General features: G+C 32.9%; 7 protein-coding genes and 1 long non-coding RNA gene across 10 annotated transcripts; 5 read left to right on the forward strand and 3 right to left on the reverse strand.

Moving 5' to 3' along the window:
• The first annotated feature begins 6,514 nt into the window (after window positions 1-6,514).
• LOC127715237 (transcription intermediary factor 1-alpha-like) lies at window positions 6,515-11,083 on the forward strand. The gene has a single exon (XM_052221256.1). The coding sequence runs from the start codon at window positions 6,525-6,527 to the stop codon at window positions 8,529-8,531; it is 2,007 nt and encodes a 668-aa protein (XP_052077216.1). The 5' UTR covers window positions 6,515-6,524; the 3' UTR covers window positions 8,532-11,083.
• Window positions 11,084-17,803: 6,720 nt separating this feature from the next.
• Window positions 17,804-29,963, reverse strand: LOC127716648 (ras-related protein Rab-30-like). 2 transcript variants are annotated; one of them, XM_052222889.1, is made up of 5 exons: window positions 29,781-29,963; window positions 28,162-28,249; window positions 27,444-27,527; window positions 26,874-27,057; window positions 17,804-25,129 (listed from the first exon to the last, which is right to left on the reverse strand). In XM_052222889.1, the coding sequence occupies exons 2-5, from the start codon at window positions 28,246-28,248 to the stop codon at window positions 24,876-24,878; spliced, it is 609 nt and encodes a 202-aa protein (XP_052078849.1). In that variant the 5' UTR covers window position 28,249; window positions 29,781-29,963; the 3' UTR covers window positions 17,804-24,875. The 2 variants fall into 2 exon arrangements, with proteins under 2 accessions (XP_052078849.1, XP_052078848.1); XM_052222888.1 differs by having other exon boundaries at window positions 29,772-29,963.
• A 3,794-nt stretch (window positions 29,964-33,757) lies between these two features.
• LOC127716068 (pre-mRNA cleavage complex 2 protein Pcf11-like) lies at window positions 33,758-76,371 on the forward strand. Of its 2 annotated transcripts, none has more exons than XM_052222156.1 (15): window positions 33,758-34,030; window positions 45,109-45,237; window positions 53,933-54,115; window positions 56,287-56,457; window positions 56,809-58,220; window positions 59,297-62,523; window positions 63,614-63,673; window positions 64,180-64,379; window positions 67,491-67,558; window positions 68,567-68,750; window positions 69,477-69,519; window positions 70,164-70,288; window positions 70,839-70,931; window positions 72,355-72,390; window positions 73,027-76,371. In XM_052222156.1, exons 1-15 carry the CDS (start codon window positions 33,881-33,883, stop codon window positions 73,240-73,242), a joined length of 6,297 nt encoding a protein of 2,098 aa, XP_052078116.1. In that variant the 5' UTR covers window positions 33,758-33,880; the 3' UTR covers window positions 73,243-76,371. The 2 variants fall into 2 exon arrangements, with proteins under 2 accessions (XP_052078116.1, XP_052078117.1); XM_052222157.1 differs by having other exon boundaries at window positions 56,287-56,448.
• Window positions 76,372-78,571: 2,200 nt separating this feature from the next.
• LOC127715310 (uncharacterized) lies at window positions 78,572-81,917 on the reverse strand. Its single transcript, XM_052221347.1, has 6 exons — window positions 81,859-81,917; window positions 81,403-81,502; window positions 80,748-80,819; window positions 80,005-80,253; window positions 79,317-79,412; window positions 78,572-78,676 (listed from the first exon to the last, which is right to left on the reverse strand). Exons 2-6 carry the CDS (start codon window positions 81,455-81,457, stop codon window positions 78,669-78,671), a joined length of 480 nt encoding a protein of 159 aa, XP_052077307.1. The 5' UTR covers window positions 81,458-81,502; window positions 81,859-81,917; the 3' UTR covers window positions 78,572-78,668.
• Window positions 81,918-87,171: 5,254 nt separating this feature from the next.
• LOC127714246 (tripartite motif-containing protein 45-like) lies at window positions 87,172-89,271 on the forward strand. The gene has a single exon (XM_052220299.1). The coding sequence runs from the start codon at window positions 87,192-87,194 to the stop codon at window positions 89,181-89,183; it is 1,992 nt and encodes a 663-aa protein (XP_052076259.1). The 5' UTR covers window positions 87,172-87,191; the 3' UTR covers window positions 89,184-89,271.
• A 1,898-nt stretch (window positions 89,272-91,169) lies between these two features.
• Window positions 91,170-96,351, reverse strand: LOC127714455 (uncharacterized). Its single transcript, XR_007987739.1, has 2 exons — window positions 96,258-96,351; window positions 91,170-91,398 (listed from the first exon to the last, which is right to left on the reverse strand). It is a non-coding gene; the product is annotated as an uncharacterized LOC127714455 (long non-coding RNA).
• A 16,322-nt stretch (window positions 96,352-112,673) lies between these two features.
• LOC127713980 (serine/threonine-protein phosphatase 6 regulatory ankyrin repeat subunit C-like) lies at window positions 112,674-113,528 on the forward strand. Its single transcript, XM_052219930.1, has one exon. The coding sequence runs from the start codon at window positions 112,734-112,736 to the stop codon at window positions 113,526-113,528; it is 795 nt and encodes a 264-aa protein (XP_052075890.1). The 5' UTR covers window positions 112,674-112,733.
• A 22,110-nt stretch (window positions 113,529-135,638) lies between these two features.
• On the forward strand, window positions 135,639-138,703 carry LOC127714580 (ankyrin-1-like). Its single transcript, XM_052220647.1, has one exon. The coding sequence runs from the start codon at window positions 135,690-135,692 to the stop codon at window positions 138,627-138,629; it is 2,940 nt and encodes a 979-aa protein (XP_052076607.1). The 5' UTR covers window positions 135,639-135,689; the 3' UTR covers window positions 138,630-138,703.
• Window positions 138,704-144,179: the final 5,476 nt, after the last annotated feature.

Consider the following 144,179-nt stretch of genomic DNA (forward strand, 5'->3'; position numbering starts at 1 on the left):
CAACGACCGACATTGAAAAATGGGCTTCGCTTCTGCAAGACAACAACGCTGTGGGAACTGCTGAAAGTCAGGAGTGTCATACTTGTAAACATCACAACGAAACATCCGTTGCCTACGTCTGGTGCAAAGATTGTAATAAAGCTTTTTGTAAAGAATGCAATACTATGCACGGTTGGGTGAAACTGACTTCTTCGCACATTGTCATCCCGATTGAAGATGCAAAATTATTCGATTCTGGTATCGATCTGGATGTCATACCAGAGAAATGTTCTCTTCATCCTTTACATATTCTCGAGGCTCTCTGTTCTGATCACGAAGAACTGTGCTGTGTACTATGTGTAACCTCAAATCATCGAAAATGCGAAAATGTCAAAGCGCTTTCTGAATTTACTCTAACGAAACGAGGTAATGAAACTTTGGAAGAAGTCTTACAGAAAATGAAGCAGGAGACGGAAATACTTCTTGGTGATAAAGAAATGGAAGTAAAAATATTACAAAATGCGACTGAAATAATAGAAGAGGATGCTGTTAAGTTTGTGCAGACAATTAAGTGTAGGCTTGATGATCTGTTGGGAAACTTTATCAAACAGTTGCGTATTATACAAGACGAAAAGGATTCAAATCTTCGAGCGGATGTACAATTTCTCAACGATTTCACGAAAACATTAGGTCACTGGAATAGTGTAACCGAAGTCGTTAGAAAATATGGTACCGAAACTCAGTTTTTAATTCCTTCGAAAACTATGATTGGCCAGATCCAAGAAAATATTACACAATTTGGGAAGAGATTTAATCCTGATATTAACACACATATTTCTTTCAATAAGCACGATGTTCTAACGCAGGTAGCTACTGATATAAAAGACATTGGAACAGCGATTGTTCAAATGACACCTTCAGAAGATCGAACTAATGACCTATGTAACCTGTCTCGCGAGATTGGCATAAAAGCTGTTGACTCTGATGGCATATCGGTCAAATAATTTCGAAATATATTCATTCAAAATGCTGATATTAAATGTGGGGTTTTCATTAGTAACAATTACGCCACTGTATGAGCTGTATGCAAGAATGATCAAATACTGTACACTTTAAACACAAAAACCGGTCATGTCGTTAACACCACTGGCATCAGCGAAGACCTCCAGCTTCGCCACTTGAAATGTTTATATTTTGATAAAAAATCAAAACATCTATTTATAGTCCTTTATTCCGGTTTTCAATATAGGCTTTTGATGGCGGAAGTTAATGAATATGTAATAGAACAACCTTTAACAGTGTCATTTGACAACGCTGACATAAGTTCAGGGCAGGTGATTAAAGTGGGTATATGGGACGACGATTTATATGTTGTATCGAGTGAAAAAATACAAAAGTTCAAATCATCATTGCACTCAAAAGTAAAACAACATTTCACTTTGTGTCTTGAATCAAGTATACGTAAAACGCCTGGAAAAAACGGATTAGCACTACGTGATGGTACCTGGTTGTATGCCTCAAACGGCAAACAAGTCAAATGTTTAACAATTCAAGGCAATGAAGTGTTTAGTTTTCAATCGGTTTCACTGAAATTTCCCGGCTGCCTGACAGTTACATCATCTGGCGTTGTTGTGGTAGTAGACCGAGCTGGAAATGGTTCGTTAAATGCCATTCCACCCAATGGAAAAAAAGATAAAACATTGCTTCAAAAATTCGATAAAATGACTAGAATGCTGACGGATGTTTGGATAGACGATCGAGGAGAAATAATTTGCGTTTGTGGAGGACAGGACATTGAGATTTACAGAATTGAATCCGAAGGATAGTGTCAATTATTCTTTCGCCAGTTGAAATTCAGTGTGAGGCAAACACAATATTGTAACCTTAGCAAGCATATTTTCGGGTATTAGTGTCGTTTTATTTCAAATATATAATAAAAAGGAAGAAATTTAAATAGCAAAACTGATTATCAAAACTTGATCCTCAATAATGCTAAATGACCGAAATTATTGAATAAAACCTTATATGAATAATTGTCCTTTTATGACGATAAACGATTTTTTTTTATCTGTTACTATGCCCTACCTAGGGCCATTATGTTTTTTCGGTCTGTGCGTCCGTTTGTTCGTTCTTCCGTCCGTCTTTTCATCTTCAGGTTAAAGTTTTAGGTCAAGTCATGTTAAAGTTTTTGGTCAAGTTGGTTTTGCTGAAGTGGAAGTTCAATCAACTTGAAACTTAGTGCACATGTTCCCTATGATATGATCTTTATAATTTCAATGTCAAATTAGAGTTTTTATCTCAATTTCACGGTCCAATGAACATAGAAAATGATAATGCGAGTGAGGCATCCGTGTACTATCTACACATTCGTGTTTAATAATTACTATAGTATAGTAGATAGGCGAAAATAGAGGCGATAAATATCAAAAGAACTGTTAAACTAATAAATCGAAAATAAGCTGAAATTGCCATTGCACAAAATTACCGAAAGACAAACAACAGTATACAAAACACAACATAGAATACTAAAGACAGATCTCGACCAACACAAACCCCACAAAAACTGGAGTATATTCAGGGTAAGTTGATCCTGCTATACATGTGACACCCGTCGTGTTGCTAGTGTAAGTACAAATCCGGTCATAAGTCTAATTCTGTAGGTGAAATTCGAGGAGGATGGAATTATGGTAACTACTAGTACAATATTTTTTGGAACATATCCGTCATCTGTGAAACAGATATTCCATAACGGTCAACCAACGTATGATGGCGTCGTTATCATTTTTCGAAGGAATGGTTTCAACTTCACCACTTAGACGATTGGTTTAAGAACTTCCTTGTAAGTGAAAACTGTAAACAGTAAAAAGTCAACATGAATCATCAATTTACCCCTTTTATGAGTGGTTTTACTTCTATGCTGATTGTATCCACTTTTTGTGGTTTTGGAATAAATTATAAAAGACAGATAAAGAGTGTAAATAGCAAAAGTGATAAGAAAAATATGATATACAAATAAATAAAAATGGTTGAACTGGTCCTTCTTTTAGTAGTGATTGTCCTTAATGATAACCGGTCATGTGGTACACCACTGTGACAGTCATCAGCGAAGATCTCGAGCTGTTTATGTTTTGATAAAAAAAATCAAAACATCTGTTTATAGTCCTTTATTCCGGTTTTAAGTGTATGCTTTTTAAGTGTATGAAGTTAATGAATATGTAATAGAACAACCTCTAACAATGTCATTTGATAACGCTGACATAAATTTGGGGCAGGTGATTAAAGTGGGTATATGGGACGACGATTTATATATTGTATCGAGTGATAAAATACAAAAGTTCAAATCATCATTACACTCAAAAGTAAAAACATTTCACTTTGTGTTCTGGATCAAATATAAGTGATACGCCTATAATAAACAGATAAGCACTACGTGATGGTACCTGGTTGTATGCATCAAGCGAAAAACAAGTCAAATGTTTGACAATTTTAGGCAATGAACTGTTTAGTTTTGAATCGGTTTCACTGAAAAGTCTCGGTTGTCTGACTTTTATGCCATCTGGTGTTGGTGTGGTAGTAGACCGTGCTGGAAATGGCTCATTACATGCCATTTCATCTAATGGGAAAGATGATAAAATATTGCTACGAAAATTTGAAACAGTTACTAGAACATGTAGAATGCCGATGGATATTTGGTCAGACGAACGAGGAGAAATAATTTGCGTTTGTGGAGGACGGTACATAGCGGTTTATCGAACTGATTTCGAAATATGATCTGAATGATTCAATCATGTGTAAAAATTTAAGTGGTTAGTGAAGAACGGCCTTTACTGTAACAATTGTAAATTTTCTAAATATCTTGCAAAATGTTAGTATTTACCTAAACAATATATGTATAAAGGACATTATAACCAAAACCCAAATTTTGTTGGAGATAAAAATTGTCTGTGGGATTTCCAAAAGCATGTTAAATTTGTTATTGGTATTAAAAATTTAAAAAAAATACCCACTTCAGCAACATAAAGCGCTAAATAACATTAATTTTTTATTGAAATATGAAAAATTATTGAATTATGTTTTAGTATTTTATTTGTACTAATATTAAAATTCGGGTAAAATCTGACAACCTGTTTATGAAACAAATACAACGGGAATTAATCGTATCTCTTTATTCACAGCAGGGATTATCCAATAAAGGATAATCTTATTATGTCCCGATAACATATAAAGTGACAGTTTAAAATTAGAACAAGTTAAAGTGTTTGGTGAGGGTAGTTTTTGTCCAGCCTGCGACTCACAGAAAGCTCGACATAAGGATAGTGATCCGGCGGCGGCGGTGGCGTTAACAAACTTCTTAAAAGCTTAATATTTTGGAAGGTAGAAGACCTGGATCCTTCATACTTTGTATATAGATGCCTTATGTTACGAAGTTTGCGTCTGCCATATGTCCATTGTCCTTGATTTCTTTTTTATGGTTCAGTGAATACTTAAAAAAAAATCAGATTTTTAGTATTCTTAACTTCTTTCTTATTATGAGTAATAGGATAACTATATTTTGTATGTTCGTACATTGTAAGGTCTTTATGTCTGTCAGACAGTTTTCACTTGACCTTGACCTCATTATATGGATCAGTGAACAAGTTAAAATTTTCGTGGTCAAGTCCATATCTCAGATACTATAAGCAAAAGGTCGACTATATTTGGTGTATGGAATGATTGTTAGGTGTACATGTTCAACTGGCAGGTGTCATCTGACCTTGACCTCTTTTTTATGGTTCAGTGGTTACAGTTAAGTATTTGTGTTTTGGTTCGGTTTTTCTAACACTGTATGCAATAGGTCAACCATATTTGGTGTATGAAAATATTTTACGATGTACATGTCAGTCTGGCATGTTTTCTTTGACCTTGGCAACTTTTTTACTGTTCATTGCTCAATGTTACGTTTTTGTTTTTTGTCTGTATTTCTAATACTATAAGCAATAGGTCAACTAAATGTGGTGTATGGAATGATTGTAATGTGTATATGTCTGTCTGGAAATTATCATCTGACCATGACCTCATTTTCATGGTTCATTGGTCAATCTTACGTTTTCCTTGTTATGTTTGTTTCTTAGATAGTATATGCAATAGGTCAACTATATTTAAAGCATATAATAATTGTAAGGTGTACATGTCTGTCTGGCAGGGTTCCTCTGACCTTGACCTCATTTTCATGGTTTATTGATCAATGTTAAGATTTCATTGTAAATTTTGTTTCTTTGATGCTATGTGCAATAGGTCAACTATATTTAAAGCATATTTAGTGTATGGAATGATTGTAAGGTGTACATGTATTTCCAGTGTGGTTTATCTGACCTTGACCTCATTTTCTTGGAACATGTTGAGTTTATGTGATAGTTGTAGTTAAGCTTTATATTAAGGACTATCAACATAAAATCAATCGTTAGTAAAGAAGGCGAGACATTTCAGCGTGTACACTCTTGTTAATATAGTTGGGGATATCAACTTTAAAATAAGAACAAATATTCTTTTCGAGTCGAACTTTTCAAATTGTATACCAAGTTTCTACTTCGATCCCGATTTCACTGTTACCTTAATATGGACACATGATTGTGCGAGCGGGGTATGGTGTCCTTTGAACACATATTCTTGTATTTTATTAATGTTAGCATAGTCTTCTCGAACATTGCTTGTATATTGATCTGTTCGCATTTTTGCTTTAGACATTCTAAAATACTGCTGCGTATCATCCAGTTTTGTTTTCCTTTTGGAAGGAAGCTAGGATATCAGACTTCGTTTATATGAGGAACTTTTCGCCGAACAATTCATTGAGCTTGGTAAGAAATTAATTAATCTGATTGCATAGCTACCTTTAAAACCTTGTAAGATTTAGATGCTTATTCAATTTTTTCCAAAATCCAGTCCAAGAATTCACAATGATATACGCTAGTATTACATTTTAACAAAGAGACAGAGGATGCAGGACCAATTCATCTCTGTAGAAAATAAGATAAATCAATTCTGGTTCAACTGTATACCAGATATCATTAATGATCATTATAGGTTCCCCTTTGAATGAACTGATGACAAACGTTAATGAATTGTAGACGCCAACACCACCATTGTTGCAAGACATAAACGCGTTAGAAAGAAGATTTTTTTAACTTATCATTATCCATTCGGATTCTGGAATCGTAAAAAAAGAAGAAAAAAAACGAAGTTTGATACAATTCTTTGTCATTTTGCAATCTGTTTATGATATTTCATCATATATTCAAATTTTCATGGTTATGTGCACAGTTATCTTAATGGTAATATTCAATGAGAAATTATTATCAACACAACTATGAATTTAACTAAAAGTTTATATAGCATTCAGTGCATAGATAAATTTGCTAAAATACATCCAAATTGTGAAAATAGAGAAGTGGTAAAAGAATTCGGACAAAATAATAACAGTATATTAAATGCATTTAAATCAAATTAAATACTTTAAATAGACCTTTGTGTTCGCTTTGTACCAGGAAGTTTAGGAAAATCAATGCAAGATGGCTGAATCAAATTCACAACAGTTGACATGCCCTATTTGCTTAGAGGTATTGAAATCACCAAAAATTTTGCCTTGTCTTCATTCGTTTTGTCAACAATGCATACATGAAATCATCTTGTCCTTAATACAAAACAAAGAGCCGAAACCAAAACAATTTAGATGTCCTATTTGTCACACCGTAGTTAAACCAAAAGACCCAACGACCAACATTGAAAAATGGGCTTCGTTACTGCAAGACAACAATGCTGTGGGAACTGCTGAAAGGCAGGAGTGTCATACTTGTAAACACCATAACGAAACATCAGTTGCCAAGTTCTGGTGTAAGAACTGCATTGAAGCTTTTTGTGAAAAATGCAATGCTATGCACGGCTGGGTGAAGCTTACTTCATTCCACGATGTAATCCCGATTGAAGATGCAAATTACACCGATTCTTGTATCGATCTGAAAGTTATATCAGAAAAGTGTTGCCTTCACCCTTTTACTAATATCGAGGCTTTCTGTTTCGATCATGAAGAACTCTGCTGTTTACTATGCTTAACTTCAAGTCATCGAAAATGCGAAAATGTTCAAGCGTTTTCTGAAATGACAGAAACCAATCGAAGTAATGAAACATTGGAAGAAGTCTTGACGAAAATTAAACTTCAAACGGAAAAACTACTGGAAGATAAAGAAAAGAAGACGAAAAGATTAAACGAAAGTGCTAAAACAATAGAGGAAAATGCGGCAACATTCGTTCAGAAAATTAAGTGTAGGCTCGATGACTTGTTTGGAAACTTTATCAAACAGTTGCGTATCATAACGGAAGAGCAGGAATCAAACCCCCAAACAGATATAACATTTCTCAGAGATTTCATAAGAACACTCGGGCACTGGATTGAAGTAACCGAGGTCGTTAGAAAATTTGGTACAGAAACACAATTGTTTATTCATTCAAAAACTATGAATGGGCAGATCAAGGAAAATATTAGCCAACTTGCTATAAGATTAAGTCCTGATGTTGACATAAGTCTTTCATTCAATGAGAACAATATTCTTACACAGGTAGCTACCGAACTACTGGACATTGGAAAAACGACTGTTAAAGCGATACCTTCAGAAGCACGAACAAAGGAACTTTTTAACCTATGTCGGGAGACTGGCATAAAACCACCTGTTGACTTTAGTAGCATGTCAGTTAGAAAAGAAAGGAACATATTAATTAAAGATGCTGATATTACATGTGGAGTTTTCATTGATGACAACCATATCATTGTAGGAGCTGACTTTAAGAAGAAAAGAGATCGAAGACTGATATATGTGAATACCAAGACTGGTGATGTGATAAACACTACTGTCCTTGCTGGAGGTTCTCCTAGCTTCAAATGTTTATGTTTTGATAAAAAATCAAGTCATATCTTTATTGCTACCTCTTCTTCTTATGGTCCAATCATGATGGCGGGAGTAAATGAACATTTTATAGAAAAACCACGAACATTGTCATTTCGGAACATGGCCCCGTTGACTCGGGTTGGAGTAATGGCTGTTTGTGACGACCATTTGTGTGTAATAGCGAATGAAAGAATACAGAAGTTCAAATTACCAATACAACCAACAGCAAAGGAACATGTCACTGTGTGTCTTGAAAACAACACATTTAAGATTCCAATGTCATCTGGATTAGCAATACGTCATGGAAAATGGTTCTATACATCAAGCGGCAGAGAAGTAAAATGCTTGACATGTCAAGGCAATGAATTGTTTTCTTATCAATCATATGCACTGAAGTACCCTGGTTGTCTAACAATAACGTCATCTGGTGTAGTTTTGGTGGTAAATCAAGCAGAAAATGGATCATTACATGCTATTTCCCCAAATGGAAAAGAACAGAAATTATTGTTACGAAAGTTCGATACGATAATTGCTAAAATACCGATTATCATGAGTGTATGGACTGATGATCGTGAAGAAACCATGTGTGTTTGTGGAGGACAGTACATTGAAGTGTACAAAATGTATTCCGAATGATAGTGTCAATAATTCTTTCGCCAGTTGAAATTCAGTGATAAGCACAACATTTATTGTAACATTAGCAAAACTTATTTTGAAATTTATGAATCACGTATTTCAATTACATATATCAATCAGTTTTCACATAAAATCATCTTGAGATTATTGCAGCGGACTTTTTTTTGTTGCAAAACAACATGGTAGGTTCAAAACGAAAGCAGATCAATACTTTCAATAAAAATTAAGAATAAAAACGTTTAAAAATATTCTAGCTACTGGAACGACTGTTAAATGCAGTAATTGTCTGATATTTTGAAAACCGTTAGAGATAGAGAAAATTAGGCAATGGCAATAATGCGAAGAATATCAAAATCTACCTACTTTTTATTTCCCCAAAATTATCAGGTGACACCCTTATAGGAATTATTGCCATTACATTATGAAGTTATTTGTTTGTCGTATGTTTGACTGTTTGCATATTTTCTAGAAAACTATAATAAATAAGTAAAATTTGTAAAAAGCTAGCAAAACTTATTAGTCATAGAAAATGATACAAAATTCTATTTGACCAAAATCAATTAAACGACTCTTAACGTGAGTTATTGCCCTTTAATGCCAATTTATGATTAATTATCGCGTATTTGGCCGTTAATTTTATAACTTTAATAGATAGGTAAAAACTGTAAACGGAAAATTATAAGCAAGACCAGATGTACAACGAAGTAAAAATGGCCAAAATAATCAGTCGACTCATTATAGGAGTTTTTCCCCTTCAATAATGATGTTTATTAGTGTTTGCTCTTTAGGGGAAAACTATGTATAGGAGACAGAGAGAATGTATGTATAATAAGTAATCAGCAAAATAAGATCTACTAATAAATGAAATGACTGAACTCAGTGGTCAATTGATTTTTGCAATATATGCTGATTAAAGATGGCGATTTTTAAATACAGCTCGTGAAGATTTTGCCTATTAACCCGTCAACAGCCCACCCATGTTATGCTTTGTATTTTTCATAGTTCATAACAAATTACTAGTAAGCTAGCTACTATATGTTTATGGCGTAAATTTGATTAGAATACTTTTAGGAAACTGCTTCTTTTGGTAAAATCAGAAAAACCAAAATCCTAAAATTTTGGATCTCATAATTAGTGTTAAAATGTACGGAAATATTCACTCAAAGGGTTGGATGAAGTAAAGAAATATAGTTATTCCAGGACTCTCCCGTCCGGCAGTAATTTAAAACCCCTGCTAATATCTTTGCGCGTCCGATTGGCTTTGTTGGATGTATAAATTTATATGTAGCCACTTCCGGTCGGAATGAGGGCGTAAGAGAACCTTTGAAACAACTCTTTGACGGGTCCGTAGGTAGGTAGCCTGATGCAACTTGAAAAATATCATAGGAACTTGACTGTTAGCAAACAGCAATCAATAAATCAATTCAGTTGATTTTGAATATTCTTAATACATGCATTATTTGTTTCTTCCTGCGTTTATATTATTTAAAACGTCATGGCGTCAAATATAAAAGGAATGGAAGTATACAATCCTTAGACAAACAAATTCAGCTTTTTACAGTAGTGTTATTGAAGAATGATACGTATATATCTCCGAATAAGGATATTAATTATTTCCTTTCTATAATTAATTCTGGTTAAGAAAAAAGCGCTAGACAATATCAAAAATTTATTGTCCACATAACATGGACGTGCTGATAATCAAATTTCAGTGATTAGCAAGAAAACTAATGTTCTCGTATCGTGATTAATGAGCTGTGTTGGACACTTAGTCTCGCCGATCCATTAAACGCCTTCTGAAATATAATCCCTTTCATTTTTGATTTTTTTCTAAAAATGTGTCGTCACCAACATTGATCATCAGTTTAACCGCAAGCTTACAACCCGTTTAGATAGCGTTTTGCATGAGTAAATTTGTGTTTATGGTCCAGTGGTGGTTATGTCGGGTAAAACTCAGAACTTATATTGTAATGAGATGTAGCCAGTACCATTCCATATGTGAAATCAATTATAAAACGTCATTCAGCTGAAATTGGTATATGAATATGTCGAGCTTGCAAAAATATTTACCGAATTTCAATCATTATTGTACATGTATAGCATTGTATAATGATTTATTGTTATATATTTATGACAATTATCCATATTTCCAATCTGATCGAAGGTTGGACACAGGATCTGTTTTTTGGCCAAATTTCAAGACATATTGTCACTTTTTTTCAAATGAATAAAATCTGCGAATTTTTAAAGGCATAATCGTTTGCACGAACAATGTGAAAAAATGGTGTTTAATTATGTGGGTGGAGCTAATATTTTTTTAATCTTAGGCCTTCATACGGCATTGGTTGTTTTCATACGAAATGAAAGTATATGACAAAATCAAATTATTCGGCTTTCAGCCAATAATTAAAAGGTCAGTATTTATAATTGAGTACGTATATTCAAGTAATTTGAACTCATGTTGATAGTTGTCTCATTTGCAATGATCATAAAACATCTTTGTTTTTATTTTGAAAAACGATAGAGTAAAAAAATAATGGAATGATATATTATATTCTATAAAAACGAGTAATTTTTCACCCATTAATACCATTGTTCATATGTAAACAAGTGCGCAAAATGTGCACGTCTGTCGTGAGAAGTTACACATTTTGGAATGGACAAATCCCAATATCTAAATCGCTATGCAGAGAGGCATTAGTTGTGATAGTAATAAGATGAGCATTCCATAACATGAAAATCAATATCAATTTCAGAAGATTAAATTCTTGTAACTATAGCAAATAATTCAAGGTAAATACAATGAGAACCAATTAATCAAATCATATTATTGTCTATATACATATATTTAGTGTGTCCTTAATATGAATATTAGCGCTATGTACTGAGAAACAATATTTTGTTTGCTTGTACTTTTAATGTTGTTCCATAGTCATGACAGTCATCTGAATTTCTGAACATGTTCAAAATTTCACCAAAAGGTCCAGATTTCTTGTACCTTCATTAAACGTTTTTGATACTGACACGGAACATCCTCATAATCGACATCATCATCAACACTCACGTCATCATCACAGAATTATATGACTTTTCAATCTTTCCCTCTTTTTTTTTTTCTTTTCTATTCTATTTTACCTATAGCCCGTATTATATTCTATAAACTGTTTGCTTTACATGTATGCTCATTATCACTGAACTAGTATATATATTTGTTTAGGGGCCAGCTGAAGGACGCCTCCGGGTGCGGGAATTTCTCGCTGCATTGAAGACCTGTTGGTGACCTTCTGCTGTTGTCTGTTCTATGGTCGGGTTGTTGTCTCTTTGACACATTCCCCATTTCCATTCTCAATTTTATCATTATACTATTATTGTATATATTTATATTGTATTATGGAGAAGACTTCATAAGCATGATTTACTTGTGTCTAATCCATTTTGCTTTAATTTAGCAAATAAAATATGTTTAAACTAAATCTGAATTTTCTACCAATAAATGATTTTAAAAAATTTTAAAAAAAGTATAACTTACGTGATTCGTTTTTAATTTTTTTTTAATTATTAACGAAAAGTATGTTAAACCGCAACTTATATTGTAATTTTCTGCATTACAATACGTGATGTAACATTGCATTGCACTGCACAACTGGAATGTTCCGCGGAGAATATATAGATATTCTCAATAAACATACCCTTTTACGTCATTTGGTCTCGCGTGGAGAGTTGTTTTATTGGCAATTATATCACATCTATTTTTTTTATATACATAAATCATCTCCATATAAACAGAGACATATATACATATATGTCTCTGATATAAACACGTACCAATTTGAACTAATTCACTTAATCTATGACGAACACTTAGAAAATGATTTTAAAAATAGAACGTATGACGTTTCTTTTAATTTGTCGCGTCTTCAGAAGACATCGATCGGTATATGGTATACGTGTTTATTAACCTTCGTGCGTCAACTTTTACATATTATGTGATTTCAACAAAATATATATATATATATATATACTAGTGATTAAGGGGGACATGTGTTGTGTATTATCAGTCTGTAAGCAGTGTAACAAGTAGTTATGTATTATCAGTATGTGAGGACGGTAACTAGTGTTGTGTAGTATCAGGCTGTGATAAGGGTAACAAGTGTTGTGTAGTATCTTTCTGTTCAGTGATAAGGGTAACAAGTGTTGTGTAGTATAAGTCTGTGATAAGGTGAACAAGTGTTGTGTATTATCGGTCTGTAAGGAGTGTTAAAAGTGTTGTGTACTACAACTCTGTGATAAGGGTGACAAGTTTTGTGTATTATCAATCTGCAATGGGGGCAACAAGTGTTGTGTATTACCAGCTAGTCTGTGATAAGAGTGACAAGTATTGTGTTTTACCAATCTGCAAGGAGTGTAACAAGTGTTGTGTATTATCAGTCTGTAAGGAATGTTACAAGTGTTGTGTATATAGTCTGAGATATCACTTGAAAAATGTAAACAATAGGTTGGGATAATTAAGTCCCAAATGCTTTATTTCTTATTATGAGCTGTATATAGTTTAACTCTACATAAGGTCATAGCACCTGATCCTGATCCTAAGGTCAAAAATTTACACGACTTGTCTCTCTTGTACAGAATATTCCTCATACGGTGCACCATTTCTCCTGGTAATTTCTCATGTAGTACTTTAAAAAGTTGTTAGTTTAGGCGCAGGATCGGGTATCAGGACTTGCTAGTTCTTGAAAACGCCCTGATTTAGATATAATTTTGCACCCATTTTGCAAAAAAAAAATCAAATCTTAAATATTGCCTTACAGATTATTTTTTAAAGTTAAAAAAAAAAACGCTTGACTCCCTCTGTTATTCCGTCATCCTGTCAGTCCAAAAGACCTTGGGTAGAAAACTTAAGTCCAAGTTTTCTTGGCTTCTGTCAACGGAAATGATAATTTTATGTTTGGTCTGCAGCTTCACAATGTTGAGTGAGCGTGTAAGCAATTTTAACATCTGCCGTGCAGCCGCTTACTGTTTGCCGATAGTTTGAAATCTTAAAACACTCACTGAACAAGGAAGATATTAGTTAAGTTTTCTTGGATTCAATGAAAGGGAATGATATCTGCTTACTAGTATGTTTCATAATACATACCTCAATCAATTGCATGAGCGATGCAGGTACAGACCATGTATTGGTCTTTTTATAATTTTTCATTAGGCACGTCTTTCAACAGAGCTAGATATACTTAAAGATACACAAAACGGTCACATTTTATATCAACAGAAAAAGTCTCCTTTGAAAACGTCCCATACAATATGGACCAAAAAATTGACTTCTTATAATGAGCAATTAAAAAATTGTCACAGGCATCCATTTCTTACAAAATTCATAAGTCCTAGCATAGACTATTGTTATATTGTTCTAAAAATGTAGAAAATAAAAAAAAAATCGTAAGGGTTCCACAGAACCCAGTGTCTCGCCTACTTTTGCTGTTAATCGCAGGCTCACCAAAAATGGGGAAAAAATTATTAAATGGTTTCCTCTAGATACTATCTTTTGATTGTAAGAAGCTTCTATCCAAGTTTGGTAAAAATCCAGGATGGCTTATGAATCTAATAAATGTTTTAAAAACTTTAACTGCAGACTGTATGTAATGTTAACTGGAAGAAAAACTAAGTCCATTTATAAGTAATATACAGAAAAACAGGAAATAAATTTTTACAAAATTTCCTTCTAGATACTAGCTTTTGATCATAAACAAGCTTCTGTCCAAGTTTGGTAGAAATCCAGGATAGTTTAAGAAAGCTATTAAAATTTCAATAAATTGCTTCGCCGAGCACAGCTGGATACGACCGCAGAGGTCCAATCCTGAACAGTTGGGGCAAAAAAAGGACACAATATTCGCGCTTGATACAGGTCTGAATTTGGATTGTAATCAAAAATTTTACACATAATTTTTTTCTTACACAGAATAACTGTAGTCAAAGAACTTAGAATTGGTTATATGATTTGAATTTATATTCAATTTGTTGCTTTTGTGCAATACACTTTGCTGTTGCGAATTGACCCCCCCTTCCCCACAAAAAAAAAAAAAAATTACCCCCACTTTTTTTTTGCTTTTGTGCAATACACTATGCTGTTGTGTATTGACCCCCCCCCCCCCCCCCCCCTTTTTTTTGTGTTTGGATTACCACCCTTACACTGCTTTTAAATTGTCTTAAGTAATTGTCCATTAACCAGGAAATCCTTTTTTTCCCCCTTTTTGCCCCTAATTCCTAAACGGTTTGAGCAATAACCCCCCAAAGCAAATCCTAACCATCCCTTTGTGCTATGGAAACTTGTGGTATAATTTCAGAGAGATCCATACACCGTTCCACAAGTTATTGTCTGGAAACTAGAAAAATGCTTATTTGGGCCCCTTTTTGGCCCTTAATTCCTAAACTGTTAGGACCATAACCCCCAAAATCAATCCCAACCTTTCTTTTGTCATTATAAACCTTGTGTTTAAATTTCATAGATTTCTATTTAATTATACTAAAGTTATTGTGCGGAAACCAACTGTCTTCTGACGACAACGTGATACCAATATATGACCGCAAAATTTTTCTGCCGACGATGGAATGTAGGATCGCTGTGTCTCGCTTTTGCGACAAAAGTCACAGACTCGACAAAAATCAGTTATTGGATATTAAAGAATGAGAATTTAAGCATCAGTGCAATTTAAGCACTCCTCATTACAGAATCTTGGATTGTTTGGAGGTCTGTTCAAACTCATTTTTCAATTATTTAGTATGGATTCAAAATTAAATATATTGATGCAGGAAATAGGGATACATCTACAAAATGAATGCTGAAAGGAAACTTTTGTCTTGTTTCATAAATAAACAACAGTGAAAAAACTGTTATAATAGGTACAATTTGGGTACAGTTCATCACAGATTAGATATAGGAAGATGTGGTATGAGTGCCAATGAGACAACTCTCTATCCAAGTAACAATTTATAAAAGTAAACCATTATAGGTCAAGGTACTGCCTTCAACACGGAGCATTGGCTCACACCCAACAGCAAGCTATAAAGGGCCCCAAAAAATTACTAGTGTAAAACCATTCAAACGGAAAAACCAACGGTCTAATCTATATAAAAATTTGTAAGGGTTCCGCGGAACCCAGTGTCTCGCCTACTTTTTCTGTTCATCACAGGCTCAACAAAAATGAGGAAGTAAATCAATAAAAATATTCCTCTTGATACTATCTTTTGATTGTAAGAAGCTTCTGTCCAAGTTTGGTAAAAATCCAGGATAGTTTATGAATCTAATAAATGTTTAAAAACTTTAACTGCAGACTGAATGTAATGTTAACTGGAAGAAAACAAAAATTTCCTTCTAGATACTAGCATTTGATCATAAACAAGCTTCTGTCCAAGTTTGGTACAAATCAAAAATAGTATAAGAAAGTTATTAAAATTTTAAAAACTTTAACCACAGAGTGAATGTGTTGTTTCCTGGCAGAAAATTTAAGTCCATTTAAAAGTAAAATACGGAAAAAATGGATTTATTTTTTTACCAAATTTCCTTCTAGATACTAGCTTTTGATCATAAACAAGCTTCTGTCCAAGTTTGGTACAAATCAAAAATAGTATAAGAAGGTTATTAAAATTTTAAAAACTTTAACCACAGAGTGAATGTGTTGTTTCCTGGCAGAAAATCTAAGTCCATTTAAAAGTAAAATAAGGAAAAAATGGTTTTTTTTTTTTACAAAATTTACTTCTGGATACTATCTTATGATCATAAACAAGCTTCTGTCCAAGTTTGGTAGAAACCCAGGATAGTTTAAGAAAGTTATTAAAATTTTAAAAACTTTAACCACAGAGTGAATGTAATATTTCCCAGCAGAAAAACTAAGTCCATTTATAAGTAAAATACGGAAAAAATGGAATTTTATTTTTACAAAATTTACTTCTGGATACTATCTTATGATCATAAACAAGCTTCTGTCCAAGTTTGGTAGAAATCCAGGATAGTTTAAGAAAGTTATTAAAATTTCAAAAACTTTAACCACAGAGTGAATATTTGTGGACGCCGCCGAGGACGACGACGCCGACGGAATGTAGGATCGCTATGTCTCGCTTTTTCGACTAAAGTCGAAGGCTCGACAAAAACGAGAAACGAGAAACATGTATGAACTTCATAAACAGACGACAACTACTGTAATCAGATTCCTTTTTTAGGGCTTCTTGTAATAGTCAAGAAGAAGAACAGCAATAATAGCACTGTTCCATTTATGTTTTGTCTTGCCATAAGTATTTCATGACATTATCTCCATTACAACCATCTCATATCCTTTATCTTCAACCACATCTTCCTTATATATTCATGGTAAATCTATTTCCAGCTTTCAATTACTTTTTTAACTTTTTTTGTTACTTATATAGGTAATTTTTGTTTTTAATAATTATTGAATTACTCAATAGAATTATTTTAAATTTCAATAGAAGCATGGACTAAATGTAGTTTTTATGAAATTTTACATCATTTTATCACATAAAATTAAGAATTTATTAAATTTGCAAGGAGTATAAAGATACAAGGTTACGTTAAAAATAATGACAAAGATATTACTTGTTCAAGTTATTTTAAACATCTTTGAAAGAATTAGTAATTACAATTATTCAAGGAACATATGTAATTGTTTGGGGTAACAAATTATAAATAACTTCAATTCTTAATTAAATCACAAGTTTCTATCTATTTATATCTGTCTACCTCAAGATTTTCAGGAAAAATTATAAAATTATTTTAATAGCCCCAAGAGACCAATCTTTGACCCAGAAGCATTGATAGGAAAGATAAGTGCGTCAGAAAGGCAATTAGTGTTTCAGGAGGATTAGTTTTTAAATTTCTTGGGAAAAATAACCAGATGTCTATGAAAATTTGTTAAAGCTAGTAAAATCTGTATGAATGGACACCCATAAAATAAAAAGAATATTTTCCAAAGTTACTTATTTAAGTAATCTTTAAAATAGCCTCGTTTGCAACATAACTTGTATAGGTAATTTTAAAAGTTACTTGTTTACGTAATGCCCCTGACTGTTTTAAGAATTCATGTTATTTCATTTTTTATATTGTCGCTCTGAAAAATAAATATGCTTGAAAAATTAGCCATTGCATACCTAAACTTTCTATCTATCTATCACCGCCATGTAGCCTTTTTTGCACTGATGCGACTTTAAGCAATCATCAACCAAACTATATATCTTCCACAAGGGGAAATAATTAAAATGCTAAAAAATAATACTTGAAATTTTTTAATGTAAAAACTATCATTACATTGCAACAATATCAGATCAACAGATTTTTGTAAATGTTAATAATTAAAAAAAAAATGTCTCTTACATCAGTCACATGACCTCTTTGTACTGTGGTTTTATCTAATTTTTGTGGGTATATTCTTCCTGGTTTGGTGTATATTTCTTTCTATGATAACAAGGCTACAACGATTCTTTAAACATGCAGAGATTGTGACATTCTCTTAAGATGGGATATTGGATTATACCACCCCTTCCATCTATACAGATCACCATTATGTATTTTGGTACACAAAATCATGGCTGCCCTTGCAGGGCATTTGTACTCCTAATATGCTGACACTTAATTTTTATTGCCAAGGGGTCAGAAATAAGACCAGTCTTAACATGTGCCACTAGTAGAGCAGGAACTGCCTACCCTTCCGGAGCACCTGAGTTCACACTACATTTCTTGTAGGGTTGGTGTTGCTTAATCTTTAGTTTACTGTGTAATGTTTTGTGGACATGTTTGTCTTTTCGTTATGTTGGTGTTGATTGCCCCTTTAAAATCATTTCACTCTTTTTGCAGGGATTATTGTAAACATTTAGAATTGATTAACTGGATAAAACAATATATCATAAAACCAAAGCGGTCTTCCAAAAGCAATTACATTTTCAAATCATCATACAAATATGCTATATAAAAATTACAAAGAAAAGTCCCTGTTTGTTGAATTCATGATAAAACCCTTGTCAAAACCAAAAACAATCTCTTATACTGTGCTTAAAAATACCATTATAAGTTCTCTTTCTGACTGAAAAACAACAAAGAGCGGCTAAAATCGTCACAGTTAACACTATTTATTACGGCATCAAATTTGTTTGTCAAATGATGTTACCAATCAATTACTTATATGTTTGCATGTTAATGATATTAAGCTCTGCCTTTTGTTTTGTAAACAATTTTTCAAGAGTACAATTTTCTCTGCTTAAGGAGATGCTGAAGAAATAAAAACAAGTGAAAAATACATTCTTTTTCAGTATTACAAGTCAGAACATTTTATAAAAGTAGTATCTTTAGAAAAAACAGTTTTAAAACAAATCTTTTTGTTTCTTCTACTAAGGCATAAAAACAGTCAATAACCAAGACAAAAATAACTTCTGGATGGACTAACAAAATTAAAAAAAAACATTCTAGAGTAGAAATTCCAAAAGGGAACATAGTTTACAATATTGACGTAAATAAACCATTTATAAGATGTTTCGGCCACTGGCCTTCTTCAGTTTCTTTGGTATCTTTCTTCACTACATGATCATAAAAAAACTGTAAATCAACTCATTTTCGCAGATACTTTTATTCATGCAAATAGATATAAGAAGATGTGGTATGAGTGCCAATGAGACAACTCTCCATCGAAGTCACAATTTGTAGAATTTAGAAATGTAGACGAAATGCGCGTCTGGCGTATTAAATTATAATCCTGGTACCTTTGATAACTATTGTAAAAGTAAACCATTATAGGTCAAAGTACGGCCTTCGACACGGATACCTTTTTTGCCAGTTCTTTATTATTTGATTGTTGATTATTTGTGTTTGCTATTTCCTAACTTTGGTGATGATTTCTTATTAGAATTTAGAAATAGTCATGACGATTTATATTTGCATTATTTTCCTACTCACAAAAGTCACGAAAATAAGTTGGTTTACAGTATAAATATAATAGCTACATCTTATAAATTGTTTATTTACTATAAAAATAAAAATAAAAACATTCAATAAAACATGAAATTGTCATAAAATACTTAAATGATCTATCAGTGAAACTATCCATAATTACAAAATAAAATTGAAAATAAAATTCATCAGATAATTAGAAAATACATGTATGAAGATTTGATACACTGAGCTATAGATAAATGAATGATATAAAATTAAATAATGAAAAGAGAAGTGAGGGTCAATGGGCTATATTTAATTATGCTATTAAAGGGAGTTTTTTCAATATGGCCCCTTTTTCTAGCTAAAATTTCAATTCAGGATTCATTGACTCATAAATATCACAACGACTCATAGATAAATTAAAGACTAGATAGGAAATATGTATTTTTTTGAAAATTTACACATTAATGTTATTTTCATGAAGTCATAATAAGCACGAAAGTTCCATGAAAATATGTTAATTTACATGGAGTTTTGGGACTTGAAACATACAGTATATGCATAAACAAAAAAGATCTATTCACATGTTATAACATTTTACATATCTAACTTGAATATTTAGGTTGTCGAAGCCTGAGCTCTATGTTCCATGCCTAAAGTATTTTTGAAATCCAGACGAATTTTCAATACAGCTTATTATTCATACTATAAAAATAGAGAAAAAAAATCAAAAATCACAAAAGTTAAAAATAACTTGAAGAAAATTGATGATAATACATTTCCTAATGATATATTTAAATTTAAATTTGATTTAGCTAAATGAATTAATAAATTATGGTTTTAAATGTAACTTTATTCATTGTAAGAAAAAATATGGCACAATTAATACAACTTTTTTTACCTATAAGTGTATAAATTGAATGGTACAAAATCTATTAACAAAAATAACTTTCAAATTTACAAAATTTGAATAACCATATTTTAGCAACCATTATTCATGTGTGTTTTCTGTTGACGACAACTAACCTTTAAAATGATAAATCAGCAATATTTTAAATCTTTGATATTTTGTGGATTCATTTATTTTTTTGGGGTACCAATTTTTTGTGGATTGCGGAAAAATTGTATTCTTTGTGGATATTTGGTTTTACCAAATTCTGCACATAAGCCTTAAGGGGGCATTAGCTGTAAAATTCATGTTCACTGATTTGACTCAAATTCTCATATTTGATTTATAACATACTAAAACGTATATCCAAATTACAAAAAGTCTAAAATAAACAATTAACAATGCATGAAATCGATAATATGTATCAACATTTCATGTGTATTTTTGTCTAGACGCCACCTAATTAACCGTTGGATGACTTCCGAAGACTGCCGCCGGTCATATCACCCAATATAAACATAAATATAAGTATAAACAGATAGTGACCACATGCAATTGGATTTTTCTAGGTCTGTTTGATTTCATATTGTAGGTTTAAAAGTATGTTTATCATCATTTTTATCTGTATAAGTATGATATTATTGTGGATTGAATTAGTCAATTTAATGGTTCATCCTTGTTTCAATTTCAATGTTGACATTCTTTTCCTTTTAATAGCTGAATACACATGTAAACCATGTCCAGCTAAGTGGTTGAATTGAAAGTCACATGAATACGGATTCAGTGAGGTCAAATTATTCACTTGCAAGTGAATAATTCATCAGTGACGTTTCTTAGCTTATTTTGACAAAATTGAACCAAATAGGCTGCTAAAAGTGAATTATCATTTCATTATTTTACTTTCATTAATGATTGAACAAATAAAAATCATATTTTATTTTTTTTATATATCTCGTAGCTTATGCCCCTTTTAGAAAATTTGTACTACATAGATATTGAAATTCGTGGTTCACCTATATCTTCAAAATCCATGAAATTGCTATATATTTCTTATTTTCCCAGTTTGGAAGAGCCCTTAGAGAAAAATAATCAGTCCATCTGGGAGAGTATAAATCAGTTAAGAATTAGAGAATATGGTTTCTTCATTTCTCACAAATGTTTCAAAAGCACTAGGTAAAATTCAATTTGATCTTTCATGTTAGGAAATGAGTTAACAGTTGTAAGAGAGGGAGTGTCAACAATATACATGCATGTTCACCTATCACAAGTCAGTCAATAGGAAACACACACTTTTTTCATGTCCTTAGCATCCATATAAATGTACTAATTCTAAGCTAAGCAAGAAAATTTGTACAACAGATGAAATATGTTTAAGCTTGTTACAATGAAATGAAAAAAACTACTTGGCACAATAAATACCCAATTTATTAAGTTAACAATGGTGAATATTTTATGAACATATACAGAGATGTCAGTTTATATGAATTCAATAATTATTGCACATAGATCTATCTTTGTATTTAGAAGAAAGTATGCTTTGAGAGTGTGTGTGGCCTTGTAAGTTTGTCCAAAAATTAAAATAATCAGACCAAATATTTTAAAATTTCAAGGTCTAATGAATAGCAACAACTCGTCTGAACTAAACAAACTGTGCAAGTTTATAAGAATAATTATTAAATGCCTTGAATTTCCTGGGTAACCACTGTATGTCTCTACTTTACATTTAAGGAATAACTGTAATATTTTTTCTGTCTATGAAGAAATAACATCAAAAATGTGATGCACACTGAATAACCCGCGTAGCGGGTTATTTTAAAGTGTGCATCACATTTTTTATGTTATTTCGAATAGACAGATAAAATATTACAGTTATTTCTTATAATTTAATTCTAAATTCCATTTTAAACCGGAGTAAACAATGAAAAAACGTTGATGACGTCAAGGTCACATGACTAAATTATGTCTATGAGCTGATAAACAAAACAACGTCAGCCAATCAGCAGACGCGTTACATCCAAAATTAAATTATTTGTAGTTAACATTTGTACTATGTATGTTAATTTATTTGTATATGTCTCTATACCATTGTACTTTGGTTTACGAGAATAAAGATATATAATACATGTTTATATGAATTCAATGATTATTGCACACAGATCTTTGTATTTAGAAGAAAGCATGCTTTGAGAGTGTGTGTGGCCTTGTAAGTTTGTCAAAAAATTAAAATAATCACTGATGTTGTTTGAAAAATACCAGAGCTGAGATGCACCTAAAAAAATCATTTAAATCCCCATTAAAAAATACAAATTGTTCCAGCCTTTATACACTACATCCACCCTAGATGTAATTTCAATATAAACAATCATTTTTTTCAATTTATATTCATTGTAAAGTTCAATTTACAAATTTAAAAGGATAACGATACAATTTCATTTTAATAACATTAAACATACTGACTATGAACAAACTGGTTAAGTTTGAAAACCTGTTTCATCTTTAATTTGAGGACATTAACATTCATGAGCAAAAGTCTTAACAGTTTTTAGAAAACTGAACTCACTTTTTGTTTGTTTTTTGGTATTACATCCAATGAATAGAGAGATGAAATCATGTGACAACATATAGACCAATCAGATCATACAATGTAATGAAAGACATTCATGAAGTAATTATTTACAATGTAAATATATATTTTAACAGAATATTCAGTAATAAATTGCACATAGTAAAAATAAGCACTCCAACCCAGTTGTCAGGTAGGGCTGTTCAGAAGTTGATGGTGGGGGGGAGGTAATCAAATTATTTATTTGTGAGTTTTCCTTAGAATTTTGTAAGAATTGTATGTAAACATAAAAATTTATATTATGGGTGATTGGGGTTTAAAAAAAAAGTGGCTCCCATCCCCCCATGTGTTTTATTCTGGAACAGCCCTAATTATACACATTCACTGCAAATGGATTTATAAGTCTTTCTTCTTTTAAGTGATTGGTAATGTCACTTTAAATAGCTGAATATAAAAATCAAATACTCTTTTATACCTAGGCATTCCAAATGTTCATCACACAATGTTAAAAGTTCATTAAAATTTTGGATTCCTCTATAAAGTAACCCTTTACTTGACATAATTTTCAGTTACCAGTTAAAAAAAAAAGATCTTTAAAACTACATCTGAAAGTCTGTCAAACACAGTTTGGACCAGCAAAGAGTGAAAATTTACTGAGGAATCACTAAGAACTCCAGGCTAAAATGAAGTTTCACATATATCTTGAATGGTTATTAGCCAATTAAAAAAAAAAGTGATCTATCACATAAATTGACACAATGTTTTATTAAATTGAAACTTCCCCTAAAAAAGCAACAACAATTTACATGTACTTTTTTTTACTGTAAATTTATTTATTTTCGTGGGTACCAATTTTAGTGGATTGAGGATGAACTGTATTTTCATGGATATTTGATTTCCTGGTTTTGTCAAAGTCTGCATACAAGCTTATAGGACATTTCTACTTCAATGAACATTTAAATTTGTGGTTTACTTATATCCACAAAATCCACAAAAATTGGTATCCAAGATTAATAATGAATCCACAATACACATGTATGAGAGTCGTAATGGGGGTACCTTCATGACTAATAACGGTAAAAATTCCTGCCAAACGACGTTAACAGTCATTTTTGGTGCATGACAATAAAATGTACACTTTCTTTTAGATGATAAAAAATTCAACTGATTTTGACAAATCACGTTAAATTTTTTCCAAAAATAACGGTAATTATAATTATCTGAGACCTCTGACGAATCACAATAAGGATATTTTGACGAATCACGGTAACATTTTAACCAATTTGACGCTAACGGTAGCCGAAAATTACCGTTTGACGCCTGACAGTAAAGGGCATTACTACCCTCATGTATGACTTTCAAACAAAACTCTTGAAAAAACATCAATTAATATCTGGATTGAAGTACTACAATTAACAATAAAAATATTTCTTGAATAACATAATCATGCTCATAAGGCAGTTAAAATAATTGCTCTGTTTATCTGATTTCAGTTCCTTCTGTCAAATATAGTCAAATCATAATACATTTTTTGGCATTTCTATATGGAAAAAAGATTTTGTTTTACAAATAAGAGTACAAATTTAATATTCCTGCATTTAATAATTAAATATATATTTGTGAAAAACTTAAATTGAAAAACAAACTAAAATAGTAATTTGTGTAAAATTGGAAGCTTGCAGCTTCTTTGTGTACATACACGTGTAAAGTTATTTGTGTGTGTTGGTTTTTTTTCAAAACCAGCAAAAGAATCTATCTGTACATGTACTATTATGCAGTAAAAGAAAAACAGAAAAATTATTCCAATTACCCTAAAAAATTTAATCATTCAGAACAATCTCAACAAAATATTCATATTACACATATTCAATTACTATCTGGATCATTCCATTTCACAACTTCACTGGAACATACCATTTCACAACTTCACTGGAACATACCATTCCACAACTTCACTGGAATACTTTAAAATTTCAAACACCCGCTACAGTTTGAAATACTGGTTGTATTGTCTGTGTTGAACTTTGTTGTGTCATCAGAAGTTAACTCCCCTTGTTTGGCTTCTTTTGACAGTTTTTTGGCAATAGTATAGAAAAGTTTATCAACATTATCAGCTTCCTTTGCCGAAGTTTCAATGAAGTCCATTTCATATCTGTCAGCAAACTGTTGTCCGATGTGTGTTGGTATTTCTTTGTCATTGATTTTGTCCGTTTTGTTTCCTGTAAATACATGTATTGCAAGAAAAATTTTAAATTAAATTCTGCAGCTATACTAAGAAATGATGTTGACTGGTAAAAATGAGCGAAAATTACTGCACCAACAGCAAAATTTTCAATAAGAAAAAGTAATTATAACAGTAATCTCTACATAAATAAATGTGGATAGTGTCCACATGTGGACACAGATGATGCCCCCGCTTGCATATCATATAGTTATAAAGGGACATAACTGAAGAACGTTAAAAGTGACGCTACCCAAATTTGAACTTGATCTGAGTTTTGTGGTAATAAGCATTGTGTGTAAGTCTCATAACATTTGGTTGAGGCTAACTTAAGTAGAGAACAGAAACTAAAAATTCAGCAATTTTTCTATTTGTAAACACGCATAACTCTAGAACAGTTGTGTATAAGTTTTACAACATTTGGTTGAGACAAACTAAAAAATTCAGCAATTTTTATGTTTATAAAGGGACATAACTCTAGAATGGTAAAAGTGTTGCCACCTAATTTCGTACTTAATCTGTATTATGTAGTAATAAGCATTGTGTATAAGTTTCATAACATTTGGTTGAGGCAAACTCAAGTTAGAGAACTGAAACAAAAAAATTGTACTTGATCCTTACTGAGTTTTGTGGTAATGAATATTGTGTATAGGTTTCATAATGTTTGGCTGGGGAAAACTTCAGTTACAGAATGGAAACTAAAAAATTTTGCAATCTTTCTATTTATAAAGGGGCATAACTCAATAATGGTTAAAGTGACACTACCCAAATTCAACTTGATCTGTGTTTTATCAGTGGAAGTCAAAATTAAACATTGCATTGTATAAAGCATTGATTGTAGTTGATTCAACTATAATCATGGTCAAAGGAAGATAACTCCAATTTTAAAAATATATTATATAAACTTGATATTTAGAAGAAAAATAAAAATTTTGCAATTTTTCCTTTTATAAAGGGGCATAACTCTAGATCGGTTAAAGTGACACCACCAAAATTCAAACTTGATCTGTGTTTTGTGGTAATAAGCATTGTGTATACGTTTCATAACATTTGGTTGAGGCAAACTTAAGTTAGAGAACGGAAACTAAAAATTTTGCAATATTTCCTTTTATAAAGGGGCATAACTCTAGATCGGTTAAAGTGACGCCACCAAAATTCAAACTTGATCTGTGTTTTGTGGTAATAAGCATTGTGTATAAGTTTCATAACATTTGGTTGAGGCAAACTCAAGTTAGAGAACGGAAACCAATTTCGGGACGTACGGACGGATGTACGTACGTACAGACGGACAAGGGTAAAACTTAATGCCCCCTCCGCTACGGCGGGGGCATAAAAAAAGCTGGGTTTCATTATAAATAGGTAAAATCAAGTGTGTAGTTATATCATATTTGTTTTTCATTTATTGTTTTGTACATAAATCAGGCTGTTAGTTTTCTTGTTTGAATTTTTTTACAATTGTATGGAGTGAATCAAAAGTATGATAAACAGATTTTTTATTGAAGTGTGTACTACAATTTAAATAAGACAGACTATCTGTACTTGTAATGTATATAAAATAAGGAAATGTGGTATGATTGCAAATGAGACAATAATCCACCCTAGTCAAAATGACATAGATTTTTAAAAGCAACCATAGGTCAACATACTGCCTTCAACAGTAAGCAAAACCACGAAAAATGCATCTCTTGTTTGATAATGAATTAACAATGGTATTTTTAAACCATGTGTAATCTAAAACCTACCCACTAAGTAACCACAAAACTTTGTACTGGCGTATGTCTCTATTTCCTGAATCCATGTTGGTAATGAATCAAAGGATGCTTGACAGCAGACGTCATAAACCAGAATAAGAGAGTTTGCAGATCTGTAGTAACTTTGGGTAATTGAGCGGAACCTCTCTTGACCAGCTGTGTCCCAAATCTGTAGCTAAAAATAGAAAAAAGTATAAACAATAAAAACAGGGAGAGTTTGCTGCAAATGATTTACAATATTTCACAACTGTGCAGACATTAAGGCAAAACAAATTTATGTATGTTTCCTGCCTCTAGTAAAAAAAATAGGGTGTGTGTGTCAGGATTCTTAGATTTTTTTATGAGGGAGAGGGGGAGGGGTGTTTTGGTCCATCAAAATAACATGGAAAATTACATGCTTTCTCTTGGTCCAATTACTATTCACACAAAAATTCAATTATTCAAGCAAGCACATTGGTTCATTTTAACATCCAATGCTACAACTCTTTCCTATAAGCTACATGTATAAGTTAAAACAAAAAGCAGGGGGGATAATAGCTCTTAACAAACTACCGTACTTACTTTTACTTTCTCTCCATCTATTTCCACAGTTTTGATCATAAAATCTACACCAATTGTAGCACCCTGCCCTGGAGGGAATAGTCCCTGAAATTAACATGATAAATCAGTCATTTATAATTATGTATCTATTAAAGACCATTTCAATGAAATTTTCAAAGAGGCCAGCAGTTCACTAGACATATATGCCTACGACAATTAAGACATGATTCAGCTGTTTGTTTTTTGTTTATCAACATGGGGTTAGTGAAGTAACATCTTATTTACACAATCATATATCTGATGAGCCACAAAATTTCTAAACATTTCTACTTTTTGTCAGAAGGATTGTATATTGGTATTTTTTTTGTTTTTTGTTTGGCTTTTTTTAGGTGATTATAGTTTTTGGTAGCTGCAGTGAACAAAGTGAGAGAAAAAAACAGATAGTTTAAAATAACAGACTGTATTCATAGAAGTGTTGGGATTAATTGTCCACCACTCCAAAAATGAAACAAGTCTTTATCATGTTTATGGCTTATAAAAATACTAGCCATTATTAAACTTTAATATCATCTCAGTATTCCCCCTTTAATCTGGTTTTCAATGTATAAAAGAATCATAAAATACATGTAATAATGAAAGACTCAGAGTATAATCAACAGTACATAGAATGAGATTCAGTTGACAAAGTTATGAAACAACTAACTGAGAGTGTCACACAATATTTGAATGTATAATGTACCTGTGTAAACCGTCTAACGAGACATGTCTTCCCAACACCAGCTTCACCAATCAATACAACTTTAAACAAATACTTGTAATCTTCCATTCTAAAAATAGATATGATATATATATAAAAATTCAAATTGTATCATACAAATTCTTGCAATCAGTCTAATTGAGCATGTTGAGGTCTGGAGCTGGCATGTCATTAACTGCTAGTAGTCCTTTGTTAATTTATGTTAATTATTATCATGATTATCATTTTGCCTAGTTTCTTCTGTGACCTATTCTGACATCGGACTCAGACTTCTTTTAAACTGAATTTTACTGTGCGTATTGCTGTGTGTTTGTTTATTCCACATTGGCTAAAGGTATAGGGGAGGGTTGAGATCTCACAAAACATGTTTAACCCAGCCTCATTTTTGTGCCTATTCCAAGTCAGGAACCTCTGTCCTTTGTTAGTCTTGTACATTTTTTTAAATTTTGGTTCATTTATATGTTTCTGAGTTGTGCGACATCCATTTTCGCTGAACTAGTATACATTATTGTTTAGAGTCCAGCTGAAGCCCGCCTCCAAGTTCAGGATTTTCTCGCTGTGTTGAAGACACATTGGTGGCCTTGGGCTGTTTTCTGCTCTTTGGTTGGGTTGTTGTCTCTTTGACGCATTCCCCGTTTCCCTTTTCAATTTTATAAATTACATTTTGTCACAAAACAACGGGTGAACAGGAACAGCAGGAAAGGAAATGTGAGTGACCATCACAGATTTATTACAACGGTTGAACCAACTTCCAACTTACCAGTTTTATTATTCATTACTATTTTATTTTCATTATTCAACCTACATTTACGACAATTTTTTGGTCAATGGTAAATGTCTGTACAAAGTTGTATGCATAAAAATTTGCTAAATATATGTCCTAGGACTTATATATTAACGTTACATCGTATTTCTTTAATCTTTAATTTTTCAAACCATTTTTCTCTATTCCTTATATATTTTGCCTATTATATAATCTCTATTCTATATTCCTTATATTTGAACACCGCTTTTTTCTCTAAAAACCATATAGCTATTTGAGAATCTTGGACACTAGACCTGAGAATTTGCTGCACTTGTACAATTGACGTCTAACAATAATAATTTTTCCTGTATACTCCATCCAGACCCTCTGTTAGTCCCAGATATGTCTACTTTATGGACATGCATAAAACAAAATCTTTCCAGCATTTATATAAATCTGGAAATAGTATACTAACATATTGTGTTCAAGTACAATCAATCCCTTTTGGGGTTCTGTCTTCGGAGTAACTTTATGATTTGGCCATTCACTGAGTGAGTGCATGTGGGGCCAAATCAGAAAATCGCTCCAGACACAGAATCCCAAAAGGAATTAGTCACAGTAAAATTAAAAGTTACAAAAAAACAAATTAATGAACCTTCTTGTGTACCCTAGGCCTGTACATGTAGTCACATTTGAACAAACATGGTCAAGTGATCCATCAATTTTCCTTTAAGTAAAGTACAATTAGATTTTATAATCAATGCGTAATTAAAAGAAAAACAAAGGTTTTTACACATTTCCTTTCAGTTTCACTGTCACTGTCAGACGGGAAATAATTTATGCTCACCTTACTAACGTTTTTTTCAGATTATTGTGATCGAACCATGTATTATAAAACTAAACTGTTGGGTTTTAAATACTCTATTTATGGGCAGATCATCCTATATTAATTTAGAAATGACTCATTAAAAGACACATTTAAAGTTTTGATTATATATATTCCCCGTCATTATGTTGGTTTTTAATCATCAAGGGGACGTAATTCTTCACCAATAACAGTGATTTACCCAATAACCTAATAACATTTCAAGAAAAGAGAGAGGCGAAAGATATCCTAAATGGACAACCATGATTCAAATTGAGAGAAAAACTGACAAAACAATGGCAAAATAAACGATAAAAAGAAATAACAGTATACAAAACCCTACATAGGAAACTTAATACCGAACAACACAAACTCCATCAAAAACCGCGGAGGCTACTCTCATATATTTGCTCTCATATAACCTGAGATCCTGCTCCATACGCAACCGGACACATCGAATAGTGAATATCACACTCAAAATTTCAAGTTTCAAGTGTTAATATTTCAAGGAGCCAAACAATATGTTATGTGAATATAATAACAATTAAACAAGAGATTAATTTTTATCAATACGACAAATTAAGTCGTGCAGTGAACATTATAAACATATAGTAACATGTGTACAAAAAGTAGTATGTTTTAATGATGACAGCAAGATTGATATGGAAATGATTGTTTTGTATTGTTAAAAAAAGAACTGCTTGTTCAATTTTACAAAACTTAGCAATTTTATTAACATCATTAATGGATCGATCTTTATCAGAAAACCAATAATTATTCCGAAAACATAATCTTATACCTTTTTTAAACTGGAAATTATCTGTGAAATTTTTTTTTTTTTTCAAATACGCATTCAAAGGCACATTGTCTTGTTTTTATTAGAGATCGAGAGATCTAAATTTACTAAGTTAGAGTTATAAACTATGAAGTGGGTTCTCTCAATTAACCTTCTCCCTCCTCCTCATATTTTAAGGTCTTCCATTTAATATACACTCCACATTTTCAACATGTTATTTTTTATGTATCTCTATTGTATTTACTGTTTATTTCTTCAACATATATACCTTTGTATTATTGTATAATGCTTATTATACCATGGAAGTAATATATTGTCTCTGTTATTTCCTTGATGATACCCAGTGATATTTTTAAAATGTAAATATTTTATTGTGTCCCTTACTTGTGTTACTACGGAGCTTGATTCTATTTTCTGAATTCCACCTCCTTTCCGTAACTAAGTTTTACAGAATGCCGGTCTGTTTGTTTTCCCGGGACTGACTTTCAAATATATAAAAAGGGGGTCTTTGTGAAAATTAGAGGAAACAGTATTGACAAGTAGTTTACCGATGACAAAACATTTTATTCCACTGTATGTAAATATATTTATATATATATATATATATATATATATATATATATATATATATATACATATATGAGGGTCAAGATGGGGATTATAGAATAGAGCGTATTGGGACAATACTACGGAAAAATTACTGTGCAAAAAAGATAAAGAAGATAGAGAAAAATAGATGAAAAAAAAAAAGAATATAGAGAATCAAGAATGGTGTGCTAAAATATGAAGAATAAAGAATATAATGGTGTGCTAAAATATAAAGAATAGAGAATAATGGTGTGCTAAAATATAAAGAATATAAAATGATAGGCAAACAATTAAAGAATACAGAAACGAAGGACCCTGCTATCCAGACCCTCGTATATTTGTCACGGTATATTGTAGGATCTTACTATAAATTTAATTGATAACCATGGCAGTCCACATCTTTCTGACGGAAATTGAGAAAAAAAGTTTGTTGCAATTATTTTTAGTTTTCAAAATATGCCAACTTTATCAATTCCGACAATTTATATAATGAAATGAACGTTATGACATACGAATCAGCAATTTCACAAAAAACCTTACAACTAAAGTTAATTATAATTGATCGTAAGTCATGAAAATATCAGTATACTTAAGATCAACTTTAATCATAAGATTTTTTTGTGAAACTGACTAAAATCGATCGTAAGTTATGATGAAATGTTCATGACTTACGAGTATTATTTATCGTGATAATTTTTGTAAAATTAGTCGCAGTATCTTGAAACATAAAAAGCAGATGCGGATTTAATAAGAGAGAGATTGGGAGAGAGGGAGAGAAAAAGTTAACACTATGTAATTCCTGAACCTGCTTGGGACCTATTACAATTTGTTTTCAGCACCTATGTAATACCGTTGTCAGTCCGTCCGGCCGTCCGTCCGCCGTCAACACTTCGGACAATAACTCAAAAACGCTTTCACCAATTTTCATGAAACTTAGGTGAATTGTTTATATATATTGACAAGTTACCTTTCGATTTAAAAAAAACCTGATTTTACGTTTTGGAGTTTTGAGACTTTGTTCATAAAAAGGGGGGTTGTTTCTGTTTTCGGACAATAACTCGAAAACACTTCGAGCAGTTTTCGTGAAACTTTGGTGACTTGTTTATATCTTTCAAATAAACTCCTTTCTTTTTTATTTATTTCTGATATGACATTGCGGAGTTAAAGCACTTTATTATTTGAAAAATCGTGGATAACTGTCCATTTTTCACACTCTTGACGGTTATATAATCTTATTATCCATAACCTATAATGTGTATGCTTTGATAGATATTTGAGATACTTGAAACACGGTCATTGACGTTCATCAGAAGAAGGTGTACTGTGAACAAGAAAGAAATGTAAAGGTGAAAAATCAAGGCCACAAACTTAGTTAAACTTGAGGTATCCTTAAAGTGTCAAATTATTCATGTTTTGTGTCAATGAGTACCACTGCATGCGTATGCATCAGTTTTTTTTTTGGAGAGGGGGTCTATTTGAGCAGTGCTCACAGTATTTCTAGTTGATAGTAGGAATTTAATTTGATTGATTATTACAAACAAACCTTCATAATTAATTTATGCAGCAATTTGTGGTTATACACATACTTTTCATGAAAAAGTATTTTAAAAAAATCCAGAAATGCTAACAATTTCAAGGCAGAGGACATAATTATATTAAGAAATATAATTATATTAAGAAATATTTTCAGGGATTTTACAGGGAAATATTGTCATGGTCAGAATTTCACAGTGAAATATTGTCATGGACAGTAATTTATAGTGAACATGCATGACTATTGGCCAGAAGGTGTGACAAAATTTTATGAACAAGGACAATATTTCACAATGAAATATTGTCCTGGACAGTATTTCATTATGAATTAGTGTCCGTGGACAATACTTAATATGAAATTTTGGTTCATTTATATGTTTCTGAGTTGTGCGACATCCATTTTCGCTGAACTAGTATACATTATTGTTTAGAGTCCAGCTGAAGCCCGCCTCCAAGTTCAGGATTTTCTCGCTGTGTTGAAGACACATTGGTGGCCTTGGGCTGTTTTCTGCTCTTTGGTTGGGTTGTTGTCTCTTTGACGCATTCCCCGTTTCCCTTTTCAATTTTATAAATTACATTTTGTCACAAAACAACGGGTGAACAGGAACAGCAGGAAAGGAAATGTGAGTGACCATCACAGATTTATTACAACGGTTGAACCAACTTCCAACTTACCAGTTTTATTATTCATTACTATTTTATTTTCATTATTCAACCTACATTTACGACAATTTTTTGGTCAATGGTAAATGTCTGTGACTCTATTTTATGTTACACTATCTGATATTGAGCCGTTGTAGTTTTATACTTTGATAAATTATATTGTGGTATTTAGTCAATTAATATTATAAGGACATAAAAATACAGAAAACACTTTAAACATTAAACAAATTGTAATATAAATTTATCATGAAATTTCCTTAAGTTCCTATTTCCTAAAATAATAATGAAAAAAGTAAAACGTAAATAAATGTAACGGGTAAATTAATTGGTTTTTGCAAACTTCCTCCTTTTACCCAATGAAAATGTATTTAACAAATCGATTACGTTGTAGTCACCTGACCATCGCCATTTGTAAAACAGACACATACACGAACATGAAGAAGTTAAAATGAAGAATATTTTAGAACATTTATTGTGATAGACATTTATTTATACATATCCAGAGAATAAGATGGACGACGTTATTGAAGAATACAGAAATTCCCTTGCGGATCTCACGCAAAACAGTAAACCGTTGATAAATATGTTGACCATGTTGGCGGAAGACAACGAAACACACGCTGCAAAGATAGTTCAAGTTATAGAGACTCATTTACAAGAGGTTTAAGTCTTACATATCATTATTTTTTGTCTTTAATTCATTTCATCATAAAATATAACAAAATAATTGCATTGTTATATGTGAAATGAGATCATTGCCCATATGGCCTCTATGACCTTGACCTGCCCAGAGCAAGTTTCAGGACACGCTCTTAAACGGTTATGACGTTTCAAAGCTTCACATACCCGAACAGATATACCAATGTAACAAATATCCTTTTCATTATATAACTCGTCTGTTTAACACGCTGTCTACATGCAATTAATCTAAAGGACTACACTTACAGAACATTGAAAATCCATGACCATATGCATAACACTGACCGTTTTTCAAATACAACCATATTTCATCCCGACACATTAGTGATGATATGTATTTTAATTCAGAAGTACTCCAAAACATTTGTCAATTTGAGTGAGGTTGATTTGTCTGCAGTGCCATGCCTGAGCTACAGGGAATGTTTGTGTTCCTAAAAAAATACTACCAAAGTTTCACTTCAAAATTTTGTCAAGCTTTTAAGATCATTAAAGAAAATGTCAACGATAAAATCAATTTATAGTTAACTATGCTTAGATTAAAAGGAAGCTGTCAACACTTTTCCGATCAAATTGTTTTAAGAACTGTCCAAATTTAAGAAAAGGTAAAATAAAAATGTCAGATTACAGTTACAAAAATGTATTTGCAAATTCCACAAATAACATATTTCTCTGATTTATACCACACTTCCAGTGTTTCAAGTAAATTAATTGGAAATTCAGAAGTAGCAAAATATTGAATGATCATAGTAACTATTGCAGACATTTGGTCAATTTTATCTTCAATATGATCATAACAAGTAGCATAAAAGTTTTAAAAGAAAAAATTAAAAGTTATGAAACGTTTTGTTTTGTCAATTATGATGATTAAATGTGTTGGGCCTAGGCACTGAAAAATCCATTTAGGCAGAGAAAAAAAAAATCTGTGTTTCCGGAAACCCGACCGACCCTGTTTTTTTAGCCCCGACCCTAATTTTTTAATTGGATCTTCAAAAAAAAAATATGGTATCAACCGACCCTGTTTTTGACACAGGCTTCTGTTAATCGACATAATTATTTATCTAACTTGCTTCTAATGGCACAGAAAGCCAGTAAAACATTTTATTTATGTCAACAGGTATTCCAAATAGGTTAAAATCCAAGAAATTTGCACAGCAGGTGCTTCAAAAACATTGCAAATGGCCGCACTTCCGGTATTTGAAACTAATTACGGACCTGGACTTGGAAAAACCATGATAATTTCCGGATTTCGTTTACAATGTCAAAAAAAAATATTCGACCTTCCGACCCTATTTTTCAAAATGATGTTACCGGAAACACAGATTTTTTTTTTTAGGCCTTAGATGGATCTTGTAACTGTAAACATGCATATGTTATTTTTGGCTTTAAAGTAATATAAGTTAAATTTAAAAATTGATTCACTTCATCTTTATCCCATTTTAGTTATATTTTGAAAATTGAAATAAGGTTACTTCATAATGAGGCCTTTAATATGATTCAGTTCTTCGTAACCATTAAAATGTAACAACATTTGAAATGTATTTATATTGCAGGATTAGAAGATACTTTATAGCATACACTGTACATTAAATGTTTGTTGAATTTAATTTAGTTTTTTTTATTAGTGCCCTCATGGATTTTTCTAGCATTCCACAGGGTCCGGTATTCTGACCCATTCCCAATGGCAAATACCCTACATTTTTTCCCAATTTTCGGAGCAAAATTCCCAAACGATCTCAAAATTTATTTTCATCTTTAATATTCATGACAGCGATGTTCATTTTGTTCAACCGCTAGCTTTATGCCGAAAATCGCCAACAAGTAATGTGTAAATCTGAGTAAAATCGCATATGACTGACAAAAACAACATTGAAAAACAATGGATGCCTTAAACCGGAAATGAAGACAATTACAATACCGGGTCAGATTCCGGGGGCAGATAAGGGTAATTCATGGTTTGCCGATCAAATACAATAAAAAAAATAATAATTCCAGGCAGGTGACAAAATACATCTATGATGATGAAATATAAACACTCGAATTGAAAACCAAAAGATATATGGAAAAAAAAAGAAAAAGCAGGAAATATTTTATACAGAAACTCAAAATTACTTTTAGTTCACAAATTTTCATGTCAAAATCCAATAAAATGTGACAGTAATTTTCCTAATCATTAATAAATGTTGATATTACATGTAGATGTTTTTATAGTGTAAACATATAACTACAATTCCAAGAGGTAATTTCTTCTCAATTTTGAAGGGCCAGTAAATTTCTGGAAGTTTCTTACTTTATTTTCACAATAAAAGATAACTTTTAATGAACTAAACACACTAAAACTCAAATCTGGTGTATTTGCTGTTTTCCCAATTTCATTGAAAAGAGTGTGAAAAAATTCCCAAAACTGGCCAGGGTCCTTTTTCCCAAAATACCCAGAAAAACCCCTGGCCCTGACACAAATATCATTTGAACAAGTGCTTTAATTTTATATGCAGACAATTGAAATCAATAATGAATACTGTAAAAAAGTTGGCTATTGTTCAAAACTTTTAGCAACATAGAATCTGAGGAAAAAAGTCTCTGGCATACTTTTAAGCCATTTTGGCAAAGAAAAATACTTAAACAGTAATGAATGTCAATAGTACATGAACTGCCTTAGTGGTCTCGTGGTAGAATGTGATACTCTACTGCTTGATTTCGTTGGTTCAAACCCCTAGTTAGGTCAAATGAAACACTTAAAAATTGGTATTTGCTGCTTCTCTGCCAAGCATGCTGCTTTAAGGAGTAAAAGCAAATTCTGGTTGACTTGAAATCCGAATAAAGTGTCCAGGTAGGGTGAAATGTCTTCCTGCAGACTGTTACCATAGGAACAAGCACGTTAAAATCCGACTCCACACATTGGTCTTGTACATAACAGGCTACATGTACATGTACATGTATATTCATTTTACATTAACACTTGCTATGTAGTTAAATTGCAGCTACATGTAGATATTAAAATAATAAGAAAACAGACAACTGTGAACATACATGTACCGTTATGATTAGATGCATTTAAATCAAAACACTGTCAAAGGTTATTCATAAAAAAATATATATGCCTATTGTGAGGCAAAAAAAATATGTGTGTTTACAGTTGCCCAACCGACCCTAACTTTATTTTAAAAAAAAGGGAAATATTATGTGTGATTGTAATAAAGCTCTTCTTTTAGCAAATCTCTAAATCACTGTGATCTGAGAAAAGCATTTCCTTTATCATGTTTCAAAATCATCTGGGTCCGTGAATGATAATAAATAAATAGCAGTGTTCTTATAACAGTTCAGTCGATGAAATGCAACCATAAACCTAATTTACAAATGTTCATGACAGTTTCACATTGAAAACATTTGGACAACAGTTCAAAGAACTTCATGATGAGATCAATTGAAGAAGAAATAAATCCTGATCTACTGACCTTTTTTTTTAGGCATGCAACCAAAAACGCACCTTTGTTTTTTGGCCGTAGTCTACACATGGATTTCCTTTTTGAAGTTATGGATAATACACATCATTTACACAGTAATTTTGGTTATGTTTGTCTAAAATAAACCATTATATATCAACTGTAAACACTGACAGTGACAACACCTAACCCATACTTAAATGGATAGACAAAATATTTATTAGGGCCCCGCCGAATGGTGGACGCCCTATAGTGATCAGTCTGTCCGTCCGTCCGTAACAATTTGTGTCCGCTCTATATCTAGAGAACCATTATGGTTTCAAAGTTTATACTTGGCATGTATATTAACCAACACCAGAGGGTGTGTCATAATGTATGTACAACTTCCTAGGTCAAAGGTCAAGGTCAAAAACTTTGGTTTTAGTTGACAACCCCATGTCCTATGGTAAAGATTGTTGTCCGCTCTATATCTTGAGAACCATTATGATTTCAAAGTTTATACTTGACATGTATATAAACCAAAACCAGAGGGTGTGTCATAATTTATGTACAACTTCCTAGGTCAAAGGTCAAGGTCAAAAACTTTGGTTTTAGTTGACAACCCCATGTCCTATGGTAAAGATCGTGTCCCCTCTATACCTTGAGAACTGCCATGATTTCAAAGTTTATACTTGACATGTATATAAACCAACACCAGAAGATGTGTCATAATTTATGTACAACTTCCTAGGTCAAAGGTCAAGGTCAAAAACTTTGGTTTCAGTTGACAACCCCATGTCCAATGATAAAGATATAAATTTTTTACCACACATTATTCACAGCGGGGCCCACAGAGATGGCTCCCATCTCAATGAGATCGAGTTATTAATGATTTTAGTACATGTATGATTGCCAATGAGACAACTATTTACCAGAGTCCAAGTGAATGTAACCAACTAGAGGTCTCTATGACCTTCAACAATGAGCAAACCCATGGGCCATCACTATATATTCAGCCTTGAAAAGTCTTAGACATGACAAAATGTAACAATTCAAATGAGAAAATCAACTGCCCAATTTACAACTGTATGACAAAATAAAAGTAAAACAAATGTGACAGACAGCAACCATAGGCCATAATGTTTGCTTTTCCAATGTTGGCTCTAAATTGCATGATTTTGTCTAATAATGGTACAAATAGATATAGGTCTTTTAGTTACAATGTATTTACAAATGTACATGCATGTCATTGGGTTGCTATCCCATTGACATATACACATACCACACTCATTTATACATGATATAGGAGTTATTTTTATCATGCCCTATACGTCCTCATCCTTTAGTCTCAGGTAGAAAGTTGTCACATTGGCAACCATACCACATCTTATTTATATATTTTTGGCAAATGCAATGAAATATAAAATGAAAGATTGATAAGTGGAGTGATAGAAAAAACATTGTTTAGGTCCAAAAATGTTATGGTTGATTCCTTATGTTCTGACATGTCTGAAAAAGCACTGTTTAAATTCCTCATTGAAAGTTGCACATGTGTCATATTGTTTTTGTTTCCTTATGTTTGTTTGTATAACTGTCATGACTGTGTATCACCTTGACAATATTGTAATTGTAGAGTTGTTACATTGTTTAATGTTAGATAAAGTCTAACAGTGGTTCCCAAGGCTTTGAGAAATCAACTGGACATTTTTACAGGACATTTACTGATATGGTTTGGACAAATAAAAAATTTACTGGTCATTTGGTCCAGTAATGCATATCACTTACAGCAGATTCCATTGAGTGTGTAGCCAAAGGTAATATCTTTGGTTAGCTTGCTTGTTAGCTGAACCGTGAAGTCATTGTTAGGTTAGGTAAACTACCATACTTTAAGAATAGACTAGTCCGACAGAAAACCAATCAATCTGTCTGTTGGACTATGCTACTTCGAAAGGAGGGTAGTATACCTGACCTAATAATGACTTCACGGTTCAGCTAACAAGCAAGCTAACCAAAGATATTAGCTTTGGCTACACACTCAATGGAATCTGCTGTAACTGGACCAAACCAATTTTTACTGGCCTTTGCCCAATGTTCGACGACCTTGTGAATGACCTGTCTCAAATACATTTTTGCACTACCAATACAGTGTACTTGAATTGCAAGAGAACGTTTCTATCATATTCAGGACAAGAATACATGTACACATATTGGTTAGATAAGCACTACACGTAGCTCGGAAATTTTATATTTGAATTCTTCGTTGTACTTATAAAATTGTTTTAAACATCATCATGATCATACATTGAATACTCTTGCTCAGACTAATTAAGGAACGGACAAAATTTATTGTTAAAAACGGGGGGAAAAGATTTGGAGGGGCCAAGTAGCCCAGACAAAATTTTTGGCTAGCCCCTAAATTTTAGCTCAATTGTCCATTTAGTGCCGGCGTACAGTCGTGTTTCATATTGTGGTAGGTTGGATCCCTAGACATATTAGATGTAAAATGTGCAGCTTTTCCCTCTGTATGAGAATAAAAAAAGAGGTAGATGTGCATGACATATTGCAGTTCAACAAGATCATATGGAAATTACACAATATAAGGAGAGAGAAAATGTGGCAATTATTCACTATGTTCCTAATGAGATAACAAATCTGTAACACACATACACTAGTATGTAATTGGCTGTTTGGTCTCTTAAAATACCAGAATTTACAACATAATAACTTCAGTAAGCTTTGAATTTTCTTTGCAAACTTCAGAAAAAGACAGATTTTGGAAAAGCATCTTCATATGTCAATCATATGTACAAAAATATATATATTGGTCAGGAAGCTATTCCTGCCAGTCGAAATTTTCACCCACACATTTCTTTCCAAGAAATACATATATGTTCTAGATCTGAAATATGGAAATGAAAGATGAAAAGGTCATCTCCAATAATGGATATAAAATATAAGACTTTTCTTAAGTATACCCAGGCCCTTCTCCGAAGAAGGCGCAGTGCTTACAGTTTTTTTTATAATTTATTATATATTCATACAAATTTTTTTGTCCTGTGAATTTCTCACTTTGCTATCATGAGAAATAGGATAACTAGACTTGGTATATGGGTTCCTTGCAAGGTCTACATGTCTTGTCACTGTGTCAGACAGGATTCACCTGACTTCATTTCATGGATTAGTGATCAAGGTTAATGTAACATGATTAGGTTTGTTTGTCAGATACTATTATCAGTTAATCAAAGTTCTATATGTGGTGTATGAAACAATTGTAAAGTGTACATGTCAGTCTGGTGGGTTTCATCTGACCATTACCTTATTTTCATGGTTTATTGAATTGGTTAATGGTAAGTTGAACATGTTTTGGTCTGTATTTTTCAAATACTATAAGCAAATGGTCAACTTTATTGGGTGTACAGTATGGAATGGTTGTAGTAAGGTGAACCTGTCTGGCAGGTTTCATCCATCCTTGACCTCTGCTCATTCTTTTATTGCATTGGTCAATGTTATGTTTCCGTAGTTTGGTCCTATTCTCAGATACTAGAGTATAAGTTAAAAGTGACTATATTTGGTGTATGAAATGATTGTAAGGTGCACATGTCTGTCTGGCAGGATTCATCTGACCTTGACCTTAAATTCATGGTTCATTGGTCAATGTTTAGTTTTCCTGTTTGAGTCAGTCTCTTACAGATACCATTAGCAATAGGCCAACTATATATGAGAAATACTTATGAAAGCTATACGCATGTATCAGTGCACATGGTTAATAGTGGAAGCAATGAATAAAGAATTGGCAACCATAATATAATAATTTAAGCATCTGAATCCAGATCACCTAGAATCCGAGACTAATTATAACCCTTATTGTCAGCTTTAACAACTCATTAAATCAAAAATTAACGCAAGTCTTGATCGGTTATCATTCTTCTCATTTTGACAAATACATGTACATGCAGAAAAATTTGTACAAAAGACATTTCTGTGAAGTTCCAGAATTGGCTATGGATGCTGAGAACTCTTAGCTAGGATTTGATAACTACACTGTACCGTTTTTGAAATATCTGGATTTTTTCACAATATCAGTAAGGCAATACTGGATGTATCCTGTGAAATTACTGCTTAACACTTAAACTCACTTGTTGATAATACTAATTCCCGTGGAAAAATTAACATTCAAATACTTGCTAAGGCAAATTTTCATAAAATATGGTATGATTGCCAATGAGACAACTATCCACTGAAGACCAATGGACAAGGATGTTAACATTGCAGTCATGGCAGTAATGCTCATAAATAATTTATGATTTAAATTTAACTTGAGCTCAGTTGTAAAATGCATTGGCAATTACATTACAAAAAAAACAATATACCGTTGATAAGTGTTTATTTGTGATCTTAAACAGCTCAAATCAATTTAGATTCAAACTGTATCGTCTTTATCATTGAGATGAGTACACATGACATGTACTCAGTAAAAGGATATGTTGAATTTAGATTGCAACACGACGACGTAAAAAACATAAGAAAAGCATCATGTGCATTCACTAAACTGCAGGCTCAAGATTTCATGATCTGAAGTAATTACTAGTCATGAGGATACACTCTTAGACTTAACAAATTTAAGACAATAGAAACGACACCATTCCATTTTTTTGATCTGACTATTCTTCTGTACAGCCTTGATTGATTTGGCTACTCATTTGTGTGAAAAACCTAGCTGCAATGACCTCATCACCAGCTACCTGAAGATTTTGACCACTTCCAGCAGCTTTCAATAACTACAGGACACATCGATACCATGGATACAAGGGAACAAATCCAAAATAGCAATGAAGGTTTACCAATCGGCAAGACAAAAGACTGGCAACTCCCAGACATGTCCTGGCTTTGAACAGACACATTTAAAGGATTTAAATTATGAATTTATTCATCTATAAACAAGTTTTGAAATAGTCAGCATTTAATAATTGCCGTTCAGCAAGTGCAGATAGAAACAAGAAAAAGATTGCAATCTTTGAAATGAGTTCTTTTTAGAGTACTCTTGCTCAGATGAGAGTGTTGGTTTTGGGAGTATTTTTTTTTCATGGTGTGTACCACTGTCCAGTCTGCCTAAAATATTTGAAGTTTGAACAACACATGTTTTCTGCAGTCACTCCAGCTTCCTCCACCAATAAAAAAAACAAGTCTGATATAGGGAAGAGTGCTGAAAGGGACTTTAAATATCAACAGTCAATCAATCACACTTGCTGTTGAGGATATTCTTGTTGATGTTTAGAAAAAAGTAAACATCTATCTTACACTTAAGTGCAATGTTCTTACACTGCCTGTGTGGTCTTTTGTTTATTTCCTGTGTCACAATTAGGGGATGTCTTGTTCAATGGCAAAGTATGGGTTGGTCAATCCAGACTTAAAATTTGGAATTTGTTGCTTCTCTACCAACAACTCAGCATTTAGGAGTGGTTTACTTATAGTCAAAGTAATGTGTATAGTTGGTTTGGCATGTCTTCCTGCAGATCTAAGTTTATTTTTTGAAAATTTTTTGGATTACAATATAATGAGATGACCATGAAATCTACACATGCCAAGAACTTTAAGTAGAATTTAAATAAAAAGAAGTCATGGTCATGATGGTCCAATTTGAATATATGTTGTCCGTACACATGCATAACAGTTTTGTTTGTTGTTGCTCATTGCCAAGCACAAAATGCACATTAGTAAATCTGTTGCAATTTTTGGGCTCATTTACACTTAGAATGTACTTAATTCCCCTTGTGTTGGTTATGTTAAAGAAGTAATAGCTGTAATAGATTCAAATATGTCTTTCTGTAGGATTACAGCATATACAAGAAAGAAATATGGTTTTTAATAAAGATCCCTCATGATTGTTATGTGACCTTTGCTTTTTAAGTGTAGATGAGCCATTTGATACAAGTTTCCACTTCCTGTTGTGTGACACTTGATGTTGACACTTGTGGTGTAGATCTATGTCATGATTATTCAGAACAATTATTCTGTCAAATTTTATAACTGACTTCAGGTCGGATAATGGAGATTGCATTTGACCATTTGTGTTGTTCATTGTTGTCAGTAAAGAATGGTTGTTTCCTCTCCCACACTGGCACATTTTGATGTGTTACATATTTTAGTGGCTTAGTTTTGTACATTTCTAGAACCGAATTTGGAACAAGGCATTATTTGGCATACTTTTGTTCCCGAATGAGAGTTTTAAAGCTTATTTTTCTGGCAAGTCTTTAGTCATTATAAAATCTTACCAATCTATGAATTGATTTCATACTATTCAATGGTCAGTGGGTTTTGGTCTATTTATATCAAAACTTCACCACTAAATTAAACTGGATTATGCTAAAGAAAATTCAATTAGAGAAACACTTTTTGTATTTATACATGTGTGTACATGTAAATTGAATAACGAATTAGCCACATTAACATGATTAAAAAACAGTCATAGATTTTGTTTATAAAGAATATGTTAATATCTTTTTGAAAACTCGTGCCATATGAACATCAGATGAAATTATCACACACCGTACTTGACATGAAAAATTACGATAATATCATCATACATGTACTATGTTGTGCCTGATAACCGTCATAAACACAATTATATGTACACAGGAAAAAATGAATGATTTGGAATTTTACATAGCATCAAAATAATTAATACATTTACGTGACTGAATGTGTAACCAAATGATATGACCGCCAAATAGCAAGGCAGTATGTTAACATGAAACGCAATCTATATGCATTCAATTCAGTAGAAAATTCTAATTAATAAAATCAACAACTGGAATTATATACATGTATGATTGAAAAATACACTAATACACTTTTATTGTTAATTTTTTACATAAATTGAACATAGTCATTGATAGTTGGACAAAATTTACAGTATACACCTGAATGAATTGTACAAAAAAAAACAAGTTTGCAGTTTAATATGTTATAATATTATATCAGAGAATAAGAAATCTCATTTTCTACATGATAAATATTTATAAATTTAAAAAAATTGAAGATCTACCAAAAAAAATTAATAAAGTTATTTCAAGGTGTGTATTGCACCTGATTTGATATTCTCTGATTTGTGTATTTGTTATTATATAAATCATGTAAATATTATATGTACACAGTGCTCTTATATTAACATGATACTCAATATGGGCTGATCCATAAAATGTGCTGTAAGATTTCAATTTGAGAAGTGTAGCAATGTAATTGAATATTTGCTACATGTCAATGTATGATTTGATGTTCACAATTTGACTTTGAAGAATTTTTGTGTGCTTCAAGTGTGATTGACATTAGCAATTGTACAATTATTTTGCATTTGTATGTTTTGATGCAACAGAATGGACAGGAAAATTAAATGCTAGTTTATATAGTTTTTTTTTCTTCCAAAATTTGCTCTCTAAGGAATATTTAAGCAAAAATTGACTTGAATTAAGTGCCATGAATTGCACTGTAATTACAACTCCAGCAATGTTGCATTAAAACTAATGGTCGCACATTTTACTTGGAACAGCCCACCCTTCTGCTTTCTATTTTCAGATCACTAACGCCATTTGACAGAGAATCATATTTCATTTTCTCGCTACAGGTTGACGCGACAAAGAAGTTGCCAACATTATACTTGATCGATTCCATTATAAAGAACCTCCCAAAATCTACTTACCCCAGTTTCTTCTCGCACAATATAGTCAACATATTTTGTAATATGTTTGAACAGGTTAGCATCAGGTTTTAATGATAAAATTTTATGGTGAGAGTAAAATATTTATGGAAGACAATCCTTGTTTGATAACCAATAAAGTTTCAAGCAGGATTCATTCTTATTTTAGATTTTGTATTTTATTGAGAAAAGTTGTTAATTTTTGTTTGAAAAAGTTTGTGTATTGAAATCCATAAAACTGGATTATTATTATGTTGTTGTGTATGGTGATGGTTATCATGGTTATATTATAAATGTCTGAAATTTTAAATTGGAGTTTTGAGTTTGCATGTATTTGAGATATGAATGACTCATTAAGCTTTTAACTCAAGAGGTCATACATTGTATTTTTTTGTAGAATTTTTTATTATATTTTTGTAGAAATTTTTATGTTAAATTCAATTGTATTTTGAAATTTGATAGTTTTTATTTTTATTGAAATTTTGGAATGTCTCAGTTGATGAAATATATATATATATATATATATATATATATATATATGTGTGTACACAAGTCAATTTTGTTTCATTGGGAAAAATAATTGCAATTAATAATATAATGTTTGCCTTGTTTTGATATCAAATTCTAATCTTTTTCTGAAGTTATTCACATCTCATAAACATTCATACTTTAAATTCAGATGTACCATCAAGCAAGGTAAACATGTCTTTTTTACACATAAGACCTTCACCTACAAAGTGTTATGTTTTGAAAAAACAAAAATAATTTGGGCAGATGACTGACTTCACTTAGCATTCATTGTCACTCTTATTTGATATTTTGGTCAGATACTTTGTTTCACTACTGTTACATGTATATAAATGTGTACCTGTGAAGTCCTTATGGATATTTGTGTACATGGAAATGATAAAACTGGAATTCATCTTACATGGGTTTAGAAAAATGTGAAATAAAATTTGTTTTCATCCGTTCAAATTTTCAAGTGCTGAAAGAAGTAATTCATATGCTGTATGCTAAAATAGTGTAAACCAGAAAAGTATTAATCTGTTAACCGAAAGTGTTCAAGGTGGCTGGTGAAATATTTGCCACTGTACATTAAACAAGCAACAATCAATCAAGGAGGAGGCTAGGATGCAGTAATCTTCAAGAACTTTTGAAAAAGACAACAACATGAGAAAGTGCATTATATATATATTTGAAAAATGGAATTTAGTAAAAAAAAAAAATATTCTCTTGAGGAAACCTATGCATATATATTTAAAAACATGCAAGCTAGAAGATGGAAATAACAGAAAATAAGTGAAAATTTTGAAAATCCCAGAGGCCAGAATTGGAAATTTAGTAAGAAAGACTGGAATTCTTTAAGGAAGTCTATGCATACATAGGAAGCAAGCAAGCAAATGGAAATATAAAAACATCAGTGCAAATTTTGAAATCTCCCAGTAGCTTGTATTAAAAGAAGACTTGGAACACCAAAGGAAAATTGCTGATGCATTGGATAGCTAGAGAATTATAATCGCACATCATTTATATATGTGATAGCTGATAGATTGTTATGAAAAACACCAATTGAAATCGAAATGTGATTGAAAATTTTCTAGTGAAAACCTTGAAGGAAGAAAAATTAGATGAAATCACTTGCATATATTGAAAGTGGTGTCAGTGAAATTTTAATAAGAAATGCCGCAAAGAAAATTACTGCAAGTTTATGTACACTTGTAGTCGATAAATCTTGTAACAATAGTGAAACAAAGTAACTATGATTTAAAAGCGTTTATATTTAAATTTACACATACACACAACATGGAATACACAAAAAAACAATAGATGACAGTAAACTTGATAGTTTCTTGATGTGTGCCAAAACATTTTTTGTTTGTTTACAATTTGACACCTTGAAAAAAAATATAAACTAAAAAGCTGATATATATACTGGAAAATGAAACATTTACCTTTTTTGAGTCAAACTATATATACCATGTATACTGTAAATTCAGAAATTAGTGCTATGTTTTCAATACTGGGAAAATCTTATCAACTGACTACCACAATAATTAAACCTTACATTCTTAATTTCATTTTCCCCTTGAATTGTCAGGTTGTGATTGATTTCTTTCTCTTGCACTACAAGTGTAAGTTGTTGTGGTTTTACAAACACAGCTGATGAACTCTGTAATCAGTTTGATAACTCATTCAGGCTGGATCTACCGCTACAGTTGTCATCTTTATGAATTGATAACACAAGTTTCTAGGTCCCCAAAGGTGGCATGAAATATTTAATCTTTGAAATTCTATTTGTCGTTTTAGACCTTCATGACATGTGCCTATGGTGGAGAAATGTGTGTTCACTTGAATTCAATTACAAAAAAGAGCAAGGAATTATAACAAGTTGTTTGCACAAATGAAACCTCCCATTTTTCGGGGGGACTTTGAATCCCAATATTAAGTGCACACAACAAATTCTGAATTTACAGTAGTCTGGACTAAAAAAGTTTTTCTGAACACAGACGTACACAAAAGTAAAAAAAAAATTCTCAGAAATATTTTGTTTACCTTCAAAACTGCAATCATGTTCAATTATCACAGAACTCTGAATCTTACACGAAAATAAGAACCAAACACATTCCTTAAAAATACCAGTTAAAGATTATTATATGATTACAGATATACATGTATGGCTGTACTTTGAACTTAACTACCATGTAAAAATTACGGGTTAAAAAGTGTAAACTTATTTAATTGGGTCCAGGGCTGGAAATGTCCTATAAATTCACAAAAATGACAAAAAACACTTGAATTTCTATTGTTTTTGAATTTTAAGTCTTTAACTGAATAGTTTTATGCTGTCAATTTTTGTACACAAATTTCTGTATAAGTAGGATTTTCTCACAGAACTATGTCTAGAGCTTCTGATTCTATTTAAAAAAAAAAAGATGAATGTCTGGGGTAAAGACTGCAATAAGACTTGGTGAAGACACAATTGTTTTATTTCACTTTTAACAAAAAGCCTGACCTATACAATTCTATGACAAGAAACCTGGTTTTTGAACACAGATTGTTTTTGTGGCCAGATGTATTTTTTTTATCTGATAATATTCTTTCACTGGTATTTTTTAACACTTAAAAAACTACAAGTTTGTCAGGTGTTATGAATGTACCTGCTGTATGTAGAAAATTGTTCAAATTCGAAGTTGTTATTAAGGGCTGTTCCAGAAAATACTATGTCCTTCCCCAGGGAAGGCAAGTTTTTTTAATTTTATGTGAGTGGTTGTATTTGAAATACAAAAATGCAAAGGTAGTGTAGTTATAATTTATTTTTATTTCTTTGGGTGGTGGGGGTTAAAAAAAAAGTGCCGTCCCTGGAGGGGGACATAGTATTTTCTGGAACAGCCCTAATTATATACAATATTTTTTTGAACAAATATCCTTAACTCTTTGTTTTTTGCACCAGATTCAAGATAACAAGTACACCATAGTGTAACACTACATAAAAATATCTCGGGGGACAGGGGAAATAGCTTGATTCTGGTCAGTTTACTTTTGAATTTACCCAAGTATTAAAATTACCAACTATTTAAGTATATATCCTGTTTCATGACAACTTACAAGAAAATTTAACAGATGTCAGAGTGGTTTTTGCTTTACTCAGATATAAAACATGAAGTTTCATTTACATCACAAAATTGAAGTTTTACCTGTATTGTCATAAATGTCCTGTTGTTTTCAATACTTTTTGATTAGGCTATAAGTAGAGAAGTAAAATTTGATTGTGTGCTTTTGTACAACAATAGGGAAAAACTTACCAGTATACTTTGTACCAATTGAATCTGGTGTTAAAAAAAAGAATTTTTTACCGAACAAGTCAAGATATGTGTATAACGCTTCCCTTTGTAAAATTCATCCAAGAAACACATTTCATATATCAACCTTTCCGTTACTCGAAATAAGCACAAAAAAACCTTCACAGTACTAAAATACAATTGGTGAAAAACAGGGTAAAAAAATTATACCATGAACAAACAAAAAAACTGAAGGAGAAATGCAGAAAATTGAGGATATTGCTGACAAGTTCAGACTGACTGCAGATATTGATCAGCATAAATATGTGGTCCATTGTATGATTGTAAATTAAATGCAGCATCACTTGCATCCATCGTCTCTGCATCACTTGCATCCATTGTTAACCAAGTGGAAGTTCAATGTTTTTTTTGAAACGACAACATCAGTGGTAATTTGAAAAAAAAGTCCGTTCCCATCACTTTTCATCTCTCAGGCTTTGGTGTTCACCTCATTACTTTATCGACAGAGTTTACAATTCCATGTTGAGATTAATTTTACAAACCATACAGAACCTGGCATTGTTCAAAGAAATTAAATTTTGTAATCATGGTTATATCAGGCATGTCAGGACAGCATGATTGCAAAACCATCATTTTCTTAAGATTAAAGATTAGTTTCTTCACCATATTCCAAATTGTTCAAAATACAATGTACCAATACAAAAATTGCATTGATATTTGTTAAAGGATAAAAAAGACAATTTCTATTAAGACATATTGCAAGTATTGCCCTATTATTGGAGGAAAAGAAACTATCAAGAGAACAAAAAAAAAACTGGGAACAAACATTTAATAGGTTTTAATAAATAAGAAAGTTCAAAGTTTAATAATGTTGGTGAATTGCTACTGCAGTTGATGAAAGGAAAGGAAAGCAACATTTAACATTGCTTCTGGTGCAAAAACATTCGTCAATATTTGTGATTAATTTTTCAAGTGGTGAAGATGGCCTTGCTGAACCACAGAAGATATTTTGGGAAATAAAGATAAACATTTAAATGGAGTGTTATCTATAATTTTTAGTTGTATGCTCCCATTCTTTTATGAAGCTTCACTTGGCAGCCATTTTGTCTTCATGGTTAATATGCAAATAGGTCTAAAACAGAGTATAAAAAATGTCCAAACAGTCCAATTGATTTTAGACAGATATTTAACTTGCCCATGATAGTTTCAATTTATGCTGGTTCATAAGTTAGTTGTTGGGTGAATTTATCTGGTGATGGATACATTTTTGGCGAAAAATGATGTGGAGACATTTCCTGAAACTTTTTAAGTTGCTTGATCTAAGTTATTACTTTGAATTGAGCTTTGAGATGGGATAGGATTCCGCCATCTACAGACAAATATGCCACTTTTAAATAAAAATATTTTGCACAGTAATATATTTATACAATTGAGGAGATGAAAAGTAATGAAAAATCTTTCCAGAGTATAAAAGAAGTGCATTGAACGAGACAAAAGTTGATTGTGAAAAGACATTGTTGTGCAATTCTGACTATGAACTAAACAAAATTATTGTCTGCAGGGTCTAGTCAGTTTCTTTTTGTTTAATTTTGTCCTTGCTACTAGTGTAACTATCGGAGCAACAACATGGCCCTATAGTTCTTGCTTTGTCTTTTCTGGACAATTGTTAAGTGTGATAGCACTCGAACATGAATTCGTATTGCAAACTGTTTTTTGCTCACCTGGCCAAAAGGGCCATTGTGAGCTTTTACTATCACTTGGCATCCATCGTCATGTGTTACCCTTTTCAAATATCATCTTAAGTTACTGGGTCAAATTAAAACAAAGTTGACCACAAATATTGGGTAATCTAGTTTAAAAAGTATTTGATGAACCCTGCCTGTCAACCAACATGTCATGGTTATAAATGGAATATTGGTGTAAAATGCAAGTATTGTTCTTTATCTTTAAAACTACTTTAGATGGAGAAAATCTGACATAAGCAGAAATGTTCACAATATTGAGATCTACCTACTTTAAAACTGTCCGACCTTATCTCGAGGGAATTATTGGCTTTAAATGTAGAATTTAAAACTTTTTGCTTATTATTTTGAAACTGGAATAGATCTGAGATAAACTTAAAAAGCAAAAATGATCAGCAAGACGAGATCTACAAATGAGTCAACAATGCAGAAATAGTCGAGACTCCTCATTGGAGTAATTGCCCTTTAATGATGAATTTTACCAACTAAGTGTTGCGTGTTTGCCTTATATCTTGGAAAACTATTAATAAATAGATAGAAACTTTGAAAGGCAAAAATTATCTGATACAAGATCTACTAATAAGAACAATATTGCGGAAATTGTCAGTTGACTTCTTATAAAAGAGTTATCCCCCTTGGTATTTTTTTTTTGCGTTTTTGCCAATTATTTGTAAGCATTTCAATTATTTTTTTGTAAATATTTCTATGGATATTTCACTGGAACATCTTGACACAAATACCAGCAGACCAATAACAGCAATAAGGTTGTTTATAATCTTAACCTTGGAAAATTAGAAATGAAGTAAATGTACACAAGACAACAATTTTTTGATAAAAACAACCGTATATTCGAATGAGTGCTTATGTTGCTGCTCAAAGTCCTACTTTTTACATGCTAGGAAGACTACAGCATTTTTTTTATCTTTGAATTAAGAGGAGTGTTGATGCTTTTAATCCAATTATCTGTTCATAATTGGTTAATAAACCTATTACCATGGCTGTTATTTTGATTGATTGTGTTAAAGAAATGTAGAAAAATAATTTGGGTGAAAAGCATTTTTGATAACTCCTTGGAAGACCACAGAAAATAACACATTTACCTGAGACCATTTAATGAATTTAACTTTGGACTTAGAACTTATTTGCCAGGGCACCTAAATCTACCTCAGAACAGTAATCACAATATTTGGCAGAGTAGTGCATCATATAGATCATTGTGACATTCACCAATAACTAAATGATTTAATTTTTGAATATTCTTAACAGCAGATATTCTGTATCTTTTGGTTGTGTTTTTCCTGTTGAAGGTCTGTGGTTCTCTCGTGGGAGCTTTTTACTACTAAGAGAGCTGAAAATGGCGTTAAACACAAACATTTGCTGTGAATTCTGAAATTATTGCGAGGTTTTTAGTGGCGGATCCAGAAATTTTCGTAAGGGGGTCTCACTTACTGCTTAAGAGAGGCCCCCTCCAGTCATGCTTCAGTGATTCCCTATATAATCAACCAAATTTTTCCCACAAAGGGGGGGGTTGGCTGGGCCCCCTGGAAAACCCCCTAAATCTGCCTCTGGTTTTTATTAATGCCAATAATTCAACTGGGTGAGTGTCACAATACGAATTTGTATTCTGATAGTTGAAACCCAGATCTGTATGCAAATTTTTTTGAAATCGCAAAAATTAAACTCATTTTTGTCCATTCTTGAAAAATCGCAATAATAAATGCACACAATGATTTCTGAATTTACAGTAACCTTTGTGAAAACTGAGCTAGTTTGGTATAAAAAACCAGGGTTACTGAACTAGTGTTTTGTGACCCTTCATGAACAATTGCACCTGACAAAGGTTCCTGTTTAGAAATTCTTAATTATTTCAATAAACTAAAACAAGATTTATCAGGATGTTACACAACAATTTCCTTGCCGTACATTTCTTGGTGGGGCCTTGGTGGCCAAAGGTCAAAGTAGTACTGTATCAAAAGCAACACTGAGGTTTTTAGTTCAAACTTGCACTGGCAATTGACTATGATTAGGGAGCTAGGATGAAAAAATTTGTCCTGCATATGTCTTTGTTGTAATCTCTATCCAGCCTTTTTATTTTTCACTCTATTCGGTCCTGCCTTTTTTTTTTTTAGTTTATCCTGACTTTTTTTTACATAAATTGTCATCCTGCCTTTTTTTTTTACTCAAAACTCCTGTCCTGCTTTTTTTTTCATCAAATTTCATCCTAGCCCCCCATTGAAATCAAATGCAGCTCCCTTACCAGTTTTCCTGCTGAAGATGGGTGGTTCTCTCAGTGTACCCTGGAATCCCCCACCAATAAAATGGCTGTCACAATGTGACCTACAGTGCTGAAAGTGGCTTTAAAGACCAACCAATTTTTCGCGAACTTTGATTTTTAGTTTTTCGAAGCTATCAATCAAATTAATTTTTTCAAAATTTAACACTATGAAGGTATGGGGAAAATCTGGATTCAGAATTTTTTTTTTGTCATCTGCTTGACCACAAAATTTTTTTTCATTAAATTGGGGATCAGAATATTTTTTTAGGTAAAAACCATAACCCCTCCTTGAAGACAAATGGTCATTCCCTTAGCAAAGAAAGAGGAACGATCCACGAATCCACATTTGAAAGTACAGGTACCTGCCACTGTTGAACCTTCTAGCATAATGAGAATCACCCCTCAAACCACCTAGTTGAATCACAACTGATATTGCTGAAAGTATTGAGCCTTGGTATATATCTATCACTGGTATTAAACAGCTTGTTTTGATTTAGTGATCTTAATCATTTTTGTCGAATTTAATCCAAATTTCAGAAATAATTATTTTTTTCGTAGGTAGTTTGGTCATGAAAATATTTAAAGGATATTGTTTCATTTAAAATTTTGAAAAATTGATACAAAGGTGTCCACAGAGGTTTGAGGTTGTACTCGTTCATTATTGAAAGGATATCGTATTGAAAATTTAGCATTTTGAATCTTGAATATATGGATTAAAAGAAATTTAGGCTTGGCATTTCTTAATTTCGAAATAACCTGGGTAAAGGAGCACTGGTATGTGAGCATTGATTTTACAACAAAATAGTTGAAGACACTGCAGTATATGGTACACATATATGAAATTGTCTTGTGTTCACCTTTAAAGTGTGGAAACAGGTTTTACCTGCAGGTAACATTGCAGTTAATTTTCCATATAATTTGATCCAAAAAAATAGGTAGATGAAAAGACTCGACAGTGTATGTTTAAAGTACGACAGACATGGAATCAACATTTTGCCAGTAGAAGGATGTATGCCTTGGATGTTAGGGTGAATAACATTGACCATGCATGGCCACTGACCGCACCGCCACCTAGTATGTCCAGTAGTATCCATGTCAATCCCAGGTTTCTTGCACAGGTAGGATTCTGTCACAAGTGGTGTCTACTCATCTCTCATTTTTATGTGGTTTTTCATCTACATCATTTTTTTTACTGAAGATTGTATTCGATCTAATTCTGATACATTTAGACCAATAGTCAATGATACAATTATGAAAGAAAAGGCTTAAATTTGAATGGATTTGCTAAATTTTGATTAAAAAAGATAACATTTTATCAGAAGTGTTTATTTACAAATGGGGAAGTAAGTCAATAATGACCTATAATTGACAAATTAATGCAGGATTTGATCATACTAATTGGTTTATAAAAACTATGGTTAACATAATAAGTAGATAGTTCCCCCATTTTGTATCAAGTATGTTGCAAAATCAATTTGATAAATAAGTTCTGTCTCCTTGGTTTGGTCCGTTACTGACAATTCATTAAAAGATTGAAGAAAATTTCGACAATTACTGGGGAATCGAATCCTTTCTGACAAGATTTTTCTTCAAAAAAAATAACATATTTTGGCTCATTTTTTTTTCATTCTGTCTACTTGGGCAAAAAATAGAGATCCAAAATCATTGACGGGTTTGATTTCAAAATCCAATTTGCATTGACCCATTTTATAAGTATCTTGATACATTTGTTTTGTAGAACTAACATAAATAACAAAACCTAGTATAAACCACAATGAAAAAATTGAAAGAGTGGCCAGCTCAGCTGCTCTTAAAAGTAGGTTATTCTTCATTAATTTAGGATTGCAAATCCCTTTGGCAAAGTTGACCTTGGATGGATTTGGCTGTTCAATTATGCCCTTTTGGTTTTCTACGTTTGCATATTTTTGGCTTTTCTAACTTGTCATGGAGCATATATATATGAGGGTATGAATGCCCTTTACCGTCAGGCGTCAAACGGTCATTTTCGGCTACTGTTTGTGTCAAATTGGTTAAAATTTTACCGTGATTCGTCAAGATATCCTTATCGTGATTTGTCAGCGGTCTCAAATAATTATCATTACCTTTATTTTTGGAAAAAAATTAACCTGGTTCGTCAAAATCTGTCGATTTTCTTATCGTCTTGAAGAAAGTCTTCATTTTATTGTCATGCACCAAAAATTACATTTAACGTCATTTGGCAAGATTTTTACCGTTAATCGTCATGAAGGTACCCCCATTTCCACCCTAATATATGATGTAAATTATTCCAGAAAAATACATGTATGATTTATAGCATATTGAAAGATGGTGCATGATTAATGTCTTCCTACAGTTACAAAAAAAATAGAAAATAAGGAGATGTGGTATGTGACACAAAAGACCAGGATGTAAGCAACTAAAGGTCATGGTATAGCCTTCAACAATGAGCAAAACCCATTCTGTATAGTAAAGCTATAAAAAGTCAATGACAAAATGTGAATCAATTTAAACAAGAAAACCAACAACTGGATTTATGCCTTAACTAAATACAATTCTGGCAGACAGCAACCATTGACTACAAATGAATTGCATGCTTTGGACTGGAACAAAAAGAATATGGCAGAATTAGAAATGTCTTTGAGGGGTCAACTCTGCCAGTTCCATGTTAAAAACCAGTTGTTGGAATAGGAAACCAAATTTTTGGGGAAAAACACTTTATCATAAACCCCCTCTTAGTATAAGTATCATAAAGTAAATGCACCTATATAAAAGTTAGATGTGGTGCCTGTGTGACTTCCAATGAGAAAACTATCCATCAGAGACCAAATGATTAACGTGTTAGCAACTTGAGGTCAGCATACAGTCTTCAACAATGACCAAAACCCATGTAAAAGGCCCTGACATGCCGAAATGTAGAAATGATTCGATTTACAAAATGATTTATGAACAAAACATATGAAAAAAAAAAAAAAAATTGTACAGCAACAAATGACAACCTCTGTATTCAGCATACAAGCATATAAAAAAATTGTACTTCATTGAACATTTAAATTTTTAGTTACGTAATTTTACAAATTTTGGTACCCTTCAAATAAAAATGAATCCATGTAGTATCCTTACTCTGATCATAAAAACCTAAACTAAAGATAAACATGATTTTGATGATCCCTTCAAATTGAAGTTAGTGACTCATTAGGTGCATCTATAGTCAGTTGAATCTAATGAGTCCGGCTGAAAAAAGAACTTGTCCCAGCACTAGTCTGTCATTATATTATTTTTTTTTTTATAGCAAAAAGAAGAGCAAGGTTTACCACTACCTGAGGAACCAGATGAAGATGATGAAGCTGAAATGAGACGACAACTGATTGCCAAGCAAGCAGAAATATTGAAATTACAACAGAAAAGACTAGAATTAGAACTGAAAGAAACTGAAGCACGCCTCAAATCTCAGGTAAAAATGGTATGTATGAATTTTTCAAAACTGAATCCATAATTGATTGTATAGGAACAAGTGTGCAGTCCTAAATTGGGCCTAATAAATTAATTTAATCCTTGTATCCTTCTCCCACAAAAATATCGTGCAATAGGAATGATAATTTTATTTTTGTATTATTATATCTTCTAAAATTTTCACATAAATGTTTCTCAAAAAACAGTGATAACTTTATTGATAAAATTTCTGCATTTTTCCTTAGAACAATTTTGGAGCAAGGAGACTGACAAGGAAATGTTTTTCAAAGAAACACTAACTTATATACTGTTATTTATAAATGTCTTTTTTTATTCATATTTTTTTGTTGTTTTATTTTAGCCTGACTCATCAGATTCAACTGACTTATTTGTTGGTGTAGAAGCACCTGCTGAGGCAACAACTTCAATTTCAAGGGATCCTCGAATACAAAGAGACCCTCGTCTTAGAGATCCAAGAGTATGCAGGGATCCAAGAATGAGGTCAAAGCCAGCACAGCCTGAACTTCTCCCAAGTAACGAGGAACAACCTCCATTGACCTTTTTTGGTCCCAGCACTAATCTGCCGTTGAATCAATTTGGCAGTCAAGAATCTGAGCCTCCAACATTGATGAGTGAATCCATTATGCCACCTCAAATTATACCTCAGCCACCCGTCGTATCGTCTGGTCAAGGAATGTTGCCATTTCCAATGCCTAGTGCGTTATTGCCACACCAAATGCAGACAGCGTCACCGTTTTTGTCTGAGTTTGGTAATCAGAATAATCAAGCAATACCAAACAGGAAACAGGAACCTATGGAACAAAGCACATTCAGTCCGAAAAAACAATTTAAACCAAAGCCAGATGTAGAATTAAAAAAAGAAAAAAATAGTCCAGAAAAAGTGCATTCTAGCCCAAAAGAATTAGAAAACCCAGTTAAATTGAAAGTTGAAAAAAGTCTAGGTGTATCACCAAGAAAAAAGAAATTAGATCCCAGAAAAGCTGCCAGTGAAACAAGAGCCAAAGAACCTAAGGAGCAAGAGGTCAAGAATTTGAAAGTGATGAGTAGTCATAGTCAGGAAAAAGTTAGAAGCACAAATAATGACGCTAAGCCCCGCCATGAAAATCATGACAAGGGCAGATCAAGAAACAAAGATAATCAGGATAAAGGGAAATCGCCAAATGACGAGGAAAAAGTTAAAAGTAAATCAAGCCCTAGTGAAACTCAACATAGCAAAAACAGGCGAACTAGGGGAGACTCAGAAAGTGACAATCGGAAATTAAGTGAAGAAAGAAATGGAAAAAGTGAAAGCAGAGAAAGAGAAAAAAGTTGGAAAGATACTCGAAGTAGAAGGAGTAAGTCCCCACGAAAGAGTAGAGAAAGGTCAAGGTCACCTGTCAAAGAGAATGGAAAAGGATCTAAAGTTCAGACACGTAGTAGTAAAAGTAGAAGTAAGACTGATTTAAAACACGACAACAAAAATCAGAACGAAGAACCCATGGAAGACGCACCTAAGATTGAACAAAGAAAACCCATATCAAGTTTGCCAAGGATACCTAAGCGTACTGGTGCAGATGTCGATGAAAGAAGAAAGGATAAAGATCAAGATGATCGTCGACTGTCAGGGTCCAATAAAAGGGATCTTGATGAAAGACAGGACTATAGAGATCGTGAATCTGGTCGAAACAGCAAAAAAGCAAGAATCAGTCAAGAAAGAGTTATTCCTGTCATGGAACCAGTTCACATTCATACCAAGTTGAATGAAGATTTAAGGTGAACAGATCATTTTATTATTATAGATGAGGTTCTGGATGGGGGGTCCTTAATTTCAATTTTCTTCAAATTTTTATGGCATCTTTCTGTATTTTTGAAAATAATGCTTATTCTGTGAAATGCTCCTGAAAATGATTTTACTTTTAAATTTTTCTGTAATTGGATGATTTCTTTATTCTGTACATCGTTCATTTCTGTAATCGGTAGTAGAATACCTAATTCTTTCATTTTCCATAATTATTATTTTTACTTTTGCACCCCATTATTCTCTATTCATAATTTATTTTTGCTAATTTTTCTCAATTCATTTTTTTATGGCCAGTATTATCTATTCTCCATCCAGACCCTCATAGATAATCTATAGTTCTGAAAACTAAGTTTCTCAGCTGCAATCTTTTTTAGGGTGACGGTCTTAAGATGAGATTTAGTTGAGAAACTTCCTCGAGATGAAAGACCATAATCTGTTTATTCCTAGACAACGCTGGCTTATGACGTCATAGTGTTCTCACACTCCTTGACTATGTATATAGCAATTAAATACCACTCTTATTCGAGTAACTTGAGATTGAAAATAACCTCACTGAAAGATCAAAGCAATATTTAAGAAATAAGCAATAATCATAGATAGCAGAATTGCTTGTAACATCAAGTAGATATTCACAATACATAAAATCAAATGTATGCTAAGACAAATTCAGTAAGCTTCAGAGTTGTGGTTCTTGATCATTAGGCAAATCAAAATGAACACCCACAAAAAACGCAAATGAAGAATTGTGTATGATTATCTTTTCAAGAGAGTTAAGCTTTCAGTAAATACAAAATAAAGAAAACTTGAATTGCAATTTTGAAGCTATAAAATATTTCATAATAAACATTCTTGTTTTGAATCACTGTCCCATCAAGAACCTCAAATAGTATAAAAAATAAGGAGATTTGGTATGATTTGGCAATGAGACAACTATCCATCAGAGTTCAAATGAAGTAGATGTAAGCAATTATAGGCAACACTTCAAACATTAGCAAAGATTCATAGTAAAATGTTTACTGTTTTCTTTATTTATAATTTCTTTTTTCAGTGCCTTATTTGGGAATGAAGACCAAGATTACAGACATGCTGATACAATTTCACCTAGAGGGGGTGGGCAGGTAGGATGGGCTAGATACAAGGCTGATCATCCACAGGACTTCGACAGTCGTAGATCAAGTATAGAGGACATTGATCACAGACGAGATCCACTTGATCAGAGACACCAAGCACCCAAGCTCCCAAGGGATACTGATTTCAGAACACCACCATTCAGTAGACCTCCAGTTCGAAGTCCTGGTTATAACGAACCAGTGCAAAGGATTGGACAGCCTCTCAGTTCTGAAGAGGATGTACCACAGGAATTGAGAATAGAAAATCGAGAACAAATATTAAGAAAAATGGAAATGAGAAGAAAGTCTGGAGAACTAAGTCACCATGAACTTCAAACAGTTTTAAGGAGTTTATCTGAATTTGATTCTCTGCAAGAACAAAAACGGCATCACCATCCAGGACATGAACCACCTCTTCTAGAACCTGAAGTTCATAGACGAGATGAAAGATTGCTGCCAACAAGACTAAACGAGCCTTTGATGGAGTATCACTCGCCAGGAAAAGCACCAATACCTCGACAAAATGAACTGTTGATGGAGTACAGTTCTCCTCGAAAAGATAGAAGTCACCAGCATGATGCAGATGTAAGAAGAGACCAGTTTAGAGGACCTGATAGACCAAAAGATGACAGAGGTCCAAGAGATGAACCAGCAAGACCTAGCTTACTTGGACCTGGACCTGGTCCCAGATTAAATAAAGAGCTGGATGTTACTGGATCTGAAAGAGACAGACCTATTCCTGGTCCAGACCCTGTAATGAATTTTGATGTTGACCACCGTAAGCCTGCTCAGCTGGAGAGAGGCCCACTTATAGATAGGAGACTACCTGATATTGAGGTAGGACTATCCCCAGTAGATAGACCCAAAGAGGAGAAACCAAGTCTCCTTGGCCCTGGACCTGCCATTTTAAAAGAGAAAGAATCACCCATTGCCCCTAAACTGGAGCCTGTCAAGCATGAGGTAGAGAAAAAAGAGAAAGTTTTTAAACCTTTAGAGAAGAAGGGAGATGGTGCTGGACTGGCTGTAGGTGCAATGTTGGAAATGTTGAGATCCGAAAATTCACCTGATAATTCGCAAGATGTGCCTATGCCTAAGCCTGTAGTTCCAGATGCTCTCAAGGGTCCGCCAAAAGATAACCGTGAACAAAAAACACAAAGGGGATCTCAGAAAGATGAAAGAAGATCAAAATCTCATAGAGAGCATGGCAGGAACGAAAGTCATAGAGATGAAAGACGCAGAGACAGGCCCAAAGACGACAGACGTAGAGATGCTAGAGAAGAAACTCGTAGGGATGCTGCAAGAGATGGAAGTCGTAAGGATATTTCAAGAGATGAAAATCGTAAAGATACACCCAGAGATGATATTCGTAGGGAACCTCCAAGAGATGAAAGAGTACCAAGACTAGTTCCTAAACCTATTTATGACCCTGACAGAGATGACAGGTGGATGATGCCAGGAGGGGTAAGGATAAAAGACGGTGTACTTAATATATTCCCTGATGGCACTGAAGAAATTGTTGTAAATGGTCAGCCACATCCATACAGAATGGGAGGTCCAAAGCGTATTATTCCTTTTAAAGGGGATCAGTTGGAAGCGTTCATGGAACCAACAAGGAGAATGCTACTCATAAATGGTACTTCTGTGTACAAAGTTGCGGACCCAGTGAAGGAAGTTCAGTGGGGTCCAGGTCCAAATCAGGGAGCTCAAATATTTTATCACGGAAATCCCAGGAATATGTGGCTTGATGGATTTTTGTACAATTTGCGCATAGATGCACCACCAAAAATAATCAGATTCCGGGATAAGGAACATACAGTTTTGATAGATGGGCGAGATGGAATGTTATTGATAGACAAAAAAGAATATGGAACCTATGGTGGGAAGCCAAGATTTGTTCGTTTGGATGATGAAAGGGTAGAAATGAGATTTACTCCTCCCCCTAAAAACATAGTCATCGATGGATTGCAATGTCAGATAAGACTTGATCGTAAAATTCCTTTTATTGTAATGGATGATGTAGCACGGGGTATACGATTTGATGGACCACCTAGAGATGTAATAATAAACGGGCAGAAGTTTTTAATTCCCACAGACAGGGCAGTTGAGGTCTGCATTGATGGAATATTTCATATGGTAGCGTTTGGAGGTCCCTCTCATGAAATTATTATCGATGGAAATTGGTACGAGTTACAGTTTAATGGACCCCCAAGAGAAATAACTGTAGGAAATCAAAGGCTCCTGGTTGGGCTGCCGTGTCCACCACCTGATGTGAAAATCTTGGACCCAATTGAGAATCAGAGCCTTAAAGAACCTGATGTTGATAAGAGTGGAAGCAAAAGAGACAAGAGACGTGGATCAGATGACAGGAACTCACCATCATTTGGCCAGAAGAAGCCTATATCCATATTAGATTTGGATATTGCAAAACCTCCAGGACTAAGGAATAAGGAAAGATTAAAAGGATCACCTCTGTATGATGAAAGGTCAAGAAGTCCAGATAGTCATAGAGACAGAGGAAGACGATCACCTCATCGGAGACGCAGTCCAGACAGAAGAGGAGGCTCTCCACAAATTAATGATCAGTTTAATGGACCCTCAATAATTCAAACTGGTCCACCTCAGCCTGGACCACCGTTTGTACCAGGTCAGCCATTTAATCAAGGAGGACCAAATCAGCCATTCCAGCCTAGACCCAATCAACCATTCCCACCAAATCAGCAGTTTCCAGGTCCAAATCAGCCTCAATTTCCAACAGGACCAAATATAAGATTCCCACCAGGTCCTAATCAACCACCATTTATGCCTGGTCCAAATCAGCCATTTCCATCTGGACCAAACCAGATATTTCCACCAGGTCAAAATCAGCAAATGCCAGGTCCCGGAGCTATGCAACCTTTTCAATTGGGCGCAAGGCCTATGATGCAAGATGAAGGTTCTCAGGGTCCACATCCAATGTTTCAACAAGGTCCTCAAGGCCAGCCATTACAGTCTATGCCTGGTATGCCACCAAATATGCCAGTGATGAGTCAGTCTATGCCTATGCCCGGTCAGTCAATGCCTATTCAAGGTCCACCAGTTTCAGTTGCAGGTCAGCCGTTGCCAGGGCAACCAATGATGCCACCAGGATCTGTTCCAATCAGTGTCATGAATCAGCCAATTAATCCAGGTTAGTCTTCAAATTTAAGGAATATGTATTTAATCTTAAAAACTATTATAAGGAAACAACAAAAACAAATATTGATAGAGGAAGGAAAATAAGGATGGTGAACATCAGGGCTATTCCATTTAAATATTTGAGGGCAGAAAGTGATTTTTTTTTATAGGCTTTGGGTCATGTTATGGCTGTTTATCTGTTTGATATGTAAAATAAAAAAGACATTTGTTTGTGGCCTTGTGGGGAGAAATTGTGAAAGTTTCTTCCTACCATCCGACATTCATTTTAATGGAATAGACAAAATCTTTAAAAAAATTGCAATGTGTGGATATCTATCAAAAGAATTCCACTCAAACCAGTTCTCTATTTAGACCAAATTGAACTTGCAGTGAGTAGTGTCTTTTTGTCCATTTTATTGATAATTTCATATGAAAAATCCAGAAACATCTTTTCTTGACAAAAATGCTTTGGTTTAAAATAACAAACACTCAGACATTTCTTTCAGTTTTAATAATGTGGATATACTATTTATTATGTATTTACTTATTGAAAAGACTTTATTTATGGCTTTAAGTTCTACTATTCTTTAAAAAAACAAATGCTCTGACATATCTTTGATGTACAAGTTATTATGTATTTACTTATAGAAAAAAGACGTCATTTATGAAGTGCTTTAAAAACTTATTAAAAAAAGTCAAATCATCCAACTCGTGTAGAACAAGAGGGTAGGAATGCCCTTTACCGTCAGGCATCAAATGGTCATTTTCGACTACCGTTAGCGTCAAAATGGTTAAAATTTTATCGTGATTCGTCAGAGTTCTCAAATAATTTACTGTTACAGTTATTTTTGGAAAGAATTTAACATGATTCGTCAAAATCAGTTGATTTTTTTTTATCGTCATAAAGAAAGTGTACATTTTATCGTCATGCACCAAAAATTACCGTTAACGTCATTTGGCAAGATTTTTTACCGTTATTCGTCATGAAGGTACCCCCATTACGACCCTCGTACAAATGTAGTTGTAATCATATCTTTTTTGGTTGGTTTATTTCAAGTTATGTTAATTAATTCTGGTTCACTATAAGTTCTTCTCTGTTTTAGGTATAATGAGTCAACCGCTTGGAGGACCACCAAATTTGATGCCTTCCCAACAGCCACCAAGTAAGTTTTATATATTAAAATTCATTGCCTCAAAGTTAATTTTTGATTGGTCGGGTTTAAAAAAAAATCTGATTGATACAATTCCTTAGTTGATTGATGCTTCATATACAGTGCATTTAAAAGTGTGAATTCAAAAGTCATCAGATATAGGATGGACATAATAAGTTTATATTTAGTGTGATGTCTATGCAAAATACATATATTAGCAAGTTCTTCTTATAACGATTTTCTGAAAAGTAAATGACATAAATGGTAATTTTCTATTAGAAAGTGAAAGAACATGTGCAATGTTGTTGTTCCTGATTGGTTTAGGTCATGATAAATGAATTTCTAGATTCTCATTAAAATTGGTGATGTAGATTTCCCAGATTCAATTTTGTTAAAATGATAAAAAAAAATAAAAAAACATGCAGGATTTACTGTATATAAGAATAAAGTTAGCAACTACATATTTTTGATAAACAAAAGTTATAAAATGTTTCTACATAAGATTATTTATACTTTAGCACTGCAACCTGAGCCATTGAATGTTGAGTCTTTACTGCAAAGACTTATCAAAGTCGGTCTAATTGCACAATCTGGGGAAAAGGCAAAAGAAAAGGAACAAGAAAAAGAAAAAGAAAAGGAGGAAAAGAAATCAGAGAGTGAATCGCCACAGAAAAAAGATGAGGAACCATCCGATGGGAAAGAAAAAAAGAAGCCAGTGGTAAGTGAATATAAAAATAAGATGCTGCATATATAAGAATAAGAAGATGTGGTTTGATTGCCAATGAGACAACTCCACCAGAGAACAAATGACGTAGAAGTTAACAACTATAGGTCACTGTACAGCCTTCAACAATGAGTAAAACCTTTATCTCACAGTAAGTTATAGACCCTGGTATGACAAAATTAAACAATACGAACAAGAAAACTTATGGCCTGATTTATGTACAAAACACTAAACGAAAAAGTCCATTTGTGACTAGTCTGTATTACTGTAAATGCAGAAATTTTTGTGATGTTTTTATTATTGTGAAAATTGAGACACAAAAGGTCTTTCAGAAATCAAATCTAGCATTTTAAATTTTGATAGCATTATTAGTCCCTTACCGACGAAGTAGAAGGTAGGTTTGCACTCCGTCTGTCTGTCATTCTGTCTGGCAAATCAGTTTTCCACACTTTTTTTCTTCGTGCTTGAAGATATTGATTTGACATTTGGTATATTGTTTTATCATTACAAGTTACAGATCAAGTTCGAATTTTGTTCCGGTCTGATGATTTCGTGCAGAGTTATGGTCCTTGGACTTAGAAAATTCACTCAATTATTCAGTTTTCCACATTTTTTTTCGTCATGCTTGAAGATATTGATTTTAAAATTGGCACATTGTTTTATCATGATAAGTTACAGATCAAGTTAGAATTTTGTTCCGGTCTGATGATTTTGTGCAGAGTTATGGTCCTTGGACTTAGAAAATTCACTGAAATATTCAGTTTTCTACACTTTTTTTCGTCATGCTTGAAGATATTGATTTGATAATTGGTATATAGTTTTATCATGACAAGTTACAGACGAAGTTCAAATTTTGTTCCAGTCTGATGATTTTGTGCAGAGTTATTGTCCTTGGACTTAGAAAATTCACTTAAATAATCAGTTTTCCACACTTTTTGTCATCATGCTTGAGGATATTGACTTGATATTCGTTATATAGTTTACACCATGACAAGTTATAGATCAAGTTAGCAAATTGTTCCAGTACAATTAATTTTTAACCGGTACGGGACTATGTATTGCCATGCAATACTCGCAGAATGCTTGTTTGTATGTGGCTTTTACTAGAAACACATTAAATAATCTTGCATTCTGGTCGATTCTTCAAAAATAGCAATAATAATTGTATGCATACACTTCTGAATTAACAGTATTTTCATGTCAGATGTTAAAGTTGTCATAAGCAGATTGGTCTGCAAAGTGTCCTTTTATATAATTGAAATTAACTATAAAAAGGTGGTTTGCAAGGTTGGGCGGTATTTACCACCCCCGGTATTTACCAGTGGTATTTACCGCCCCGGACAATACTCCCCAAGTGGTCAATACTGGCAAATACTGGTCAATTGAAATTTTCATGCTTCTTTTGACTGGCTTATCTATCAATTCTAGTAAAAAAATGGTTGATGAGGGAAAACTTTATTCCTTTGGCATGATTCAGTTTATAAAAATGAATGATATTGGGTTGTTATTAATTATTAAAACATTAAAAATGACTTATTTAGTTCTTAGGGGTAATTATATTGCATACTTTTGGTATACATATAAAATTGAGCAGCTATATCAGTTATTTTAACATGTATAAATCAAGATATTTTTTTCTTGAAAAGGTTTGAATTTTACAGGTAAATAGAATTAAAAGTGACTAGCAATATAGATTATCAGAGCATTACCTATTATATGGCTAACAGGTGTCAAAAGTTTAATTACTATAACAACTGTCCCCTAATAAATGTTGACATAACAGGAAAAAAGTCATAAAAGTGATTTCTAAAGATTGTTTTAAACAATGAATTAATTCCTGGCTATTCAACAGCATGATAAATTTGTTCTAAATGCAGGAAATGTTTTTTTTTAATAAATATATAACATATATATATATAAAACAATTTTTTTTAATTTTTTAATTGCATCTTTCAAAATAACTGTTAAGAAAACCAGATGTTATATAGTCTCTCTTAAGTGACTGACTTCATGGTGTTAATGACTATATCTGTTGTATGATTAAATTAATATTTGATAAATCTTCATTAAACCATGTTCATGAACTAATTAATTGTGACTTTTTGTCCTATTACAATGTAGTAAATAAGTGACTTTCTGCCTTGTGACTATATCTATCCATTTACCAAGTAATTGACCTGAGGTAGGGACTAGTTTTATAGTAAAGTCCTATCAAAATTTCAATTGACCAGTATTTGCCAGTATTGACCAGTATTTGCCAGTATTTCCCGGTATTTACCGGTATTTACCGCCGGCATGGTCAATACTAGTATTGACCGCTTTTTTGCCAACCTTGGTGGTTTGATGTTAAAGGTCATATAAGACAAACTTGGTTCAGATTTATATATATGGATAGTGAGCAATACTAGTTGTGGAACAATATTTATGAAGTAATGAATAATGTACAGTATCACAACATTTGCTTTATAAGTTTATAGTTTTAAAATTCTAGATATTACAAATTTGTGTTTTATGTAGGGTGTTTTCTTTGTCCATTTAGACAAGACAAGACAATTTATTACAACTTAGAGACACATAATAAGAGCATTATACAATTGGACATCAATAAAGAAAACATATAGATATAAGAAGATTTGGTATGAGTGCCAAGTCACAATTTGTAAAAGTAAACCATTATAGGTCAAAATACAGCCTTCAACATGGAGCCTTGGCTCACACCGAACAGCAAGCTTCATTTGAACTTTGGTGGAAAGTTGTCTCATTGGCAATCATACCACATCTCCTTATTTTTATATATATCTGATTCAGGCTTATTGGAAGTTATGTCTTAACCCTGGTCTCTTATTTAGTAGAAGAGTTGCAGTTAATGAAAAAGATCATTAGACATCTGAGTCCTGCCTGCAAAAAATCTGACAGTCTATTGACAATTAAACACAATAAGAAGTACATTAAAAAGGTTGCAACATCACACAGATAAGTGGTCAATTGATAATTTAATTTAAGTGGCTGTTTTTATGAGGAATTTACCACAATTTTCTTAAGGAAAAATTGATTTTACTCATTTATTGATTCTTTGTACACTATAACTTTATTTTCTGTTTTCAGAGACTTAAGCTTTCAAAACCTCAGAAGATTCCAGACTTAACAGAAATGAAAATAAATATTCTTAAAAAGTAAGTTTAATATCTATAATACAATTTATTCAAGGTTTCAAGTGCTTTGATCATGTATTTTTATATTTTTATGCCCCACCTACAATAGTAGTAGGGGCATTATGTTTTCTGGTCTGTGCGTCAGTTCATTCGTCCGTCCGTCTGCCTGTCCCACTTCAGGTTAAAGTTTTTGGTCAATGTAGTTTTTGATGAAGTTGAAGTCCAATCAACTTGAAACTTAGTACACAATATAGTCATGTTCCCTATGATATGATCTTTCTAATTTTAATCCCAAATTATAGTTTTGACCTCAATTTCACGGTCTACTGAACATAGAAAATGATAATGCGAGTCGGGCATCCATGTACTATGGACACATTCTTATTTTTCTTGTTAAACTTTAAACCATTTTATTGTTTCAAGTAAAGAAATGAATATTGACTAATGTGTCGCCGGAAAGCTAAATTTGCAGCTGACTTGATTTATAACATATTTTTTGTAAAAATCCTGTGTTGATGAATTAGGAAATTACTAAGAAACTAATCCGGCAAAGTTAACCTTAGCTGAACTTGGCTACTCTGGATTCTTTTATTTTCTTGGGTATCAATTTTTCATGGATTGAGTAAAAAAAAATTATTATTTTCGTGGATATGCCAAAGTCTTCGTTCTAGCCTATAGAAATTTTGCGCTTTGTTGAACATTTAAATTATTCATGTGCATGGTTTGCCTATTCCCACAAATCCATATGAATTGGTATCCCACGAATAATTATGGATCTACAGTATTCTTTTTAGGTACTTTTTGGTCATGTAGCTCCTAACATTGTTCTACATATTTATACATTCCTGGCTTTCAAATGTCTGGGTTTGAGCGGTCCTGATGAAGGTTTATCCCCAAAAAGGAATTTAGACACACAAAATTTATAAAGTGTTGTTTTCCTTGCAACAGTAAAAAAAAAATGATATCAGCTAGTATTAAAATGCAATGCAATGATTGGTTAACTTACAAATGTATGCTGTTCTTTTTCAGGCAATATATAGGTGTGATACAGAGGATGTACTCTGGTATCCAGTGTACGTCATGTGGTACACGATTCATGGCCTCACAGACAACACTGTACAGGGAACATTTAGACTGGCATTTCAGACAGAATCAGAGAGAAAAGAAGGGAGCTAAGATTTCAAGATACAGATCCTGGTTCTATGAATTGGATGTATGTTTTTAAAATTTTATTTTTAATTAATACACCAAAATAAATCCTCCTTCCCCCCCCCCCCCCCCCCCAAAAAAAAAACAAACAAAAAACACAAACAAAAATGATATTTTAGATATTTGAATATTGGACATGACAGCAATATGCCTTGTAGAGCACCAACAATTTTAAACTTGTTAATTGAAAAAAGCAAATATTGCTGAAACTAAATTCCTTATGAAAAAAGCTCAACTACAAAAAAAAGTTAATAGTTCAACTTTTGATAGATTTATACATATCTAAAGATAAGAAGGTGTTGTATGATTGCAGATGAGACAACTATTCACAAGAGACCAAATGATGTGGGACAGGTACATACAGAAATTGTGGGGGGGGGGGGGTAAACATGTATATGAGGGCTCAACCCTCCTCCTTTTACCTGAGACAGTGGTATTAACTATTGAAATTAATTGAAAAAGACACGTCAGATCTACACACACACAAAGCATCAAGAAAAATCGTCTAACGACAAAAGACACAAAAGTACCTATCTTAGAGAACTTGCAGTTACTTTTCTAGACTAAGATTTAGTCTGTTTGATCAGTCACTTCATCTAAAGGATGAAACTTTGTTTTTTTCTTCAAATCAAAAAGATTTCAAGTAGACCAGCTTATGTTGTTCGATTGCTGTCTCATTGACATATACTCCACATCCCCTTTTACTCATGATTTTTTACTTGTTTTACAGGATTGGTTAGAATATGAAGATGTTGGTGATTCAGAAGAGAGAGGTAGGATTTGTACTTATGAATATATAATAGGGATACTGCATTAAAACAAATTAAGAGCCAGTTACTGAGCATATACATATACATTACAGTCTCAAATGAAAAGAACTTTAAATTTGAAAATTTTACAGTAACTTAAAGTTACTGTGGTGTTTAAATGTAATGACAAATTTGCTATCACTTCAGTCATAATAAATTCTTAACTGTGATAAGTTTTGAAATGCAACCAAAATTTCCAGAAAATCCAGTTTAAGGACTGCTAATTGCTTTTAAACTTTAGAACATTGAAAAGATTAATAAAAGAGTGGCCTTAGTTAAATGGGCATAAATCCATATGAACGAAGCAGGCTCTTCATCATTGTAATTTGAAAGTGGATTATCAACAAATTAAAAGTATATATTAGGCAAAGTTGTTTTTGATCTTGAATTACCATCAAAATAAATGTATGATTATGTTTATATCAAGAAATTTGTCTTTAAAAAAAGTATGAAATAGATAAAAAATACAGATTTAAAAAAGTCAATTCTATGAATAGAAAAAAAGAATTGAGAGATTTATATTAAATACTCAAATCTATGAATTCTCAATTTGGTATCAATCTGTAACAAGCATGTATGATAATCTGTTACATTTATTTATTTTTCAGCACATTCAAGTTTGTTTGAGCAACTGGCAGCACAGGCACAAGAGACACCAGACAAAGAGTCTGCACTACCTCAGGGAGAAGACATTCTTCATTGTCCTGCAGCTACAGGGGAGGATTCTGCTGATGTAAGTCTGTTAATAAACTGCTAATCCTTCAGGATCATCTCCATTTCCCCTGGCTTTGTGTATTATAATTTGTATTCATTTTTTGCCATAGTGTTATCTGTCCTTTTTTTTTTTTTAAGTTTTTGGTTTTGGTTACCCCCATGGTATGTTCTCAACCAATATTTTCTTTTTTTTTAAAGTTTTTTTTGGGGGGGGGGGGGGGGGAGAAGGGGTTGTGGTTAATATAATACTGCCCTATTCTGTTTCAGTTAAGCGTTCAGCCTTTTAATGTTACAATAGTCGACCACCATTTTGTGAGGTGATACACAAGTTTATATATGTGATTTGATCACCTGTATATTACACGATCCAGTTTATGATTTTTCTTCAAAACACCTTTTGCAATAGTCACTTGTATTGGAAGAAATGTGGTTTGTCTTTTGTCCTCAGACATAATCTTAAAAAATGAAAATATATCGTCGTTGATATTCATTTGCTTATTATTTAAAGAACATTTCTCATTGATCCATTTTCTAAAAAAAAAACATATTTATTTTCATGTATATTTTAGGTCTGTGTTGTGTGTGGAGATGTTTTTGAACAGTTCTTTGATGAGGAATCTGAAGAATGGCATTTAAAGAATGCATTGCGATCTGCTGGCAAGGTAATTTAAAAAGTGTAGTTAAAAGAAACTAAGATATATTCCTACTATTGAATATTTATAATGACATTGGAAATGAGATAGCAGTTTAGGAAAATACTTGTTAACAATGGTAAAAAGTTACATCTATGACTTCTGTTGGCCTTTTTTATATGACCACAAAAAAATTTTTGGGATCGTATAATGGTATGATGTCGTCGTAGTCTGCGTCGTCGTCTGAAGACACATTGGTTTCCAGACAATAACTTTAGTTTAAGTGAATGGATCTCTATGAAATTTTTAAAGAAGGTTCAATACCACAAAATGAAGGTTTGGATTGATTTTGGGGATGATGGTCCCAACTGTTTAGGAATTAGGGGCCCAAAAAGGGGCCCAAAACAAGCATTTTTCTAGTTTCACGATAATAACTTGTGTATAAGTATTTAGATTGCTCTGAAATTGTACCACAATGTTTGATACCACAAGTAGAAGGTTGGGATTCGTTTTAGGGGTTATGGGGGCCAACAGTTTAGGAATTAAGGGCCAAAAATAAGCATTTTTCTAGTTTCCAGACAATAACTTGTGTGTAAGTGTATGGATCTCTCTGACATTGTACCACAAGGTTCCATATAACAAAGGGAAGGCTGGGATTGAGTTTGGGGTTAATTGCCCCAAACATGTAGGAATAAGGGGGCCAAAAACAAGCATTTTGTCTGGTTTCCAAACAATAACTTGTGTTTAAGTGTATGGATCTCTCTGAAATTGTACTACAAGGTTCTATACTACAAAGGAAAGGATGGGATTGAGTTTTGGGGTTATTGCTCCAAGGGGGGGTTTCAAAAAGTAGGGGGGGGGGGGGGACTTTTTTCCTAATTTTTTTAAGGGATTCATATTTTTTTTCAAAATTTTTAAAATTTCGAATTTTTGAAAAGTTTCAAGAAGAATCTTCAATTGCAGAGTATTGCGCAATGGATTTATAAGATCTTTGACCACATTTATTTTGTGTCAGAAACCTATATTATGTCAAAAATTTGATCAAAATCCAAACTCAGACAGTATCAAGCTTGAATATTGTGTCCAAATTTGACCCAACTGTTCAGGGTTTCACCTCTGCGGTCGTATCAGGCTGCGCTCAGCCAAGCATTTTATTTTATATATGAAAGATTTTCAGTATTATATGAAGATACATTAGGTATAAGGCCAAAGAGTATATTTCTATTTATTTCCTGCCTCTTAGGTTATTATTGAGGTTGAATAATTTTATTTTTGAAAAATATTTTATAGACTGAAGTAGAAAAATGTTCTTGGCTTGGAACAGTGGTCAGCCTAAAAAGTTTTGAACAGAGTTAACCAAAAATGTCAATAAAATGTGTTATGAAAGAAAAGGAACAGCTCTTTTATAATTTGCAGTTTTTCAAAAATAATTTTTATATATTTTATTTTTTAGACCTATCACCCGGTGTGTTATGAGGATGCTCAAGAAGTAAGTAAAACAATACAAATACTTGATTTATTTTATATAGGTGAAATATATAAAGCTTCAACCATGCAGTTTCATTTTGCTATTTTTTTGGCAACATCTGATACAGTTTAAAAAACACAATGCAGGTACATGTAGTACATAGAATAAAACGATTGAAAAGAGATTTCCAAAAATTCATATAAGTTTACTTTCTTGGATATTGATGGCATTGTGATGTTAACAAGAAAATGTTATTGTCCCTCAGGAAAATTTATACAATACTAATATTTTGGTAACAAAATAAAAAAAATGTGGTCACCATGAAAAAAAAAATATGAACATCACTAGTTTGAAAAAGTATAAATACAGATTTTGTAGTTTCCACCTGTCCATAGTGGACACAGAGAGATCAAATCTTCTAGAAAGTTGCCTCTGCGTATCCTTTAGATTGGAAATGCCTTTTCTTTTCTTTCATCATAAAAAAATGAACCTTGTACAGAAGAAAGTTGCCCACCCATGAGAGAAAGGAGAGAAAGACAAAATTAACATGAGCTGTTGTGTAGGCTAAGAATTAAAGCAATTGTAAATTAAACAGACTGGCTTAAATGTTTAGATAAAACATAAAAGTCGAAATCTAACAATTATTGCTCTTTTCAGAATTCTACCCCAAAAGAAGATCCTGGCGCTAATCCCATGATGTTACAAATACAGAAGGAACTTGGAATGATTCCTGCGGACACTGTTGTCTCATTTCCTTCAGCTAATGTGATCTCGGTCTCTCAACACGATCATACACCCAAAGATATTGTTCCTGATATGCCACCCGAAACGGAAGGTGATAGTACTGCCAAAGAGGAGACAGCTCCATCATGACCCGAGTTGAAAAAACAAAACTAGTCATTCCTAATCTGTGATTCTGTGTGTACTCTTTTATAGATATTGTGAAAATGTTGAAAAAGAGTTGATAAAGAGAGAATGGTTTGAAGTGCTTTCCAAGATTTGAAAGATGAAAATTCATTGCTAGGCAATTTATATGATTTCTTGGTGCATTCTATGAATTGATCAGGAAGTCACATTGCTAGTGAACTTGGAAACAGAAACTACAATGCAATAATAGGTCAAGAAAGATCACTTGACTTACTAGCTGGTTCTTCGAATGGATCAGGTAGTCATATATGGTAGACAGTTTAGACTTTAGGGATACAGTTTTAAACTGGATGGGATTAGCTCTAATGCAAAGAATTTAAGTGTATAGTGGACGTAGCCGGACATTGCAGTAACTATTTAAGTGATGACAACTAGACTTTATTGGTCCGTTTATAATGTAATGGTCATAGTATGATGATCTACTCTCAGCTCAAAATGTTGTACATGATATTTTTCATTTTGTTTATAACAAATTTTTGTTTTGAAAGCATTGACTGTTAACATTTTTCTTTTTGAGGTCAGTTTCTGTTGATTTTGTAAACAATAATTATTTGTGAAAATTGTGTCACAAACTTGTTATAATATTATACTGGTAATTCATGTAAATGGCTATGTAAGAGGTTTATTGTGACATTCATTTATCTTGATTGTTTAAAATGTTTAGAAAACAAAAGTTACAAAAAAATGTAAAAATATGAAAAAAAGGTGTATTCTGAAGATGGGATGCTTTTGGCTATTTGATTTTTAGTCAGTTTAAATACATTCTTTTCATTGCACCATTTTCATGATCATTTAATTTCCTAAACATGATAAAGATTCAGTATATTTTGTGGTTTTGAAGTCGTTTTCCTGGAATGTGATAAAAATTGTCCTTTATGTTGAAAAGTAAAAGCACAAATGTGGCACATGTAGTTGCACATTATGGCGAGGGTCACAAGAATGAGAGAGGCAATTAGAAAAAAGTGTAAGGAACACATACAAGAAAAAGGATATAGGCATTTACATTCATTTCTCATTGTCATTCCGCAATTAAGTGCTATGAATTAATTTATTTGTATAAAGTTTTGATTTGTAAATTATTTTTGTTGAAGCATAAGTTCAGAAAATATTTCAGAGCTATTCCTGGAGCATGTTTACCATGGGAAAAAAAATTGCAAACCTCTTTCTAGTGCTCTCATTATGAATTTAAAATTATTGTATCAAGTTAAGATTCAGTCAGATTGTATAGCCATCTGTATCGATTTTAAATCTGTTTTAAAAGTTCCAAATACAGTATATCTATGAGAGCTATAGAATAGTTACGATGAGAAGTGTGTGAATTGGGCATTCTTACTAAAAAAAAAATATATTGATGTCTGTTTTCTGCCTCAAGTCATAAAAAATAGGGGTGTTTGGTTGGATACTTTCCTGTTTAATGTTGACAAAATCCATAAAAAAGTACATGTTTTCTGAGTCTGAATCAGATTTACACAAAGACTGAGTAATTCATATGCATTTATGCATGAAGGTACTTTTTCAATGTTCTGAGAACTTTTTTCACTCATTTGGTTTATCTTATTATTTTATAGCAAAAATAGAATTAGTAGTTTACTCCAAAGTTGTAAATCTCTATTTCTTAAATAATTTTTTGGAAAGGCAATAACTTTACAGGAAGGTGAAAAAATTTACCGTTGGTTTGGGAGACAGAAAACAGACAAGTTTGTTTTTTTGTTTTTTTGTTTTTTTGCCTGACAGGAAGTGCATGAATTGGGCATTCTTACCCAATACTTAAACGGTAGCAGTATTATGTAGGGTTATTTTTAGACATTATGCATTGTTGCAACACTTATATGGTATGATTACAGATTATAAAGATTAAATTCTTGTGATAACGCCTTTTTGTTGGAAGCGATTTTGCTTTGATCGTTATACATGTTATATTGAGTTTGTTGGAAAACAGTCTCAGAATTTAGAACTTTCATTACCGAAAAATCATTTGTTTATCAAGTTCAAAATAAAATCATTCATTTATCAAGTTCAAAATAAAATCAATCATTCATTTATTAAGTTCAAAATAAAATCATTCATTTGAAAATTTTGTGTTGCATTATTTGTAAAGGGGTATTTGGAAAGTATTTACTAGTATTTGTTTTTTAAATTTATAAATTGATAAATTCAAGTAAAGTAAAGTTAACTCAACATTTCTGACAAAGAGAGAAAAAAATACTAATATTGAAAATTTTTATAATAAAATTATATTTGATTATAAAGAATAATTTCTGTGTCAAGGTAGAATCAGCATTGTTTTGGTATGAATTAAGTAGACTTACATTTAAAAGTATTTGGTATAACAACGTGCAATAATGTAAGTATGGAAGTAGTTATTTGAAGAGTTGATTTTTTACTTTATTTTTATACATGTACTTGCAGTTGAAAACTCATTTTAATCAGACATTAGTAGTTGTCACAATATTTCATTTTCACAAATTCAGAGTTTATTTTTTCATGTATTTTTTTTCCATTGTATGAAACTGACTGTGAATGTAGGGTGAATGTGAATTATTTTAGATACTTAATGTTTTTGTTTTACACTGAATGCTTTAAATAATTCGGCAAAGATATTTGGTTGAAAAATCTATTATTTATTATCAGAGGAAATTTATTTTTATATATACTTAGCCAGCACTAATTTGATTTGAGTTCTTTATATTTTCTGGTGTAATTTTTTTATTATTTTTCCCCCGAAAAAATATATTTAGACAAATAGTAGATAAATAACTTAATTCAACACTATGATTATGATTGATAGAAATAATTTTTGAAAAAAAACTTAAAATTTTTTATGATATGAAAATTATTGTTGATAATATCTTTATAGAATTTTGAGATTTATTCAGTATAAAGAAAAAAACTAGGTATTAAGAGTAAATTGTTGTTTTAAATGATGAGTTCGAAAGTGTCAGTTATTTTATTGTTGTGTTGATTGAAAGAGAGAATATTTGCTGTGAATGAAAAGTAGATTATGTCTGTATGTTGGTATATTTTTTACTATCTTATCCTTCACAGGAGGCAATAAAAGGATATAAAGTTGATAAATGTGTTTGTTCCTTTGATTATTGATACCCCCCCCTGTGCTGGTATCATCCTTAAAAGTTCATCCATATCAGCTGTTCATCACTTTGACCTGACCTAAATTACTTTGACCAGAACTTATCATTGGTGTCATGATGTTTCACCAGAACTAATTTAGTTTTTTCGGTTAGTTGGTAAGAAAAAACAACAAACTTGAAAGAAAAAACAATATTTTTATCAAAGGGCAATGTTACCTTTTGCCATCACTTAGTGGCCGTCGTTGTACTCTTAAAAAAAACCTTCTCTATAACTAATAACCCAAATGTTATTGAACTTTACCTAATTGTTCCCTACGCATTTTAGTTTATAAATGGTATCCTATGATCATCAGGAAAACTGACAATCATCAGCAGGTATTTACAATCAGACAATCTAATTTTGAGGGATTGCCCTTGAAATATCCTTTTTAGCAAATTTCACGTTTTTTTTTTTTTTTTTTTTTTTTTGTGCCCGCCGTGGCGGAGGAGGCATTAAGTATTATACTTGTCAGTCTATTCTTTAACTTTTCACCGTTCTTGAGTTGTGTCCCTTTATAAATGGAAAAATTGCAAAATTTTGTCATTTCTACACTCTAACTTTAGTGTGCCTCAACCAAATATTATAAAAATCAGACAATGCTTATTAACACCAAACACAGATTAAGTTTGAATTTTTGTGGCGTCACTTTTGCTGTTCTTTAGTTGTGTCCCTTTGTAAATTGAAAATTGCAGAGTGTGATGTGTATTTCAAGCGAGGGCATCTGTATCCGAAGGACACATTAATTCTTCATTTATTTTTAAAATATTATTGATATTCAACCATGGCTGAAAGTGTCAACTGACAGTTCATAGGAGTTATTGTCCTTGAAAGACGATTCTACCTTTTTTTTTTTGATAAACAATAATAGATAGAGAGAAAATGTATAAACCAAAAATTTTCAGCAAAATAAGATGTACAAATATATAAACATGGCGGAAATGGTGAATTGACCCCTGAGAGGAATTATGAGTTTTACCCATTTTTTGCAGAAAATATAATATATATAGAGGGAAACTGTAAATAGCAAAAATGATCAGCACAATAGTATCTATAAAAAAGTCAAGATGGCGGAAATAGGCAACGGACATGATTTTTACCCATTTTTTACATTCTTGTTGAAAACTATAGACGTTAGAGAGAAACTTTAAAAAAGCAAAATAAGATCTTAATGTAAGTCAACATGGCCCAAATCAACAACCAACTCCTGACCAATCTGATTAAAATTTAGACCCATATTAACTCCCTCGCTCGTACATAAAAGGATAACGAAATCAGAGGTCTATATTATCATTAGATTGACTCCTGACATAACTCTTAACTTCAAACACATACCAAAGACCATTGGAGCTTCTTTCACAACCTATTCTCTATCATTTGTTGTCAAATAGGAAACATAAAAAAGTCTTCTCTAAAACCAACGAACCTGGTAGGGTAAAACTTATCCCAGGTTATCCAAAGAGATTTACTTGAAAAGTGGCAACTTATTTCCAAACCAACCAACAAGTATGGCGTTCACGACTTACAATAGATGTAGGAGTCTTAACAAAGAGACATGTTCGGGGAAAACTTCTTTAAATCTAATTACTGTGGATTCATTATTTTTCGTGGGTAAAGGTGAACCACGAACTAAAATTTTCAACGAAGTACAAATTTTCTTTAGGCTTGAATGCAGACTATGGCAAAACTATGAAATGAAATATCCATGAAAATACAACTTTTTCTCAATTCATGAAAATTGGTACTCACTAAAAAAATAAATGAATCCACAGTATATTGGTTAATACATTTTTGTTATGCATTAAGGTAACCTGATTTCTTTTTATAGCAGTCTGAAAATCAAGATGGCTACCTTTACAAAAGACAGATGAACAAAGGACAACAGACAACATATACAGAAAACATATGCATACAGATTCTATTTGAAAACTCTCATATTATGCAAAAATTTTATTCACTGAAACCTTTTAGCCAATTGAACAAAACTTGGCACAAATATAATAGATTATATTTGAAATGATTATAAAAATCCATAATTTGCATAGACTAGCTACAGAACATTCAATTCTCTGGTTTTCATATTGGCAAAAATCATGTGTCAACAAAAAAATCATATTTCATTAAACAAGAAAAAAATAGTAATAAAAAAAAAATTGAAAAAAATGTTTTCTTCATTTCCTCTCTCCACACCACAGCCAGGGATCACATGTCTACCTTCTTATGCTCGTAACAATACTAGCTTCTTTTTACAAGCCTAAAATAAGAAAGGGTTGCCTTAAACATTCATATAATATACATTTCTCTTTTGAATTAACAGATCGTGAGTTTATTGTAAATTTAAGATGTTTTGTAAACATATAACTTCTGACGTCATCTATTGTTATCTATATATGTATTTTTTATATTGTTTATGATAAGCCATATGTATATATTGTATTTGAATATACTGATGAGCCTTATTGTTTCTAGTGAATAAAGAATTTAAATTTGAAATGACTTTTTAACAATACTGACACCGGCGCGGATCCAGCCATTTTGGAAAGGGGGGTGGGGAGAGAGGGGGTCCAACTCGGGAATATGTTGAAACGTACATAAGTAAAAAGAAATATAAAAGGTTTTTTTTTAATCGCGAAAAAAAGGGGAGTTGAAGCAATACATAATCACTGCATTAAGCGAGTGGAAAGCGTACATACCTTCCCTTCGATTTGAAAATATATCATTGTTAGTATAACATTGTTCAAATTTTTTCGCCTCGATTGTGTCGACTGTATATATTCCATTCTCAGGAACTATGCCACCTTTCAAACATCCAGGATCCCGGCGACCCTGGGAATTATAGCAAGATCTCAATATTAAGACTTTTATTGAGCTTCCGTTGAGCCGAGTAATATTACCTTCAGCAATCAGCAATCTGTCAACATCATCTTCAGCTTGATCCAACAAATACTTATTGTATCCCATTACAGACCTGACTGATTTCAACTCACTCTCTGTAAAATGAAATTTGACAAATTTTGTACTAAGTCTTATTTTTTTTGTATGAAAAATTTCACAACGGTATAAAATGAAACTTCATCGCAATGAACATAAGGATATGTGATATGGTTGTCAATGAGACAATTATGCACCATACACCAAATGACGTCAGTGAATGTCAGCAAAGTACAGACAACCATACGACCTTCAACAAGGAGCAAATCCGATACTGAATAGTCAGCCCGACATAACAAAATGATAAAAAAAAGCAAACAGCTTGATTTATGTACAAAACAACAAACGAAAAAACAAATATGATAAAGAGCAATCAACGACATCCACTAAAATACATAATGGAGCGGGGTTTAACATGCTTGCAGGCGACAAACACTCCCCTAATATGGGACAGAACAGCATACCATAAAAACACATTTTAAGCAAACAAAGTGCTATTTACATCAGATTTCAGGATTTTTTTTCTTTCCAAGGTAACCTGCAGAACAGGTAATCCCTAGATCGATCGATCAATCCATCAATCAATCAATCCAGTAATTACCAATTAAATCACAATCAATCATTTTGTGATTTAAAATTTTAAATTCTTACCTATAAACATTTTAAGCTTTTTAAGCTCAGCATGGATTTTAGCTTCTTCAACATTAGCCAACATCTTGCTCAATGAAATTTCATTATAAGGAGTTGCCTGTTGCTTCCAATCTTTCTTAAAACGAGAAAATTGGGAAGACAACTCATTAATCTCCACCATCTGTTGATCCACGTCTTTAACAAGTTTTCCACAAGATCTGGCAAGCCTTCGTAGTGGCATCTCAATTATAGAGTTCTTACTTCGACAATCTAAATATAAATATTACTTTAACCACATGTATCAAGTTGTTTGTTTGTATTTACACTGTTCTTAAAAATACTATTGAAAGTGTATTCAGATTACGAATTATGTGTTTGTTCGTTTTCCACCTTACACCTATTTTCTGGTATAAAATTCATAAAGTATCTACAGATAATCAGGCCTGATTTTCATCACCTATCAACCAATTTATCGTGCTTTGAATACGTTTTACAACTATTTTCTGGAGTAAAAAAGAGTAATTACAGATGTATTAAACTGCATGTCTATAGCGTCTATCACCTATCAATCAATTAATCGAAGACTAGTATATAAATATTCTTTCACACAGAGATCAAGTCGGCAAGTGAAAAACATATGCTGATGTAGCGGTGTATGGGACTTTCAACAGTGTTTTTAAGCTTGATGTTTCTTACCGGTTATTATAGAAAATAATCTAACTACGCCGATCCTTAAAAAAGGCTATGTTTAAATGTAGTCTTACCTTCAAGATATGGTTGTAAGCCAGAAATAACTTTATCATTCTGAATACATGTCACTTTCATAATTGCCAGTTCTACAAAATAATTTAAACCGAACACATAATATACGTTTCTGACTAACGGCTTGTAAACATTTTAGATCTGTACATTTACATGTAGTGTCTTTTTTCTAACATACTGTTGTTGTTGATTTTCTGTCACATTGACGTCTGTCTCTTATTTAAACTTGTGGTAGCATCATGCGCCAGGGTCTGCATGGAAAGGGGGGTGGGGGTTCATTTCTTTATTATTTAATTTTTAGACCATTTTCTCTATTCTTTACTATTTTTACCCTTTGTTCTGCACTCTTTGTCCATCATTCTCTATTCAGACCCTTGTTCATGATCAACGAAGGGGTAGCGATGCTTCACTTCTAGTTTTTCAGCCGTCCTCTAATTCTAAACACGTCAAGTACCGCTTAATCCCAGTTAGTAAAACATGGTGCAATGATCATTAAAAAAAGTCGTGGTTTCCCGTTACACTAGATACATAAGTATTTCAACAATAAATGAAATAAGAAAAATTCATCTGACTTACTTTAGTCAGAGTATACATGAATACGTATACTAAAATATTACTTCTTAAATGATTTAAATGCTGAATGTTAATATAACTAACCTTTTATTAGCCTTCTATTCAGTTGACGGCGTTTGCGGACAAGATAACACATCATAAAGCATATAAAAACCAAAGCGACATCTATAGGATCAATATTTTCCTAAAAAGTAAAAAAATAAACAACCTAAAAATCATGCTAAAATCATGACTGAAGGCCAATTAGGGGGGGGGGGGGAGGGCTGCATACATTTGCTTTCTGACTTATTTCTATACTTTGTGTTTTCTTTTATCGTTAGCTTTCTTTCTGGTTGATTCATAGACGCGAAAAGGTCAGGCCTCAATGTGACTTTGAGATGAAGAACAGCAATTAAATACTGTTCCTTTGATTTTGGTTTAGACAATTGCTTTATGTTATTTTATTCTTTTTATTCCATACTATTAGTTATCTGAAGTTAACACGTTTCTTCGTAATTACCACTAGACATTAAGAAGCAACAATCAATCAATCATAATTACCTCAATATATCTTACGACATCATTACCAGTACTAAGCAATCCATCGACTTCCAGGAATTTCGATCTGAAAAAAAAAGAAAAGAAAACGAAATTAAAAAAAAAATGATAATAATAAAACCGTCCGTTTTTATAAACCAAAACTTTCAACAAAAAGAATCAAATTTCAAAAGAATTTTTTTATCTTACCACAAGCGGTATAAAAATCCCACTGAAAGAACATCATTCGATTTAACTGTTAAAACTAAATAAGAATTGTTTTGCATCGGCTTAAGATAAAACATCTTTAAAAAAAAAATAGAAACCCAACGACTCATTCAAACAAGTTGTAAAAGTTAAAATGTTGTTGTTTGTGATCTGTATTTAGATGAATAACATTCAGTGGTAGTTTTATTCTACTTGTATTTTAATGAAGATGTAAGTAAGAAAAACATATTGTTCTTTTAGTTAGATGATATCGAACTGACTCGGTGGTCTCGTGGTAGTGTGTTCACCTCTAATGCCGGAGGTCGTGAAATTTTATCCTTTGATATGTTGAACTTTTACATAATAATAATAATAATAATAATAATAATAATAATAATAAAGATAATAATAATAATAATAATATAATAATTATTATTGTAATTATTATGAAAATAATAAATACATAAATACATGAAATAAATATTCAAGAACTCAACTATGATTTGGTTTCTTTGTTTATATTTTTCAACACAAACCGCTACAATTATTGTAGTAGTTAGAAGCGAAAATATGCAATTTATTGTCAATAATTTATCCACCAAGAATTCGATAAAAGTATAAAATGAATTTATATCTACATACCTGAGCAATGGATCTTTACGGACGGTTGTCGCTTGGAGGAGAAAACATACCAAGATTATTGAAAAACGCATCTTTTTTTCCTTGTTCGTATATTACGTCTTCAGTCGATATAGAATCTCCCGAAAATCTCAGACGTTGTCAAAAGTAACGTGACACGTCATAAAGACGGACGAAGGTAACGCCATCTATCAAATAAGATACGACGTTCTCATACACATGTACATTGATATTCAGAAATAAGTTTTGGTGAGGTATTTTGATGATTGTACCAGAACCTATCGTCCAAATTTAAAATGAAGCGATTATTTCAAATAAATTGGTTGATTGATTATTGATTAAACTGAACGAGAAACTGCATACTATGTATACTATGTTTAATTTATACCTTAACACAGATAAAACAGATAGAATACGGGCGACAGTTTTACTATATATTAACCTTAATAAAAGAAGTGATTTATTGTTTTAAAGTTTTAAAGCCATTGTCTCTATTTGCTGTAAAATATAATTTTCAATTAATGCTGGAGGCGGATCGAGCCGTAGGAATTGATTTTAGATAAAAGAAATTATTGATTTTTGTGTATATGAATAACTTTATCAATAAAAAAGTAGAAAGAACGCATAAAGAAAATATAAAATATAAAAGATGGCTCATGGAAAACTGAATTGAGACTTAAAGAATGTGGAAAGGCCAATTTCTCCTGTATTGTTTCACTCACAGAGTCAAACTCTAAAAGTTATAACATCCTACTTAAATTTGAATACTTAAGAATCTATATCATATATTTAAGAAATGTTCAAACAGTTTTCAAAATCTTTCATTGAAATCAAAATGGTATCTGGTCTAACATGTTGCTATTAAAGTCATTTTGATACACAATTACGGACTCTATATGGTTTTGCTTCGGAAGACCCCACAAACCAAAATACATTAATAATGCGAATCAGAAAGACAATATACATCATTACAAACAAATTTTGGTTCAGATAAAAATGTCCTTATGAAAATCCCAAAACTGCCATATTCTGTCAAACTTGTGGTTTTGTAAGGAAGTAAGGAAGCGTAGTTGCGCCAAATGCACTTTTTTTTAAATAGTTGCGTTAATTTGCAAACATTTTGCGTAATTTCGCAAACTTTGCGTTTTTTCGAAAACTTTTTCATACTGTCTATAATTAAAATGGAAGCAAATGTTATAATTCGGTTAGTTATTATATTGTGAAAAGCTATCAATTTTATTTATTCTTTACATTAAATGCAAGTTGAAATTCTGACGTCTTTAGTACATGATCACGGCATAATATTCAGAAAGGTAACAATACAAAAAAGTTGAGAAAACTGAAGTGTCGCCGGAGCGTTTACAAATTCAATACTGTTGAAATAGCAAAATTTATACAAGCTTCTGATAAGTTGATGCTTTAAAAATTTCCTGATTAAGGTTTTATCGTTGATCAAGAAACTGTTCGCAATATTGCATTAATTATAGACCTTTATAGTGCTAACCAACGCAAACGAAGAAGATTGAATTGTAGAATGAACTTTAATACTGGACTTAATAATACATAAGTGCTTTTTCTGTACTGTTTTTTTTTTAATTTTCTTTCGTGTACGTGCTTTATCGAGATTTAATGAGGAAGATGATTCAGATATTAAAAAAAATGGTTTGAACTCGCAACATTTTCATATGCCTGTCCCAATTTAGGAACAGCGTCAATTGTTGTCGCGTGTAATATCTGCTTATTTTTTGTTTGTTTTTGGAGGACCAGGTTATAGGCAAATCTTTGATTATTTCTGACATATTTATTCACTACTTTTATAGTCTCTTGACGATTTAGAGCTTGATATATTGTATCTCACACACCGGACTATTGTTGAAGATAAGATGTCGTTTGATTATTTTTGTTGTTTGGTTTCTGTCTCAGTAACGTATACCACACACCTCCCTTTTCTTATATTTATAACGAAGTTTGTCCTTTGCGCTGTGTGCATGGATACGACAGAATGTATCCCCTTATCATGACGCACGACTAACACAATTATAAGACATGGTATCGGGCGTTGTTTATTTTATTACAGTTAGTAGTGGTGTTACGTCCCTCTATAAAACAACACGGCGTTGAGGAAAACCCTGAAATGTTTCGCCTGGACAACAGATGAAGAAATTGATGATGAACGATTGAAAATAAATGCAGAAAACACATTCAAAGCTAACAGGTTGTTATTGTTGGCATTTGTTTTTTGTATTGACCAAATGATCACTTTGATAGTCCACTATATAGTAAATAAATAAGGTTAAAATGAATGGATGGACAGTTATCGAATGTAATTTCTTGGTCAAATACATTAAATGATAGCGGTAAAAAAGTTGTAATGTTTTTTAGGCGGACAGGACCCCTTGAGCCAGACTATATATAGTCTAAATGTCACATTTGAACATAGTCGGTAAGATAAATTCGTTACACAGGGTGCTAGTTCGAGCTTTGCTCTCACCGCATATGGAATTTACTGACCCAATATATATAGTACTAGGTCACTTAGTCTAGCACACTATGTAACTAAAAATATCAGTTTAAGAGATGTTGTGGAAACCAGATATGTTATGGAGTAACGTGCAAACTAACAGATAAACGGACTAACTAACAAACAAATGCATGACGTACATCATGAACACTACATATGCGCCACTGTCGCTTACGAGGATACAAATGTTTTAAAAAAATAGACCCATCTCTCCCAGAAGTCTGAGTCTCTGACAACCTCTTTAAGCTGGGAGGAATCAGTTGTATACGGAAACTAAAATCCGATAAAGGCGACACTTGTTCAGCCAGACATAACCAGATAACCCGTTTAATAATGAGTGGTGAAAACTAGAAATTATAACAACGCAAAATGTTTGCTAAATAACGCAAAACATTTGTTAAATAACGCAAGGTTTGCGAAATAATGCAAAATACTTGCGATCTAAAGCAAAATGTTTGCAACATAACGTAAAAGTTTGCGAAAACGAAGAGATTGAAAAAATCTCACGTGGCGCAAAAGTAGTCATTTGGTCATCTGTTTAGTATAGCAATACTTTTGTAATAACCACAAAGTACACACAAGATATAAGCAAATAAAGAAAGACTTTTGAAATTGATCCTATTATAAAATAAATTCGGAGGAAATTCGCTCTTCATCTTTGATTTTAAAGTCAAACCAACCTTTAATATAAAACTAACAGGTGTCTATAGTTAATGTCAAGCTCTATTACAATATAACTGTTCCGAGTATTTAAATGTAGATTTTAGTTCTTAACAGACGTTACGATATTTAAGCATGATAGTTATAGTTACATATGAATTTTTACAAAAAAAGACACAATATTCAACTCTTTGTTTACAGAATTTTAGCCCAGGTCAGTTCATTATAGTGTAGAAGTTAACCAAATGTCATCATCAGTGTTGTATATTTGACCAAAAATGCACAAAAAGATCGAAGTCAGAAATACTTTCTTTCTGTCGAGTGTTTGAGGTCAGGCTTGCCCTTCGTTCCATTTTTCAAAGTGCAGCAAACCGAGTTGTGTTTCCGCTAGACTCTGAATTTTGAGTATCACAAATAGTCAATAAATGTATATATTTTCTATATACTAGTATAATAGTGTAAGGAAGCTGATTCGCTGACTTTTACTCAATATCTCCTCATTTACAATGATAAAATTGTGTTATTATATAGGAAAACATTACAAATATAGAATAATCAGATGTATAACCACTCCTTCTTTTTAATTTTTTATCTATAGTTCCTGTATCCAATACAGATTAATCTTAGCACCGAAAGAGGCTTCTGTGAATTACATCTTCCGTTAAAACAAGTCATTCAGACCACTAAAACAACTATTATTCGAATATATATTTAATATTTTATGATAGGACCATGGCAATATTATGAAAAAGATAATGTGTTGTTTTTAAAATAAGAAATATATTCATAACATCAAACAACCATAAAAAACAGTGTTAAAAATAAGAAAGGTCTACGCTGAGCATTTTAAGAAATAGCGACAACACTACTTATTGTATACACAAAAAATCAAGGTTTACATGAGTGTATAGAAATATGGTCAATTCAGTGGACTTCGCAAGCCTCATGCATTCATGGAAAACCAATTCGCTGGAGGGTGTCTGTTTGACTGTTTTGTACACAGAAACATGGAGTCACATCCGTTCAGAATGCAAACATTTATTGAACTCATAGTCAAGCATTAAGACAATAACCTTTGTCAGTTTCGACCCTCTGTGCCCACACAATCTACTACCGAATTGATTAACTGTTTAATATATTATCGTCCTAAATATGGCCATGAGAAACAATTGCAATCAGCTTCAAGTAGTATGCAGTAATTTTGTGTGATTTATTCGCCAGTCGCCAGATTTTGGGTTCATCCGAGTAAACAGTACATAAGTACTTTGATATCAATATTTAAGGAGGAGATAATCGAATTCAGTATGAAAGGAAGTAATTTACCTGTATTATGGCTACGGCTGTGAATGAAAGTGATATTTTTACTTGTCCGATATGTTTAGAAAAACTTAAATCTCCTCAAAGTTTACCTTGTTTACACACTTTTTGTGAATTGTGCATCGGTGAGTTTATTTTATCAACAGAACGTCGGACAGGACATAAACTTTTGAGTTACCATTGTCCCGTTTGTAGATCAGTTGTTACGCCCACGACATCTGACAACGAAACATCTAAGTGGGCAGCCTCTCCACCGCGAAATTTAACAATTTCATCAAAGATGGACCAAGCAGAAAGTACAAAACAGGAGTGTCACATGTGCAAAAGACAAAACAATCAAAACGTGGCATTACACTGGTGTCGAGACTGCAGTGAAGCGTTTTGTGAAGAGTGTTTACGACTTCACAACCTTGTGAAGTTTTGCGTAGATCATAAAGTTGTAAAAATTGAAGAAATAAATACTTGCACTAGCGGAGGCGAACCCGAGTTGAGTTCCATATCTGACACATGTTCACTTCATCAATCGAAAATTTTAGACGTCTATTGTTTTGACCACCAAGAACTGTGTTGCGTTCATTGTTTAACCTTACATCACAGAAAATGTGAAAATGTTCAAGCTATTGATATGATGGAAAATCTTAACAATGATATTAAGATAGAAACGCTCACATTTGAACTAACTGAAGTCAAAAGTAAGATGGATAAACTAGCCGAGGAGAGGAATTTCGAAAATGAAAAGCTGATTTCCGTTTTTAAACAAATTGAAACGGATGCGAAAAATACTGTTGTAACGTTAAAGGAGAAACTAGATTGTCTTCTGGTTTCCGTTATCAAGGAATTGAACTTGATTCGCGATGAGCAGACACTTGATTGCGACAAAAAGTTGGAAACTGTAAAGACATTTTTGAATCGCATAAATCAGTTACAAAATATGACAAATGTTGTGCGACAGCATGGTACTCTTAATCAGAAGTTCATTCATTTTGAAAGATCAAAAATTGAATTGAAGTCTGCAGTCAAAGAAGCAAGCAGAACTTTGAATTCGAGTTCAATTGGGGATGCAAAATTTGTTTTGAACGAAACAATGAATCCAGTTGTAAATGCTGATTGCCTCGGTAAGATTAACATCACGAAAAATTCTACTGTAGATTGCGATCAATATGAAAAAGAGTTTTACACTAGAAAAAGTTCTCTGCTAGACAAAACTAGACCTCCACTTTCTTACGACAACATTTGTTTACAGCATCGTAAAACGATTTATTTGCCAGGCTTCAGCATTTACGCATTTGCTTATATATCGGAAAAAACAGTAATTATAGGTGGACATGAAAAAAGTTCATCTACGATAATAAAGGCTCTAGACATTTCAAATGAAAATATTTTAGCTGAATATAGCTCTTCAGAAACGATTAAAAGACTTGAATACGACTTCGAAACCAAATCCTTATTTGTTTCATGTAATAGTTCAAAATTGTTCAGTTTAAAATATGTCAACGAATTTAATTCCAAAATTACAATTAAAAAAAAAGCTCCCTCAAGAAATTATGACTTGTGCGTATTCGAAGGAATTTTATACGTAATGGTCGATAACGCTGTACATAAAATTAAGATCGAAAATGTACAAGAAGGAAACCTTCAAACATGTTTTACGACCGATGCAAACTGTACGCATCTTAATGGACTTGTCATCGACTGCAAGAACAGACATTTACTATACACATCAAACGGAAAAGAACTTATTTGTGTGTCATTAGATGGTAAAATCATTTTTTCGTATAAAGATGAACAATTTAATAAAATATCCAGTTTAGCGGTTCATCCTCAAGGAATTATAATCATTGGGAGTAGGGAAGGAGCGATATATGCTGTAAGTGAGGATGGAAAACGAATGCGAGTCCTTTTAGATAACTGCAAGGAATTCAAATGCATTAATAATATTTGTTGTAACACGAACGTAGCCGTCTGTGGATCTGAATATTTAGAAATTTACGATGTCACATATTAAGCAGAAAGACGAATTCAAGACAGTCATAGATTTAACCAAAAATTGTAATTATTACAAAAGGGGTTATAAAGTCGAAGATTAAAACACATCTTGTCTCCATAATTATAAACAAACGAGGCGATAGTTAACATGACATAGCCATCTACTTTGTAATAACTCTTACACTTTAAATTTTACTATTATTATGAATGAAAGAATATGTGGGTAATGCGCCGATGAGAGAATAAATACAAAAGTGTTGAAACGATGTTCGCAAGAATTTGGTCGGATTAAACGTATACATACTCCTGACCCACCGGGTAAAACGCCACATGCAGGGTATGTGTAAAACAGTAGAGGTAAATAAACAATTGAGATCAACAATACTTTAACGTTTTTCAAACTCATAAATCTACAAGAACATACACATCAAATTAAAAAACAAAATTGAAGGAATCGCATAAACTCCAAAAGGTGCGAGACCGGGTGTTTCAACAGGGTAAACGTCTTCTGCTGTATATGCATCAGCCACTATACCAATCCACACTCTAACACAAAGTAACAATCGGTAAATTTTGTTTGACCTTTATGGAATATCTTTTTCATAGATTACAACTGATTAGGTCCTTTATCGGATCTGCAATCCCGTCTCCTCGACTGTGAAATCATCGACTGAAACATCTACTGAATTTTAAATACTTATGAGGAAAAAAACGGGTTCAAATAACTGACTAGAAACTGCTCACACTTAGTGAGCACATGTGTTTACTAGCCTCCCTGCTTATGGAAGGGGTTATGTTGTGTAATATTTTCTGTGTACTGTTATTTGGACGGTTATTTGTCTTTCGTCATTATTGTCTCGACTAGAATGCAAGACATAGTGATAACAATCCGGCGGCGGCGGCGTAAACTATTTGTATTTATATAATAGAAGGTAGAACACCTGGATATTTGGTTCAGCGACTGCTTGAACAAAAAAATTGTTTTTTTTTGTCATGTGCATTTCTCATTCATTATGAGTAATATGTTAACCATATTTGGTATATAGGTTCCTTGCAAGGTCTGTCCTGACCTCGACCTCATTTCATGGATCACTGATGAAAGTTAAAGTTACATGATGAGTTCCAAATATCAGATACTGTAATCAGTACGTCAACTATATTTGGTATATGGAATGATTGCAAGGTGTTCATGTCATTCTGGCCGGTTTCATCTGACATTGACCTTAATTTCACGGTTCATGGCTCAATGTTAAGTTTTTGTATTTGGTCTGTTTTTCTAATACTATAAACAATAGGTCAACTATATTTGGTGTATGGAATGATTATAAGGTGTAGATATGTGTCTGACGGGTATCATCTGTCCTTGACCTCATTTTCAAAGTTCATTGGTCTCTGTTAAGTTTCAGTGGTTCGGCCTTCTTTTAAGATACTATAAACAATAGCTAAGATCACCTATATTTGGTGAATGGAATAATTGTTAGTTGTGCATGTACGTGTTTATCTGGTAGGGTTAATCTGACCTTGACCTCATTTTCATGGTTCATTTGTCAACGTTATAAGTTTTCCTGGTTAAATCTGTTTCTTCAATACTATTAGAAATAGGTCAACATTATTTGAACCATAGAATGTTTGTACGGTGTACATGTCTGTCTAGCAGGGTACATCTGACATTGGCCTCATTTTTATGGTTCATTGGTCAGTATAATGTTTTAATGGTTTATGTGATACTTGTATAACAAACACTCGATTGAATATATATTTAGGTTCTTTATTTAAAGGTCTAAAATGACATCAACATAATAACGTAGTCACAAAACACTATCATATAATACTATCAATACTAGTGGAAAGAAAGATAACTCTGACATGTCTATGAACAAGTAGATTTGCACTGAACAACATTCTAAATAAAATCATATTTGTCATTTTCATTTATCCCTTTAAATTCTAATTCGTAAACTCAAACGAACATAAAATATTTATCAAATAATCACAAACTCTTACATGGGAGACGCCACTTGCAGAGACAAGCGCACATTTTATTATAAATATGAGTATAATATTGTGGAAAGTTCATATAAATACACAGGTATTAAGCAGCTTGTACATGTACTGGTTTCCCCATACTAGTGGTCTACAAATCTGAAAATAAATAATATAATTAATAATATTATTTATTTGGCAAAATGCTACTGTACACTTTGACTGCAATGGCTCGAATGACTTTAAACCACCTGAGTTCACTCGTGCATGAACTCAATATCCCAATCGAACCGACCTTACTATAATTAACAAAACACTAGTCAACTATAAACAAACAACATTTTTTCATGTTCGATTTTTGTACATCTTTGATAAATACATTTAAATTCTAATTCGTAAACTCAATCGAACATAAAATATTTATCAAATAACCACAAACTCTTACATGGGAGACGCCACTTGCAGAGACAAGTGCGCTCGAAACACAAAGAACGGGAAAATAGCATTGAATATTTATTTGAATTCCTAAATTTTGATAAACAGATAACTGTGCTTTAAAGTCTTCTCTAACGTAACCATCCTTTCCTCTGTCCCATTTTAACCTGTTATGATTCAGAAAAATCCTATCAGAAATACAGGCGTTAGCACTGGCTCTTGTATACGAGAGACGTCTGGAATCATTTCGAAACCTATGAACATTGGACTTCTCAGTGAATGTTATTTTAACTAAAAATTTTAATCAAGGTGTATGTCAGCATCTTTAACATAGCTATTTAAAGAAGTTTATTTTGTTAAATAATATACCAATATGCATGTCTGAAGTTCAGCCTAATAGCTTCAATAAGAATCAGTATTGTCTAAATATTCGCCCTAGTGACTTTAGTAATAATATGCTAAGTTACTTTAATAATAAACAGCCCAGTGGCTTCATCAACAACCACCTGCCCGTTTTCTGTAATAACAAACCTGTCCAGTGTTTTCAACAGCAACCAGCACAATGTCTTCAATAACAACCTAACCAGTGTCTTCAACAACAACCAGCCAAGTGCCATTAATATCAACATGCCAAGTGTTTTCAACGACAACCAGCCCAGTGTCTTTAATAACAAACCGACCCAGTGGCTTATACAAAAACAGGCCCAGTGTCTTCAACAATAACCAGTCCATAATTTTCAACAACAACCAGCTCAGTGTCTTCAATAACAACAAGTCCAGTGTCTTCAATAACAACCTGCCTAATGTCTTCAACAACAACCAGCACAGTGTCTTCAATAACAACATGCCTAGAGGCTTCAACAACAACCTACCGAATGTCTTCAACAACAACCTGCCCATAGTTTCCAACAATAACATGCCCAGTGTCTTTAACAACAACCTGTCCAGTGTCTTGAATAACTACCAGCCCAGTGTCTGCAATAACAACCTGCTCAGTGGCTTCATTAACAAACAGCCAAGTCACTGCAAGTGTCTTCAACATCTACTAGCCCAGTGTCCTCAACACCCAGCTCAGTGTCTTCAACAACAACCAGCCCAGAGTCTTCAATAACTACAAGCCCAGTATCTTCAAAAAACAACATGCCCAGTTGCGCCAATTACAACATGCCCAGTGGCGTCAATAACTGTAACTACCAGCCCAGTGGCTTAATTAATTACGACTTGCCAAGTGGCTTCAATAACAACCAGTCAAGTGTTTTTCACAAGATACTTTTCACTGGTGTCAATAACAACCTGCTCAGTGTCTTCACTAACAACCTGCTCAGTGGCTTTACAAACAACCTGCCATGTGGCTTTAATACCAACCTGCCCAGTGGCATTAATAACATGCCCAGTGGCTTAAATAACTATCGGCCTATAACTTAATTTACGCATGTCCAGTGGCTTCAATAACACCCTGCCCATTGGCATTAATAAAAAAACCCTGCCCAATTGCGTCAATAATAACATGCCCAGTTGCGTCTATAACAACCTGCCTCGTGGCTTAATTAACTATCAGCCCAGTGGCTTTAATTACAACTGGCCCAGTGTCTTCAATAACACACCCAGTGACTTCAACAACCTGCCTGTCCATTGGCGTCAATAACAACCAGCCAAGTGTCTTCAACAATAAACTGCCAAATGCTTTACAAGCAACCTGCCCAATGGCTTCAATAACAACACGCCCAGTTGCGTCTATAACAACCTGCCTCGTGGCGTCAATAACAACATGCCCAGTGGCTTAACAAACAACCTGCCCAGTGGCGTCTACAACAACCTGCCTCGTGGCGTCAATAACAACATGCCTAGTGGCTTAACAAACAACCTGCTCAGTGGCGTCAATAACAACCTGCCCAGTGGCTTTACAAACAACCTGCCCAGTGGCTGCAATAACAACACGCACAGTGGCGTCTATAACAACCTGCCCAGTGACGTCTATAACAATCTGACCAGTGGCGTCAATAACAACCTGCCCAGTGGCTTTACAAATAATTACGCTCAATGGCTTCAATAACAACACGCCCAGTTACGTCTATAACAACCTGCTTCGTGGCGTCAATAACAACATGCCCAGTGGCTAAACAAACAACCTGCCCAGTGGCGTCTACAACAACCTGCCTCGTGGCGTCAATAACAACATGCCTAGTGGCTTAACAAACAACCTGCCCAGTGGCGTCAATAACAACCTGCCCAGTGGCTTTACAAACAACCTGCCCAGTGGCTGCAATAACAACACGCACAGTGGCGTCTATAACAACCTGCCCAGTGACGTCTATAACAATCTGCCCAGTGGCGTCAATAACAACATGCCCAGTGCCCTACAAACAAGCTGCCCAGTGGCTTCAATAACAACACGCCCAATGGCGTCTATAAAACCTGCCCAGTGGCATCAATAACAACCTGCCCAGTGGCGTCTATAACAACCTGCCCAGTGGCGTCAATAACAACCTGCCCAATGGCTTTACAAACAAACACGCCCAGTGGCGTCTGTAATAACATGCCCAGTGGCTTAAATAACTACCAGCCCATGGCTTGAATTACGACATGCCCATTGACTTCAACAGCATCCTGTCCATTGGTATTAATAATAATCTGCCCAGTGGTGTCAATAACAACATGCCCAGTGGCGTCAATAACAACATGCCCAGTGGCTTAATTAACTATCAGCAAAGTGGCTTAAATTACAACTTGCCCAGTGTCTTCAATAACAACACGCCCAGTGGCTTCAACAACCTGCTCAGTTGCGTCAACAACAATCAGTCCAATGGCTTCAACAACAACATGCCCATTAGCTTCAATAACAACATGTCCAGTGGTTTAAGACAAGTGGCTTTAATTACGACATGCCCAGTGGCTTTATTAACAACTAGTCCAGCGGCTTCAATAACAACCATCCAGTGACTTCAAAAACAACCTGTCCAGTGGATTTAATGATTAACAGCCCAGAGGCTTAATATAACTATCAGTCCAGTGCCTTCAATAACAACCAGTCCAGTGGCTTCAATAACAACCTTTCCAGTGACTTCAATAACAACCATTCCAGTGACTTAAATAACAACCTGTCCAGTGGATTTAATGCCCATAGGCTTAATATAATATCAGTATAGTGCAGTCAATACAGCATGTCCAGTGTCTTCAATAACAACTAGTCCAATGGCTTCAATAACAACATGTCTAGTGTATTTGATGATAACAGCCCAGAGGCTTAAATAACTATCAGTCCAGTGCCTTCAATTACAACATGCCCATTGGCATCGATGACAACCAGTCCAATGGCTTCAATAACAACCAGTCCAGTGACTTCAATAACAATAGTCAAGTGGCTTCAATAACAATAAGTACATATGCTTCAATAATATCCAGTCAACGGCTTCAATAAAATCAGCACAGTGGCTTCAATGACAACCAGTCTGGAGCACGTGGTTTCCAAATTTTTACCAACACATGCAGTAAATTTTACAATCAATCAGCCCAGTGATTAAGACAAATAGATACTCAAAAAGTAAAAAACCCTAAAGAAATCTACTAGTATCATTCCCAGTGGTAAATTAAGCAACAATAATCAAAATGAAACTCTTGGTAACTGTATTATAGTTTAGCTACAGCTCATGATAACTATACATTATAAAACCTGCGCATGTCAGAACTCTGAACAAGGATAAACAAAACCAAAAACAAAAATTTTTATAGTCCAATTCCTTTCTCTGAATTAGCTTCTGAAACAAATTCAGCATTATTAAATATTTCTTGTTAAATATAACAGTATAACTGGCGGAACTGTGATAAACTGGATATAAGAACCATAATCAATCATGTCTAAGACAAATGAATGTTTAGCATTAACTTTCAAATACTTATATATGTTCTTCTCATTTCCCTAAACAGATCATGAAGAGGGATTCTTTTTCATAATCAAATGACATGTACTGAATTACAATCTAAATGTTCATTTTTATAATAAATTTGAATTTCAATATGATGAAAAACAATACATGATGTAAACAATACTTATCACCTTGATCTTTAAAACGCTCTTGTTCCTTGTGCTACTTGGTCCGTCAAGGTCCATGTTACAGCAGACCTAGTTTTCTTCTCATCCTCGGAATCCTAAGCAAGCTCGTCTGATAGGTATTCTTTGACTGTATCCCCTTCTGCTGGTGACTTGTCAGCGATCTTAATACACTTGTTCCGCTTAAGAATTTTCTCCATAAGGTCATAGCTAATATCCACGACTTTAGAATATTCATCACGCTCGGCTGCACGTTTGATCCTGGATACTATATAATCAATTTCAGAATTAAATTCGTGCTGAACATGCTTACTGTAACTTTAACTTATAAGAAAGTCTTGATTTTAGCTGTTTATAAACAAGGTTTCTGATTTATTCGTCGCGTCTTCCAGAAGTTCCATCTTTAGGCTATCAATTTTACTATTTAAATACTGTTTAAAATTGTTCAAGGTTATGTCTGCAATTTTGGTTACCATATCTTCATTGTTATGTCAGTATCATTATATCATAAAGGTGATTTTCTTCACGTTCAGAACTTGCCATATGACGAAAAGTACAAGTTGAAGATAAACTAATAAAATGCTACTGTACACTTTGACTGCAATGGCTCGAATGACTTTAAACCACCTGAGTTCACTCGTGCATGAACTCAATATCCCAATCGAACCGACCTTACTATAATTAACCAAACACTAGTCAACTATAAACAAACAACATTTTTTCATGTTCGATTTTTGTACATCTTTGATAAATACATATATTTTCTGTCTCAAAGACTCAACTGAAACTTGTTTCTTACATGTTTAATGTTTTTTGCAGCTCATAAACTTAATTGTGATACATATTCTGTTCCCATGTAAAAATATACTTCTACATGAATTCATAAATATTAGTAAATGAAGTAAAACAGTACAGCATTATGAATTTATAACTAATGTGTTCAGTGTTTAAAAACATGACGTCACAATATGAACACATAATAAACATACAAATATTTGTTCCCTTAGATGCTAAAAAAAATAAAGGTTTTTGAAATGAAGATTTAACCATTTAATTACTATTTATTTATTATACACAAGAAAACTTTTTCTGTCTGTTTTATATTACATCACTCTATTATAATCTATTATTAAAAGATTAATTATTTTTCAAATTCTAATGAGTTTAAGGCATTTTAAAGTGAATTAATTGTATTTATCATTCATTAAGATCTGATTCACCTACAGATTCTTCGCCATTCAACCAATCAATCTTACCAAATCTTGCATACTAAAAATAGTGTGAGAAAAGTATATACAACTGATATGTAAAGTACTAATAGAGATTCACAAAGAATATGCAGTAACTACAGCAACATATATCAAAGCAATTTAACAATCTGTTCAGAATCCAAAAATATGACTGCTCAGTGAGTAAATTGAAGTGAGAGTGCCTACCCCACAAAAAGAACATGTGACCAAAATCTCTATCCATTAAGAAATATAGCCTTAATGAAAATTCTAAATATAGAAATCAAGGTAACATCGAATAAATTATAAATGTGCCCTGGTACACAAATAATGCCTCCGCTTGCATATAACGTTATAAAGGGGCATAACTAGAGAACTTTGAAAGTGTCAAATATGTAAACACAATCCCGTCCTCTTTTTCTCGAATGTGACCTACCGAACAAGACTTATCATTGAGTAAAAACTTACGTGATCAGCACGACGGGTGCCACATGTGGAGCATTATCAGCTTACCCTTCTGGAATACCTGATACCCCCAGTTTATGGTGGGGTTCGTGTTGCTGTGTGTACTGTTGTTTGTCGTTTTTCGTTTTTTGCCATGGCATCGTCAGTTTATTTTCGACTTATGGGTTTGAATATCCCTTTGGTATCTTTCTCTCTCTTTTTTTTTTGATAAACAGTGCCAAGGAATAGTAGATGACCGTAATTTTTTTTTGGGCAAAACCTTCCGGAAATTAGGGTCCTCAATGCTCTTCAACTTCGTACTTGATTTGGCCTTTAAACTTTTTTGATTTGATCGTAAACTATGAGTTTTTTGTAGACGAAATGCACGTCTGCTGTACAAAGTTATAAGGCTGGTATTTTGTTTAGTTTTATTTTGCATACGCTTATTGTTCCTTTATGTAATACCCTTGTTGTATGTTTCAACAATATTATACAGCTACCCTATCTTCAACTCTGTATCTAAAAGAAAATTAAGTCAAGCTTGTAAATGATGATGATTTTGTTTAGGAAATCCGAGTTATGTACTGTTACACAATTGCTTACCGTATGTTGGAGTTACTACCTCGCATCACGATGCGTATCTATTAGTTTCATATGAAATCAACGCATTCTAAAAACTATTGCGTAATAAAATTTAGTTCTGATTGGTTTCCAGATGATAATGCTTAGATTCTTTTGGCTGAAATGGATTATAGAGTGTGGTAGAACTGCTACATTTCTCACTCGAAATAATTTGGCTGAAATGGATTATAGAGTGTGGTAGAACTGCTACATTTCTCACTCGAAATAAAATACTTGGTCTTCGGACTTTTATGTTCAAAAATTGGAGAGAGCGAGCGAACTTTGTTTTTTCTTCCTAAATGAATATGTTACCAAGCGATGCATTAAATTTGGCGATAGCAAGACACATTTTAAATTTGTATTCTAAGATACGATGTTTTCAGAAGCGAGAAATTATTTTAAAAACCTAGAAAAAATGCAATGTTCTGTGAATTATGGGGTGAGTGATGACATTTTAAAAATAAAATTGTTGATTTGAGGGACAAGTTATAAAGTCTTCACGGAATGGCGGTAAACCATTTCTTTTAAGGTTTCCAAAACAAAAATTTTGAGAGAGCGTATCTGAAGAACTATGAACCAATTTGGAGTAGCCTAAAAATGAACAATTTGCTATTGTTTGAAATTGTATTAATGTATATAACATCTGTCAGTTAATCTAACAATAGACACTTTTTCATACTTTACATGAAAGCTTACTGAAAAAATCTAACTATCTTGATCTCTAATCCTTAAACAACGACTTATAATAGTATTTCTAAACTATTCATTCTAGCGCAAATTTGAAAAAATACCAAAAGTAGATGGAAATTATGACGAAGAAAGAATATTCATGATTATATAACACCTTAAAGATAGATCTTCACTAACTAAGCGCATTTTAAAGTAAAATATAATGTATTACTCCATATCACATTTCAGTCACAAAAAAATCCCTGTTTAAGTTACGTGGCGTTATGTCGTTGACGTTACTTTAACAACTTGAGGAGTTTCGGGATATAATATTGCTGACCCTTCATATATGAAATAAAATATATAACAACGAATCCTATTACATCAACCATTTTCAAAAAATAATTAATTATAACTTGACATATTGTTAACATACACTTATTGAAGACCGTATTATGACCTTTTTTGTCGGTTGTTTGTTGTCTCAATGACGTTCTCCCCAACTCTCTTTCATTTCGTCTTCCGATGGAAATGAGGGCATGTTGGATAATACAATCAAATCGCAATGCAACAGGTCACATACAAACTTCTCAAAGTGATTTTAGACGCGGCACCTTCTACACGAGGCATGAGATTTGACGCTCCTATCCCGAACGGACCGCACTTCTCCCAATATTTTAACAGTCCACATGGTCAACTGGTCAAGTCAATACTAAAGATCGGCGTGCGTTTGGTTGTGTTTGTATAAATAAGCATATAATGGCAGTCCATAGATGACACATATTACACATAATGTCAGATAAGAATTTAAAAAGATAAAATAAAATCGATATTTATTTCAATAAGGGAATATCAAGTTTTATCAGTGTAACCTGTACAATAGCAACGTCTTATCAGGTAAACACATTTGTACACGTAACATAGGAATTTGTGTTTTTATTGGTAAGAACTGTTATTTCATAATGCATATCATTTTGTTGTCATATTTGTATTTTCTGACTTTGTCCAATTACAAATTGTGGGTTGTCAACGGAATTAAGTTGCGTATTAAACTTGTACTAGTATTAATTGTAACTGGAAATATTTCATTCATAAATCAATCATTGAGCATGTTGAATTATTAAACTGATGTAACTATGCTATTTTTACCTATTTACGTGAGCTTAGAGTTTTGTTTTCTCTAAATATATTAGCATTTCTTGCCATATTCCAAGACATCATGCTTTCCCATAATGCATCGTTCGTACATCCTATAAATGAGTACATGTCGTTATATTTTGCAACCAGTGGGCTAGGATCCTAGGCTAGGACTTTATTTCACTACCTAACCCATTGATGGTAGTTAAAGAAAATCAGGTGGCTCTCCACAGTTATCTTCATCTGTGTGTGTGTTTACGTGTGCATGTGCATGTTTTAAAGTTGTAAGCGCAATTCGTAGTCTGGATGATTGGAATATTTCATTGAATTTACACGACTGAAAGTTTACATTGAGAAATATGATTAGTATGCTGATCTTTGACTTAACCATTTGATTTACCATTTTTCATAGCTACACAAGAGATTCTTAAACACAATTCATTTTAGGTAAATATGGGATGGGGGAATTCAGTAGAACTTTGTAGTTTCCATATTGGTATTTACAAGTAGACATATATAATATATGTAACATTTTTATGTTGTTACCTAACACACAGTGTATCATCACAACCGGATATAGGTACCCTCGAAGCGGTGAAAAAAACACAAACAAATTATTCCCCGTATACAGTAAAAAATGTTCGCCGTACAATTTATCAGCTTAAACTACAGGAATTTCTCTGTGAAAACAATAGTTTATTTCGAAATAGAGTGTCGTTCAAGCTTAAATATAATATAACTTTGTTCTACGAAAACTTCAAATGAATAGTTGAAGGATACATGTATATTTAAAAAGTTTGAACTCGTCACATGTTTCTTTGAACAGGTACCATCTTGTCGAATCCTGACGATATGAAGAGAACGAAAACCAATTACGGAAATAAGCCTAAATAAATAGCTATATTATTAGGAATAAGTATAACATAACTTTACTAGTCAGTAAAACATGGAATATAATGAAAATAAGAAGAACTAGACCTAAAGACACACCCACGTTCGTTTTGATCTAGAAAGAGGTTAAACTCCTAACTATCCTTCTGTCTGTCGATACATTTGTTTTTGGCATTGCACTAGTTATGTCTTCTTTGACTGTCCATGACGTTAAAATACTAAATCCCTGGGATGTATTTTAGTTGATTTTAGTCTCTGATGCATGATTTTTTATTATTAATTGTTTTGGCTTTTAACTAGCTGTCAGTAACTGCGAGTACTCTCAAATCGTACTTTCTTGTTTATTTGACCTGTTGATACTAATTGTATTGCTCTTTTGTTATTTAATGTTATTCAGGGTTATATCTGGTCTATATACCAGCTTTAATAAGTGTTTGGTATTACTATAAAGTTTCACTTCGTACTATGAACATCAAAATTATTTATTTTGTAAAAATATTTCCTTTCTCTATTGGTACTGTATACGTATACCTAACAACAAAATTATGTTCATTTACCTGTGTTTAAAGTTATTGCAAACGGCTGATATTTTTGTTCGAGAAGATTGTTTTTCTTTAATTGTTTAACATTTCATACCTATATAACATGTTACTTTTATTATTCTCCCCTTAGTTTATTTATTTTGTATTTACATTGTATCATAGGTCAAATTTATTTGTTCAGTGTATGTTCAATGGTGTTAATATGTCCTTTGATTGAGTTAAGCTATTTCAGTTGATATTTTATAGTGTGTCTTTCTATGTTGTGATGTTACACTATTGTTTCATAAAAAGGGTGAAGGTTTGGTACCATTAAAACGTTTAAACCCGCTGCATTTGTTTGCACCTGTCCTAAGTCAGGAATCTGATGTTCAGTAGTTGTCGTTTGTTGATGTGGTTCATAAGTGTTTCTCGTTTCTCGTTTTTTATATAGATTAGACCGTTGGTTTTCCCGTTTGAATGGTTTTACACTAGTAATTTTGGGGGCCCTTTATAGCTTACTGTTCGGTGTGAGCCAAGGCTCCGTGTTGAAGACCGTACTGTGACCTATAATGGTTTACTTTTATAAATTTTGACTTGGATGGAGAGTTGTCTCATTGGCACTCATACCACATCTTCTTATATCTACTTACCTGATTTAACATGTTTTATTCCACCGCTTTGTGGGGGGAATACCTATATCCGTTGGTGACGCTACTAAAGTGCTCAGTAGAGTAATATATATTTCCACACTTTTTGTATCATGAACTTAAAGTAATTTATTTTATCGATTCCTGAAAGCCCCTGTGCATTTCTATACATTTTACTGGGGCATAATACGGGTGATGTGTGACGTCACCAAAGTCACGTGATGACTGCTATAGTTGGATATGTAGAGTTGGACGCAGTTATCATTTCCACATGTTAAACTTTAATAATATTTATTTGCGTTTCATACTAAAAATGTATGCATTTCATTATTGGAATTGCACTTTAAGAATGCAACTGGATAGGACATATTAAATTATGTTTCTTTTATTCTAAATAATACTTGCGAAGGGTTGCAAAGTGAAGTGGAAGGCACCTTGCTCGTCATTGATATTGCGTTTTGACATCCTTTTAAACCACGTGATTGGTGTCATCCAAATTAAAAAAAAAATCTTGGGATTATGTTGTCATTTTTCTATATTTGCAGATGAATATGTGTTTGATTTTTATACTACTCTAAAAGAATGGAACCTATTGTAACAGTTTTTGGGGCCATATCAGTAGCTGTATTACTCGTCATAATAACTACAGCATACCAAAGGGGGTGGTATAGGATATTGTTAGTATGGCGTCATGAGATATTTGTGAGTTTTGTTGTATTTTTTAGAGTCATTGTGACGTTCTAGACCCATACGTACTTAATTGTATAATATTCTTACTTTCAACACATACATATCTGATAATAACATATCGGCCAGAACTTATTAAAATCATCAGATCTATGTTATATCTCATTTCGTATAATATATTATGTAATACTTTATTACTGTGCTTAACCAAAAAGGCTTTGACTAAAACCAATTGCTAAAATGTTCTACTGAAATAGCAGAACTTTTGAGTTCATCTAAACAAACTGATCATCTGGTAAACCAGTTTAGATCATAGCTAGTCAAAAGTAAAATACAAAACTCCGGAGAAATTCAAAACGGAAAGTCCCTTATCAAAAGGCAAAATCAAAAGATCAAACACATCAAACAAAAGGATAGCACCTGTCATATTCCTGACTTGGTACATGCATTTTTTAATGTAGAAAATGGTGAATTAAACCTGGTTTTATAGCTAGTCAAACCTCTCACTTGTATGACAGTCGCAAAAAAAATCGATTATATTGACAACGATGTGTGAACAACAAAAAAACCCAGACACAATAGGTAAAAATGTCAAAAAATAGGGGAGCAGCAGTCAACATTGTGTTTGATCTTAATCACTATGAAAACAAACAAATATGCTAACAAAGAAAAACAAAAAGGCATATAGACAAAGCACATTAGCAAAAAGGAAAGACAAGAATACAAAAATATACCACAGTACAATAAACAATGACGGGATGTATAAGTACCGAGTTACGTCAAATGGATATTACCAAAAATATACTAAACAGTAAAAGTAAAAGAAAGGTTGTTAGTATTAATAAATGATTCACCACTTAAAACAACTGACAACTGTCAAAGTATTTAAATGATCCCTTTTAAAATTTCTTTCAATGTGTCAGAGTTGTCAGTTGTTTTAAGTGAATCATTTATTTCTATTATAGAATTTTTCAAGGAAATCTTGGAGGAATATCTTTAGACGACAGAAAAGTAATGATACGTCATTGACAGAGAATGAAGATAATTTTCTACGGATGTTTAGACTGATGAGTAATGTTGCACCCAAAGCAGTACGAGATAAATTCAACCAGTATTTCACCCCATCTACACTTTCAGCTACACTAGCGAGAGATAAACATAGGATTACAAGTCACCTTTTTAATGGTCATATCATTAATAAGAAACACATGGGTTTACTATACCCAGCATCAGGTACGTTATATGAACTTAAAGCACTGCTGCGACATCAGCCTATGGGTCTTCATCGTTGCGAGACAATCCAACACCTGAAGGACAAATACATGTTTGGGCTGTTCTTTGCCTTGGTACTTCTGGATGTAACTTCAGAATTGAATGACCCATGATTCATGCATAAGAAGTCATGCTTGTATTGTCTACACATAGTCTCACTTTTTGTGGAGTTTATTTGATTACGACTTTTGTCACTGTCATATTTGTCGGTTATATATCTAGAAATATTCTATGATCTGTTATACACAAATATTGGTGTATAAAAGATATAAATTTATCCTAGTCTAACCAGAATATTGTCATGAGAAAGTTAGCATGGTTTTGATCATCAGTACAGAATATCAATTTATTGGCAATAATCATATGCTTTTCAGCAAGTTATGAAGGTCAATTGGTCAAAAAATGAAAATTTGTTAAAGTAGTTTAGTTTTGTACAATCCGCTGTGATAAACCTTAAGCAGATATCTACAACAAAATGTCAGTTTATGCGAATTTTTCAACCTTGCCAAATTAAAAGACTAACCAAAGATAAAAACGTCCACGTCCTGTTCTAGTTTTGCGCTATTCAAATTACTTTTTGTCGAGCCTTCGACTTTTGTCGAAAAACGAGACATAGCGATCCTACATTCCGTCAGCGTCGTCGTCGTCGTCGGCGGCGTCCACAAATATTCACTCTGTGGTTAAAGTTTTTGAAATTTTAATAACTTTCTAAAACTATCCTGGATTTCTACCAAACTTGGACAGAAGCTTGTTTATGATCATAAGATAATATTCAAAAGTAAATTTTGTAAAAAAAAAAATTCCATTTTTTCCGTATTTTACTTATAAATGGACTTAGTTTTTCTGCCAGGAAACATTACATTCACTCTGTGGTTAAAGTTTTTGAAATTTTAATAACTTTCTTAAACTATCCTGGATTTCTACCAAACTTGGAAAGAAGCTTGTTTATGATCATAAGATAGTATCCAGAAGTAAATTTTGTAAAAAAAAAAATCCATTTTTTCCGTATTTTACTTATATATGGACTTAGTTTTTCTGCCAGTTAACATTACATTCACTCTGTGATTAAAGTTTTTAAAATTTTAACAACTTTCTTAAACTATCCTGGATTTGTACTAAACTTGGACAGAAGCTTGTTTATGATCAAAAGCTAGTATCTAGAAGGAAATTTTGTTAAAATTTTGTTCAATTTTTTCCGTATTTTACTTATAAATGGACTTAGTTTTTCTTCCAGTTAATATTACATACAGTCTGCCGTTTAAGTTTTTAAAACATTTATTAGATTCATAAACTATCCTGGATTTTTACCAAACTTGGACAGAAGCTACTTACAATCAAAAGATAGTATAGAGAGGAATATTTTTATTAATTTTTTCCTCATTTTTGTTGAGCCTGCGATTAACAGCAAAAGTAGGCTAGCACTAGGTTCCGTGGAACCCTGACGAATTTTTAACTTACGATTAGCTTCTAGACTATTAGCATTTCATGAGCATTAATGTTTCCCAACCCTTATGTGGCCTCTGTTTAGATTGAATTCTTGTCCCCCCCCCCATATTTATAACAATTTACGCCTGCATTTCTCAGTGTCGCTCGAATCAAAACAACTAGATGGCTAAATAAAATATTACGCTTAAGAGCTTTAAGAACCGAACGTTCCGAAAAGTTGTGCCAAATATGATTAAGGCAAATTAAGCCTTTCAGTAGAACACACTTAGTGTTTGAAATATATCAATATTTCCTAAATGGTAAATTTACCGAAATGAACATTTTACAATAGTCATTTTTGGGGCCCTTTGTAGCTTGCTGTTCGGTGTGACTTTAGGCTGAGTGTTAAAGACCGTACTTATATCCATATCAATGTAGGTTCATGTGAACACATAAGTGCTGCCCACTGGGCTGGTGGTATAAATTTTATCATTACTGTTCACTCTGTTGGAACCAATGCTTTTGAATTATAGGCATAACATCATCAGATAATTTTGACATTACATTAATGATCTGCCTGTTGAGAAACATAACCACTATCGTTCCACCATCACGTGGCTATGACAAACTTCCACCAGTCAAAGAAGTCAGTGATGGAGCAGACCTGGCAAGGATAAAATACTACAGAAACTTTATGGCCCATGCTGAAAAAGATGAATTACCCAATGAAGACTTTAACGCAATGTGGATTTGTGTATGCGAGGTAAAATACTTAGGATAGACTCACATTTTAGGCATTCAAATCTGTATTAGTAAATATGCAAGAGTTTTATCTATGATAAGCCCCAAATCCTTATCTGGTGACGTCATCAATTCCAAATATATGACCCTTTGTTTATTCAGATGTAAACCCTGTTTATATTAGGTAGACTTTCAATTGAACATCACACAACTCAAATATTAGCAAAACTAGTTAATTGAGATCATTGTTTAGTTCTTCAGACTTCTGCATATTTTTAAAAAGCACTTTGTCCTTTGCATTGATATTGTTGATTATATTAATCAGCTATAACCATGTGTTTTTATACTTTAGGCAATCACTAGGCTTGGTGGTATAACATACAAATCAAAATGTGGGGAAGTTAACCAGATGAATCTTAACAAAGACATCCTAACTTATATTCGTCAAGATCTCTGTGGATTCCGCGACCAAATAAAATCGTTGACAACCCAAACTGTTAGCCACCACAATGCTATAGCTCTACTTCAAGCCGAGAAATCAATTCAAGGTAATAGGTTCATTATTATTGGGTATAATGATGTAAGTAACTGAGAAAATCCATGAACCCCAAAAGGAGTTACACTTGGGTCGTCGAAAGCTACGCATGCATGAAAATTCTTCCTGATCGGTCCCTATAGAAGATCATAGAACTTTTATCTGAAAACAGTGTTCTAGCAATTCAGTTAGGAGCACTAATTTTTACTTTTTCTTTTTATATCATGATTATTGAAGTTCAAGATGGACTTATGTTATTGATCGCTATGATTAGTTCACAGTCTGAATGTCTTGAAGTGCTTTCTATATTTAAAAAACAAATTGTGTTTTTTTTTGTTATATATTTGTTAGTTTTTATAATGATTAACATTAAAACACAATGTTGACTGCTATACCCCTATTTTTGACATTTTTACCTATTATTTTTTTTTGGTTCCCACATCGTTGTCAGTAGGAATTTGGTGCGACTGTCATACAAGTGGGAGGATTAGCTAGCTATAAAACCAGGTTCAATCCACAATTTTCTACATAAGAAAATGCCTGTACCAAGTCAGGAATATGACAATTGTTATCCATTCGTTTGATGTGTTGGAGCTTTTGATTTTGCCTTTTGATTAAGGACTTTCCGTTTTGAATTTTCCTCGGAGTTCAGTATTTTTGTGATTTTAATTTTTTCTATAGATCCACACAGTGATTGGTAACTCCCACCTATACTCTCTCTTTTAAGCAAAAGTTGATTTCGTTTTTTCAGCAAAAGTTCATTAAATAAAAATTGATTTCAAGTTGGTCTGTGAACTATATAATTTACAAGATCAAACTAAACATGTGAGCTAGTTTAATTTACGATTTTGCCAGACTGACAAAATTATTGTAATTGATGAAAGTAATTGCAATTGACTTTACATATAGGTTCTCTAAAATGTAATAATTTCATGAAATAAATTTTAAATGAAAAACAAAACACTTATAAATTTCGCCTAAAGTGCATTTTTAGGTGTGATAACCTTCAACAGGAAGACTTAAACCCAAATATTAGAATGCCAGGACTGTTTAAATATGTAAATATTTAGGAGCTATTTGACTTAAAGGAACATTAAAAGAATAAATAATGTTAACTTTGATGAGGGAGATAAATCTCACCAGGTCTGCTATCATTAAGTATAAATTCGCCTGAAATTTGATACAAGAGTCGATAGACTCTGAAATTTTACAATTTGAGAAAACTTGGTAAAGATCGGTGCTATATACATTTTGAACTTAGACGTACCACGAATGTCACGTCACACTACTACTAAACAAGTCGGACTGAGTTCAGGGAATGGAATTCTGTCAGCGTATGATGACCATTTACAATTATAGTCTTACAATCAACGCATAGGTGTTAAATGGTTTGAGCAAAATGCAATTTAAATTGCACGTTGATGACAAATATCAAATATGTATTTTATAACACATTGCTGAAATTGGTTAGGCGGCGTCATGTGGTTTTTTTTTTAGTATTGTATTTTTAGTATTGGATTTTTCTCTAGTATTGTATTCGTTATTATTTTTTATCTGGTGTTGTTATACATGGTTTTAATGGGATGATGAATTTCGTGTTGATGTAACTCTATGGGGTTTACCAAATTGTAAATTGGCAAAAATAAGATAAAGATTTGTATCTGCTTCCCATTTTTTATACATGCAGATTCAAGTTGTATAGGATCAATACGAAATTCGCAAAAACTCTAAGAACTGACAGTGCACATACTAGGAATTAGAAAAATAGAACGGTTGAATCATCATACATATCATGGTTTATATTTCAAACAAAAACTAGTATTAAGAGTATAGGGAAAATGTGCTTCATAGAAATATTTTATATGTTATCGAATGTTCATTTCAACTAATTTTTTAAACCCATCTTTAGAAAAAGATACATCATTTCACAAAGACTTAGTTATTGACCCTTGACAATAAGTATACAATTCTGCACTATTGGGTGTATATGAACAGGTGAAATATAAGGATTATAAAAGTTTGGATCGTGTTTCTGATATTTTTTATTTTTCTGCTGTGTTCTGTAGACCTATTCTTGTATTTTCGTCACTTTTCGTTTTTTGTTCTGGATGTGTCAAATTGTCATCGACTTTTAAGTTTGCAGGTATCTTATAATGGAATTGGCAGTTTCTATTATTGGCGATTAAACCAGTTTTATAAAATACTCAGTTTTCCGTCCTTTTCTCTCTATCATTGACCTACAAATGGTCCACAGAAGGTCGGGAAATAATTTGCATTTACAATGTGATTTCATACAGCAATGTCATGAATTAAAATGAATAATTCAACCACAGTTACAGTGTAGAATATGTTCATACAGAAAAGGATACACAAATAAACTGTTTCAAACTTTAAATTATTATCTTACATAAAAGCAAGCATACTTCATCAGCATATTCATTACCTGAATCTTTATATTTACAAGTCTAAACATATTGTGAAGGAAATTTATTTTACCTTATAAAAATGAGGAGATGTGATATATATTCAGATAGAAATTACAAACTGATCACCAAGAATTTTACCATGCAAATCGAAGATCTGAAACAAAAAGAACACGAAGAAGATACTATTCCAAAGAATATGAGGGGTAAATATACGTATTCTTTACTAAACCATCCTATCTGTGTTAGTACATTGGAAGTCAGTAATTTCATATAACCACGTGAGTGGTATAAATTTCCAATCAGTTGTTCATTTTGTATTGATCAAGGCAATTGTTCTATAATGTCATTGAGCCATCGTACATTTTTAGCTTCAATAACTTGTAAGAAATTTATGTATGAGTTCCGTTGCAGAGCTTTGTAAAAATATCTCGAGAAGAGTATTAAAGTGATGTAAAGGTAGATAATATTAGCGTATATAGCTACAATATCTCGAGAAGAGTATAAAAGTGATGTAAAGATAGATAATATTAGCGTATATAGCTACAACTAACACTCTATGAAGTTTACCATTTGACGTAAAGATAAGGAGATGTGGTATGATTCCTCATAATACAGTAGGTATATAAGAAAGTAACTATTATAGTGATCATGACCTGTGTATCATAACATACATTTATACAAGTATATACATAGCTGTTTGATATTTACACTCGGCCCATATGTCGTTTTACCAATATTATTAGTTACATAGTGTGCTAGTGACTTAATTCGATATATATGGGATCAGTAAATTCCATATGTGGTGAGGGCGAAGTTCGAATCCCCAAATGGAATTTACTGACCCCATTTATATCATATTAGGTCACTAGCAGACTATGTAACGAACTAATCTTAATGACTATCTTAACATGTGGAATTTAGACTAGTTGCTTATCAAAAGAATCAAGTATTCAATGCCGTTTATAGTAAGAACGTACTTCAATTTGTCTATACAAAAAACAAATGCCAACAATAACCACTTGCTAGCTTTAAATGTGTTTTAAGAATTTATTTCAATCGTTCATCGTCAATTTTCGTCTGTTGAAACCATTAAAAATTTCCGCAATACCGTATTGTTTGAATAAAGGGACGAAACACCACTACTAACCGGGTATTGAAATAAGTTTGGCTTCTAACCGAATATGGAACATACACGGTCTCCACGGGGTTTCTTTTAACCAATCATGTTTCATTCTCAATTTTATGTTCCTACAAATGTATAGGAGGTAAGATGATATATCATATACGAAAAAGTTTACAAAATAGAAATATTGAATATAAAGTCTTAAAGTTGTTTTTTTTCTATGAATGAATGCTGAAGTTAAAAATACCCAGCAAAGACCAAAGTACAGAAATGTACAGTAAGCAAATACATAACAATGTACATCCTTCTACAATGAGCCAAATCTATACCATAATAATATACTAAGCTGTATAAGGTTTATTTCACGGTTAACTAGTCATTCTAGTGACATCAATTTGACTTATTTCTATGTCACTTCGACAATTGTGTCAATTATAAGTTTAGATTTATCAAGACAATTCAGGAACGAGGCGAACTTCTTATCTGCTTATTTCATTCTAATAGCTCAACATAAGCAGTATGTAGATGAATGGACAAAAGATGACCAAATATTTGTAATCACCAAGGCTACTAAGTATGTGAAGTCAAGTCTCAAATACAATAACAGCATAATTGTCACGGGGTGCTCAGGGAATGGAAAGTCTTCGATTATTCATCATGTTGCCTTAGAATTACGCTCAAAGTATGGATATGAGGTAATACCATTTGTGACAGGACCGTTTAATATTATAAACTTTCGTGACCCAAAAAAGAAACAAGTTTTTGTAGTTGATGATATTTGTGGCAAAGAAGCAATTAATAGATGCTCAGTAGATCTTTGGAGAGATCACTTGGACAAATTAGAAAAAATATTCAATGTTTTTAAAACTGAAAATGACAAAAAGCAACACATTGTTCAATCAGAGTTTCGAAAAATACCATCTCCAAAAATATTGGTATCCTGCAGATTACATATATACAGAGATTTGCAGTTTCAACTGCTCAAACTTTTCACAAGAAATGAATGCAATTTGACGTCAGACGAGTTTCGACTATTAGATAACGAAAGAATCTTGATGATGAAACAGTACCTACCAGTAGAAATGTGTGACCCCTGGGAATTGGAAGAATTCGATTTCTTTCCTTTGCTTTGTAAATTATCTAAGGGGAAAACTTCGGATGAAGTAAAGACACTATTCACATTTCCTGTTGACACTATTAAAGATAATTTAAAACGATTCATTAGGTGTCAGATTAAATACCAGGTTTGTGCTTTAGGTCTCTGCATCTTATTTGTTGAAGGTTTTGATCCGAATTGGCTGAAATTTGAATATGCACATTTTTATATAAGAGACAAAATACAGAATATAGTCGACGAATATGACATTAATATAAATTTAGAAAGGCCACGGAAATTGTTAAAACAAGGTTTTAAAACATTGGTGTCAACATACTTAAGAAAACGAGGACACATGTATATAATGATACATGATAAAATACATGAAATTGCTGCTCTTCTTTATGGACAGCATCTCACAGAATGCTTCATCAAGTATGCACCAATGCAATTTGTTTGCGATCATTACAGATTTGAATCACGTGAAACTAAAGAAAGGGATAATATTATAATACTTCCAAGATCCCTGAGGGAAGAATATTTCAACAGAGTAATAAACGATCTAAAACAAGGTGGCATCATTAGCACAATACGTAATAAGAATTTAGTAATTGCATCATTTCGAGCTGAAATAATCAATATTTTGCGGCAAGACCTCCAAGTTAGAGCTGCCTTGATTCAACCTTGTTCATATACTTCATATCGTAAGTATCATAAGTATACAACCCCATTAATGGAAGCCACAGTTCAAGGTTTCCTTGACCTAGTTAAGGTTCTGATTGATTTAAAATGCAACGTCAATGTCATCAATTATTTAGGAAAATCACCACTTTTTATGGCATGTGAGGGTGGACACATAGCTATAGTAAAACTGTTACTACAAAACGATGCTAATGTGTGTATTTATGATTATAAAGGGATGTCACTTTTACACGTGTCCTGTTTAAAAGGTCATATACATATTGTGCAACAATTACTTGCGAAAAGTTCCAAAATCTTAAAAAAAAGGAAAATAACAATCTATGATTCAACGAAAGCTGCTGAAATAAGTGATGACGATTATAAAAGATTTAAAAAACACATTATTACTGTTAATGTATCGCAGATTAATTTTCAGGATTATCAGGGACGTTCACCATTGTATTTTGCATGTAAAGGTGGTCATACACATATAGTTAAGCTATTGCTGGAAAAGAATGCTGATGTCTCGAAATGTAACAAACGTGGACACTCACCATTAATTTTAGCATGTAAAGGGGGTTATACAAATATAGTAAAACTGCTGTTAAGAAAAAAGGCAAATGTAAACAAGCAAAGTATGGATGGTCGCACAGCATTGCATTTTGCATGCAAAAGAGGGAGTTTATCAATTGTGAAAATTTTACTGGAATATCAGGCCAACATTTCTCAAGGAGGGTGGTCTTTGCAGTCACCATTGTACGAAGCTTGTGAAGGAGGGCAAATAGAGGTTGTGAAATTGTTACTCAAGAACAATGTTGATGTCAACCAATGTGGAAAATTTGGACAAACACCATTAATTGTAGCTTGTAAAGCAGGACACCAGTATATAACTAAAGTACTGCTAGAGAATAAGGCTGATATCTGTAAGTGTGATAAATTTTGAAAGTCGCCATTATATATGGCTTGTAAAACAGAAAATACAGATGTAGTGCAGACTTTACTGGAGAATGATGCTGATGTCAATCAGTGTGACCGACGAAAACAATCTCCATTGTTTGTTGCATGTAAGGAAGGTTTTTTAGATATCGTAGAACTGTTGCTAAAGACAAAACCTTCACTAGATAAACGTGATGTACATGGCCAAGCACCTTTACATATCGCAAGCGAAGGCGGACATACATATATAGTGAAGTGTTTACTTAATAAAGGAGCTAATGTAAATCAAAGAGGTCGGGCTGGACAAACTCCTGTTTATTTTGCTTGTTGTAAAGGGCATATTGATGTAGCGGAAGTGTTATTGATCAACCGTGCTGACGTTTTATTACGCAATAAGTATAACCGGTCGCCGTTGTTTGCGGCTTGTGAAATGAGCCACATACAAATTGCACGACTTTTACTAGAAAACGGCGCTGAGGTTCTAAATAGAGACAAGTTTGGAACGACACTTTTGCATACGGCTTGCAAAGGAGGGAATGATGAAATAGTGAAATTGTTATTGAGGAAAAACACTGATGTTAATCAATGTGACAATAATGGGCACTCACCATTGCATATTGCATGTAAAGGAAACAATAGGGAAAATGATTACCTTGAATTAAATACATGCGATGAAAGGTACAGAGAAATTGTAAAAGTTTTACTTAAGATGAATGCAGATGTAACATTATGTGATAATCAGGGCATTACGCCTCTGAATGTTGCTCATGTATCGGGAAACATGGAGATAGTTCATCGTATTCAGACAAAGCAATGACAAAATAATGCATTTTCCACTTAGTTTTGCCATGCAAGGTTAAGACTAAAATACTGCTGCAAAAAGTACTATTTTCTTTCAATGGTAAATATTCCGAAAAGGAATAGCAGTTGATGCACGTCTACACAGGCAAATATATATACTAAATCTAATAAAAACGTCCTACCAGTTAAATAAGAGTTCCTATGAATTTTATAAAACTCTTGATGGATTTACCAAAATCAAACAAAAAAATACTTATCACAACTGTTTTTGGTGAGAAATTACACGAAACAAAGTTTATGTTACTGGAACTTTATGTAAAGCTTATTATGCTCCTGTGACCCCTTTTTTACAGTTAAAATCAGTGTTTTTTTTTTTTTTTTTATATAAAAATAGTTTGTGGAGTTAATTCTCAATAAATTAGTAGAGGTTATCATCTGAGAGAATTGCATAACATGTATGTTCAGAAAATTATAAAAAAACGTTTTGTGTTTAAGACTTACATTTAGAAAAATGTTTGAAACAAATACATCCGAAATATACCACTTTTCTACACACTCCATACCGATGGTCTTTCAATGATTTTAATGGAGTGTTTTTCATTCTCATATTTTGGCAATCGTCATTTGGGTCAATATCCCTAATGTGCCTCCAATTGAGGAACACAAAAGTTGTGTGTAAACAAAAAATCTCTGTGTAGTGATATTGGACATGTTTATATTTTAAACAAGTGACTGAGCTTAACCATTTGTGTTGATTTGGAAAGTAGAGGACCATAGAATAAACGTGAAAAAACTATGGAGTTACCAAATGTTTTCAAAGTATTAAATTTTCAAAGAACTTATTGTGTGAAAAAAGAGATTTTTTACCATGAAGAGCCGCATCACAAAAGGATTTTCGGGGTATGCTTATTTACGGAAAAATGAATCACACTTCGTACCCCGAAAATTTAACCACATATTGCCCTATTTGCCTAGATTGTAGTATGTCGTCCATTTTTACAAAAAATCTCCTCTGAAAGTTTTTGAACAAAACTTAGCAATTTTCAAAATTGGAGTACTTTGTGTCCTATGAACTTGACTAACAACCAATATGGCCGATATGACTATAGAAATAGAACGTAGGAGGTAATATTCAACTTTTGTCTACTTTCCTAACAAATCGATATGGATAGAGAAAATCTAACAAGGACAGAATGTTTTAAATGTTAAAATGGTTTACCCTTGTTCCACTTAAAATGTTTACATTCTTTTCCTATTAATTACTGAATACACTTATTCATGCGTAACCCATCTCTAGCTAAGGGTTTAAATTGAACTTCACATGCATGAATACAGATTCAATGAGGTCGAATAATTCACCTTGTAAATGAATTCACCAGCGATGTTTCTTAGACTGACAACATTTAACCAAAAACCAAACTAGCGTCTTTAGCGAATTATTATTAAACTATTTCACTTTCATTAATGATTGAAAAAAATCATATTGTATTTTTTTAAATCTCGTAGCTTATGCCCCTTCAAGGGCTCTCATTAATAGTTTTTATGTTTTATAGAAAGCTGTTATCTTATACAGTTTTAGACCAATGTAAATGGTCTTTAGAATATGCATGTTGTTCTAACATTTGTATATATCAATGCACAGTCAGATCAAAAACCAGCCTTGTATTAATGTGTACTTTATTATGCGAATTCTCCAAAAAGAAGAATTTTTTTGAAATATGTGAAGTCACAAATATTCGGACTTGGTAGACGTATCCAGTTGTGTATGACCATTGTATAGTAAGCAAATTCAACTCTTTTCTTTTCCGTGAGATACACAAGTATAAATAAATAACATTCAAATAAGGGTCTTATGTTAATTAACCGGCCGGGTCCCAGTAAAGACTACTAGGACAATTCGGAAATACCAGAAAGCAAGCCAGATATCAACCTATTTGTAAATATCTACAATGTATGACAAGTCGTTGATTACAAGATAATTTTACATGGTTAAGATACAAGATTACATGGTTTTTTGGCCAGTTATTTGGAATTCTTTGATTTTACTCATTTAGTGACATTACTAATTTTGCTTGCTTACCACTATTTTTCTTTCAATAATTTGATAACATATAGTTTAAAAAGTCATTATGAAAATCTTATAAAATTCTTGTTATTTTAAAAAAGTACCACAAATTTTGAGTTATAATTATATATATGGAAAACAAGGTCATGTACCTATCATTTTTTCTGCTTTCTCATTTTTGTTATATATATATATATATACTATTAATTCATAACAGTAATTTAAAAAAAAACTTGTCATTTTTAAACAGAGGAGCGAGCATCCTCAATAGCAAATTTACTTTCTATGATTAAAGATGTATTTGTTTGCGTTTGTCAGAAAAAATATCTTTTATGCTTTGTATTTTGTATTAAACTATATTTTAATATAGTTACTGATGAGTCTTTTGTAGACGAAACGCGCGTCTGGCGTAAATATAAAATTTCAATCCTGGTATCTATGATGAGTTTATTCAAAATATTGATTGTTTCAATTTTTACTAGATATGTATTTCACTTCATGGTTAAACACCTTAAATTTTCCTGTAGTCAAAATATGTTCTTTCCTGTAGTCAAAATTTATTTGCAAATCAATTACAGCAAATCAGCATGATAATTGTCAAAGTGTTCTTTAACTGAGTTTTTGGGATTCACTTTGCAGAACACGGACTTTGCCTTTTATATACATGTATTTGACGCGTATTCTACGCAACAATTACGTTATTTTATTGAACAGTAACAAGATACGCCAGTTGTTTTGTTTTCCATTGCAATTATTTTATTTTCACAACTAATTACTGTTCTTACAGCAACAAAAAAGACTATTCAATATCTTAATGTAGAATAGTATCACACAGACGATATGAAATTCAAGTATACAAACCAATTATACTTTTACTATATTTATAGAAATGATAGATTCGTCTTCATTAACGTAACAAAAAACAAAACCAAGTAATTATGTACAGTATCAAACTAATACTTGAATTCAATTCACGCATGAAGTGATCGGTCTATTGATTGATTGATTGATTGATTAATTGAGTGTTTGTTTTTGGAGCCACATTAAACACACTAGGTTTTTTCATTGATTGACCAGGTTTAATTGATGGACGAAGTCGATGTACCCTGAGAGAACCACAAAATGTTCAATCCTTGCCAATGTAGGATCGGAGTTAAAAGCACCTTGTCAGGACCAGGATTCGAATTCCCCAACTAAGATCTGATATGCTTTTGATCATTGAAGTCATATCGGCCATCAGATACCTTCGCATAAATTATATGATACATATACGTGAATGCTTTAATGTGAACGCAATTAAAGTTGACAGGAAAGTCTTCTCAATTAAGACATTAATTTTTTTTCAAAATGACAATGTCCGTCCTATATTTGAGTAGATAAAGCTGTCATAACTCCCATGCGTTAAAAGGTTTTACTTTAAAAAGTAACATAATAAAAAAACCGAACTCCAAGGAAAATCCAAAACGGAAAGTCCCTAATCTATGGCAAATTCAAAAGCTCAAACACATCAAACGAATGGGTAACAACTGTCATATTCCTACCTTGGTATATGCATTTTTCTTATGTAGAAAACGGTTGTATTAAACACGGTTTTACTGCTAGCTAAACCTCTCGCTTGTATGACACTCGCATACAATTCCATTATATTGACAACGATGTGTGAACAAAACAAACATTATATACCCTGTATGAAACCTGAATCACACATATATTACTGATTATCCCTGCATCAATGTTTTTTTCCAGGACCAGATATTTGTTAAACCTTCATACTGTACTTACTTACTTAATCCTCTTCGTGCTTTGATGCACATAAGGCCGACACTGGCTCTCTCCATAACACTCTGTCTTGTGCTTTCTTCTCTACTTTGCCATGACATCCCAACCTCCTTCATCTCGCTTTCCACTGTTCTTCTCCATGTTTCTTTTGGTCTTCTCCTTTTCTTCTTGTTAGTTGGAGTCCATGTCAGGTACACTTTAGCGATGTTTGCTGGTTCCTTCCTTAAGACATGGCCTATCCATTTCCATCTTTTTTTTTATTTCATACTTCATACTGTATATATATTTTCCGCATACTTGAAGTATTTGTAATTTGCTGTGAAAATAATTCTATCGTGTATGCAATAATATGTAAAAAAACTTTAAGGCATTGATTACGTATTTGATGTATAAATCGCGTAATTTCAAATGAAAAACGTATAATTGACTGATACACGTCATTATTTTTCCTCTGTGAACCTCTGACGTTCTGTAAGTGTTCTGTATATCGTAAGACTACGTCACATAGTAACGTTCGTTTTGATGACGTTCTTGAGGTTCCAATTAGGGCGAAAAACGTCGTATATACCCCGGCAGTTGCATAAAATTTACTTACATCTCTATGTTGTTATCCAATCATAAAACTCAATATATCCTTAATAGTGGGTTTAAAGGAACATCAATATTGTGTATATGAATTTTGGCTGTTTTCTTGGTGACAGTCTGTATATTACTATCCATACCAGACATTGGTCCGGAAATTACTACAATATTTTTTCCAACTTTTTGTTTCATGAACTTTGTGATTAAATTTTACGAAATGTAGAACCAAACTGCGGACATTATTCTATTCCGTTCCGGAACAATCAGTAAAGAAGTATCTTCATCGGAGCAGGCACTTTTGGGAAGCTTATATACATCGATCGTGACTTATCTTCGAGGCCACCTTTAACAGTAAACAAAGTTAAAACGGATAATATTTTCTCGTGGCATGCTACTTCTATACATATATAAGATTTGACATTTTCGATGGAGCTTCTTAACACAAATGAACTTATGAATTGTGTGATACGATCCAGACACTATTATGTAAAATTTAATTTTGATTTAAAAGACCTCTTTTGTTTAAAAGCAAACAATATATCTTAAGTAGTTATCTTAAATTTTTTAGTATTTTTGAAAGTTTTAAAGTGCAATGCTCTGTTAACACACTTATCTTAATCTTAATCCAAATAATTTGTAAGTGTCTCATAAGTCAGTTTGTTCGACTATGCATTAATTATTTTAAATACCGGTTATGTTGAAATCATATATTTTTCAACTAGCTGTTAATTACTGAAGCGTTTTATATATCGTATACATATAATATTATGCTATTTGAAACATAACATTATTGGCCAATTGGGGTGTTTGAATCAATCAGGGACTTTATATATACATAATAATAATTGTCATTCTTGGTATATATTTGTATATGAATTTAAGTACCAAAAATTAGTGAATGCTATATAAAAATGGGTACATATTTTTAAGGCAAAAATAGTACACCCCTACCAAAATATTTTGAGGTTATGCCCCCTTTTTTCGTGCCTATGTCAAACTTTAAATATTGATTTGTAATTATGAATGCAGTACATGCATTTATTATATTATATTTCTCAATGGCGGATATTCATCGGAATCTACAATAGCAATCACCAAGAAAAAGTAAAGTAAAGCACAACTGCAGGGTGGTGTTCTCGAAAGTGTCCTCAGATTCGTCCTAAGACACATAGTCAAAGTAACATTTATTAATGACGAAACAAATTTATAAAACTGTCTACGAATTTTATAATAACATGTATATAATGAAATGCTTGATTTCGAATGTAATTATAAAATAGTTAAAATAGATTGTAATTTTAACTGGAAAACAATTTGTTTTCAAATGAGAATTGAATTTGTAGTGTCAACGTATCGAGAAACACGAAGTTCAAGGTTTAAAATCATGCACAATTTCTTTAGTTTTTATACAAGTTAATAACCGATGGTTCGTTTCATATCATGTTTATCTTCACGTAAAAAAATGAGCAAAAAGCGAAATCGAAATTCCTTTACGGAGGCGGTATTAAACATGCTTTTAAATCAAGTGGAGAGTCAGAAGGGCATTTTATTCAGTACGAACATCACTGTAGCCATATTTGTTAAAAGTTATTGTCTGAGACGTGTACTAAAGTTAGGGTCAAGATATGATGATCTTAAGACACCTAATTAGGTGTCCTAAAGTTAGGACGACAAAAGAGGGGCGAGAGATACCAGAGGGACAATCAAACTGATAGATCGGAAATAAACTGACAATGCCATGGCTAAAAAAGAAAAATAAAAACAGACAAATAATAGTACACAAGACACAACATAGAAAAATATAGACGTAGCAACACGAACCCCACCAAAAACTGGAGGTGATCGCAGGTGCTCCGGAAGGGTAAGCAGATCCTGCTCCACACGTGGCACCCGTGGTGTTGCTCATGTTATTACAAACCCGGCAAATAGTCTAATTCGGTAGGTCACATTCGTGAAAAGGGAACGGGATTGTAGTAACGACATAAGGAACATATCCGATATCATCTGTGAAACAGATATTCCATAACGATCAACCAACTCGTGATGGCGTCCGTAAAAGTTACGAAGAGATGATTTCAACTTCACCATTTGGAACTCTTGGTTTAATAGCTTCCTTAACTTGTGAGCAGCAACCCTCTATCAAGGAAATCATGATAGGAAATACAGGCCTGGGAATATTGAAACAATTGGGAGATATATATACGTATGCAGGCGCTGCTGGTATGTTGCTACATAGAAATGGAAAGTTCACAATTAAGAAGCCGAAATCTTCTCTTTTCTCGTCAAGTTTTGTTTTCAACCGACCCTCATTGTCAATTTCTAGATATAAGTTAAGATATGAGACAGACGTATCTGTATCTGTTGTATCCTTTATCTCTAGTTCGATTGGATAGATGCGTTCAACATAGTCACCAAATTTATTTAGCGAGAACATCATCTATATAGCGGAACGTAAAGTTAAAGGATATTGCTAACTTCTTATCTTTCTTCCTATGAAGTTCCTGTTTGAAGTCAGCCTCATAATAATAAAGGAACAAGTCGGCAAGAAGAGGGGCGCAATTGGTTCCCATGGGAATGCCGATAGTTTTTTGAAAAACACGTCCCTCAAACGTAACAAATATGTTGTCAATCAAGAAATCAAGCATCTTGATATTGTCAGTTTCAGAGAATTTTTTGTTTGAATCAGATAGAGTGATTCTTTATCACGTAAAATTTATCCCTGCCTTAGACAAGATACTTGTATCTACGTTGGCCATTCTTTTTTATGAAACAAAGCAATACCAAGTCTTTCAATTTGTATTTTAGTTTGGAATGGGGAATACTTGTGTAAAGTGTAGAAAAGTCAAATGTTATAATACTATTGCAAGATGAAAAGTCTTAGATTGTAAGTACTCTAAAAGATCTTTGGAATTTTTTAGTATCCACATCTGATTCACGCCACCTCTAGAATGGGCAGTTTCACAATAAATTTGAAGCCCGGCTGATACAATAGATGTTAATAATTTAGAAAGAGGTTTCGTGGAGCACTTGGACATGTTGGAAGACCCAGCAATATACCGTTGTTTGTAAGGACACTCATGTAGTTTAGGTATCCAATACAGTGATGGAAAATTCAGTTCTTCATCTTTGTTTGAAATTCCAAAGGAAGATAGAACAGACCTATGATTATCCAGGATTTCCTCTTTGTAAGTATCGTGCGGGTATATGTTGAGTTTCCAAGTGAATTGTCATTACCTAATTCATTTATCAAGCAGTTTAAGTAATGAGATTTACACACAAAAACGATGTCGTTTGGAGCTTTATCTGCGGGGACAACAACATATTTCTCATGGAGGTAGGACAATTGTTTTGCAACATTTGGGTCTTTAAAGATTGATGTTGCATGGGTATTGATAGACCCATTCAGTTTCTTAATTCTGATTTGTATCAACGACCTCACAGCCTTAATCCATTCGGAAAGATCATCTACGTCTTCTTCCTGGCGTTTAGCCCATTGCCTGGCAAAATTGCTTGAAGTCGTCAATATTGAGATCCTGCAAAACGTGTCTGTAATTGAAAATTTTAGTTTCAATTGGTTTGGTATAGGTATGAGAAATAATTGGTACAGACTGATCTTTAAAATAAGGAGGTATTTTCGATTGAACTAATTTATGGTGGAGGATATTGCGCAATTTGACGCCATCGAGACCATTGTTGGCAAAGGAAAGTTTGAGAAAAAATCTTTCTCTTTTTTATCTTTTCCAATGCGAACTGGTTTGAAAAGTCTATGACTTGCAATATCCGAAATAATAACTGTAAGTTTGTATTGGTTTGAATGAGGGTTATAAATAACATAACATAACATAACTTGAACAGAGAAAGTTTTGAAAGGGGTAATGAATAAAGTTTCGTGGGAATGTGATGAATACATAACGGCTTTTGTATAAATGGCATCAAGTCATTTATAGAGACATCATGCAGAGTAGGTGATGTATAATGACGATGACCATGACTGCGCCTACGTCGGGGGGTAGGGTTAAAAATAAAAAAATAAATCACATTCACCGAGCTACAGGAAGGACTAGATAGAATACCGATACCATCAATTTTGTCATTACAACCATATGGTGTCGCAGTTTCCAATTGTCGAATCCAGTAGTCCTCTTTTTGTCTACGGAGAAGCGTTGCAAGATGAGGATTGTTATTCCTGTGGTATATCTTTTCGATAATTCGAACTGTCATAGAAACGATGGAATGATCAGGCTGATTAAAATGCTGGTAAAGAATGTTGCTTGCATTTAGGTTGATGTCTGAATTATGGCCGCACATACGTTTGTTTAGCCTTCCTTTCGTTTCACCGACGTATACCAATCCGGATAGGTTACGACATTTGTAGATTTACAATTCAGATCATCGTAACTTCTGGTGAAATAAGACGTTTTAGTTATATTGCATGTGAATTGAGCATTTGTTATCAAAATTCCAAAAGTTTTGCAGCCATGCGACATATCCCACGTTAAGAGAGCTTCGGGAACACGATTTAGAACAACGACGATGGTCGTAGAACACGTCCTAATCCTAAGATAGCTTCAAGAACACCACCAAAGTAAAGTAAAGGACAACTGAAGCGCACTGTTTGGTAGAGGCGAGAGTCAAGTAAGTCAAAAGTCACGATGTTTTCATTTCAGAGATTCACTAGGTTAATGAAAGTCGTAAAAGTCAATGTCGAACTAATTAGGGTCGAACACTTGAAGTTGGAATTTCCAAGATTAATGTTGATAACTCCAAGATTAAAGTTGAAAATTCCAAGATTTAAGCTAAACATTCAAAGTATGAGTTGGAAATTCCAATATTAAAGTTGATTATTCCGAGACTAATGTTGAAAACTCTAAGATTAATGCTGATAATTTCAAGATTAAAGTTGATAATACCAAGATTTAACTTTGATATTCCAAGTTAAACGTTGATAATTCCAATGTTCAAGTCGACAACTTAAAAAATAAATATAAAAAGGATGGCCCTAATACGATTACGTAGTATGCACTACATGCATTTATTATATTGTATTGCTGAATAGGCGGATGTGCATTGATATTAACAATAGCAATCACCAACGACAAGTAAAGTAAAGGACAACTGAAGTGCTTTATTTGGCAGAAGAGAGTCCAGTGAGCCAAAAGTCGCGATATTCTCAGTTCAGAAATTCACTAGGTGTAATGAAAGTTGGAAAAATCAGTGTTAGACTAATAAGGTTCGGAAGATCGATGTTGGAATTTCCAAGTTTAATGTTGATAATTTCAAGACTAATGTTGATTATTCCAAAATTAAAGTTGGAAATACCAAGATAAAAGTTAGACATTCCAAGATTAAGTTGGAAATTCTAAGATTAAAGTTGACCATTCGAAGATTAATGTTAATAATTCCAAGATCAATGTTGATAAATCCAAGATTAATGTTGATAATTCCAAAATTAATGTTTGATAATTTCAAGATTAAAGTCAGAAATTCCAAGTTTAAAGTTGATAATTCCTATATATAAGTCAATCATAAGATAAAAAGGATTGCCCTAGATCACTTTCGTATTTACCTTTTTACCTTTACATTATCAGTCCGATAAGAGTTTATAAATAAAATTTATTTCTACAAAGGAGACAGTTTTATAACGTAGCTTTATCAGTTTAAAATGTAAAATGGCAACGCCTCACCAGGTAACATATGTGTACAGTTCAATAAGGAAGTTTGGCTTCACTGTTTCTAATGTGGTAAGACAAGTAAAGGCAATATTTTTCAATAAATTGATTTTGTTTTCAAATTTTTGTATTTTTTCCAATGGTTTGAATTCGTTTTTAAATTTGTGTATTTTTCCTTGTCCTTCTACTGTTGAGGACCTGTTGATGGCATTGAAATGAACATGTTAAACTTTGAACAAGTATTGACAGTTCATTTACAGAAATGGACTAGAATTGATAAAGAATTGAGAAAATTGATATACGAAAGAAAAGAAAAGAATAAAGAAACGAGGGACAGACTCCCATACAGACCCTCATGAATCGGCAAGTGATTAGATTACTTATTGATGTATGATTGATTGATTGTTGTTTGCTTAACAGTCGGGTCAACCTCAATACATTCCGCTGACATTCAGCATGGCAGAAGTACTTAAACTTTGTATGAAAAAAATCGATAATCTAGGTCAAGGTTTATGTTTATGCGGAGATTTTTCAGATGATCTTCATAGTTTTATCAAAGGTAATATCATAATCAAAAAGCAGCGGAAAAGTAAGTGCAAAATATTCCTCCATGAAATTTTGATAAGTTACAGGGAAGGATCAAACCAAATGACATTTTGCTGTATTTTTGAAAACCAAGTGTACCCACATTGAAGGTGGTACCTGCTCTTCATATCAAGGGTGGTAAAACACTGGCTAATATAGCAGGTTAACAAAATGTGTTCCAGGTGATTGGTAAATTAATGCCAAGATCTACACTTCAAAGGATCTGTATCAGGTGGAAAGCATGAAGGTCCTGTTTCATGATTTCGTTCGTTTTCCAATAGTCCACACTTAGTTGCAGTTTAGCTGTATTCTTAAAATCCGTGTGAACCCAGATTGAAGGCTGTTTTTTCTTCATGTTGCAATGGTGTTACCTACTCTTCATATCAACGCACTTCAGAATGGCATGTCCTGAAAATGTCTAACAGGTGAAAGGTAAAATACTGCATGGAACCACACAAAAAGAACGTGTATCCGAGGAAAAGTTTCATGATTCCGTTCGTTTGACGATGTCCACACAGAGGCACAGTTAAGCATTCTTCTTTTAAAACAGGACTACGTTGTTTGCATAAGTCCTGTATGGATATCTGATGATTCTTATCGTTTGAAAATGTCTGAAATATGTTTTTACTATATCGTACATGGTATACACCTTAGTAGTTGTAGTTTCTGCCTTTTTTCTGGAAAAATTATGCATGTGCATTTTTCAGTCCTGAATGCTAAATGAAATTTTATGGACGGTCCTTTTTCACAGGATTCTTGAAGTTTGAATTTCTCATTCCAGCTCAATTTGTTTACATGTAATCTTAACATGTCTTTGCAAACAACTTTCTGTAAAATCTTTGTCTTTCTCTTTGTTGCTTAGCTTAAGTATCTTAGAAGGTTGGACAGGGATGCAGATGACTCGTGGTATCTCTGATGTTTTTTGTTGTCTGTACTGTTCTCTATTCTATACCTTTTTAACCTTGGATGACCTTGTGACTTTGCTATCAATTTTGGTCGTTAGTTGATGAATGAGCCCTTGAATAAATTCATCTGTGATCGGTGTAATACGGGGTCAGATGTTGCAGTAATTTTGGATTGTTATGGCTTACGTGTTGTTGACTTCATGATTCTAGCTGTCTTACGCTGTGTACGACTCGGCCAATCTACATTTCTATTTAGTCAAAATCTCAATATCATATTGTCTACTTGGTTGTACCGCTTTTTTTCTGCATCTCCATTAGACGATTGCCTTTTATAATAACCGATGTTGTGTTAGCATTTAAACCAATAACTTGTATCGCAAAAGTTTGTAGCTGGTTTTACATGTGATTTTATCATAAAAGTTAAATATTTCTAGTGGGCCACTGTATTTTGGGTGTTTTGTGCTTGATTTACTCATCTGTAACTTCTTCTTTGATGTTTACATCTGGTTTTGGATCTTTTTCTGCTTCTAGATATTTTCGTCCAATCTTTTGCAGTCTGTTGGTCATTGTCCTTGCAAAACACTTCTTCAAGCCTTATCAAGTTTGTTCCCTTTTAAAAATTCATTTTTAGGAGTGTAGTGTGTCATGGAAAGCACCTGAAGTCATAAACATTGGTTAAAATGACAAAAACAAAACATCAGGTTTAAACTTGAGATACTTTTTTTTTTGGAAAAATAACAATTGACCATTTATGTAATGTTATATACTGACAAACGCACTGTATGTCTAAACATTATTTTGTCCTTTGTTTACATTTGCAGTAAAAGAACGTTTGACATACATACCATACTACAGGAATGGAATGGAATGAATATGTTTTAGTGCTTTTTGAAGGCATATCGGCAGCTGTATTACTGATTATATTAGTTACAGTGTACCAATGGGAATGGTACAGGATTTTGTTCATATGGTGTCACAATATACTTGTAAGTAGAAATAAGACTAAAAAATTATAAAAAATATTAAATTGTGTATTGCGCCGAGGCCTTTTCTGCATATACCTTCATCAGAAATGCTCAAGCCAAAAAGGATATAAAATCATAACCAAATCTCAATCTTGCCTGTGGGAGTTGGAACTTTGGCTTCATACCAATTTATAGATTGATCAACAGAGAATTTTGAGAGGAATATTAAACTAATGTAAGGAATCACTTTTCTAAAAAGTAAAATAACAAAAATACCGAACTCCGAGGAAAATCAAAACGGAAAGTCCCTAATCAAATCTCGTTTTTAAATCAACCTTTACCTAAATATATAAAGATAATAGAATTTGAAGCGAGATGATGTATCAAATAATTTTGCTTTGAACGTTTTCAACACAGAATAGTCCATTCAAACACACCCAAACATGAAAAGGTGCACTAAACTTTCTCTTTTTGATGAAATCATTTTCTTTTTTTAGGAAAGGGGGGGGGGGGATTCATTTCATGCCTATGCACAAGTAAGATCCACATGTATTTGCATCTACCACAATCGACTGTTTATGAAAATTGTCTATAATTTAAAAGCTTACAGATATCTCGAAGCTCCATACTATAATTTAAGTGAAACACATATATTAGATGAATGTAAATATATAACATTTATGCATCTTCGTTTAACATGTAAACAATTCAACTATACCAATTTAACGTTTCAACCTTTTCTAACAAATATTTTCATTGGTTAATTTAATTTCAACTTAGTATCCGCCTGTAGTTAGTTTTTGTAGTTTCATCACATCAATACTCATTAGTTTTTTTACAGAACTTGTTAAATGATTGAAACTTCATTTATTTCTATTTAAGAGTTATTCAGGAAAATATTTGCAAAAAATCTTCAGACGACTGGAACGTACTTCAACTTCGTTGACAGAGAATGAGGATAACTTTTTGCGAATGTATAGATTGATGAGTAATGTTGCATCTAAAGCAGTACGAGATAATTTCAACCAGTATTTTCCTCCATCAAAATTGGCAACTACGCTTGCAACAGAAAAAACCCGGATTACGAACCTCCTTTACAATTGTCATATCATCAATAAAAAACAAATGAATCAACTTTACCCCTCATCAGGTGCGTAGTATAAAAATTAAAAGAGAAGAACAAGCAAGAATAAATCACCTTAACACACAACACACACAAATCACTATCAGAGTTTTTTTTGTTTACCACGTGCACTAATGGAAACATAAGATGCAAATTATTTGTTAGATAATATGTTTATCAATTTTGTAGAAATAATCTTAAACTTTGGATTAGTAAAATTTACAATACCACAACTTCATATTTGTGTTATGTGTTCTATTTCTTAAATGGAGTCAATTTTAATGGGTAAAAAGTATAAGAATATGACATTTTAAAACAAATGCTAAATGTTCCTTCACAAAAAGAACGAAACAATTTTCAACGCACCTACTTCCCTCTATATGAAGTTTATTCGAATTTGATAGTTAATATTACTCTCAACATTTTCGGTTTTATTTTCTGAATATGTTTTGATGACCTGATTTAACACTAACCTTCACACATATATTAACCAAACATGGTAGAAATATTGTATGCTTGAATGTTTTTATTCTGCCTGGTCAATCTTTATATTTGAAAAGAAATCTTCTCGTAATGTTTGGTTTTATAAACACGTAATTATAACAATAACAGCTTGTTATTGGTAATATGGTAATCCACAAGTAATGTAGGTCAAAATGATGAGACGTCGAACATATTCAGTTGAAATCTGTAGAAAATTTCCATTTGTTAAATTTTCCTGTAATAAAAAACAGACAGAATGTCAGCTAGGTCTTGCAACTATTTCAATCTAAACTTTACACACCCTTTTATGGTTTATAATTACTTTTGCCCATTGGTACGGCAATTGACAATAAGGACTTTTAGAATATAACTGTTGTTATTAATTTGTTTCCAAACAATTCGAAAAGTGATATTGATTTATCAAATAATATTAAGTATTGCACAATTTTCTTACACGTTTTGTTTTTCTCAGCAGTTTCAATTATTTGGTAGCACGATCATATGGGTCCATTCTCAGTACAATTTGTAAACTGGAATACATTTGGTGAATCATTTCATGGCAGATACATTTTCACAGATGACGTTAAATTTGCGGGGCTCGAAGTGAGATATTGTTTTTTACAAATTGGGAAACCGAAAGGCATATTTTCACACAGTTGCATTATCATTATATTAACTCTAAAGTTTTCTTTCATAATTGTACAGTCTTTTGTGGTTCAAAACACACAAATAGTTAAGCTCAACCCATTACTAAAAAGTAAAATAACAAAAATACTGAACTCCAAAGAAATTCAAATCGGAAAGGCCTAATCAAATGGCAAAATCAAAAGATCCAACAAATCAATGGAATGAAAAAACAACAAAAAATAGAATCATATCTTATATTATTGCATACAGTTTTTTTTCTATTCATATCTATTGTTGAGTTCATGTGCATAAAGGATATTAACCCATATGTAAGATTACTTCATAAAGCTTTTGGTCGACCCGATACAGTTGAAGTCAAACATACCTGGTTCAGTATTTTATAGCAACATTTGAACATGCTGAATGTTAAGTGACTGATTCAGGATTTTGAACGAGTTTAAAAAAAGATATACAGCATCTTGAGGTTGGTCTCTCAGAGCTGGTAAAAATCACATAAACTTACGTTTAATGAATGGCATCTTTCAGTTTGAGTTTGCCTTCTATTATAGGTATAACATCATCAGATAATTTTGACATTACATTAATGATCTGCTTGTTGAGAAACATAACCACAATCGCTCCACCATCAAATGGCTTTGATAAACTACCACCAGTCAAAGAAGTCAGTGATGGAGCAGACTTAGCCAGGATAAAATACTACAGAAATGTAATGGCCCATGCTGAAAAAGATGAATTATCTAATGAAGACTTTAACACAATGTGGTTTTGTGTATCCGAGGTAAAGGATTTATTGTAGATTGTAGTGGGGAATGAAACTTGAGCTCTGCTATTAGTGATAAAAACAAATTATTTACAGAAAGCACGGTTAAACTTCTCTATGCTTGAAGTCGTTCGGACGATAACAATTACCACAGTAGGAACATTTTCAAAAATACTTTTTAAACATAAAGATGACATAATTAAACACTCGCAGATTTCTACAAACGATCATCGTTTATTATTGATTAGCCGTCTGACTGTCCATACATACACTTCATGTTGCTTATTAGTGCGCTTTGGAAACACACGGAAATAATTTTGATACCCAAAGGTCAAGTGTAATCATAAAAATGGTCATATTTATATTACTGTAATATTTTAGCTATTTTTCTACCCTTTTAGAAATTAGAATAACAAAATGTGAGAATGAAAGTTTTGCTTGAAATCCCATGTTCTGCTTAAAAAAAATTCCAGCAATATTTCAAAACGGAATACAATGTCAAATGTTACGGCTATGCTTTCATGCGTATGGTTTTGTTATGAATTTTTTATTATTAGAAAACATTCACAATTTCGAGGAAAACTAAAATGAATCAGATATCATAAATCATCATTCCCTAAAAGTGACGAAATCAAACTAATAGAATTCGTTGACTTATTTTGTTCAATTAGCAAACGTGATTTATCAGAACCTGAATTGAATAGGAATTGCAATGGAAATTTTAAAAGCCAATCCTTAACTTTATTTTTAAATATAACATATCACAAAACCCACCAAAGACAAGCACGTCCTCAAAAATTTTAATATACTAGTAATCTGAATCCTTACATTTCTTAAAAGATATTAATCTAAATTAAATGAATCGATACGCACCAACACTTCAGCATTTAAGAAAGACTTTGTTTTTGTCTATTGCATTGAAATGTTTCTAATTGAAAACAGCCAGAACTGTTATTTTATCCATATTAAAGGCAATCATCAGGCTTGGTGGAATAGCATACAAATCAAGATGCGAGGAAGTAAGCCAGATGAATCTAAACAAAGATATCCTTGGTTACATTCGTCAAGATCTGTATGAATTCCGTGAAGTTATCGGTGACCAAATCAAAATATTGACAACGCATACAGTTAATAATCGAACGGATATATCTCTACTTCAAGCCGAGACATCAAATATTCACAATGAATGCAGTACTCAAGGTAATAACATGAATAAGTTAGGTGTTTGTCTAAAATTGAAAAAAAAGTCTTGCATTAAGTATTTTTTGGATGTTGCTTTAAAAGAATATTTATGAAAATTTTGTTCCTATGATTTTTGCAGAATCAGAACTTGGCACTTCACAAAGTAAAGCTGAAAAAGTGCATAATGATTTAAACCAAAATTGTTTTATACTATAAAATATACAAAAAAATTCTTTTATAGGACATTTACAAATATGGATGTCTGAATAGGTACATACAATTTTAAAGCACTACACAATTTGTATTGTTATTTGGGGAAAAAGTAAAAACAAAACTATCGAACTACAACGTAAATTAAAAAAAGATGGGTTCTATAAACTTGACGAAATTAAGCACTTGACTAAATCAGTCAAAGAAACGACTGGAACACAACTCTCATATTTATGATTTGTTACAGGCATTTCCCATAGAAATTTATGGGTTAAACCTGCTTTTATAGCGAGTTAAACCTCCTACTTGAATTGTTACCGTTTTAATATGATTAAATTTGGATGACATTGGTTTCACAGATGTTTCCGATAGAAAAACTTTAAAATATCTATTTATGAAAGCTGCTTCAAATTATCACTTTATAAAAGTACATGTATACCAAACTTGAATATTTGAAAGTACGACCCTAAATTGGATTGATTTAGTTTTTTCGGGGTTTGGTTTTTTGCTAAGAATATATCGCAAAATATGTCAACTATACTAAGTGAATCGAATGTGTCTGCCTCGGTTCATGTGACATCTGTAAATAGAATTGTTAAGCAGTGCTTATATCTACTCTTTGCCGACATTGATCCTTGATGAATATTGTTGTTAGAGTGTTTTTTTCGTCCTGTCGAAAACCATAATGTAATCTGTAACACCTGAATGTGGTTTCTTATGACCGCGGTATAAAAAAAAAGCTAGAGATTAAAAAAATACCTCAATAAAGCTAACAATCGTTTGTTCTATCCTAAAACTGAACTAAATATTCCACATTCAAAGAAACAGCAGAATTAATTTGAAAATTTTAGGCCCCAAAAATCTCTAACCCTATGGTCATAAAACAGAATATAAAGCCAGTAAAGGCTATGTTGTTTTTGTTATTTAAAGGCCTTCTGTATAGCAAACAATAATTGTGCTTTGAATTTATGAAAAAAAAAAAACAGACAGCAGTCAGTTTATAAAACTTTTAAGTAATTTAATATATCGGGTTGGTTACTTCATACATACAATTATCGCAAATCATTGCAAATATTGCTTTGTTTTAGCACTTCTAGTCATACATTAGCCAAATTATGTTAGATATATAGTAAGATATAATATTATTGTGACAAGAATTCTTAATTGCCCATTTGAGGTAAACATTGTGATCTTTTCAAGATAGATACTAGGAATGTCAACGAGTACTCGAGTACTCGAGTATCGCTCGGTAGTACCGAGTATCGAATACCAAAATGATACTCGACTATTCAGTTTCCGTAAGAATGTTGTTGCCTTCTTAAAGAACAAATATTTTAATTAAGAGCGCATCCCGGGTAATTAATTAAAATATTAATCAAAATTAAAATAAGCTTCGAATGTTTTCGTTTAATTGTCATTTAAAAATCCCTCGAATAGAGGTATGCTTTGAACAAAAGCACGTTTCTAAGAGGCTTACACTTTTAGCTTATCGTGTCTTATAAGTCATTTCACCACCTCTCTGTCGTCAGAGCAAATATTTTCATCAGCATTACTGTTAGTTACGTAACAAAGTTGAGAAATCGACTCGTCCAAGAAAAATTTGAAAAGTTATATTTCTTAATAAGACCAAATTCGTTGCACCCTGTATCGACCCTCAGAGAATGGTTAAAGGCGTCAGTTAGTTCTAATCATCACCCCTTTGTTGATCATTAAATGTGTTTTTTTACGATTCACAAATACTATCGTTTGAGTAAACATTTTTCTATAGATGTTTATTAATTGATTAATTAGATTATTGCCAGTTTACATAATTGGTGGATGTAGTAAATGAGCTATTAATTATGGCATAAACTTCCTGGGACTATTATCTAGTCCTTAGTAATAATGTTGAGTGTTTTACGTCCATAAGACAACGACCCATAATACGTAAAATGGGTATGATTTTGTGTTTCCATTTTGTTGATGTGTTTCCGAGCGAGTACTCGAGTATCGCTCGGTAAATCTAACGAGTACTCGATTAGTAAATCTTCACCGAGTTGACATCCCTAATAAATAGGCAAACAGTATGATGAAGACTAGAGACAAAGGCAGGATTGGATACTATATATAATCTTGAATGTTGTATTGATCAACTACTAAACTTTACATCTATAGTATTCTGAAATGAGTTCAATTTGTCATCGGAATAATTTCATGTTCTATGCATTTCATATAAGAAAACACGCATATAGGGTAAATTGACATCAATTTAAGTCTTGTTTTCAAATTCCTTTAAAAATTGAAACAGCGTAGGGGGTATACAATGTACTGTAAAAGAAAAGATAGAGAGAATGCAGTGATTTCTTTTAGGCTATGATTTTGATAAATAACTATTGTTGTGAGAAAAAAGTTTTCCAAGAGTTTTCTATTTGAATAATTGTTAGTAAAGGTTGCACTTTGAAAAAACAGCTGTTTCACAAACAAAGCCTATTCTGGGGAGATAAATAATATTCATATATATTTTGTTTTATTTTCGTACTCGTTCCCAGATATGATCCCTATGTTACTTCTCATAGCGACATATTTTGGTAATGTTATCAGTTTAAATAAACATAAATAGCCACCGCCTTGAATTCCGAGGAAACCCAAAGTGAAGTTAGGGGTAGCAAAACAATAGTAGTGCATATTAGATTTCCGTTTTAGGATATATTTTTCGAAGCTTCAGAGTAAAAGTAAATTGCTAGCCGTAAAAGGATTTCTATGGGATATTGCATCATCTATATTTACAGAAATGCAAATTATATATATTAACATGTCTTTTTCAGGTGCAGAAATCAGTTTTATAACAAAGAATGTTTCCATGCAACTCGAAGATATGGCTTTGGAACTTAAAAGGAATCAAGAAGAGACAATTCCAAAAAATATCAGGGGTACGTATACTTAGTTACTCAGATGTGTTTATCGACGTTAAACTAATTTAGTCTTAGATGCATGGTTTTTTTATTAGTTGTTAGTGGTTTTGAACTAGCTGTCAGTAACTGCAAGTACTCTCAGATCTGTACTTAGGGTCTTTTTGGTGTTGGGATGTATAAGTACCCGGCCACGTCCATTTGTATTTGTAGTATTTGTATTTATATCCTTCCGATGAGTTAAGCCTTTTTCAACTAATTTTTATACTTCGTTCTTATATTGTACTATAACACCACTGTCCCAGGTTAGGGCGAGGGTTGGGATCCCGCTAACATGTTTAACACCGCCACATTCTGTATGTATGTGACTGTCCTAGGTCAGGAGCCTGTAATTCATTGGTTGACGTTTGTTTATGTGTTACATATTTGTTTTTCATTTATTTTTTGTACATAAATTATGCCGTTAGTTTTCTCGTTATAATTGTTTAACATTGTAATTTCGGGGCCTTTTATAGCTGACTATGCGGTATGGGCTTTGCTCATTGTTGAAGGCCGTACGGTGACCTATAGTTGTTAATTTCTGTGTCTTTTGGTCTCTTGTGGAGAGTTGTCTCATTGGCAATCATACCATATCTTCTTTTTTTTTTATAAATATGCTATTCGTTAATCCATTTTTTATCCCACGGGTGTATTTGCGTTATATAAACATTGGCAAAAAAACAGAACTGGTATTTTGAGCTTGCTTTTTAAATAATGTTAATATCTTATATTCAAAATAGACAGGAATGTTCGAAACCAAAGTAAAAAGAAACATGTTCTTTCCTTTTATATTGCAACAGGCTTATCTTGCAATAATACCGTAAATAAATTATTTTTTACCAGCGAGATTTCTTTTCGCTCCTTTCGCCAAAAAAAAATATATCGTGAATATTTAAAAATGAATCTTCCCTTGCAAAAATGCATCGCGTAAAATGAGATTATCCCGCGAAAAGAAGGCCCGTTTGGCCAATATTTTACTCTTGATTAATCCTTGTATACTTCATTCTTCGAGTCAATTTCTCAAATATTTAAAGGAACATTAGCTGTCAAATTCATTTTCACCGATTTGTAACATACTAAAACGTATATCCAAATTGCAATAAGTCTGAATATAACAATTAACAATGCATGAACTCGAAAAAGAGGGGCGAAAGATACCAGAGGGACAGTCAAACTCATAGATCGAAAATAAACTGACAACGCCATGGCTGACAAAGAAAACGACAAACAGCAAAAATAATAGTACACAAAACACAACATAGAAAACTAAAAGATTAAGCAACACGAACCCCACCAAAAACTAAGGGTGATCTCAGGTGCTCCTGGAGGGTTAGCAGATCCTGCTCCACATGTGACACCCGTCGTGTTGCTCATACTTGATCAAACCCGGTAAATAATCTAATTTGGTAGGTCACATTCGTGAAAAGATAAGGGGATTGTAGTAACGACATGAGGAACATATCTGATATCATCTGTGAAATGATTTTTTCATAACGGTCAACCTACTCGTGATGGCGTTTGTAAAATTTACGAATGGATAATTTCAACCTCACCATTTGGAACTCTTTGTTTGATAGCTGCCTTGTGAGCAGCAACCGGGAAATCATGATAGGAAATACCAGCCCGGGAATATCGTATCAATTGGGAGATATATACTCGGATAATATATGTCAGCATTTCATGTTTATCTTGATATAGACACCATCTAATTAACAATCAAGATGACCGCTAATGGTTGTCGATGTTCACATAACATAAATATAAATAGATAGCAAACATTGTGTAATTGGACATTCTAGGTCGGTCTGATTTCATGTTATTTGTTAAAAAAGTTAATTCTCGTTTAAACCTGTATAAGAATAATTTTCTTGTGGATCGAATCAGTCAATGAAATGTTTCTACTTTGTTTAACTTTCGACGTTTCCAAGTTCAAACGGGTATGTTATTCAGAGATAACCCTATTATATGTTATTTTAACAGCTCAACATAAGCAGTATATAGATGAATGGACAAAGGACGACCAACTTTTTGTCATCACAAGGGCTACGAAATATGTGAAGTCGTCACTCAAATATAAAAGTAACATAAATGTTGTCACTGGAAGTTCAGGCAATGGAAAGTCGTCAATTATTCATCATGTTGCGTTAGAATTACATGCAAACTATGGGTATGAGCTGATACCTTTTGTAACAGGGCCACTTGATATTATTAACTTTCTAAACCCGAAAAAGAAGCAGGTGTTTGTTGTTGATGACATTTGTGGCAAAGAAGCAATTAATAGGCGATCAGTGGAAATGTGGAGAGATCATTTAGAAAAGTTAGAAAAAATATTCAAAATTCTAAAAACTGATGAAAAAACTGGTAAATCAAAAATACCCTCTACTCAATTATTGGTATCCTGTAGATTACACGTATATAGAGATTCTCAATTTCAACTCCTTAAACTGTTCACTAAAAGTAATTGCAATTTGCTATCAGAAGAACTGCGTCTGCAATGGGATGAAAAAATGCTCATGATAAAAAAGTACTTACCACATGAAATGATTGACCCCATCGAACTAGAAAACTTCGATTTCTTTCCTTTGCTTTGTAAATTGTCGAAAGGGAAAAGTTTGGATGAAATAAGGAAACTTTTTACATCTCCTGACGATACTATAAAAGATGATATAAAACACTTCGTAATGTTGCAGAGTCAACATGGTCAATACCAGTCTTGTGCTTTAGTTCTATGCATCTTATTTGTTGATGGTTTCGATCCTGATTGGCTGAAATTGGAATTTGCACCTTTAAGTGAACGAGACAAAATAAATGAAATAATAAAAGAATGCAACATACCTATCAAACGAGAAATGTCAAGGAAGCGTCTAATGAGTGGATTTAAAACTTTGGAGTTGACCTATCTAAAAAAGCGCGGAAACATGTATATTATGATACACGACAAAATACATGAAATTGCTGCTTTAATGTATGGCAAGTATCTCACAGAATGCTTTATCAAGTATGCGCCTACCTCATTTGTTCGCGATCATTACATTTTCGAATCACTTAAATCAAAAGCAAACGATAATGTTATAATTCTTCCGGAAAACATGAAAGAAGAGTATTTAAGCAGAGTGATTAGGGATCTAAAAAAGGGCGATATCATAGGCACGATACGTAATAGGAATTTACAACTTTTTCGAGCTGAAATAATAAACATTTTCAAGCATGACCGCGAAGTAAGATCAGCTTTGAAAAAATCTAGTAACGGCGGAGATACATCATATTTTACTACACCGTTGATGGAAGCTGCATCTCAAGGCTACCATGACATTGTCAAACTCCTGATTGACTTAAAATGCAATGTGAATTACTACAATTATGTACGGAAATCAGCATTATACAAAGCTTGTGAAGGGGGGCACACAGCTGTAGTAGAACTGTTAATAGAAAATGGCGCACAGGTAACTCTTTGTGATATAGATGGTCTATCGCCTTTACATGTGTCGTGTTTACACGGACGTACAAATGTCGTGAAAATTTTACTTAAGAAAAGTTTTGACACCTTTATGCTAAAGAATTTCATAAACCCCCAATTTTTATCGACTTCTCAAAAATCAAATTTTGACTTTGTCAAACTTTTAAAAAACAGTGTTCATGTCTCACAAGTTGATCAACAGGGTCGTTCACCATTGTATTTGGCTTGTAAAGAAGGCCATACAAATATAGTAAAACTTTTACTGAGGAAGAAAGCAGATGTCTTAAAATGTAACAAACGTGGACAGTCGCCATTACATTTCGCATGTAAAGGGGGTTATATAGAAATAGTAAAACTGCTCCTAAAACAAAATGCTAATGTAAATAAACGATGCATGGATGGACGCGCAGCATTGCATCTTGCATGTAAAGGAGGATATTTGTTAATTGTGAAAATTTTACTTGAATATCGGGCCAACGCTTCTCAAAAAGGCTGGTCTGGACAGTCACCATTGCATGAAGCTTGTGAAGGAGGGCATATAGATGTGGTAAGGATGCTACTGAAGAACAATGCTGATATCAATCACGGTGGACAGTATGGACAGTCACCATTATTGGCCGCTTGTGAAGCAGGACATTCATATATAGTAAAGGTACTGTTAGAGAACAAAGCGAATGTTTTTCAGTGCGGTAAATCTAGAGAGTCGCCATTACACATGGCTTGTAAAACAGGAAATGCAGATATAGTACAGCTATTACTTGAGAATGGTGCTAAAGTCAATCAATGCAACCAGCGCCTACAATCTCCTTTATTTCCTGCATGTCAAGAAGGGTTTTTAGATATCGTAAAAATTTTACTTAACTCAAATAATGCAACCGATTACTGTGATGTGCATGGCCAAACACCGTTACATTTTGCATGTGAAGGCGGACATACAGATATAGTAAAGATTTTACTTGATAATGGAACTAAAGTAAATCAGAGAGGTCGGGATGGACAGTCTCCGATTTTTGGGGCTTGTTGTAAGGGGCATATTGATGTAGTTAAAGTGTTATTGGTTAACTGTGCTAACGTTCTATTACGCAATAATTTTAACCAGCCACCGTTGTATGTGGCTTGCGAAATGGGTCACATACACATTGTATTACTTTTACTAGAACACGGCGCTGAGGTTTTAAATAGTGACAAGTTTGGAAAGTCACCTTTGCATAAGGCTTGCAAAGGAGGACATGATGAAATAGTGGAATTGTTATTGAAGAAAAACGCTAATGTAAATCAATGTGATAATTATGGGCAGTCCCCATTGCATAGTGCTTGTATCGGAAAATATAGTGAAAATTATCACTCTGAATTGTCTACATGCGATGAACGGTACTGGGAAATTGCTTGCGAAATTGGTCACATACACATTGTACGACTTTTACTCGAGCACGGAGCTGATGTTTTAAATAGTGACAGGTTTGGAAGGTCACCTTTGCACATGGCTTGCAAAGGAGGGCATGATGAAATAGTGGAATTGTTATTGAAGAAAAACGCTGATGTAAATCAATGTGACAAGAGTGGGCAGGCACCATTGCATATTGCTTGTATTGGAAAAAATAGTGAAATTTATCACTTTGAATCGACTACATGCGATGAAAGGTACAGGGAAATCGTGAAGATTTTACTGGAAAAGAACGCAGATGTAACATTATGTGATATTCGGGGATTTACGCCTTTGAACGTCGCTTATAAATATAGAAACTCGGATATAGTGCATCTTATTGAGTCAAAGTAAGGACAATAGGATGCATAACTCAACGTCATCATTTCTTAAGTTTTTTTGAAGTGATTAAAAACTGCTGCAGATAGTACTCATCTTTCAATGGATAATATTCCGAAAAGAAATAAAAAGAATAAAAGTGCATGTCTACAAATGCACTGATATATCGAAATTCATTTTTTAAGTTTTAATCATTTACCTTGGTGTTGAATTGGATTTCCAAAATATTTTGATCTAAATATTAACAGATTTACACAAAGCGAACAAATGTCTTTCATATCTGCCATACATATCTAGTTGTCTAGTGATGGACTAGTTAAAGCAAAACATAAGCTATAACAACGTTCCTGAAAAAAACAATAAAACAACCAGCGCCGAGGCTCCAGATATTATATTAGATTATATCATATTATTTTTATGTCATCTTTTAATTATTTTCATAATTTCAATGAAATTGGCATTTTATATTTAATCTAAGTAAACATTAAAAAGGGAATGAAGATAAAACAGGATGTGTGGTATGATGGTCAAAGACAAACACTCCACTAGAGCTCAATGACAATGATGTGGATCCGTTGCAGAACATTGTTCTGTTGCGTGCTTGGCTGTTCGGACCGTATGTGTGGTAAGGCATATAAACGTGAAACTTCATGGAGGGTGTCATTTTGAATGCATATTGAGCAAAACGGATGTGATGAACATACATTACAGATTTATACAAACGAAACGAATAAAGCATGATCGTTAAATAGATCACCGTATTTTCTAAAAAAAAAGGGGCAAACCTCATAATGGTATGTGGATGACTCACTAACTACAACTACAACAGAAGAACTATCCGTAAACAATGTTGGGAAAGGACTTTAGATTGCACTAACTAACAAAAAGACAAACGACACGAAGAAGCGATCTAAAAGTCCTCTTAGATAATGAAAGCTAGTTATAATAAATAGTCTATTTTCCAATCACCGATTTTATTATGGTTCCCTTTACCAATTGTAGACGGGTTCTTAAATGTAAAAAATGGGCTAATGTCGAAGCAAAGCATACATGTACTAACTTGAAATTGTTTCATTAAACATTATTTAATGAAACATATTAATTGGTATCTGAAGTTGTTTTCTGACTTACGATTTAATGTAAAGATGTTTAACGATTTACAAAACTAAAGATAACACACATTAAGCACAGTTTTTTTGCCTAGATCCACAGTGGCTTTGAAAATGAATGTGTCTTATAAGGGAAATAAGTCGTTCAAATAAGTCTATAACATAGTGTCAATTTCGAAATTGGAAAACAAGCTATTGTACTGTAGTTTGTTTTGAATGTGTCTTTTAAGGGAAATAAGTCGTTCAAATAAGTCTATAATATAGTGTCAATTTCGAAATTGGAAAACAAACTATTGTACTGTAGTTTGTCTGTTGGTCTGTTTTTTTTTTTTACTTTATTTTAGCAATGGTGATGTCAATAAATTTTCAACTTTAAGTTTGAAAGTAGCTTTGGTATCTTTAGATTCTCTTTTGCAGCTTTTAAATCATGGTACGAGGTATAACATAAATCGTAATAAACATCCAACGAAAGGAAAAGATGTCATAAACAGTCTTTCTGAGAATATTTTGACTGTGTGCATTGCAAAAATATAAAAGAATCGAAAGGATGGATACTCATAACTGCTCATACCTATTCTTTTCAGTTTATTGAATTTATTACCATGGCTCATTTCTGAAAATATAACTACCTGACTAGAACCAAAGTAAAGTACAACCTCTCAATGTTCATTCTATTCGTTTGCATTATGATATTGCAACAACTAAAACAGTTTTTGTACACACCACCCCCCTTCCCATAATAGTAACTATCAAATACGTCATTCATATTTACAGATGAAAATACGTAGAGCCATTATGTTTTCTGGTCCATCCGCCCCATTGTCTTAAATCCTAAATCTAAAATATTAGATTGATTGATTGATTTTTGGTGTTTTAACGCCACTTTTAAGCACCGCTTTTGGGCTACTTCGTGGCGGCCAGTTTTTATTGGTGGAGGAAGCCGGAGTGCCCGGGGAAACCACTGACCTTCGATAGAAAAACTGACAATCCTAGTCATTTTTCAATTTAGATTGGAGTCGAGTGCACCCGCACGAGCGGGGTTCGAACTCACAACCTCAGTGTTGACTGGCTAGTGATTACAGTAGTAACTACTTAGACCACTCGGCCACCGAGGCCCCTTGAAATATTAGACACTGTACGTTAAGCAAACATTAATTAGTAAGTACGTCCACCCGTTTGTCTTTAAGTCCTACAGTCAGTTAAGTTAGTTTATGATGAAGTTGAGGTCACAACAAATTGTAACTTAAAGCACCTGTTGTTTATGATGTGATCTTTCTGTTCAGTCAGGTATTATTTTGCAAGGCTAAATTTATGTCATTATTATCTAATATACTCCCAATTTCCAAGTGACAATCCAAAACTTTCTCCTTTCCTCCCAGTCGACCCGTATAATAAGATCTTCCCATTATACTTATCGTTAATTTGTTGCCGTCCTGCAAAACATGAAATATTTGACACCGTACGCTTCGAAAAATACAATAGTCAGTCCCATACAGATAAAAAAAAAACCATTTCAAGAAAAATCATATGTTCATTACTGTGTTCAATATACGATAATACATAACATGGATAACTGGGTTTACAAAATGTATAGGCAGTACAACAAATCGCAACAATTTCGTTTACTTTTAAATTTGCCATGGACTTTATGTCATGAACATCTTTTCTCTGATAATGCAATAAATTAGAACACGTTTTTTTCATACTTACCTCCATAAATCTTCAAACAGCAGTATTATAAGTAAGAAATCAGTCGGATTCTATGAATTTAGATCTGAAAAAATACCCCAGAGATTTTTGAATATTAAAACCGACTCTTTCTATACCTAACAAAGAAACTTGATAACTAACTTTCAAAATGTTTTCATATAATCACAATCAGTTTACAAACACCACTGAGATTACATTATCTACTTATAAAGATTGCCGAAGATATACAGTTTGTTATTGTTTGGGCCATGGTATTCATTCGAACCATACGAATCATAAAATTGAGAATGAAAATGGTGAATGTGTCAAAGAGACAACAACCCGACCAAAGAGCAGACAACAGCCGAAGGCCACCAATAGGTCTTCAATACAGCGAGAAAATCCCGCTCCCCGAGGCGTGCTTCAGTTGGCCCCTGAACAAAAGTGTGTACTAGTTCAGTAATAATGGACGTCATACTAAACTCCGAAATATATAAATGAACTAAAATTAAAAATCATACAGGACTAACAAAGGCCAGAGGCTCCTGACTTGGGACTGGTGCAAAAATGCGGCCTGTTTAAACATGTTTTTGAGATCTCAACCCTCCCCTTTTACCCATAGCCAATGTAGAAAAAACAAACACACAGCAATACGCACAGTAAAACTCAGTTTAAAAGAAGTCTCAGTCCGATATTGTTTATCGACAGCAGCTAGGTAGAACTTCTGCCAAACGATTTAAACTTGTTCATTTTTATGATGGTAAATAGTTGCAAAAGTTACAGTATTGTTGTATCTCTAATTAGATGACGAAAATGTGGACATGTTTACCTTCAACAACAACACAAAATAGCTCAAACTTTGGTTTTTCAGCCATATTGTGATAATTTCCAGTCTCTGAAATGTTATACTTCAGACGCTAGGCTCGCTTTACAATTTTGAATTTTATCCAATTGTACATTAATATGAATTCTTCTTTCCGGTTGTATAGTGACCATGTAGGACTCAATCAAACAAATATCAATCTTTGAAAACATTTGTTATACCTAGCCATATAAATGTTGGGATTGTGAAATGGGAGACGTCGAGAGGAGGAAAACAAGTACAAAAATGAAGACAGCAACCGGACGACATAAAAAACATAAAAATCCATCTTCTAGTCTGTAACAATAAATACGCTTCTTTGGGATATGATAAACTAGACATGCTCTAAATCGCTATGAGTCTAACGACATTGTGTAACGTAAAATCACGTATTATAATCCGAGATCAAAATAAGGAATCAGATAGTGTTTAGTTTTATATCGACCTTCCCAAGCAGTAGATCTCTATGAGTTGAGGTGACTTAGAGAAAAAAAAGAAACACTAAGATCAGAGAAAAAAACTATTAACTCGTATATTATAGTCATATCTTATGTTTTCGTACGTCATATGCATTCGTACTATGCATGCTTTTGCAATGCGAATGGTGACGTCACAGTGTATTTCTGAAAGCACGAAAACCAATGAGACGAGGATACGTCTTCTATCGTTTATATAAAATCTCCCGAAAATCTCAGACGGTGTCAAAAGTAACGTTACACGTCACAGAGCCAAACGAATGTAACACTATATAACAAATATCGATGCGTCCGTCTTATCTATTGTAATACATATATTGATATTTAAAAATGGGTTGTGTTGAGAAATTATGTAATGTAGCATTCCATAGTTAAGTGTGTAGTTTCGCATTTTGGCCCATATAGACTTTTCAAATATGAGAGCTAATGTGCAATAAACTTAAATGTTTGATAGCTGAAGATTAATATAGCCTTTATAGTTGGTTTATAAGAACATCAATTTTGTGTAATAGATAAAAGAAGATGTGGTATGAGTGCCAATCAGACTGTAATGGAACCATTTTTTACGTTAGAGTTATCTCTCTGTAAGCAGTACTTTGAACAGTATTTTGAAAGTGAAAGTAAAATTACATCCCTCGTGGTAAAGTTTATCAGTACAAAAAAGTCAGAAAGCATGTGGCTAATTTTTCACGGACAAAGTTTTAGGCAGATTTAGATCCCCCACAGAGTAAGTTTATTTTAACTGACTGTGTAGTGTTATATTGTTGTATATTGAAATGTTTAGTTTTATTTTTAAGTGGTATAAATCTGTAGAAATGAGAAATTACAAATGTAAACAAGCAGACTCAGTGTATTTTTACGTGCGATGTTGGAATACATGTATCAAAGATATTATACATTATGATTCAGAGTTTTTACATTGAAAAGGTACAATCCGTCATAAAATGAACAGTTATAAAGATTATGGCGTGTTATTTTATTTGAAAGTATAAATAGCTCAGAGCTACGTTCAAATTTTTATAAGTATGGAACGCAATTTGCACCACCTTAAGCTTTAGATTTAATTATTTTTCAAAGTTATTTTGAAGTATATATGTGACATTGGTGTATGAGAAAGACTTAATCAGATGAGCATTAATTTTTCTAGTCATTATTAAAATGTATGGTGCACCTTTTAAGCCATAATATGTGAATTACACATACTCGACAAATCAGTAATTTTATGTTTATAAATATATTATATGCATATTCAGGAACACAGAAAGAACATTTTACGAACATACAAAACTATGAACTGTTTATTGTACTATTCTTACAGTGTGTCATTAACAGCATTATTTTGATTGTTAACTAGTCATGCAATTTTCTTGTTCTTGTAGTAAAATTGTCATTTTTGTTTATTTCAGTTTTTTACCTCTTCCGAGAGTTA

Source organism: Mytilus californianus, unplaced genomic scaffold (assembly GCF_021869535.1).
Source record: "Mytilus californianus isolate M0D057914Y unplaced genomic scaffold, xbMytCali1.0.p SCAF_9, whole genome shotgun sequence".
Lineage (NCBI taxonomy): Eukaryota > Metazoa > Mollusca > Bivalvia > Mytilida > Mytilidae > Mytilus > Mytilus californianus.

Excerpts from the sequence above, each read along its gene's own strand:
- LOC127716068 (XM_052222156.1), top strand. The coding sequence starts at position 33,881 with ATGGACGACGTTATTGAAGAATACAGAAATTCCCTTGCGGATCTCACG. Across the intron at positions 67,559-68,566 it reads AAAATAAATATTCTTAAAAA|GCAATATATAGGTGTGATAC; the intron begins GTAAGTTTAATA and ends GTTCTTTTTCAG. Across the intron at positions 68,751-69,476 it reads CCTGGTTCTATGAATTGGAT|GATTGGTTAGAATATGAAGA; the intron begins GTATGTTTTTAA and ends CTTGTTTTACAG.
- LOC127713980 (XM_052219930.1), top strand. The coding sequence starts at position 112,734 with ATGGCTTGTAAAACAGAAAATACAGATGTAGTGCAGACTTTACTGGAG.
- LOC127714246 (XM_052220299.1), top strand. The coding sequence starts at position 87,192 with ATGGCTACGGCTGTGAATGAAAGTGATATTTTTACTTGTCCGATATGT.
- LOC127715310 (XM_052221347.1), bottom strand. The coding sequence starts at position 81,457 with ATGATGTGTTATCTTGTCCGCAAACGCCGTCAACTGAATAGAAGGCTA. Across the intron at positions 80,820-81,402 it reads GAATAGAAGGCTAATAAAAG|AACTGGCAATTATGAAAGTG; the intron begins GTTAGTTATATT and ends ATTATTTTGTAG. Across the intron at positions 79,413-80,004 it reads AAAGCTTAAAATGTTTATAG|AGAGTGAGTTGAAATCAGTC; the intron begins GTAAGAATTTAA and ends TTCATTTTACAG.
- LOC127715237 (XM_052221256.1), top strand. The coding sequence starts at position 6,525 with ATGGCTGAATCAAATTCACAACAGTTGACATGCCCTATTTGCTTAGAG.
- LOC127716648 (XM_052222889.1), bottom strand. The coding sequence starts at position 28,248 with ATGGAAGATTACAAGTATTTGTTTAAAGTTGTATTGATTGGTGAAGCT. Across the intron at positions 27,058-27,443 it reads TAGATGGAGAGAAAGTAAAA|CTACAGATTTGGGACACAGC; the intron begins GTAAGTACGGTA and ends TTCTATTTTTAG. Across the intron at positions 25,130-26,873 it reads GTTTTGTGGTTACTTAGTGG|GAAACAAAACGGACAAAATC; the intron begins GTAGGTTTTAGA and ends ATGTATTTACAG.
- LOC127714580 (XM_052220647.1), top strand. The coding sequence starts at position 135,690 with ATGTGGAGAGATCATTTAGAAAAGTTAGAAAAAATATTCAAAATTCTA.